A 144,179-nucleotide genomic window follows, 5' to 3' on the forward strand; every position below is an offset into this window, starting at 1 on the left:
TCTGCTGCTTACCAGCTGTGTAACCTTGGGTAAATTATTCTTTCAAATAAAATTTCTATATTTTTTAAATGAGAATAATATTAAGATTTCAGAGCATTGTTATGAAAATAATTAGTGGTCTGGCACTGAAGGAGTGTAGTATATTTTACCTGTTTTCATTGCTGAACAACATCTAATAAATATACTTTGATTGTCAACATACTTGAACACTGTATTTTTTTTTTAAGGTATGAACATCTCAAATCTCTGTTTTCAGGGAACCAGATGATCTTCTCAACTATAATGGGTACTGAATGTGTGCCTTTTCAACTTTCCCACCCAATGGGTTCAAAGTGATATTTGATTCAATTGAAATTTTTTTTCTGCACACAAATTACCAACTCCAACTCAGACATTGCTACCACAGTACTAACAATGATCTTTATTTTCTCTTCCAAATATATTATTTATAACCTGATCAATTGTAATTGTCTTCTTTCCAACAGTTTGACAAAATCATTAATTTCATATCGTCTATACTATCTACCAAATACAAGGGATACAGCCTGAACAGAAAATACACAGGTTTCGTATGCAAACATTTAAGGCTTTGTTTACCCTACAGAGCACTGAAAAGGAAATTTTAGGATCGCTTGAGAAATGCTAATGAGCAAAGTTTAGGAGGTTGTCTTAGTCTGTTTAGGCTCCTATAACAGAATACTTTGGACTGGGTGACTTATAAACAACAGAAATCTTTTTCTCACAGTTAAAGAGGCTACAAAATCCAAGATCGAGGCATCAGCAGATTTGGTCTTTGGTGAGGGCCTGATTCCTGGCCTAAAGGCAGCCAACTTCTCACTGTGTCCGCACAGGGTGGAAGAGTTGAGGGAGTTCTCTGGGGTCTCTTTTTTTAAGGGCACTATTCCCCTTCATGAGAGCTTGCCCAAAGGCCCCATCTCCAAATACCATTTCCCTGGGTATTAGGTTTCAACACATGAATTTTGGATAAAACAAACCTTCCATCTAGAGCCGAGACTTAGGGAGCCAACAAGAAGGTCACCTAATTACTTACATAAAACAAACATCTTTTACTTCTATTCCCTAGTGGTTTAGTTACTTAGTCATGTCTGATTCTTTGCAGCCCCATGGACTATAGTCCACCAGGCTCCTCTGTCCATGGGATTTCCCAGGAAAGAATACTGAAGCAGTTTGCCATTTCCTTCTCCAAGGGATCTTCCCCACCCAGGGACTGAACCTGCATCTCCTCCAGTGCAGTCAAATTCTTTACCAACTGAGGCACCAACCCACTTTCTATTGTTTTTAAATGCAAGAGCATACAACAAGAAGCTCTTTTGTTCAAACAACCTCTTTTTCAACACATATACCACCTCTCTATTTCCTAGTTTGATCACAGAACCAGTAGTATGTTTACAGCATTCTATTCTTCTCAATTTATACTGGTTTTAGAAACCCTCAATTATTCCAAATATATTAAATATGTTTACTTATAATTAAACATCTTTAAGGCTTAAAAACTGTATTTATTCACTCAAAGTAATTTAGGTATCTATTATATATTCCAGATTGTGGGGAGATAGGATGCTTAGTAAGTTCTCAATGTGACCCCATAGACTATAGCCCCCCCACCCCCGCCCCCCGGCTCCTCTGTCCATGGAATTCTCCAGGCAAAAATTCTGAAATGGGTTGTCATTCCATTCTCCAGGGGATTTCCTGACTTGGGGATCAAACAAGAGTCTCCTGCCTTAACAGGCAGATTCTTTATGGTCTGAGCTACCAGGGAAGTCCTAGTAAATTCAATTCCTATTATAAATGCTGAACCAAAGCATCTCCTTCATTATACAAAGTAGCTGCAGATCTTTGGTCTTCCAGTAAAGGGACCACATTTGACATGAATAGGAAGAAGGTCAAGAAAGTTAACCTTTGCTTCAAGGGGTGCATGTCCTCTTCACGCCTAGGAGGCTGAGAAGCTAATTTCAATCTGTAGGAAAGCAAATTAATGTTTTCATAGTCTTAGTATGACAACCAGAATATGTTTACTGTGTTATCTCCAGGTACTATTTTCATATGGAAAAGACAGAAATAGTAGAGAGGGAAGGCCTATTCTATGAGTGTGTGTACATGATCAGTCATGTCTGATTCTTTACAAACCCAAACACCAAGTTCCTCTGTCCATGGGATTTCCCAGGCAAGAATACTGGAGTGGGTTGCCATTTCCTCCTCCAGGGGATCTTCCTGATCCAAGCGTAGAATGTGTGTCTGCTGTATCTCCGGTATTGGCAGAAGGATTGTTTACCACTGAGCCACCCAGAAAGTCCCTATTCTATGAGAGTCCCAAGTGATAAGTATTTTACGTGTGTATGAAAATCAGAATTACTGATAGTGGTAGAATAATTGAATGAATGACCCTGATTAATTATTTCCCTGTATCTGCTCCCTTTGCCCTAAAGATATTTTAACCCCTCTCAATCTGACTCTAGGGCATCCCCAATAGATAGCTCAGTTGGTAAAGAATCCACCTGTAACGCGAGAGACCCCTGTTCGATTCCTGGTTCAGAAAGATCCCTTGGAGAAGGGAAAGGCTACCCACTCCAGTATTCTAGCCTGCTGGAGAATTCCATGGACTGTAGAGTCCATGGGGTCATAAAGAGTCGGACACAACTGAGTGACTTTCACTTCACTTCACAGTCTGACAGTGGGCTTAGCCGTGTGATTTATTTTGCTCAAAAGGGGTGTTAGAATACATGGCATGTATTTCTGCTTAACTGTACCTGTGTTTGTGCTTTCCCTGTTGCAAAATTTGGCCTGCTCACTCCTGTTCCTTACCATAACTACTAGGACAGGGCTAACTCAGTTAGGTTGAGTTATGCTTCAGGTTGAGATACAAGCAAACTGACTTTCTCCAGTTTTCCCAGCAAAGGCCATCCAGGAAAACATGACAGTCTATTGCCAACCACAGAAAAGCACACTGGAATAAAATGAAAGCACAGTGAACAGCAGATTTCCTGTAACTAGAGTTGGTATTCCCAACTCTCACACTCATGCCCTAAAGTGGGCTCAGTGAGTATCCTACGTGGTAGATAAGTATGCATAATGAAATATGTTCCACTTTGGAGACTGATCGGGGTGAAATATAGTCTCTGACTTTTAAATGGAATATCCACCTTAGTTATAGGAAAGTGAAGTCACTCAGTCGTGTCCAACTCTTTGCGACCCCATGGATTGTAGCCCTACCAGGCTCCTCTGTCTATGGGATTTTCCAGGCAAGAGTACTGGAGTGGGTTGCCATTTCCTTCTCCAGGAGATCTTCCCTACCCAGGGATTAAACCCAGGTGTCCCGCATTGGAGGCAGACGCTTTGAAGGATAATTTCTTTTCCTGATCACTATTTCCATCTGTTCGAGTCTGCTTTATACTCTAAAAGGCAAAGCTCAAATACAAAGTTCACTTTAAAACCCTAATAAATGAGCAGGATTAGCTGGGTAGAACTTCCCCAGGAGGGAGGCACAGAGAAGCAAGCCCTGCAGGAAGAGCACGGTGCATCTCTGCTCTTACTGGGGTGAGACATCATCCCCCCGAGGCTTAGTCCTTCTTGCTTGTGAACAACATCTTCATGGGAACTTATGGGGTAAAACCTGGCCATGAGCCTTTTGTCCAGGAGGAAATAATGTTTTTCCCTTGCCCATAATAAGCTGTTTGTGGATCTTGGTAGCTCCCCATTTCAAAGAAGAAGAGGGACACCAGTTGAAAGCAGAAGAGGACGTTATTTATTTAACATATGTAAATAATTATAAGGTGAAAGATGTCTTCACTCTGAAAAGGGAAGATGACATATGGCTAATGGATGCCAGTGTAGCATGTGCGAACGTCAAGACATCATTCTAGAACTCCGGTCCATTTTCTCAACCTTTTGCATTTATCATTTCTTTAGAGATTTATAGCTTCTGAATTTCAGATTTTGGAAGTGTAGTGGCTATACCCATGAATAAAATATGCTGGTGTACATGTTATTAATCTCTCATGCTGTTCTTGCACTTGTGTGGGGTCTAGCTGAATTTAGATGATAGCATATTCATTCTGTACAGCTTTTAATAAAATCTTTTCTTGCAACTACTTTTTTTTCCCTTAAAAATAAACTTTCAGGTTTATTTGGGTACCTACTCCAGAATGTTAGTAAGCCCATTCCTTCTATCACTGATCTGAAAGATTGCAATGGGTAATGAGGAATGTTCACTCTTGGGGAAAAATATATTTTCTATTTAAAATGTTTAGAAACTGGTATTTGTCTGAGATGGGGAAAAGGATTGGTACCAAATGTAACAAAATGCAGCAGTACATATTAAGTCAATTTTAATATACAGCAGATGGGGAGATACAAATTCTAAATCATTTTAGGTGCAATGCTTGAAACATAACTTACTCACAGTTTTCCAGTAAGATTAAAATTTAATAATATTTCTTTATAAATATGCTAGAATCAAACTGATTTAGATTCTGGTGCAATCACAAAGGTAGTCTCAAATTTTCAATTCATTTTTACTTATTGTTAGTTATGAACTGCATATATGAATTTCTATATTCCAAGAGCTTTTCATTATGCAAAGATAAATATACAATTATACTCAACTCTTTCTGACAGCTACCAGCTACCTAGCTCCTCCTTCTCAGAGGTCTGATTGAGTCCTGAGGACCATAGGCCTCTGATCTGAGCCCCTGAAGTTCAAGTGTCTGAGTTTGGAGCCTCAGTTACCCAACACTCCTCCTCAGAGAGGGCTGAATCCTGATTTTTCATGGTTCCTCCTACAAACTTTAATAATCCAGACCTCTTCCCTTATTTTCTTCAGTCCTATTTCCTGCAATTACTATCTCTTTAACAGCATAGTGTATCCTTTCTGACTTTTCAGCTCTCTAATACCTAGTTAAAAATTCTTTAAATTACATTTTCTGTTAGTTTAACTAGAGTGGATTCTGTCTCCTGACCTTATTGGAAGGTGCTGAAGCAAGAAGCACTTACTAGTCAGTACATTTTTAAATCTTAATTTTAATATTAAGACCCCAATCTTAAGAGATGCATTTGCCCCCTTTTCTAGAACTTCATTATAAATACAACTACATTGTGAATGTTGAGGGAGTGCCAACTATAAGGACAGGAATTAAAATATAACTAGTTGCTCTTTATTCTAGATGTTTCCTTTAGTCATACTTAGGGAAGAAAAAGATTACCCACAGGTTATAAATAATATTATTTTAAAATTTGAGTTTCTTCTAACCTCAGGAGTCTACAGATTAAAATATTTGCTTGACCTTTAATACAAGCAGGAATCCAATAATTCCAGCAATAATTACAAAAATATTACTACCTACCATTTATTAAGCATTTATTTTCCTGTTTATCTTTAGACCTTTACAATTGTTTTCTTTTGTCTGAACTCAAAGCCTTCTTCTCATTTTCTGAAGCTGATATTTATGCAACTATTCTAAGAAATCCTACTTTTAATTATGTCCCTACATTCAGAGAAGTTAACAGTTATCAAGAGTAGCTGCTGAGATCTAACCAAAGAACTGATCTGGGGTCATTCACTCGTATTTTGGGCCCAAGGGCCTTAGTCGGCCATAACTTACAAACTAAGTCTTATTACCATCCTGCACTTACGTGAGGAATGTGAGGCCTAGTGTTTGTATAATTCTTTAGATGACACGTTGTATAAAAATCAATACATCAGAGGGTGCCAAAGCTAGGTTTTATAATTTTGCTTAACGTAGATTTGCCAGTGTATCAATTAAAAATATTATATTGGTTAACATCAATGAAATATCTATAGATAGAATGCATTATAGGAGAACAGAATATGGCATCCCAAAATATGATGCTTTGACACAGAATTATTTTGAGCTGAAGACAACTGAGAAACAGGAGATGTTGAAAAAGAAGCCCCCACCCTCATATCCTATTTCCATAAAAGGAGGCTTAGCCTCTTCATCACCTGGAGCAAATCTGATCAGCCCAGATACAGAACAGAAAGGAATCTAAATAGCAAATCTTACTAAAACAACACTTTCCTTGCATTAATTTCTTCTCCTATATTTACTGTCCCATTGTCAGCTAGCCTTAAAAGCCTATACCCCTTTCCCTCAGTCTTAGCATTTTTCTAAAAACTCATTGTTCATTATTAAGATGCTATATAAACTTATAAAGCTCAGCTGGTAAAGAATCTGCCTGCAATGCAGGAGACCCCAGTTTGGTTCCTGGGTCGGGAAGATCCACTGGAGAAGGGGTAAGCTACCCACTCCAATATTCTTGGGCTTCCCTGGTGACTCAGCTGGTAAAGAATCTGCCTGCAATGAAGGAGATCTGGGTTCGATCCCTGGGTTGGGAAGATCCCCTGGAGAAGGGAATGGATACCCACTCCAGTATTCTGGCCTGGAGAATTCCATGGACTATATAGTCCATGGGGTCACAAAGAGTCGGACGCGACTGAGTGACTTTCACTTTCACTTTCATAAACCTATAAACCCCAAGTTCTAATCATTACTTTGGGATACTAGCAGAGTTTCTCTCATGGGTAGTCATGCTGCACATGTTAATAAACTCTGGGTTTTTCTGTCTTGCTAACTTGTCTTTTGTCAGTTTAATTAAAAGGACCACAGTTATAGAATTTAGGAGGTAGAGGAAAAAGTTTCTTTCCTCCCAGTATAGTAGTCAAAGTGTTCACTTAAGTAAACAAAATCTTAAGTACACAGTATCTTGTGCCTGGTTTTAGAGGAACAGGTTGAATCATGGATGCTAGACATATTGCATAAAAGATGAAAAGTACTATCAGTTGGGGTCATCATTTGCTAAAATGCTCAATTGCCTTTGGTAATGGTCACAGAATACTCCTAAGGAAAAAAGTTTAAATGCATTTCAGAATATTTTTCTGAATATCGATTAGCTAAAAGAACAGGTGGCCCTCCTTATCAGGGTACAAATTTTAAATGGAACTTTCTTGAACAAAAAAAAGTCCTAAGTTATTCTGAGATCTAGTAATGAATGAGAGAAGTGATACTGCCATTTCCTTGTAGGGACACAGACAATTCAGGTAAGCTACTACTTCTGGACAGGAAGGTAATGCAGGTGTCGCTCTGTATGGAGCAAATCAATACTTGGTGGTTTATGCTAATACTAGGAAAGGAGGAAAGAAAGCTGTGTCTTGAGAAAACCAGAGAATAGGATGAGGGCATGTCAAGAGTGAAATGGGGTGTACAGTATTTGAAGAAAACAGTAAAAAAAAATCTGGAGAAATAGCCTTGCCAGTACACATTTTATGGTGTTGTAGTTAAGGTACCAAAAGTGAAACTGCAAGGGGTTTGACTTCAAGTTTCAAGTATATAATTATATGGATGATTGTGTCCTGTTCATCACTTTCACAAAGTTCAGGGTAAGAAGCAAAAGACTTCCATCGGTCCCCAGAGGGACTAAGTTTTCATTCAAGACAGAATGAACTGACAGCATTAATTATAACTTGATATATGTTGCAAGGGACATTGTGTAACTAAGTATGATATAGACCCCCTGCAACCAGAAGTTTAGCGAAAGAAAATTTAACTTGTTTGGAAAAAATAAGGAAGGCTTTTTATGGGCCACAATATGTAACCTGAACTGTATAATAAAACCTGAGCTCTGCTCTGCTCTGCTTAGTCGTTATATCATGTCCTACTCTTTGCGACCCTATGGACTGTAGCCTGCCAAGCTCCTCTGTCTATGGGGATTCTCCAGGTAAGAATACTGGAGTGGGTAGTCATGCCTTCCTCCAGGGGATTTTCCCAACCCAGGGATCGAACCCAGGTCTCCCCCATTGCAGGCAGATTCTTTTCCGTCTGAGCCACCTGGGAAGCCCGTTTGTCTATGTGAAAGTGAAAGTGAAAAGTCGCTCAGTTGTGTCCAACTCTTTGCGACCGCATGGACTGTGGCCCACCAGGCTCCTCCATCCATGGAATTTTCTAGGCAAGAGTACTGGAGTGGGTTGCCATTTCCTTCTTCAGGGGATCTTCCCGACCTGGGGATGAAACCCTGGTCTCCCGCATTGCGGGCAGACGCTTTACCGTCTGAACCACCAGGGAATAATATCAAATAGAGGCAACAGATTATGTTTCTTTTTTTATTAAAATCTGAGAATGTCACTGAAACAAAAAGAATCAGGGAATAAACAAAATATAGAGAAGTACTTAGAATGTGTACTAACACTTATTTATCATTTTTGATATCTTAATAAGGAGCTTTCCCGGTAGCTCAATCAGTAAAGAATCTGCCTGCAATGCAGGATACAGTCTGCAGTGTAGGAGACCCAGGTTCAGTCACTAGGTTGGGAAGCTCCCCTGGAGAAGGAAATGGCAACGCATTCCAGTTTTCTTGCCTGGGAAATCTCATGCACAGAGGAGTTTGGTGAGCTACAATCCGAGGGGTTGCAAAGAGTTGGACACCGTATCTTAATGACTCTGATTTTTTTGGGTCAGGCATTGTTCTAAATGTTTTGCAAACATTACCTCATTTAATTCTCACAGCAACACTGCAAGGCTGTTCAAGCCCTAGAGTATTATCCTTATGTGTGCCTGTTCAGTCATGTCTAACTGTTTTGCAACCCTGTGGACTATAGCCTGCTAGGCTCCTCTGTCCACGGGATTCTCCAGGCAAGTATACCGGAGTGGGTTGCCATTTTTTCTTTCATGGGATCTTACTGACTCAGGGATTGAACTATCAGTTGGCAAATGAGAAAACAAGCATAAAGGATATATTGATAGTTGATGACTAAGTTATTTGGCTTCCGAGTCACTGAAGTGATTTTGAATCCTGTTGTTTGGTTTAAGCGGTTAAAGCTTTAACCAAAAGCACTCATACCCACATACCACATTAGACACTGTTGTTGCTTAGTCACTAAGTTGTGTCCAACTTTTTGTGACCTCATAGACTGTAGCCTACCAGGTTTCTCTGTCTATGGGATTTTCCAGGCAAGAAAACTAGAGTGGGTTGCCATTTTCTTCCCCAGGGCATCTTCCTGACCCAGTGATCAAACCCACATCTCCTGTATTGGCAAACGGATTCTTTACCACTGAACCACCAAGGAAGTCCTCACATTAGACATGCAAACATCCAAATTTAGTATTTCCTCCATAATTGTTTCTAATTTGAGAATGCCTTTGTCATCCAGTAAATATGATTACTTTGAATACTGAAAGGTACGTATTGTTCAGTTGCTCAGTCATGTCCAACTCTGGTATCCCATGGACTGCAGCAGGCCAGGCTTTCTTATCCTTCACAATTTCACTGGAGTTTGCACACTCATGTCCATTGAGTTGATGATGCCATGCAACCATCTCATTCTCTGCCGCCCCTTTTCTTTCTGCCTTAGTCCTTCCCATCATCAGGGTCTTTTCCAATGAGTCACTTCTTTGCATCAGGTGGCCAAAGTATTGGAGTTTCAGCTTCAACTTCAGCATCAGTCCTACCAATGAATATTCAAGGTTGATTTCCTTTAGGTTTGACCAGCTTGATCTCCTTGCTGTCCAAGGCATTCTCAAGAGTCTTCTCCAACAACACAGTTTGAAAGCATCAATTCTTCTGTGCTCAGCCTTCTTTATGATCCAACTCTCACATCCTTACATGACTGCTGGAAAACCGGAGCTTTGTCTATAAGGACTTTTGTAGGCAAAGTGATATCTCTGCTTTTTAATATGCTATTTATGTATGTCATAGCTTGTTTAGGTTTGTCTTCCAATAGCTGCTTAGGTTTGTCTTAAAGGAGCATGGTACACACAAAGGTATATAGAGGGAATTTTTTAGGGATCTCTTTGTGAAAGATCTTCAGAGGTTAAGGAAGCAACTGAAACTGAATTATTCTTACAGCCTAAACAGTGAGATTATGAAGAGAAATGAAAAAGTCACATGGACATTTCTTTTACCCTGCACCATTTCTTTCCCTCTCATGCATATACAGTATTATTTTGGCAGTGATTATACAGATACAGTCATTTTGAACAATTTTAACTTTTTATTGCTTTATCTATTTTAAAAAAATGAAGTTAGAATTTCCATGGTCATTCGTCTTTCAATATGTCATTCAAACTCAAGCAAATATTTAGCCTCTTGGTGTCCAGTTAATATTTGATTTTCAAAATAGATGATGCTACTCTATTATGCCTACTGTTGTAAATGGATGCAGAAGAAGACTGCATTCTTCGAATACTTGTTACTGGTACACTTTATGTTTGGCTTCAACAATAACTCCCTTGACTGCATATCTCAACAGGGTTATCTGATTTTGCCTTCAATTGCTACAGTCAGTATTTAACTAGCAGCCTAACAGAATAGTGCCTCCAAGAAACCATTTGATCATGATTTCTTCCTTTGTGTTTAATTTACAATTACAAATTCCATCTAAACGCTTTGCTCCAAATGCAGCCCTAGAAACTAGAAATCTAATGATGAGTTTGAAGAACAATTTCCACAAACACAAAAATCATGAATATGCATAAAACCCCCCAGTGTACCCTTCAGTCCACCACACACACACCCACAAATACTTCTTTGAAATCACATCTTTGTCATTTAGAGCAGAGTCTTTAAAAAGTGAAACACTCACTTAACTCTTCATCCCAGCTAGACTGCAAAATTCTCTGGTGGAAAATTAGGTAGTTTGGAGAGCATGTTGACTTGTGCAGATGAAAGGCACCCTAATAGTCTGAAGAGTTAATATACTCTAACACCTTCCCGCTGCAAATTGGTTCTAAGATGCCCTAGTGACCCCAAACAGTCCATGTTCAAGTGTATCTTTGAACACCTAGGGTGGGAAGGGGTAATTTAGCTACTGAAGAAAATTTAAATCACAGACTGCTCTGTTGTCTAAATCATCCTCAGGGGGCAAATGACAATTTTGAAAGCTGTGTTAACTAAGTAGAAAAACGGTATAGAGAGATTCTCTAGAGGCCTGATGGAATTAATGCTCAAGCTTCTGCTAAAAGGTGAATCACTTTCTTTAGAGTAAGGAATTCAGCAGGGGCTTCTGCTTCCAGGTCAGAAGGCAGAAAGTCAGCCAGTAACAGTGAGTGAAGAGGCATTAGATAAGGAGAGATGATGATCACAATGATGGGATCTCCCAGCACCATCTTCAAGGCTGAAGTACTTTAAAGTATTAAGCTTTGGTGGCTTAAACATGTTGGTATGCTGAAGCCTTTTATTGTCCAACTTAGAATAATTTGACATTGTGGGAAAAGAACCAGTTTTCCTCTTATGAAATATGGAGAAATGAGACCAGCAACTCTGTTGTGCTACAGCCTATTAAAGATGCAAATTAAAAATATCAAAATGCATGGAGATTTGCTTAACCTTTTACCAAGTGTAAATCTTTAATCTGATCTTAATATGAATTTCCTCTATTTACTTTAAGTTTAGTAACACACTGAACTTGCGAGGTGTTAACAATACCTTTAGTGGTCAAGTATTGCATTTTAGAAAATAGTTAATTTGAAATCCAGTCAGGAATCATATTACGTTGCACAACATATATCTGCTTTAGTGAAGCACTGGCAAACTGAACATGCCTCAGAGGAAAAATTCCACTAAATTAAAAGCAAAAGATTAATGTACTTGGAAATGAATTTGCATTCAACTGTAAAACAATGCCATTATGCTGTTTTCTTCCTTCTTCTTTTTTAAAAAATGCATAACCAGTCATTTTTGAGGTGCCTATTACTAAACTAGAGGTTATATAATGAAAATGGAATTGAAGACACTTGAGTTAAAAGAAAAATTCAACAGAAAATTTTATTTATAAACATGAGCTCTCACTTAGTTTTTTATTGGTAAGAGACTTTGTTATTTTTTAACTTGTCTGTTTTTTTCATTTTATAATAAACTTAAATTAGCCACACTGCATTAAAAATTTAAAATATACCATGCAAGAAAACAGTCACTGCTATAGTTTTTAGAATATGATTTAATTTAGCAATTTCAGAAGTAGCATTAATAAAAGCAATATAATATCTGAATGACAAGAAAATAAAGCAGTCCCTCATGCTTGTACAGGCCATGCCTTTCATATTCTCTAAAAATTAGACTCACAAAACATGTCATAATTACTTGAACTTGTCTGCAGTATCAGGAAGAATAGTTTAAAATCACTTTATCACATGCCAAACCACAGTCCATCTCTGACAAAGTAAATTAGTTACTACTAAAAATAAGGGGTGATGATTAATTACCTTAGAGAATACCTGCCAGAATTACTAGTCACTGGAACCAGATTCCTTACTGAAACACACCCGGCAATAATTTAAGTACTTGCTTCATCACTTCCCCTAGTTCAAGACAGAGAATTTATGGTTGGAAATAAATAAATAATAATATATTCTTGAGATGTCTTCATCTTGCTAACAGAGTAAACAGATAAATAAACTGTCGTATTAATGATACCTGCAGATATTAAATGCTAATTTTACCCATGCCTTACATTAACGCAAAGATGGCTGCCTAGAATGGCTTATATCGCTGCCACATCTGCCTTCCATATCTAAAACTGTAATTTGATCCAATTCCAGTATTTAAAATTATTTTTTATTGTTATTCTTTGCATTCATGGAGAATAGTCCTTCCAGTGAGATCATAACATATTCATTGAGCTAATGTATATCTAGTGGCACAGAAGATTAATTTACTAAATATCACTCTTGAAATTTAAATAGGTTTTAAATTCTGACAATTGTGGTATTTACTTACTCATATTATCAGATAAAAATTTCATGTTTTAGTGATTCTAGACTTCACTGAATTCTAATTTTCAATTCCTAACGCATTCAATTTGCAAATATTTTACTTTTATAAATTTGGGTTCCACTGTTATTTACTGTTTGCAGTAATAAAAATTCTGCTAATAACAAAATGCTGTTTTCTAAAGAACAGTGAAAAAAGTCTCTGCAGGAAAAGCCCTTCTTCCTGCAAATTATTTAGCTTTTAGACATGAAAAGAAATTCAAACTCTCTTGTGCCTTCCCTCCTCCCTTCCTCTCTGTTCATTTTCAAATGGCACCTAGAATAACCTTTTTTTATGATTAAATCAAATCAGTTCACTCCACCAATCAAAATTCTTTAAAATGACCTCTAATTCAGTTTGTAATATACTGCAAAATCCTTAAATAGATGGTGGGCTAGAATAATCTTCCCATACTTATATTTTAGATTTTACTTTTAGCATTACATCCTCTAACTAAATGAATAAAACCTACAGTGGTCTTTAATGTTTACAAAATTCAAGACCTTATATGTACTATTTGTCTCTTACACTTGACTTGTTGAATTTTCTTTCAATTTCCCTTCACTCTTAACCTATATGATTAGCATTTACCCACAGGCCTCCTTTTATTTTCTGATATTCCAACACATACAACCACAGCCACCACCATCACTATCATTACTAAAATCCTTCTGTTATATTCTCCCACAAAACTATTTTTCTGTGTTAAGACAGGAAACTGCATGATATATTTTTCCTTCATCAAACATAGAAGTATGTGAAACATGTACATATATTTAGGCCTTTACTTTGTATACCATGTTTTCTATAGATTTATCAGCAAATGAATATATTGAAAATAGAGAATATATGTACATATACGAAAGAAAAAAAGCATGTATAAAAACGTGATGACTGCTCAGACAGCTAGAAACAGACAATCTGAATGGCCCTCCTCCCCTCTTTACAAGAGTGAATAAATCATTAGCCATTTTCCAAAATAGAAACCACCAGTCACAAATGGATGGTGAACTCTACCAAGCATTTAAGGAAAAACTTAAACCAATTGCCTACATTGCCTCTTTCAGAAGATAGAAACTGAGGCTCTATTTTCTAACTCATGAGGTCAGCATTACTCTGACCAAAGGCATTAGGAAAAACCAAAGTCATTAGAAAAAACTACAGACCTATACGTCTCATAAACATATGTGAAAACTTTCTCTACAAAATATAGCAAACCATGTCCAACAATACATTTAAAAAGTATATATCAAGACCAAGTGGGATTTATCCCAGTGATACAAGGCTGGTTCAACTTTTGAATACCAATTAATGCAACCCATCACAGAAACAGACTACAGCAGTTAAATCACATGATGTTACAACAGATGCAGAAAAATCATTTGACAAAATCCAACACCTATTTTAAAAAAAATCTCTAGAAACTAGGAAAAGAAGACAACTTTCTCAACTTGACAAAGAATATCTATAAGAAACTTACAGCTAACATCATTATTAATGGCAGGAAACTTGAAACTCTCCTACTAGCTTTATTCATAATTGCCCAAACTTGGAAGCACCTGAGATGTCCTTTAGTAGGTGAGTAGAAAAATACACTACATTCATACAGTATAGTATTATTAAACACTAAAAAGAAATGAACTATTTAGCCATGAAAAAAATATGGAAGAAACTTAAATGTATATTACTGAGTGAAAGAAATCCATCTGAAAAGTCTGCACACTATACAAGCCCCACCATATGACATTTTGAAAATGGCAAAATCACTGAGACAGCAAAAAATTCAAGGGGTCACCAGGGGTAAAGGGGAAGGAAGAGATGGAGAGGAGCAACACTGGAGGATATTTCAGGGCTGTTAAAATACTCTGTGTGATACTATAATGATGCATACGTATCATTTCACATCTTTCCAAATCCACAGACTGCACAATACCAAGAATGAACTCTAATGTAAACTATGGACTTTAGATGATAATGATGTGCCAACGTAGGCTCATCAATTTTAACAAATATACCACTCTGTGTACACTGTCAATAGTAGGGGAGTATATGAATATGTGGATGTAGGGTTATATAAGAACTCTTTGTACTTTCTGCTCAATTTTGTAGAGAACCTAAAACTACTCTGAAAAGTAAAGTTCTTTCATTTAAAAATGTTAACCATGTCTCTGAGAAGGATAACCAAAAAAACAAGGACTTCATTTGTAAAGAGCAGCATGGGAGTATGTTACTAAGATTATTTCTAATTTGCAAAATGTGTAACTACAAAAAATAAAGGTAGACAATAATAGATACTAAGGCAGACACCAAAATCAAGTTTAAGTGAATGTAAATATGATGAAGAAATTGATCCAATTTAACACATCAATAGGATTACAGAAATATAAGTAAAATAGGAAATTAATCTCCTATCAAGTATTTATCCTTAAAAATATTATTCAACTTTTGCAGCCTAATAGGTAAAATAGAAAGATGAACTAAATAATCTCCAAATACCTCTCAAGATTTAAAATGATGAAATCTTAAAATCAGTGTTCCTTAAAACCAACTAAGTTCCCAGGGCTGTGAAATATAATAGGAATATAAGACTCAAAGTGTAATATAATATGGAAGGATAGTTCACAGAATAAAGGTTCAAAAGAAAAGTAAAATACGTGAAGTCTAGGTTGAAAGATGGTGAAGGACAGAAAGGCTTAGAAGAAAGATGAAAATAATGCCCTTAGACAATGAGAAACAGAAAGGTAGACCGAAACAGCACACACACACAAAAGGGAAAGAAGAAAAACTAGAGAACGGTTCTGTTGAAGGTCAATTTAACCTTCACATCAAAGTTTAACTCAATTTCTTAGACACATTTTGAGCTTAGCACTGTCTTATTAACTTAGTTTTCTCTGACTGCAGCTAGAATCTAAATGTGATTCTTATGAGTGCTGGGCACAGAAAGGCATGTAACTGGCTTATGGGTCTTTAAGGCTAGTGGTCACATTCAGCCAGTAATCACGCCAGCAATTCCATCAGATTTGGAGGACAAACATACCCCTAGATAAAATCTAATGTGTCTAGTACATTAGAATCCTTGGTATGCCATGAGAGAGTCTCCCCTTTGTAAGACTTCCCCCTTCATTCCTAGCTCAGTAGGATAGAAATTTATAAGGTAACAACTGTGGTGGCTAAACTAAGGTAAAGAATATGCCTGCCAATGCAGGAGATGTGGGTTCAATCCCTCAGTCAGGAAGATCCTCCAGAGAAGGAAATGGCAACCCACTCCAGTATTTGTGCCTGGGAAATCCCATGGACAGAGGAGCCTGGCAGGCTACAGTCCATGGGTTCGCAAAAGAGTCAGAAATGACTGAGCGACTAAACAACTGTGACTTACAAGGAGAGATCTTAGCCTAGAAATGGTAAAGTTCAAGTCATGACTCAGCTGCTTATTAGTCATTAATGTAGGTTTACTTATCAGTCATCTCAGTTTTTCAGGAGTTAATAGCTGTGCCCATTCCATTCAGTATTAAAGGAATCCTGACCAGGAAAGATAAGAATTAACATGAATTCAATGTTTTGTTTCTCTCAGAAACATGTAACACATTTCATATGGATTAACATATATAATTCTCCTAAGAATTCAAGGATGTGTATTCTACTGGTACTCTCGGTTTACTAAAGGGGTTAAGTAAAGATTTTATGAATGAGGCCCTGAGACACAAGTGGTTTATGTAATAATATACCCAGTGTTACAATGCTGGTAATAATCATGCCATCAGGATTCTATTGAGGCAGTCCAAATTCTTATACTCTTTATTCATGTGCACTTTTATACTTTGTCTCCATGTATTTCAAGACAAAAAATAAAACAGCATTTCTTCCTTCACATTATTGTTCCATCATTCTCCTAATCCTGTTGTTTTAGAGATTTTTGCTATCGACATTCAAAAGCTAAAAATCTGCCCTCTTGTGGTTCAAGTCGGTTTTGGCTAGCAAATGACTTGTGTAAATGAAAGAGGTTAACACCAGGGTCCTCTGCCCCAGAATATATACATGGAATGAGAGTTATCCAATTCAAGTCCTTTCTCGGTAGCCTCCCTTTGCATGAGACAACACTCCCTTTTTACGAGACGACATTTCTGTAGTAATGAATAGCTACATTATGATTGTACCGGAAACTTGTAAGTCACTAATATCTGAAATCAAACTATTCTCACTTTATACTCTCAGCTGAAATCCACATTCCCTAATGACATGTTCTGAAAAGAGCTGTAGGTAGTATTCGAGCATGCCTACATGGGAATGAGTTTCTTCAGATCATCTGCCGATGGCAGGTTTTGAAGGTAGGATCAGCAGAGTAAGCTTTGCGTGATAGACAGTGAGAGAGATGGATGAACACGTGTCATTAATGGGATGAAGCCTGTAAGCATACAAACTGGCGACCTCAAGGACACATATTTCCTGCATTCCAGTTTTGCTGGTGGCCTGTCTTGCCCTTTCTGCTTTCTCATCCCCACCAGGGATGACAAGTTCAATGGAAATCGAGGTGTTTCAGAAAAATTCTAAAATAAACCTCAAATACTTGTTTAGAGAATTCCAGTGATTTAAGTAAGATGTGACAATGGATGAAAACCACACTGTTAAAAGTGGTCTCACTCCCCTCTTAAAGCTGTCTGAAAAAGAATACTTTTATCTCAGGAAGCTACATTCTCAAATTTGAGTCCTTAAATCAGGGTTGTTGAAACCTGGTTTACCAGTTCAGTTCCAAATGTGAGATAAAACAAATATAACCCAATTAAGTTTCAAGAAGAATCCCTTCAGTTGCACTAATCATTGTTTTAGATGCTTCAGTAGATCTTTATATGTATGTAAATATATTAGTGAAGGTTTCACTTTTGCTCTATTTTCTTAAGCTGACTGAAAAAAAATTATTCTTCCCATTCAATCTACATTTCATATTTTAGCCCATAATTTAAGGTTACTTTCTAGTCACGGTACAAGTCTATTTAGTAATTTTGATAATTTGCCAGTTCTGAACATATTGCCTATCATATGTTTTTTTCCATAGTAACTCAACTAGGGACTCAGAAAAAAACTATCTCAAAATTGTGTCTCCTGAAATGCCATGCAATCTGTAGCAAATGTTCTGTCAATTTTATAACTTGTAAAAAGTGAAATGAGCACTGACTTGATGGTGACAAGATGAAAGAGAATGGAAAGCCTCACTATTGTGCCATTCCTTTCATCACATGCAAGAGCAATTATATTCCCTATGAACTGTTGATCTTCATATTATTTTTTATCTTCAGTTCAAGTCTTATTTGAAAATCAATTATTGCAGATGCTGTCCACTGCTTTGAAACTCTGTTGCGCTGATGGTCAAACACATGGAGTCACAAGTCTGTGACAGGTGTAAGTGTCTATGGACTTTTGCAGTGACCTTTAAGTGGTCTTAGCAGCTGCTGAATGCCTACATAAAATGAAGGTAAATTTGAACAATTTAACTGACACCATTTCTTAAAATTGGTCTAAAAAGAAACTCTGCTTGTAATGCCAAGAAACACTATTTCTCTAGCAGAAGTAAAGTTAGATACTGAGATGTCCATTCAGGTGACAAATCCTATTTGGTTTCCTACTATGTGTCAAGCCGTGTATCAAGCACTGGGGACAAATGTGAGACACAGTTCTCTGACCTCAGACAGGCGTAGTCTCACGGAAGGAAACAGATATTAAATTAAAAAAAAATGAACATGTAAATCTTAGTATTCTCATTATTTCTACATGTCAGCATTTTTCCTAGGTGCTGCACAATTTTTTAAGGGATCTTCCTTTTGGCTAAGTATGACAGCCTTTTATTTCTTCTAAACTGTATTTTGCTTGTGTTGAGAATAAAATGTAAAGTCTATTTTTTTTTTTAAACTACCAACAAATTGTTGAAAAGAAACTCTATCCTCCTTAATTGTCATTTCTTTCCTGGACCTTGCATTTTATTGACATAAACTGATTCAATTTATTTTTCATTCAAAAACAAAAATTTTGATGTATAATCTAATGTAATAATATATGCTTTAAGCATAAAAGTCTAATGAGTATTGACAAATATACAGCACCAGGAAAATAAAAATATAGAGTATCTGTGTCAACCTCAAACCAGTAGGTCTTTTTGTAGTAAATTCTCAGACCACCCAGGTATCCACTGAGCTATTTTTTGCCACTGTAGATTAGCTTTGTCTTTCTTATAATCATGAAAATCATACAAATGGAATCATCCAGGGAACTCTTATTTGTGATTGGCATTTTTCATTCAGCATATTTTTGAGATTCATGTATGTTGTTATGTGAATCAGTAGTTCATTCCTAATTATTTTTGGGCAGCCAACCAAATTTGGATGTGATACAATCTGTTTATTCTTTTACCTACTGATGCACATTTGGGAGGCTTCCAATTTCTGTCTATTGTAAACAAAGTTGACACAAACAATTTTGTACAAGATTTTGTGTGGACATATTTTTGAGTGTATGAATAAGAGTGGAATTGGTGGATTGCATGTTAAGTGTATATAAGTAAGAAATTGGCTGTATTCCCACCCACAAATGAAAATGTCAACACTAGGTATTTTCAGTCTTTTAATTTAAACATTCTAGTGGTTATATAGTCATATTGTATTGTAGTTTCAATGTGCACTTTACTAATTTCTAATGTTCTTCTCAATGTCTTTGCAGTTGCTTTGGGGCCATTAATATATTTTACTTTGTGAAGCATCTCTTTAACTGTTTGCTTATTTTTAATCAAAATGGTTGTCCTTTTATTACTGAGTTCAAAGATATACATATATTTTGAAAACTACATGAGGTTTATGACAAATTTCAAATAGGGTGGACAAATACGTTTTAAAAGACAGATATATACATACATATATACGTATATATATATATAATGTATATGTATGTATGTGTGTGTATATATGTATGTATGTATATGTGTGTGTGTGTATATATATATATATATATAAAATACAGAATTTTTTTCTAACTGAAAATTACGTATTGGGTTCACCAAAAAGTTTGTTCAGGTTTTTCCATAGGATGCTATGGAAAAACCCAAATGAACTTTCTGGCCAACCCAATATATCTACTTTTCTATCCTCCATATATCTATTCATCAATATTTGTCTAGACTGCATTTTGAACGAGTCTATATGGGCATATTTTTGCATTTTCTTAGGTAAATAACCAAAAGTAGAATTGGTGAATTTTATGTTATAGATAGATAGATAGCTGTTTTCTAGTTGGGAAACATTGTCTACCCCAGGGTCACAAACCTTATATATTTTTAAAAGAATTTTCACAGGTTTAACACACATGTATAGATTTAAGATCCATTTTAATTGAATTCTGTTGTATGGGGGAGGGGTTCAGGTAAGGGTTCATTTCTGTTTTTCCATATGGATACACAGTTGTTCAAGCACTTCTGCATCACTGTTGATGATCAGTGGAGCACCTGTGTGTAGATCTATTTCTGGACCCTCTATTTTGTTTCATACATCTATTTTTATGTCAACACCACACTGTTTTTATTAACATAGCAAATAAATCTTCAAGTCAGATAGTGAGTCAAATGAGTTTTGCAAAACTCATTTGTTTATGTATCTAGTTACCTCTCACTTTCATATATATTTGGTCATCATCCTATCAATTTCTATCAATACACTTATATTCTGATTGGAATTACACTGATGTGGGGCTTTCCAGGTGGTTCAGTGGTAAATGATACGCCTGCCAATGCAGTAGAAGCAAGAGATTCGGGTTCCATCGCTGGATTGAAAAGATTCCCCTGGAGTAGGAAATGGCAACCCACTCTAGTATTCTTGGCTGGAATGTTCCACAGATAGAGGAGTCTGTGAAGCTACAGTTCATGGGGTCTCAGAGAGTCAGATACAGCTGAGCGTTCATGCAGCCACACTCATATGATAAATCCATTTTAGAAGAACTAACGTCTTAAAAATACTGTCTTTCAAATGTGAACAAAATATGTATCTTCAATTATTTGTCTGTTTCAGTATCTGTCAGCAAAATTTCATAGTTTTTTGCATAGAGATCTTGCACATAACTTATTAAATATATACCTAGTTTTGGATGGGGACTTCCCTGGTGGTTTAGACAGTAAAGAATCTGCCTGCAATGCAGGAGACTCAGGTTCAGTCCCTGAGACGGGAAAACCCCTGGTGAAGGGAATGGCTAGCCACTCCAGCATTTTTGCCTGGAAAATTCCATGGACAGAGGAGCCTGTCAGGCTACAGTCCATTGGGTGGCGAAGAGTTGGATAGGACTGAGTGACTAACACTTTCACTTCAGTGTTGGATAATGTTGTGTGATAGTTTTGTCAACTCAGTAAGTCTTTAGTATCCAGTTGTTCAAACATAAAAATACTGGTATTTTGAGGATATGATTAATATCTATAACCAGCTGACTTTCTAAAGGAAATTATCCTGGATAATCTGGGTGGATCTGATCCAATCAGTTGAAAGGGCTTAAACACAACCAATTGTGTCTTTGTGAGCAGCAACATAAGCTCCTGCCTGACAGTGTCCAGTGCGCTCCTATAAATTTGGATTTGTTTAGCCACCTCTGCAATCGCAAGTCAATTCCCTCTCTGTCTCTGTTTCAGACTCTCTCTTCTAGCTCTGTTTCTCTTATAGAACTGTGATTGATTGATACTGTAAATCCTATTTTTAATTTACTCAAGTTACTTATTAATCAATAAATCTATGAGCTTTTGTTATATTTCCTTTGGGATATACTATATATCATATCATACATAGGATGATACAGCCTTCAAATACAGCTAGTTTTAGTTCTCTCTCTTTTTTTTTTTCTGTTTTAACACATTCTACACTTTTCCCCTTATATTAAATATCTGAGGATCTCAAGTGAGTCTTACCAAAAGATTGGCATGGGAATCCTCATACTTGTTTAAGATTTGATAACATCCAGGGACTCAGCCTGAAACCTTCCTCAGTTTCACCTGTTTATCATACAATCAAGTGCAGTACCATTTATGCCCAGTTGAGCACACAATTTTGTCCACATTTTCTACAGTGATTCCTATGATTCCCTCAAATCTCATTAATTAGCCTATGAGGCCCTTACCTTTCCTCTTGCAGAAAGCCATCACTCTACCAGTATCCCATCTTCATCACCAAAAGTCAGGAATTATGAACTTTTTGAAATCTTACCCTACATCCCTGCTAGCAAGTTAGCTTGCCCTAGTTTCATGAAAGACATCTGGGTCAATGGACTTTACTACTCACAATACTAGCAGTAATAAAGATATCAAATTTCTGCTGGTTCTGTTAAAGAATAAATTATCCATTCAATGACAGCTGTTAAAAGAACAGTAAGGAAGAATTTATTCAGGACCATCATGGTAGGTACACTTCACTTCAATGGGATTTTGCAATGGAGCAAGCTTAGGCTCAAACCAAATACAACAAAGAGAAGCGGGAATTTATAGTTGGGAAGCAGTGAGTCCCAGAAAATTGAGGAGAAGAAACATCAGAGGTAAGGAAAAATTCTGGCTAAATCTATATAACAGGATTATTATTGAGGACAGACCAGGGTGAGGACAGACATCACCTAAGGGATTATGGAGGATAAGGTACCTGGTCAAATGTGAGAGTGATCAAGGGTGGGGGATTTTAGATAGACTAAATAAATAAATATGCTAGGATTCTTGCTAAACTGGAGAACGCAGAAATGAACACAGAAGTCCAAAAGTCAAAAGTTGAGGAGAAAGTTTAGAAGAACTTAACTAGAGTTTGGTCAAGGAGAAAAAAATTTGTCATTTCCATATGCACCATTCATTACCCACAGGAAAAGATGAAAAAGGCTAGGTGGCATCTACATACACAAGAAACTGCATTACAGAAGAACAAATGTTGAGGTTAGGGCATGCGATCTTTTATAATAGGAGTTAGCATGTCTATCCTTTACTCTAGAGGAAGATACTATTTTTATGATAACTGAAGAATAAGTAAACCTACTTTTTGCTCCAAAGGGAGGTACTGTCTATTTTTAAAAGCTATTTGTTGTGTGAACATTTCAGAAAAGATATAACAAAAGACAGACAGTATTTTGGTTTGTAAGAGATGCAAACATGTGAAAGACTCATGAAGAATTCTCAATATAAAACTGCATAAACATTAATAATGTACAATTTAAAACCTGAAACAGGTATAATAGAGCCTATCAATTAGACATTATGCCTAAAATAGCATTAAGATAATAACATTTATTCAGTAATACATATCGATTAAGGACCATGTGCTAAGCATTGCTACAAATACTCCAGGTTGAAATTTATATTTAAAAAATAATCAGCGCTCCCTTTAGATTCGTATCAGAGGACAAGGTACTTTAGAGGTCCTCACATATCACAAACACAATTATAAATAAATAAAGAACAACCGTGTGACTTTTTACTTGGAATCTGAAGCTAAACTCTGGTGCAGAAACACCTGTAAACTTACACAGCCACTCTCATCGTTAATATTCATTAGACTTTAGTGAAAAGACCCCCAGAGCCCTTATCTTATCTTGTATCCTCAAGTGAAAGGGTGACTGCTCTAAAGTCTATGAAGGTGTCTGGATTATTTTGTTGTTAACCTGGAAGATGTGGTACAGAGGTCAACCAGTGGATCAGGGATTGGATATGTTGAGATGAGGCTTGTTGAGTTTTGATAATGCCTTACATTGCCTTCAGAAAATCATTGCATACACCTTTACTACTGAAATCAACAGCAATAGCCCAGTTTGTAAGCTAACTGAATATATCAGGCATTCTCATGGAGGGAAGAACTAATGAAAATATGTATTCCTATCTAGCTGCCTTCTGAATTTTCATCTGTACCCTCCTCGCTCTAATCTCTAAGGAATTTTAGATTTTAAGTGTAATGGCTATAAAGTTTAAAGGTGAAGACCTAATCTGAGGAGGTACTTAGTAGAGTGGCAATGGAAATTCTGTTTTATGTGTATGATGCCTATGCCTCTTTGCTTTCCACATCTTTAAATTCCTCAGGAGACATGGACGGGAACCTGGGCTGCAGAATACGTCCCATTTATATAGGATAGCTGATTTCTCCAAGGGCAATATGAGCTCACACTAAAATAACTAAAAGCCAGAAGAAAATGCTCGGAAGAAAGATAACAAAAGTAATATGCATTCCATCTGAAGCAGAAGTACTGAAACCAATAGACTCAAATTTAAAATAAGTAAAATCAATACACCTAAAAAAAATTTAGCAAAATAAGATAACAATGAAGAATATTAAGGGGAATCAAATAGAGATGTTCTGTTTAGATTATACAATGTTAACAATTGGCATTTTATAGTGGTTTAAATGGACATTTCAACAAATCCATCTTAAGAGAATGAAAATATGTGCAATTCAGTACTACTAGTATTCTATATGACATTCTCATAGTTTGTCATAAGCTGTCACATAAAAAATGATAGCTATAGATAAATAGATGGAGACAGAAATATATGAAATGTTGTAGGATGGGTACAACTGGAAAATAAATGAGCAGTTTAAAAGATTAGATCATAGGACTTTTTGAGAATAGCTGAAAAGAATAAAGCAATAGAAAATACAGAAAAAGGATATTGAGGAGACATGTACTTATGCCCAGATGACCAAATAAAAGAAAATTATCTTTGAAAATGAGATAAAATATTTGAAATAATAATAAAAACAACCTCCTGAGAATAAAAAGATGAAAAATTTCAAATTAAAATGACTCAAAATGTACAAAACATGATACAATTTATAATATTAAAGTAATATAGATAGAAGATCCTTTTTAAAGGAACAAAATCAGATTTATCTTAAACTTATCAACAGCACATCAAGATGTAATGAGTTAATATTTATAAATCACTCAGAAACTTGAGTATAGAATATTGTATGCAGAAAATATTTAATTTTTTAAAAGTACAAAATATTACCATGCATAATTATCCTCAAAATAGTTTTTAGGAAAACTTTGGCCTTGACACAAAACAAATTGAACTCCTTCTATAAACATGAAAAGCAAGGATTATCAAATATCTTATTAAATCTTGCTCTAATCTAAAATCAATAATGAGTGAGTGAAGTCGCTCAGTCGTGTCTGACTCTTTGCTACCCCATGGACTGTAACTTATCAGGCCCCTCCGTCCATGGAATTTTCCAGGCAAGAGTACCGGAGTGGGTTGCCATTTCCTTCTCCGGGGGATCTTCCTGCCTCAGTGATCGAACTCGGGTCTCCCTCATTGCGGGCAGACGCTTTACCATCTGAGCCACCAGGGAAGCCCCAAATCAATAATAAACAATGCCTAAAATTAAAAATACAGAAAGATAAATAATAAATATGATAAATAATAAAACAGAATAACGTAGACAACATATACTAAATGGGGGAGGGATAAACTAAAGCCACATGAAAGAATTCTAAGTTTTTCTTTTCTCTTTATTACCTGTTATGTAAAGACTTTGTTTTGTTCTATATATTCCTTAATGGAAAGTATTAAACACATTATTACCCTATTATGTACTAAATGCACAACTGTTTTTTCGTTTTTTTTTTTTTCCTACTTATTTCTACTGGAGGGGAAAAAAAAACAAAAACAAAAAACCTAGTGCTTTTTCTACTCTTCTTCCATAAACAAGCCAAGACACAGAACTCCAGGATTACTTTCTCTGTAGCTATTCTCTTTCCTGAAACCATTCTCAAACTGTATGCCATGTTCACAAGTACCTGGAGAAATGGTCAACTGACCATAGATTAGTTTAATACTTTGGAGGCAGAGAGTGACTGTGGATTCAGAAAATCTTCTACCAAGTGTTCCTCTGGCCACTTCTCAATTGCCTGATTTAGGGACAATATTTCAACTCCTTGTGATTCTAGCCTGCTGTGTGAACTGAAAAGAGAGAGGAAGATATGTTACTAATCAAAGATATGTGTCCTAAAAATACTATCAGTTTCAATAGCACAATATTCATTAAAGCAAGTTTCTTTTATATATTGAATTGCATCTTACTAAGAGACTAACCACTAATTATTTAATTTTTTTTTAACTCCAAAACTGTCATTCCTGGAAATATCCATTCTTGTAAAGAATCTGATGTTAGTTCTAGATTCCTTAGGAAATGTCACTATTTAAATTTAGGTCTATTTTTTAATCACCCCCTGAAAAAATATGCATCCTTGGGGTAAAATTTAGAAAGACTATATATAGGGAGATATTTAGGAAAGAAAAGAAAAACAAAGAAAAGAAACAGAAAGAAAGAAAATAATTAATTGGATGTTTCACTATTGTTACGGTACATAACCTATTAGCATTTACTGATTCTGTAAAAAGTCCATTTTTTTTTTCACTTTTGCAAATGAGACATTGTATTTTTCTATTTACTTCACAGAGTCTCTGATGGTTATTCATTCTCAGCTGACCTAGTTTTGAATAAGCATGGAAACAACTACAAAACACCCCCATCTTGTTTCACCTTGAGGAAACAAAGTCACATATGAAACAGAATTTATCATTATTGATCTTCTTTAGTTGGAAATTAAGGTATCATATACAAACCTATTACTGTTCTTTACCCCACCACTCCTTTGTGAGGAAGATGTGTGATGTGATGCCACATAAAGAAAGGGTAGATGTATTTGTGCTTATAGTTCAGAAACATACACAAAACTTCAGATGCAGTAATTATACATCTGTGGAATTCAATGGATGACTTAACACCAGTTTCTGAAGTTCAGCTTCTCAAGAGCTCAGCTGGTAAAGAATCTGCCTGTAATGCAAGAGACTCCAGTTCGAATCCTGGGTCAGGATGATCTCCTGGAGAAGGGATAGAGAAGAGATAGGCTACCCACTCCAGTATTCTTGGGCTTCCCTAGTGGCTCAGATGCTAAAGAATTTGCTTGCAATGCAGGAGACCTGGGTTCTATCCTTGGGTTGGGAAACTCTCCTGGAGAATGGAATGGCAACCCACTCCAGTATTCTTGCCTGGAGAATTCCATGGCCAGAGGAGCCTGGTGGGTAACACTCAAGGGGTCCCAAAGAACTAGACACAACTGAGTGACAATGTGCAGCACAGCCTGAAGGTAACTTGGTTTCACCTTAAAATCTATTGACACAATTTGTAGAAGAACAGTATTTGTTACATCTTGGTTAGTTATTGAATTGCTTTTGTTTGCTGCTTTTTCTCCCAGATAACATAACTAAAAATGAATGAGACATAAATGGCAGCTGAAATCAAATTACATACTTAAGGTTCACATCATTCCATTAAACAGGCATAAGTTAATTGAACACTTAGTAAATATTTACTACTATTATTTTAAAATTATTCACTGATTTACTCATTCACTTAACATTCACCATATACATATTTCATGGCAGTCATTGTCCTGGGTTCTAAGAGGTAAAACAATAAGACATGGCAAACTTTGCACCCTTCTCCCAAAATCTACATTTTGAACTCAATAAATTTGATGCATATAATTAAATATACATATAGATATATACATATGTGTAATATAGCAAAATATGTCTATATGCATGTGTATATATAACATATATGAACATACATATATATGTTCTGACAAAATATATTAAAATTTTTAAATAATGATTTAATAAATGATTCAATGGAAAATCTGAAGGAATTATGAGTTGTTTAGAAAGAGCTTTAGGAAGGAGAATCAAAAAAGTATTGAGTTGAAATTTAAATAAATAATAGGCATCCCCACCCATACACTCAAGCAACTAGTGGAGTAAGAACTTTCTGACACAGAAGACGACAAATGCATTGGCATGAAGAGTTCAACATAATCATCTAATAAATTGTCACCAGTGTGGCAAAGGATAAAAACAAAAGATCCTTCTTATTTTGCAATGGAATTGAGATTTCAGCCTTTAAGTAACTGTAAACTAATGAAGATTATTGACTGGGGATCGTTTTACTACGATTAGCTTTCCCTGTAGAGAATGATAATTTTGGAAACATTATAAAGGATAAATTGGAAATGGGAAAAGTGGTTAACTAAGAAGGATGTTATTTTGAATAGATGAAATGATAAATGACAAATTCTTAAATAGACAAATAGCAACTAGAAAGAAAAAAGATGAATGGTAGGAACATTATTATAAGATGCTTAGTAAATAAGATCTTTAAGGGAGTTAAGAGAGAGAAATCTAGGATAATACTAGTTTGTTGACACAGATTCCAAAAGAAAAATTAGTATGTCTCTACTGTTCAAAAGTTCTTGAGTGTAAGATGAATGCTTTCACCAGGAAAAGAACTAGGGAATAGTCAACCTTGAAAATTTAGAGATGCTATTAAAGTTGAAGTTCTTGTGAAATATCCATTTGAATGTCTAAATGGATGTATGAATCCGATACTTATTAGGGATCTTGGCTAGAGATACAAAACCGGAAGTCATCATCATTGCTACACTAATTCTCTTGAGTAGTGAAAGCAAAATAATAATTCCTAAAATATTACTACAAGAGTTCTGAGAGTAGAAAATCTTTCTCTATTTTAACAGTATTTCAAAAAGAAAAGGAAATGGTTTTCACCAATCATTTGTTATGGAAATAACAGATTCCTGCCATGAAATACTAAGCTTGCTTCATATAGTTTCTTTGTTTTAGAATAAAACATAATCTATCAGTTTTCTTGAGAATTTATAGTGAACATGTTTTTTTTTTCTCTTTGTTTCAAACTTCAAGTACACTCATATAGATAATCTTCTCTAGAATGATAAAATTTTATCTATTAAATTTTTATACTTTTATATAATACAACAATAATTAGAAGTAATAATACAATACTGTAAATGAAAAAAAAATCATATACAAGATATATAAAAATATAAATAGGTTACTGGAGATAACGTCACAAGGTCAATTCATTTAGTCTGTTTGTGAAGAACTAACCAGTACTTCGTGTTGACGTAAGAGAAGACAAAAGCAGGTTTGCCCTATTCACTTCTAGTTAAAATTTTTACCTAGTCTATGAAAAACTTTTAGACAATCAATTTAAGGTTTTACAAAGACTCAGGAAAAATGAATTTTGCCCTCAATTATGAGATTAAAAAAAAAAAGTCAGACAGAACTTCTCTATGAGGATATTAAGCTACATGATGCAAAGATCTACTTATGTGTGGAAGATGGTCACTCATCTATGCAAGCTGTAGTAGTAAGTTTAAAGGAATACATTTAATTAGATATTTGAATCCAATAAAGATAGAAAACTTTATAAAGAAATTACTCTCCTTATGTCAGTTTTCTTGCATCGTTAAATTCAAGATCATTCACTCCGTCACTCAAGCCAGAAATCTGAGTATCATCCTTGCCCCTTCATCTCCTTCATTCCTACATCTAATCACCAAGACTGATAGATTTTTACTTCCTTAAAATAGGATAATCATTCATGTGAATGTCTATCCTTACTGCTGCTACTTTATATTAGGCAAACACTCTTTCTTGTCTGAACTAATGCAATCACTTTTTGCAGTCTTATCGTTCACCAGTTCATACTCCACCCTATAGAAAGGTTATATTTTTAAATTTGTAGACATAATTATGTCTCTTTTTTTGGTCTAAGACTCTCAAATAATTTCCTATCACAGTCACAATAATGTCCAAATTCCTGAAAACTATTTTTAGGTGTTTCCTTATGACTTGACTCTTTTATTTTGCTCAACACTCTGTGCTTTGTGGTCCAACTTAATGGGCCTTCACATATAGGTATATCCTTACTTGCCTTGTTAGTCACTCAATCATGTCCGAGTCTTTGTGAACGCATGGACTGTAGCCTGCCAGGCTCCTCTGTCCGTGGAATATCCCAGGCAAGAATACTGCAGTGGGTTGCCATTTCCTTCTCCGGGGGATCTTCCCAACCCAGGGGTTGAACCTGGGTCTCCTGCATTTCAGGCATATTCTTTACCATCTGAGCCACCAGGAAAGATTCTTACTTACCTTATTCCTTCACTTTTCTCCTCCATCACTTTTTCCTTGTTAATCACTGAGATCTCTCCTTCTATGACCTTCTCTAAATTCCCAAACCTTACCAAAGTGCCCTTCCTAGAAGTCTCATGGTACCTGTGTTTCTGATCAACAAACTTATCACATTGTGCTACCAAGAATAAAAATTGCTTATCTTCATATTAGAATATCAACAACTTTAGAAGAGAAAACATGTCTGCTTTCTACTTCCTAATTACCCCCAGTTGAGGGCCCAATTGCTGCTTAGATGGAGGTAGGAAGTGTTTCAAACTCATTTTTATGTAATCAGCCATACAACAATGATAAAAATTAGATTAGTGGAGTCTAACAAGTAATGATTATTCAGGTATCTTTTGCATTGAAACTATATGAAATGTTTGTTAGCCTAAAAGTTAGTTCGATTCAGAGTAGAACACAGCTACAGAAAATGTGAAAATGATGTTCAATAGCTTGTTTATAAATGCTTCACGTTATATAGTTTTGGAAATTTAATATTCAAGATATTAACTAATATATGAAGTCAATATACGTGTGTTCATAGTATACCTGTAGTAAACATTTGTCTTTTTTTCTACCTCTCCCTCTTCTGAACTCTTATTTAGTATTTTGGAAACACATTATAGGATTTATTGTTAGTATAGCATACTAAGAATACTATTTATTCTTAATATAGCATACAAACTATGTTATTATCATCCTGTGGCATCTCTCTCTAGCAGAATATCCTGGACTTCCCTACAGAATGGTAGCTGAGTTCCATGAAAACAGAAGCAGAGATATCTTTACTCTTCACATCTAAGAGTGGAATTTTCACAGCTTTGCATCCTTTGCAATCTATAGGTCAAAGCAAATCATGAGGCCAGTCTACATTCAAAGGGAAGAAAATGGATTTCATTTCTTAATGGAAAAAAGAGCATCTAGGTACCAAAAGAGAAAGAGTTGTCATTGACTGTCTTTGGACATATTTTCCATGACACTTAATAAATTATGCATCTACATGTGTGTGTATGTGTGCTTGTATATATTAAGCATGATTGAGCAGAATTATACACTATTCATAGGTATCTGAGCTGCAGATATGAGAAAATTAGGCACTTGTGTTATCCTCATGAACTAATAATCCAGTGGAAGAGACAGTTTATAATACAAAAAAAAATGAATCAAATAAATGTAAAGGGGGTATAATTATGAAAGGCAAAATAGAGAACTTGCACTTGAAAAGCTGATCAAGAAAAACCTTTAGGGAGATGCAATATTTGAAAGGCAATTTGTTGGGAGGAGTCAAGATGGCGGAGGAGTAGGACGGGGAGACCACTTTCTCTCCTACAAATTCATCAAAAGAATAACTGAACACAGAGCAAACTTCGCAAAACAACTTCTGATCGCTAGCTGAGGTCATCAGGCGCCCAGAAAAGCAGCCCATTGTCTTCGAAAGGAGGTAGGACAAAATATAAAAGATAAAAAGTGAGACAAAAGAGCTAAGGACGGAGATCCGTCCCGGGAGCTCTTAGGCGGCATTGCTTGGGGTAGGGTCCGGGCCTGAGTGCCCTGAGGACAATCGGAGGGAGCTTCTGTGAGTTGCCAACTTGAACTGTGGGAGACCAAAGGAGAGAGAGTAAATTAGCCGGCCGGAACACACTGCCGGCCGTTCGCAGAACAGAGACCGAGAGGGTCCAGAGAGGAGCTCGCAGGCTGCGGACCGGCCCAGCTCCGCCGGAGGCAGGAGGCAGGGGGGAGGGGAAGGTCGCGGCGAGACACAGGGCGCAGGCACCCGACCGGCGCGGGCGGGACTGGGGCTGGGGACGCGGAGGGCAGAAGGCGCGCGCACCCGACTGGCGCCAGCGGAAACTGAGACTGGGTCCGCGGAAGGGAGGGGGCGCGCCACACCTGGGGAGAGTGCGCCCACCAAGCCCCTGACTGCCTGGACCGCTCTGACGGGGAAGGCACTGAGAGCGGGCGCAGGTTTTCGTTCCGCGCTTTTGTGGAACACCCGAGGGCTGGAACCTCGCGCAGCGCGGGGCGCGCTCCATATAGAACAGCCGGGAGCCTGAGCAGCGCAGACGGAGAGGGCAGCGCCAGCCCCTCCCCGCAGCGCCAGCCCGTCCCCGCGGCGCCAGCCCCTCCCCGCAGCGCCAGCCCCTCCCCACAGCGCCGGCCCCTCCCCGCGGCGCCAGCCCCTCCCCGCAGCACCAGCCCCTCCCCACAGCGCCAGCCCCTCCCCACAGCGCCGGCCCCTCCCCACAGCGCCGGCCCCTCCCCACAGCGCCGGCCCCTCCCCACAGCGCCAGCCCCTCCCCACAGTGCCGGCCCCTCCCCACAGCGCCGGCCCCTCCCCGCGGCGCCGGCCCCTCCCCGCAGCACCAGCCCCTCCCCACAGCGCCGGCCCCTCCCCGCAGCGCCAGCCCCTCCCCGCAGCACCGGCCCCTCCCCGCAGCGCCAGCCCCTCCCCACAGCGCCGGCCCCTCCCCACAGCGCCGGCCCCTCCCCGCAGCACCAGCCCCTCCCCACAGCGCCGGCCCCTCCCCGCAGCGCCAGCCCCTCCCCGCAGCACCGGCCCCTCCCCACAGCGCCAGCCCCTCCCCACAGCGCCGGCCCCTCCCCGCAGCGCCAGCCCCTCCCCACAGCGCCGGCCCCTCCCCGCAGTGTCAGCCCCTCCCCACAGCGCCGGCCCCTCCCCACAGCGCCGGCCCCTCCCCACAGCGCCGGCCCCTCCCCACAGCGCCGGCCCCTCCCCACAGCGCCGGCCCCTCCCCGCAGCGCCGGCCCCTCCCCGCAGCGCCGGCCCCTCCCCGCAGCGCCGGCCCCTCCCCACAGCGCCGGCCCCTCCCCGCAGCGCCGGCCCCTCCCGGCAGCGCCAGCCCCTCCCCGCGGAGCGACGGAACTAGCTACCTGAATAAGAGACCACCTCCGCCCGCCTGTGTCAGGGCGGAAATGAGGCTCTGAAGAGACCGGCAAACAGAAGCCAAATAAACAAAGGGAACCGCTTCAGAAGGGACTGGTGCAACAGATTAAAATCCCTCTAGGAAACATTGACTACACCGGAGGAGCCTGTAGATATCGAGACGCGTAAGCTGGAACGAGGAGCTATCTGAAACTGAGCGGAACCCACACTGACCGCAACAGCTCCAGAGAAACTCCTAGATATAATTTTACTTTTTTATCTTTTTTTATTTTTTTTCTTTTTTAGTTTTTCTCTTTTATTTTCCTTTAAAATCCCCTATTACTCCCCCATTACTCCTTAACTTTCATTTCCATAGACTTTTATGATTTTTTAATTAGGGGGGAAAAAAAAAATTTTTTTTCTTTTTCTTTCTTTTTTTTTTTCTTTCCTTTTTCTCTTCTATTTTCTATTTTTCTTTTTCTCTTATTTCTTTTAAAGTCCTCTAGTACTCCTCTACTACTCCTTAATTTTCATTTTCAATACACTATAACCTTAAAAAAAAAAAAAAAAGAAGAGAAGCCCTATTTTTAAACCGAAGATTATTCTCTCCCAATCTTGACTCTCTGTTTTCTACCTCAGAACACCTCTATTTCCTCCTTTCCCCTTCTCTTCCCAATCCAATTCTGTGAATCTTTGTAGGTGACTGGGCTACGGAGAACATTCTGGGAACAGACAGCTGCGTAGATCTGTCTCTCTCCTCTTGAGTCCCCCTTTTTTTCTCCTCCTGTTCATCTCTATCTCCCTCCTCCCTCTCCTCTTCTTCATGTGACTCTGTGAACCTCTCTGGGTGTCCCTAATGGGGGAGAATCTTTTAGCCATTAACCTAGAAGTTTTCTTATCAGGGCTGTATAGTTGGAGAAGTCCTGAGACTACAGGAAGAATAAAACTGAAATCCAGAGGCAGGAGACTTAAGCCCAAAACCTGAGAACACCAGAAAACTCCTGACTACAAGGAACTTTAAGTAATAAGTGACTGTCCAAAAGCCTCCATACCTACACTGAAACCAACCACCACACAAGAGCCAATAAGTTTTAGAGCAAGACATACCACGCAAATTCTCCAGCAACGCAGGAACATAGCCCTGAACATCAATATACAGGCTGCCCAAGGTCACACCTAACACATAGACCCATCTCAAAACTCATTACTGGGCACTCCATTGCTCTCCAAAGAGAAGAAATCAAGTTCCACGCACCAGAACACTGACGCAAGCTTCCCTAACCAGGAAATCTCGACAAGCCAATCGTCTAACCCCACCCACTGGGTTAATCCTCCACAACAAAAAGGAACCACAGACCTCCAGAATACAGAAAGCCCACTCCAGATACAGCAATCTAAACAAGATGAAAAGGCAAAGAAATACCCAACAGGTAAAGGAACATGAAAAATGCCCACCAAGTCAAACAAAAGAGGAGGAGATAGGGAATCTACCTGAAAAAGAATTTAGAATAATGATAATAAAAATGATCCAAAATCTTGAAAACAAAATGGAGTTACAGATAAAAAGCCTGGAAACAAAGATTGAAAAGATTCAAGAACTGTTTAATAAAGACCTAGAAGAAATAAAAAAGAGTCAATTAAAAATGAATAATGCAATGAATGAGATCAAAAACACTTTGGAGGGAACCAAGAGTAGAATAATGGAGGCAGAAGATAGGATAAGTGAGGTAGAAGATAAAATGGTGGAAATAAATGAAGCAGAGAGGAAAAAAGAAAAAAGGATCAAAAGAAATGAGGACAACCTCAGGGACCTCTGGGACACTGTGAAACGCCCCAACATTCGAATCATAGGAGTTCCAGAAGAAGAAGACAAAAAGAAAGGCCATGAGAAAATACTCGAGGAGATAATAGCTGAAAACTTCCCTAAAATGGGGAAGGAAATAGCCACCCAAGTCCAAGAAACCCAGAGAGTCCCAAACAGGATAAACCCAAGGCGAAACACCCCAAGACACATATTAATCAAATTAACAAAGATCAAACACAAAGAACAAATATTAAAAGCAGCAAGGGAAAAACAACAAATAACACACAAAGGGATTCCCATAAGGATAATAGCTGATCTATCAATAGAAACCCTCCAGGCCAGAAGGGAATGGCAGGACGTACTGAAAGTAATGAAAGAGAATAACCTACAACCTAGATTACTGTATCCAGCAAGGATCTCATTCAGATATGAAGGAGAATTCAAAAGCTTTACAGATAAGCAAAAGCTGAGAGAATTCAGCACCACCAAACCAGCTCTTCAACAAATGCTAAAGGATCTTCTCTAGACAGGAAATGCAGAAAGGTTGTACAAACGTGAACCCAAAACAACAAAGTAAATGGCAACGGGACCACACCTATCAATAATTACCCTAAATGTAAATGGGTTGAATGCCCCAACCAAAAGACAAAGATTGGCTGAATGGATACAAAAACAAGACCCCTATATATGCTGTCTACAAGAGACCCACCTCAAAACAAGAGACACATACAGACTAAAAGTGAAGGGCTGGAAAAAAATATTTCATGCAAACGGAGACCAAAAGAAAGCAGGAGTCACAATACTCATATCAGATAAAATAGACTTTCAAATAAAGGAAGTGAAAAGAGACAAAGAAGGACACTACATAATGATCAAAGGATCAATCAAAAAAGAAGATATAACAATTATAAATATATATGCACCCAACATAGGAGCACCGCAATATGTACGGCAAACGCTAACGAGTATGAAAGAGGAAATTAATAGTAACACAATAATAGTGGGAGACTTTAATACCCCACTCACAACTATGGATAGATCAACTAAACAGAAAATTAACAAGGAAACACAAACCTTAAATGACACAATGGACCAGCTAGACCTAATTGATATCTATAGGACATTTCACCCCAAAACAATCAACTTCACCTTTTTCTCAAGTGCACACGGAACATTCTCCAGAATAGATCACATCCTGGGCCATAAATCTGGTCTTGGAAAATTCAAAAAAATTGAAATCATTCCAGTCATCTTTTCTGACCACAGTGCAGTAAGATTAGATCTCAATTACAGGGAAAAAATTGTTAAAACTTCAAACATATGGAGGCTAAATAACACGCTTCTGAATAACCAACAAATCATAGAAGAAATCAAAAAAGAAATCAAAATATGTATAGAAATGAATGAAAATGAAAACACAACAACCCAAAACCTATGGGACACTGTAAAAGCAGTTCTAAGGGGAAGGTTCATAGCATTACAGGCTTACATCAAGAAACAGGAAAAAATCCAATTAAATAACCTAACTCTACACCTAAAGCAATTAGAGAAGGAAGAAATGAAGAACCCCAGAGTTAGCAGAAGGAAAGAAATCTTAAAAATCAGGGCAGAAATAAATGCAAAAGAAACTAAAGAGACCATAGCAAAAATCAACAAAGCTAAAAGCTGGTTTTTTGAAAAAATAAACAAAATTGACAAACCATTAGCAAGACTCATTAAGAAACAAAGAGAGAAAAACCAAATTAACAAAATTAGAAATGAAAATGGAGAGATCACAACAGACAACACTGAAATACAAAGGATCATAAGAGACTACTACCAGCAGCTCTATGCCAATAAAATGGACAACTTGGATGAAATGGACAAATTCTTAGAAAAATATAACTTTCCAAAACTGAACCAGGAAGAAATAGAAGATCTTAACAGACCCATCACAAGCAAGGAAATCGAAACTGTCATCAAAAATCTTCCAGCAAACAAAAGCCCAGGACCAGATGGCTTCACAGCTGAATTCTACCAAAAATTTAGAGAAGAGCTAACACCTATCTTACTCAAACTCTTCCAGAAAATTGCAGAAGAAGGTAAGCTTCCAAACTCATTCTATGAGGCCACCATCACCCTAATTCCAAAACCAGACAAAGATGCCACAAAAAAAGAAAACTACAGGCCAGTATCACTGATGAACATAGATGCAAAAATCCTTAACAAAATTCTAGCAAACAGAATCCAAAAACATATTAAAAAAATCATACACCATGACCAAGTGGGCTTTATCCCAGGAATGCAAGGATTCTTTAATATCCTCAAATCAATCAATGTAATACACCACATTAACAAATTGAAAGATAAAAACCATATGATTATCTCAATAGATGCAGAGAAAGCCTTTGACAAAATTCAACACTCATTTATGATTAAAACTCTCCAAAAAGCAGAAATAGAAGGAACATACCTCAGCATAATAAAAGCTATAAATGACAAACCCACAGCAAGCATCACCCTCAATGGTGAAAAATTGAAGGCATTTCCCCTGAAATCAGGAACAAGACAAGGGTGCCCACTCTCACCACTACTATTCAACATAGTGTTGGAAGTGCTGGCCACAGCAATCAGAGCAGAAAAAGAAGTAAAAGGAATCCAGATAGGAAAAGAAGAAGTAAAACTCTCACTGTTTGCAGATGACATGATCCTCTACATAGAAAACCCTAAAGACTCTACCAGAAAATTACTAGAGCTAATCAATGAATATAGTAAAGTTGCAGGATATAAAATTAACACACAGAAATCCCTTGCATTCCTATATACTAACAATGAAAAAACAGACAGAGAAATTAAGGAAACAATACCATTCACCATTGCAACAAAAAGAATAAAATACTTAGGAGTATATCTACCTAAAGAAACAAAGGACCTATACATAGAAAACTATAAAACACTGATGAAAGAAATCAAAGAGGACACAAACAGATGGAGAAACATACCGTGTTCATGGATTGGAAGAATTAATATTGTCAAAATGGCTATTCTACCCAAAGCAGTCTATAGATTCAATGCAATCCCTATCAAGCTACCAACGGTATTTTTCACAGAACTAGAACAAAGAATTTCACAATTTGTATGGAAATACAAAAAACCTCGAATAGCCAAAGTAATCTTGAGAAAGAAGAATGGAACTGGAGGAATCAACCTGCCTGACTTCAGACTCTACTACAAAGCCACAGTCATCAAGACAGTATGGTACTGGCACAAAGACAGAAATATAGATCAATGGAACAGAATAGAAAGCCCAGAGATAAATCCACGAACCTATGGACACCTTATCTTTGACAAAGGAGGCAAGGATATACAATGGAAAAAAGACAACCTCTTTAACAAGTGGTGCTGGGAAAACTGGTCAACCACTTGTAAAAGAATGAAACTAGAACACTTTCTAACACCATACACAAAAATAAACTCAAAATGGATTAAAGATCTAAATGTAAGACCAGAAACTATAAAACTCCTAGAGGAGAACATAGGCAAAACACTCTCCGACATAAATCAAAGCAAGATCCTCTATGACCCACCTCCCAGAATATTGGAAATAAAAGCAAAACTAAACAAATGGGACCTAATGAAACTTAAAAGCTTTTGCACTACAAAGGAAACTATAAGTAAGGTGAAAAGACAGCCCTCAGATTGGGAGAAAATAATAGCAAATGAAGAAACAGACAAAGGATTAATGTCAAAAATATACAAGCAACTCCTGAAGCTCAATTCCAGAAAAATAAATGACCCAATCAAAAAATTGGCCAGAGAACTAAACAGACATTTCTCCAAAGAAGACATACAGATGGCTAACAAACACATGAAAAGATGCTCAACATCACTCATTATTAGAGAAATGCAAATCAAAACCACAATGAGGTACCATTACACGCCAGTCAGGATGGCTGCTATCCAAAAGTCTACAAGCAATAAATGCTGGAGAGGGTGTGGAGAAAAGGGAACCCTCTTACACTGTTGGTGGGAATGCAAACTAGTACAGCCGCTATGGAAAACAGTGTGGAGATTTCTTAAAAAACTGGAAATAGAACTGCCATATGACCCAGCAATCCCACTTCTGGGCATACACACTGAGGAAACCAGATCTGAAAGAGACACGTGCACCCCAATGTTCATCGCAGCACTGTTTATAATAGCCAGGACATGGAAGCAACCTAGATGCCCATCAGCAGATGAATGGATAAGGAAGCTTTGGTACATATACACCATGGAATATTACTCAGCCATTAAAAAGAATTCATTTGAACCAGTCCTAATGAGATGGATGAAGCTGGAGCCCATTATACAGAGTGAAGTAAGCCAGAAAGATAAAGAACATTACAGCATACTGACACATGTATATGGAATTTAGAAAGGTGATAACGATAACCCTATATGCAGAACAGAAAAAGAGACACAGAAATACAGAACAGACTTTTGAACTCTGTGGGAGAATGTGAGGGTGGGATATTTCAAAAGAACAGCATGTATATTATCTATGGTGAAACAGATCACCAGCCCAGGTGGGATGCACGAGACAAGTGCTCCGGCCTGGTGCACTGGGAAGACCCAGAGGAATCGGGTGGAGAGGGAGGTGGGAGGGGGGATCGGGATTGGGAATACATGTCAATCCATGGCTGATTCATATCAATGTATGACAAAACCCACTGGAAAAAAAAAATAAAAATAATAAAAAAAAATAATAATTAAAAAAAAAAAAAAGAAAGGCAATTTGTTTAAGGTAATAAAAAGCTCTATTTTTGCAACATGATGAGTTGAAATGTATTGGGTCAACATAACCTCAAGAAGAAGTGGGGAAACTGATCTGGGCTTGATTATCTGGCTTAGTTGCTGTTGAAGGCAATAAGAAATCAATTAGTAGTAAAAGGTACTGCCATCCTATGGCATATAGTTATGAAATGGCAAAATAAATTATTGCTAATGGACTCTAAAATGAACTGTCCATTAGCAGCAAAACTGAGGAACAAGTGTCTGTTGTCATCGTTGTCATAAAGAATAAATACTAGTAATTCAAAGACTATGGGTCAGAGTGGCTACTTCTAGAAAGATAAATACACCTTTTAAAATATTGGAATCTGAGGCTTTGAGACATTTTATATCTGTGTTAAAATAGTCTAGCTGTTGCAGCTACAGGGATGATTAATCAAAATCCAAATGCATCATTTTTTTCCTACCGATGGATGAATGTCATCAGTTGAACTCACAGTATTAACCAGATGTTTAATGTAACAAGACACACACTGTTGAAGAATGGGAAATAGTCTTAAAGTCTTAAAATCAGAATCATTATTTGAGTGATTCTGAAGACTGCATAACCACACTCCAACTCATCTTCTTATCCCTTAAACATAGTCATTTATTATCTAGTTGATCAGGCTGTTTCTGCCTTTCTAGAAAATCCTTTAAAAAAATATGTTTAAGTATCTATTCAAGAGACTGATTTAATTGGTTTGGGTGTGGCCTTGTCATCAATAATATTTACAAGGTTCCCAGGTAATGTGACGCCAAGGTTGGGATTCACTGACTCAGACTTTTATGTTTGTTGTTGTTTTTGTTTCCCTTAATAGGCAAATTGGAACAGCTGGGGATGCTTTTAATTTTTTGCTTGGTTGTTGAATGAAACCTAGATTCACCTATGTCACCAAGTAAATTAAGTTGAGAAGCCAAACATTCCTTGATATTAGTAAAGACTCCAAAGAGTATGGGAATGAAAATGCAATAGTGATTTTAACACTTATGACATGACCAACCACTCCTCAAATAAGTAACTTTTTGAAAGTCACTGCATTTCCTTTTTGTAAAATGGAATTTTAATAGTGCTTTTCTTATAGGATTATTATGAGAAATAAATAATATCATTAAAGAGTTGAGACAATTTCCTGGTGCTAAATATATATAAATATATTTATATTTATAAACTAAATATATATATATATATATATATATATGTATAAAACTGTTAGCAATAATCATGCTAGTACTCAAAGTGATAATGATAACAAATTACAAGAGGGAAAGTGAACAATCTTTTGTGAAGATCCCAATAAATATATAGGGAAGGGATATAACAACTTTGAGAAGTATTTAAGGCCAGGGATTTCAATGTATATGAAAGAAAATTCTTAGATGTTAAAAGTAAAATAACAGCACTTGCTTTCTAGAGGTATGGTTTGAACAATTACATAAGAGGCAGTTGACACAGTAGAGTAAACTAAAATTATGACTCACAGTGATTTTTGGTTTGAGGCATTTACTCTTGTAGCCAGTTAGAATAAAATAGAAGGGCGGTCTAACAAGGTCCTGTTTTATTTGTTATGACAACAAACAAAAATCAGGTAGGGAAATTAGACATGGCTTTGAACCACTGTTGTAGAGAACCATGGCTTCTTACTCTGTGTGCAGATCCAATCTCAACCAGTTTACTGGGCCCAAATAATTTGAATGATGATAATTTATGGTTATTTAGGGCTTCCCATGTGGCTCAGTGGTAAAGAATTCACTTGCCAATGCAGGAGACACAGGTTCAATCCCTGGGTTGGAAAGATTCCCTGAAGAAGGAAATGGCAACCTACTCCAGTATTCTTGCCTGGGAAATCCCCATGGATAGAGGAACCTGGTGGTCTACAGTCAATGGGGTTGCAAAAGAGTGGGACACAACTTAGGGAATAAACAATGACAGTTATTTACCAGTTCCACTGTAAACTATGGAAAATCTTCCGATCTTTCCTGAAAATTGACATTGATTTCTGGAGATCCAAAGGCTTCTACTTGCTACTTTCCACTGGTTAAACTGAGGAATTATGGCAATTGGGACTAATAATATGCCAATCAAAGTTTTTTTAATAATTTCTGAGTACATATTTGAAATGATTATCTCCAGCAAATAGAAGTTTTATCCTACTTTCTGATTCCTTCAAAAAGTCATGTTTGTAAAAGAGGGAACAAGAGGAAGATTGCCAATTAGTTGATTAAAATTGGTGCGGGGAAGAAGTGCATGAAAATTAGGGTTTTTTTGTTTTGTTTTGTTTTTTTTTTGCATTTCACAAAGGATGAGAATATTTATCTATGAATGATTACAAAAGATCCCCAATAAAGCAGGACAAAATGACCTTTTTATGGATGTGAGTTGGCCTTCTTCCACAGCTACCTAATTTTTGCTCAATGAAGTCAATAACCATGTGATTATAAAGAAATAAGTGGACATTTTGTAAGAGATGGAAGCCATACACTTCCTTACATCAGGTAAAACTGGTTACCATCTTCAAAGGTACCTAATACCACAGCAGTGACCAAAGAGGAGTTAGCAATGCAATGATATATTTCTCTACAAGGAAGAGGCAGACTGATCATTTTAGACTTTTATATCATAAAGAGACTTTTTCATATCAAGTTGTCATGTGTTGAGTAATTTTTATGTTACCATGATATCAGTATCATTGAAAAGAAAAGTAACTGTAGCATAAGAATTAAGGCAATAGCTTATGCCTATGGAATGTACTGTTCTTTTCATTCATTCAGTGAGGTTAACTCATGAAAAAGATGGGATATTCTACTTAAGGTTTCTGATAAGTTTTTGATACTGTCCTACAGGATGTTCTGGGCAAATTGCTGCTACTTTCCCCACATCTCAAATACCTGAGTATGTAACACAAGGGGTTGAAATGTATTAAATAGTTAATACATTACATGCATACATGCTCAGTTGCTCAGTCATGTAGAACTCTTGGCAACTCCATGGACTGTAGCCCTCCGGGCTCCTCTGTCCATGGGATTCTCCAGGCAAGAATACTGGAGTGGGCTGCCATTACCTTTCTCCAGAGGATCTTCCCAACCCAGTGATTGAACCTGAGACCTCTGCACATGTCTCCTGCACTGCATGCAGGGCCACCAGGGAAGCCTAATATATTGCATGATTTTCTCTAATGGTCCTTTTTCAAAATTATTGTTTCCTGTCCCATTATCCAGGCATGCTATTGACTTAAATGTTTTAGCAAGTAAGGCAGGAATGTTTCCAACAAGAGATGATACTATTCCTACTAATTTGGAAGGGAGGAGGAAATGACAATCCACTCCAGGATTTTTGCCTGGAAAATTTCATGGACATAGGAGCCTGGTGGGCTACAGTCCATGGGGTCACAAAGAGGTGGACACAACTGAGTGGTTGAGTATACACAGAACTACCCAGGTCTTTCAGGCTTCTTGTCTCTTATATATACATCAGACAAAAAAAAAAAAAAAAAAGGTGGGGGTGAGGTGGTTTAGTGTCACAGAGGACTGAGTCTGACTGAACTCAGGGATAGGGAATGACTAAAACAGCAGCATGAACTAGAAACTAGAAACATGAACATAAACTAGAAAGCAGCATGACTAGAACAAAAGGAATCTCTTAGGTCTTTCATATTCTGCTGATGAGTAGTGTAAAAGGTTATGGGAAGTCTCTTCATCCACATACTAACACAAGGTCTCAGTATCTCAGGAATGAAAGTTTGTGTCACTGCCCTAGGGAAATAACTCTTGCCACATGGGTGTTACTTGAAAACAAAAGATTGTAGAAAGGTCTGAGAGGTTCAGCATGACAAAGAAACGCTGTGATCAAAATGAGAAATGATAACTCTTCCGCCCTCAGCTACAACTTCCATTTAGTTTCATGGATATATTTACATGGAGCTTCCCTCATGGCTCCAATGATAGAGAATTTGCCTGCAATGCAGGAGACCTGGATCCAATCTCTAGGTTGGAAAGATCCCCTGGACAAGAGAATGGCTACCCACTCCAGTATTCTTGCCTGGGGAATTCCATGGACAGAGGTGATTTCTTCTGGTTTGAGTACTTTTATGACTACATATTCTTCATTGGTTTATCAGCTATAATACATCATTGTGCTTCTTTATTACTTGCATTACATTTATGTTATTCACCTTTAATTTAGTTATCATAGTCTTTCATCAATGGTAGTTTAGTACTTCATGTAAAGCATGAGAACCTTTATCTCATGTAAATTTTGATACTTTAACTTGGTTTTTAAGCTTTGTTAGATAAGGTAATAGTGTATTTCCATTGTCTTTCTCTGGGTCTTTGTGCTACTGTTGCTATATATTTTATTTATACTTTCATTATAAATCTCATATCATCAATTGTATATTTAAAATATGTGATATTTGAAAGGAATTGAAATAATAAGAAAAACATCATATTTACTTATATAGTACTATTTCTGGTGCTCTTCATTGCTTTTTGTAGACCCAGACATCATCTTTTATCATTTTCTTTCTGCTTGTAGGATTGCATTGAACATTTCTTGTAGTGTGGTATTACAGTTAATAAATTCTTTCAGTTTTTTATGTCTGAATAAGTCTTTGCCTAATTTTTAAAAGATACATTCATTGATATAGAACTCTGGGTTGTCACACTTTAAAAACCTTGATTCACTGCACTAAAATAATTTAAACTTGCTCAAAGAGAGGTCTGACTTTGGCCCTCATCTCCCAGGAGGTGATAATCTCTAGGCTCCTGGAATAACCTTCCAGATAAAAGTATCTTTTTTTAATAACTTGGGGGTTTGGGGCTATGCCAAAGTCAAACAATGTGATTTATGGTGGAGATTTTGGGTCACATTATCAGCCTTCACTGCTGGAAGGGCTAAGACTGAAATAATTCTTCCGGCAGTTAACAATGTTCACATGACCAAATATCAATGAAGTATCTGAGCAACAAGGTGCTGGAAACTTTTCTATTTGGGAGTAGTGTTCCAATTTTCATATATTCCTGCCAGGAAAATTAATGCTTTCCCAAAATCCATCAGGAGAAGACAATTGAAATTTCCATGTGTAGAACACTCCTGGACTTGGCCCCACACTTTTATTCCTTAGCTGATATTAATCTGTCTCTTCTTGCTGTAACAGTGACTATGAGTATAAAAGTCTCAGTGAGTTCTGTGAGTCTTCTAGCCAATTATCAAAATTGAGGGTCTTCAAGGTCCAAAACTTAACAACTGTTGACAGAAAAGAGGGCTGCGTTGTAGAATATTCCCAAACTCCACAACTATCTACTGTTCACATTGTTACTGATAAAAGTTTGTTGTCATTCCTATTTTTTATCTTTTGTACTTCATGTGACATTTCCCTTTGGTTGCTTTTAAGATCTTTCTTTTGCTAGTTGTAAGCAATCCGATTATGTATATTTAATTTATATTTCCAGTGCTTGGCATTAATTAACTTCCTTGATGTGTGAGTTTATAGTTTCAAAAAATTTGGATTATTTTTAGCCATTTTTATGAAATACATTTTTTTCTTCTACCCACCTTCAAGAATTCTAATTGCATATATTAGGCCACCCAGAGTTCTCTCACAAATAACTGATGCTCTGTTGATTTTTTAAATATATTTTCTTCTCTCTGTATTTTGGCTAGTTTATGTTGTTATCTATTCAAATTTATTGCTCTTCTCTCATGCAAGGTCTTATCTGTTGTTAATCATATTTTGTATATCTTTTACCTCCAACATGGCAGTTTTCATCTCTAAAAATTTCACTTCATTTCACTTTTATATGCTCCTAGTCTCTACTTCATATGATTAGTTTTCCCTTAAGCTTTGAGAACATACAAAATACAGTTATGTAACTGTTTCAATGTCCTTATTAATTAACTCAATCATCTTTTTCATTTCTGGGTCAGTTTTGTTTGGGTATTTTCCTCCATCCTATAGGATGTAATTTCTACTTTCTTAGATAAATAATGATTTTTATTCAGTGCCAGACATTGTATTTTACCTTTATTTAGGCACAGTATCTTTGTTTTTATATGAACATCCTTGAGTTTTTGCTCTGGGATTTAGCTAGTTACTTGGAATTAGCTTGATTCTGTCACTTCTTGTTTTTAAGCCTTATTAGGAGAGATAATAATTGTATTTAAGGTAGGATACTTTTATCCAAATATAGATGCAAAACAATTTTGAATATTTTACTGGATGCCCCATGATTTATAAGGATTTCTGCTACGGTTGGTTATAACAGGAACTATTCCAGGCCCTTTATAATACGAGGAGCAGCACTGAAGACTCAAACGACACCCAGTGGGAATTTTCAGAGCTTCTCTCTGTGTCGCTTCTCTCTTTTCTTCAGTGATTTACTCCGTAAATCCTAACAGTCATTGTCTCCCAAACATTAAGCTTCATCTCCTCAACTCCAGAAGGTTATTCTTAGGCTTCTTGCCCTATGCCACATCCTGGAAATCCTTTCCAAGCAGAAAGCTGAAAAAACACAGTGCTCACCTCATTTTATTCCAGTCCCTGAGGGACAAGTGTGTTTTGTTGCTTAATTTCCAGTACTTTGATGAAAATGGATTTAATGTATCTTGTGTTTTGTGTTTTTTTTTAGCTTTTGGAGATAGGACGGTATCCCTATTATTTCATTCTGAACAGAAGTAAATGTCCCTACCATTTAACATCTACTTTGCATACAACTTGTACATATTTTAATGCTGTGTTATCAATAAGTTGGGCTTCCCTGGTGGCTCAATCGTTAAAGCCTCTGCCTGCAATACAGGAGAACGGGGTTCGATCCCTGGGTCAGGAAGATCCCCTGGAGAAGGAAATGGCAACCCACTCCAGTATTCTTGCCTGGAGAATCCCATGGATGGAGGAGCCTGGTAGGCTACAGTCCACAGGGTCGCAAAGAGTCAGACACAGCTGAGTGACTTCACGTCACTTCACTTCACCAGTAAGTTGAATAGTTCATCCAAAATTACAGCACTACAAAGAGGCTATGAGGTTTCAAACACAGGCTATCTGACTCACATCTAAATTTTCCATGTTTCGTTTTCCAAAGAAAGTGAAAGTCACTCAGTCATGTCTGACTCTTTGTGACCGCATGGACTATAAAGTCCATGGAATTCTCCAAGCCAGAATACTGGAGTGGGTAGCCGTTCCCTTCTCCAGGGGATCTTCTCAACTCAAGGATCGAGCACAAAACTTGGAAAACTTGTTTTCCAAGACCAGATAATAAATTTCAGAAACTTTATTAAAATAAAAATTGTTGGCAAATACCATGGTGTTCTTTCCTCCAGATAACATCCTATTTGCACTCTAACTTTACGAGCTTTTAAAATGACACTTTAACATAAAGATGTAATTCTGATGAAATGTGCCTCATACTCAAGTCAAGGCCCAATGTTCATTCAGCATTAAAGTCATTAGTCCAGTTACTACAATTACCACAGTGTAATAGTCTTTATTGGAAGTCAGTAAAATTATATATGGAGAAGGAAATGGCAACCCACACCCGTATTCTTGCCTGGAGAATCCCATAGACAGAGGAGCCTGACACGCTATAGTCCATGCGGTTGCAAGAGTCGAACACGACTTAGCAACTAAACATAAATTATTTTACTGGGCCATCCTATCAAATGCTTACCAGTTTTTCTGTTTGGTAGAAGAAACCTAGTAGCCAGGCTTGCAAACAAATATTTGGCAAGCAGTGCATTTCCACTAATGCAACTGATAATTATACTTCTTTCACATAGCTGTAATTGAATAAATCTAATTGCTTCTTCTGCTTAACTTTAATGCTAGGTTTCAAACTGTCACATGGACAGGAAAGCAACATTAGAGGAATTACTCTAGTATTGCTTCCCTTCCTATACAGTGGTTTGAACTTAGGCAATAAAGTTAAATGGAAAAGGCTCTATACTCAATTTTCAATTATAGCAAAGGCAGGGAGCCACAATTATCCTTCTCATTACCGTGATGCTCTTCACCGCTGCCTGAGCAAAACCTCTTTACTGTTGTTGTTGGCTGCTGCTGTGACTCTCAGAGTGAAGAGCACTTGAAATCAAAGGTTAAAATTTAGGGACCAAATTAAAGTGAGATGACATGCGCAAAGGCAAAAATTACACGAAAAAGAAGAAATGGTAAGGAAAAATACATTAAGTGCTGGATTGACTTTCAGAAATTCTATGAATTAGGGTGGAGATGGAGAAGCTTAAAAAGATTTCGTTAATCTTTGTTTCAAATCCCAACTGTAAGAATATTGAAACTTAGCTATTTAATATTTAGAAATCTTCAAATAAAGATTATTTGTCTACATCAATTAGAATATTTTGTCATTTTTTTATAAATACTAGTATTTGTAACATTATGATGTTTGCAAACATTTCTCAAGGAATTAATTCCAAGAGCCTTTAGTTTGTTATTAGGCTTTTTCTTCAGTCAGTTGTTTCACTGTCCAGTTCCATATATTTACAACGAATTATTTTCCTTTTTAGTCACGTATCACATCAACTTCTTTCTTTTAATTGTTGTCTAAGTATTTCCTAACATCACTCTGGCATTTAAAAATTACAAATCCCATCTGTGAATCACACTTGTAAGTAGCCACAGAGAAACACAAATTTTAATAATAAAATAATAAAACTATTATTATCCCTCCCAGCACCTCTGTCTACGGGGATTCTTTAGGCAAGAATACTGGAATGGGTTGCCATTCCCTTCTCCAGGGGATCTTCATGACTCAGGGATGGAATCCAGGTCTCCGTCATTGCAGGTGGATTCTTTACCATCTGACCCACCAGGGAAGAAATGGATTCTGGTCAGATACCAATTGTTATGCACTTTAATAAGAAGTTCAGGGATAAGTTTGTCTGTTTTCATCTCTAGATTTAAATTAATATTTTACTTTCATTTTTATAAATAATGTAATGAAGGATTTGTTTTACATGAAAATAGCAATATGAGATGCTTGGCTACCCTCAATAATTTCTATAAAAATAACAAATTATTTATATTAATTAATCATTTCAGATTACACAATTTACTGTTTAATATTATTTAAACACAAACATTAGCATCCAGTTGGTATTATTTTATATTACTCATTCAGTTATTTAAATGATAAAAACACACAAATATCCCATCTGAAGACCAAAAGTTCATATAACATTTTTAGGCAAAAACTGGGGCTATATTATGTGAAAGTTGCTCAGTCGTGTCTGACTGTTTGCAACCCTGTGGATTGTACAGTCCATGGAATTCTCCAGGCCAGAATACTGGAGTGGGTAGCCATTCCCTTCTCCAGGGGATCTTCCCAACCCAGAGATTGTACCCAGGTCTCCCAAACTGTAGGCAGATTCTCTACCAGCAGAGTCAAACTGGGGAAATCTGCATTAAGAAAATTTCTTTATTACAAATAGATGGTATGTGTGCATGCTAAGTCACTTCAGTTGTGTCTGATTCTTTGTGACCCCATGGACTATAGCCTGCTAGGTGCCTCTGTCCATGGGATTCTCCAGGCAAGAAAGTGGAGTTGGTTGCCATGATTCCTCCAGGGGATCTTCCTGACCCAGGGATCAAACATACATTTCTCATGTCTCCAGCATTGGCAGGCGGGTTCTTTATCACTGGAGCTATGTTGGAAGCCCTAGATGATATGGGCTGTCATCTATTGTTCACTGAACCTAAAAATTACGGTTCTCATATATTTCAAAGTGTTTATAAATATAAAGTGGCAAACTGTTTTACTAAAAATAGATATAAGAATATTTCTTATCCCACATGTTCTTTTGCAATGTCACTTGGCCACTCACTCAACAAGAGATGGAGTCTATTTCTTTGAACCTAAGTAGGCCCATTGACTGCCCTGACCAAATGAATACAATAGAAATAAATTCATGGAAGTGCTAGGAGTAGCCCTTCACTAGCCTGAGAACTCCTGCTTCTAACCCTTCCTGCCTGGAGCTGCCATATACACAGTCCAGGGTCTCCTAACCAAATAAACTGCCCTGGATTACATTCCCTGAATGCCTCAATCCCCAGCTGCTATGTTACCTGCAGATGTCTGGGAGTTCCCAAAGGAAAACCACCCAGAAGAAATTAGAAAATACACAGAATACTGAGAGCTAGAAATAAGCTATTTTTAAAAAGCTCATTTGAGAGGTGGTTCTGGTATGCAACAGTAGTTAACAGAAATGGTTCATTTTAAAATAATATCCAAAATAATACCTATACACAGTAACAGTATTAAAAATAAATAATAGCACATTGCATTTCCTACAGGCTTTTGACATTCCATAGTATGTTTCTTCATAGCATGCGCTCTCTCTCTCTCTCTCTCTCTATATATATATATATATATATATATCACATTTATAAAAACATTATTAAATGTTTCTTCTGCTACTTCTGAATATTCAGAAGTCTACTTTAGAATATGTGAGCCACCTGATTTGTACAAAACCTGTCTTCTAGTGTTCTAAAGACTGAACTGTTAAAATCCATAGAATTGTGAGAAACAAAGGAAATATAACACAAAATAGGGCAATTTTCAGGTATGTTTTATATGCACTTTATTTATATGCACTTTTTAAAGCAATATTGATTTGCCATTTTTTATTAAGCCTATATACTTTATGATGAAGAATGAATTCATAAAAAAACATAATATTGCAGTATCAAGACTAACCCAAAAATATTTGTTTTAGTCATTAAGTCTTGTCCAACTCTTTGTGACCCCATGGACTGCAGCCCACCAGGATCCTCTGTCCATGGGATTTCCCAGGCAAGAATACTGGAGTGGCTTGCCATTTCCTTCTCTAGGGGATCTTCCCCACCCAAGGACTGAACCTGGGTCTCCTGCATTGCAGGCAGATTCTTCCAGGGATTAAACCTGGGTCTCCTGCATTGCAGGTGGATTCTTTACCAACTGATCTACCAGGGATTTGATAATTATTAAACCTTATTTTTTTAAGCAGTTGCACAATGCAAAATTATATGGTTATAAGTCCATAACTGTTCAACAATATTTAAAACCAATTCTCATAAAATGATGGCCAATTTTCTAAAATAATGATTGTTTTGATACCTGCTGATAAATCCTCAGAAAAATCCTAAAGAGTTGAGAACAGACATTTATTAATTATCAATAGTTGCTTTAAAATTCAACTTCTTACCTTAGAGGTTTAAACCACATTAAGTATGTAGAATCTCATAGTTTCTGTGGCTCAAGATTTCATGGGCAGTTTAGCTGGGAAGTCCTGTCTCAGAGTTTCTCATAAAAAATTAGTCACTTAGTTGTGTCCGACTCTTTGTGACCCCATTGACTTTAGCCCATCAGGCTCCTCTTTCCATGGAATTCTCCAGGCAAGAATACTGGAGTGGGTTGCCATTTCCTTCTCCAGGGGATCTTCCCAACCCAGGGATCGAACCCAGGTCTCCCGCATTCCAGGCGGACTCTTTACAGACTGAGCCAGCAGGGAAGCCTGAGGTTGTCTTTAAATTGTCAGCAGGGAGATAAACAAAATGGAGGCTGGAGGATTTGTCTTTAAGATGACTCACCGACATGGCTGGCAAGTTCGTGTTGGTAAGATTTTCAGCTTTGTTTCATATGAAGTCTCCTATGAGTTTCTTTTTAGGGTCCTCAGGCTGGTGAGCTGACCGAGTAAAGAATCAGGAAAGAGAACAAGAGGAGCATCCTTTTATATCCTGGCCTTGAAAACCACTCACTGCCATTTCTGCCATCTTTTTATTTAGAGACACTCAGGCCAGCCCACATTCGAGCTGAGGGAAATTAGTGTCCACATTTTAAATGCAGGCGTGCCAAAGAATTTTTGGGCAGACTTTAGAAACCACCTCAAGACATAACCTAATTTTATTTCATCATCACCTTCAAAGATAACTGAAGTAGTATGTTTGACACATATCTGCAAATGAGAAATGGAAAAAGGAACAAATTTAAAAATAAATGTAGACTTTTTATGGAATATTTGGCTCTCTAGACAGTTAAGAGGCAGTTCGAAAATTCAAGTAATATCCAATGTGGTATTAATTAAATAAAATATAAGGATTTATTAAGAAATCATATTGCACATTTTTATATAAAGAAGGGCTGGCACTACTCATAGTCATGTTTCTTTAGCCAGTTGATTTCTCTATACTTTAGCTGTTTGTATGCTTAATCACTTAGTTGTGCTCGAAATGTGGTCATGTAAGCCCTCCAAATCTGTTCTTATATAAATTATCTTTTTGGCTTGATTTTCAAACATATTTTTAAATCCGTTTCTCAGTCACACACACTCACAAACACACACACACACACACACACACACACCTGTTGTCTTTGGCCAAATTTACATTGAATGTACAAATCAATATGCAGGAAATGCTATCTTTACAATACCAAACAGAGTTTAACCATTTTCTTGTGATATGTGGTGTACTGTGCTTAGTCACTCAGTCATGTCCGAGTCTTTGCGACCCCATGGACCGTATCCCTCCAGGCTCCTCTGTCCATGGGAATTCTCCAGGCAAGAATACTGAAGTGGGTAATCATTTCTTTCTCCAGGAATCGAACCCAGGTCTCCCACATTGCAAGTGGATTCTTTACTGGCTGAGCCACCAGGGAAGCCCAATATTTTAACTAAATACAGCTTATTATTGTTTAATTGAAAAGTAAACAGTTTTTTAATTTAGCATAAAACCTTAAACATTTTTGATACAAGTTATTTAAATGGACTGGGCTAAAGCATTTGTAGAGAAGTCAGGCTGTGAAAAACCTAGACTTGGTAAATTTGCTAACTTTTGATTCCAGGTTTTAGCATTTACAAGCTGTTTGGCTTTGGAAAGGAGCTTAATTTCTTGGAATCCTAATTTACTTAGCTGTATACTGGGGATAAACATAAAACTTATTCCATGGTGGTGTTGTCTGGCTTAATAAGAGTATAGATATACAGCAAGAAATCAGTCAATAAAAGTAGGTTATTATAATTATTAAGAAAAAATAAGTACCCTTGGAGAAGGTTATCTCATTATTTTGATTTAGTTACTTTGATTTAAGAGAGTTATTTAAGAAATTAAATAAGAGGTTATTTAAGAAATAACCTCCAATGCAGGCTTTTTTATCTTTAAGTGAAGCAATGTATTCAGTTAAAGAAAGACAAAAAAAGAGAAGAAAAGCACATTTTCTCTTCAATTTTCAAGGTTTCTACATTCAATTTTCCAGTGCTTTATCTGATCATCAGAAATCCACTTAAGTGACCTACATTGCAGAGATGATTTTGTAATTATGAAGAAAATCACAGGTAATGGATTGGAAAACATACCTCTTATGGATACTTAGTGATTACCTTCACTGTTTTCTTAAATCCTAAGCAGATGAGCATCCCCGTAAGACCTATTAGTAAGTACTCATCACACTTTGTAAGTGTCCCCATGGTGAACTCAAGACCAAGTCGCCTTAGGTTTTCAAGTACAAAAGAGGGGCCCCTGGAGGAAACTTATATTTCACATATCTGAGGGCTGTGATTGTTTCCCACTTTATTTACATCCATTGCTTTGCTCCCTCCTGGGAAGAACTAAACAGCAATTTTACTCACTGGAGCAATTAGCTCTTCTTTCACTTCATTTTAAATGAAATGTTGACATTAAACAGGACTCCATAACCATTGTAATAACCATAACTAGTTTTTGTATTGTTCTGGAAAAAAGTTTCCTATTCTCTCTGGAACCAGCATCAAGCTTTCCATCATAAATTCACTGTAAGTCCTATTTTTATCATGCATTTCCCCATTAAATTCAGTAGTCTACAGATGGAGCTGAGAGATGAGAATAACTCGAAATGGTAACTTATTTTCAGTCCTGATATTTGTTTATTGATGCGGGATGAATCTTTACTCCCTCCCTCAATTGATGTAATTAATATCTTGTATCCTAGTAATTTTATTATTTCTGTGTTGGAGGAATACACACAGGAAATATATATGTATATGAGGAATGGCCATATTATTGTACCAGAATATCATAAGTTCCTTACTATTGTTGTTTAGTCACTAAGTTGTGTCCAACTATTTTGTGACCTTCTGGACTACAGCTTCCCAGGCTCCACTGTCCATGGGATTTCTTAGTCAAGAATACTGGAGTAGGTTGCCATTTCCCTCTCCAGGCGATTTCCCCCACTTGGGATAAAACCCGCATCTCCTGAATTGGGAGAAGGATTCTTTACCACTGAGCCACCAAGAAAGCCCTCCTTACTTACTCACTGTGAAAAAGTGATCTTTATAGTTGTAATGCTTTACAGAATAGCTGAGCTGTTAAGTGTTTGGAGGAGAACAAGGAAATTAACACCAGTTGTATATATTTCCTTTATTGGTTAGCACACATTTTCTATTTTGTATCTGCCCTAAGTTTATCACTCTACATTTTCCTTATTACATCAGAATCTGTGTATTAGAAAAATCAACTGAAAAATTCAGTCTTTAAATTCAATGCCATTAATTCTAATAATTTTGGCAGATTTCTGACATTTTTGCATACTGTATAATCATCAAATCATTGAAATTGTTCTGTGGCAATAATTAAAACCAAAAAAACAAAGTTCTCTTCTCTTATTCTTCATTGGTTTTTCTCATTTGTACTTGAGCAGATTTTTACCTGATATTTTTCAAAATATTTTTAAATACTCAACAATGAAAATAACCACCATTTTGTGTTTTTCAATATAAATAATGATAAAAAAATTTAAAGCACTATCTTTCCACTCTGATGAATCAGTTTTGATCACTTCTAATTAGATCATCTTTCTGAGCTATTTCTTCAAAATAGCTTAGAAGGTAGTTTTTACTCTTTTTTCCCCATAGCTAATGAAAGTTTAACCTGTCTATAATTACTTGCTGCATAATATGTCCCACTTTCTGAAAATCATGTTATGTTCACTCCAAATTATTCACTAGAGTATTTCTAAAAATAAGTAAAGAAAACATATTAATTTCCCTCTCATTTTTTAAGTCTTAGGTCTATGAATTGGGCATACAGTCATTAAATTTTATAAATATAAACTTTTGCTAACTTTGTATAGTTTTCCCTCAAATCAGAAGTTCTCAAATAAAGAACACATCCTATATGTAAACTAATCTTGATCAAGGTCACATAGCTTGTTGGTATTAAATTTCAAACAGCAAAAATATTCTGATTAAAGGTTCAGTCATTTACCATGAAAAAGTGCTTCATTTTCAGTTGTCAGACAAAACACAGACTTAAAATACTTGACAGATCTAATTATCTCCTCTAAATTATAAAAATACATATTACAAAAAAGTAGTAATTAGTTCAGCTTTCCTTAAAGTTTTCATTGTAGCATTTCATGTTATTAAACTCTAAAGTCTGGGTTCTAAGATGAGACCCACATGGAATGAAACAAAAATATTCAATGTAATAAAATCAGGAATACAACATACTGACTGTTGAAATAACTTTCTGTTGGGAGGACTTGCCCAATTTATAACAGGGATTATAATGCAGTGTAATAAAGAATCTGTCTCTTCACTTGTATGTTTAACTGCTGACAGCCTTCAAGCCCCACTTCACTCTCTCCCCTCTTGGCACACATCAGGGAAAGCCAAAAGGATGGCCTATTTGCTTGCTCTTTTGGTTCTGGAGGAAAGTTCAAACCATGTAATACCTGATCTGGAGAGGTAACCTTCACCATAGACACATCCTAACCATTTGCCCCAACTTACTCTGTGAAGCCACTTTCAGACCAGTTTGTTTATCTGCCCTGCTCTTTAAGGCATGCCACTGTACATGTTGGACAATTTAAATGTCTACTTTCAAAAGTTACTATTTGGTACTATATTAATCAATAGAGTGTAGTTGATATGGATATACAGGTCAGTGAAACAGAAAAAAAAAATGAGTCCAATAAATAAACAAAAGGACATATGGGCTGCTGAATTTTGACTGAAGTGGTATGTAATTTAATGAGAAAAATAGCCATTTTAACAAATGGTGCTGAACTAATGGGATATCTATGTGCAAAAACATGAATGTACACTTTTGTTTTTAATATGTACAACTTAATTTGCAATGTATCATAAAATCAATATGAAATTTAAAATTATAGATTCTTAAGAGATACAGATATGATTTAGTCTAGGGGCTATTAAATAGGAAATAAAAAAGTATAAACTATAAAATAAAGATCAGTAGAATGATTTTTTCAAAATTAAAAATTTCTGCTTCTCAGAAGTTAAGAAAACAGAAAAGAAAACAGTAACATTTTGGGAAATGTTTGCAGAATATATCTGATAAATGACCTTATTGGAAATAAACAACAACTACTTATATATGGAAATAAACTATTACTACCTACATATTGGAAATAAACAAAAACTATACAAAAAAGATCTTCATGACCCAGATAATCATGATGGTGTGATCACTCACCTAGAGATAGACATCCTGGAATGTGAAGTCAAGTGGGACTTAGGAAGCATCACTATGAACAAAGCTAGTGGAGGTGATGGAATTCCAGTTGAGCTATTTCAAATCCTAAAAGCTGATGCTGTGAAAGTGCTACACACAATATGTCAGCAAATTTGGAAAACTCAGCGGTGGCCACAGGACTGGAAAACTTCAGTTTTCATTCCAATCCCAAAGAAAGGCAATGCCAAAGAATGCTCAAACTAACACACAATTGCACTCATCTCACACGCTAGTAAAGTAATGCTCAAAATTCTTCTAGCCAGGCTTCAGCAATACGTGAACCAAGAACTTCCAGATGTTCAAGCTGGATTTAGAAAAGGCAGAGGAACCAGAGATCAAATTGCCAACATTCACTGGATCATTGAAAAAGCAAGAGAGTTCCAGAAAAACATCTATTTCTGCTTTATTGACTATGGCAATGATTTGACTGTGTGGATCACAATAAACTGTGGAAAATTCTGAAAGAGGTGGGAATTCCAAACCACCTGACCTGACTCTTGAGAAACCTATATGCAGGTCAGGAAGCAACAGTTAGAACTGGATATGGAACAACAGACTATTTCCAAGTAGGAAAAGGAGTATGTCAAGGCTTTATATTGTCACCCTACTTATTTAACTTATATGCAGAGTACATCATGAGAAATGCAGGGCTGGAAGAAGCACAAGCTGGAATCAAGATTGCCGGGAGAAATATCAATAACCTCAGATATGCAGATGACACCACCCTTATGGCAAAAAGTGAAGAAGAACTAAAGAACCTCTTGATGAAAGTGAAAGAGGAGAGTGGAAAAGTTGGCATAAAGCTCAACATTGAGAAAACTAAGATCATGGCATCCGGTCCCATCACTTCATGGCAAATAGATGGGGAAACAGTGGCTGACTTTGTTTTTTTGGCGCTCCCAAATCACTGCAGATGGTGATTGCAGCTATGAAATTAAAAGACGCTTACTCCTTGGAAGGAAAGTTATGACCAACCTAGATAGCATATTAAAAAGCAGAGACATTACTTTGTCACCAAATGTCCATCTAGTCAAGGCTATGGTTTTTCCAGTAGTCATGTGTGTATGTGAGAGTTGGACTATTAAGAAAGCTGAGCACCAAAGACTTGATGCTTTTGAACTGTGGTGTTGGAGAAGACTCTTGAGAATCACTTGGACTGCACGGAGATCCAACCAGTCCATCCTAAAAGAAATTAGTCCTGGGTGTTCATTGGAAAGACTGATGTTAAAGCTGAAACTCCAATATTTTGGCCATTTGATGCCAAGAGATGACTCATTAGAAAAGACCCTGATAAGGGAAAAACTGAAGGCAGGAGGAGAAGGGGATGATAGAAGATGAGATGGTTGGATGGCATCACCGACTCAATGGACATGAATTTGGGTAAACTCCAGGAGTTGGTGATGGACAGGGAGACCTGGTGTGCGCGTTCATGGGTCGCAAAGAGTTGGACACAACTGAGCGACCTAACTGAAATGAACTGAACTTATATATGGTTACCTGCTCCAGTACTCTTGCCTGGAGAGTCCCAGAGACAGAAGAGCCTTGCAGGTTACAGTCCATGGGTTTCAAAGATTTGGACATGACTTAAGTGATTTAGCACACATGCACTTATATCTCAATACTAAGATAAATCAATAAATGAATCCATAAATAAAGAGGAAAAACAATTCAGAAAGTAAAGCGACACAATGCCTAGTAAGAAAGGATATTCAATGACAGTAGTCATCATTACTCAACTTCTCCAAAACCATAATTAAATTTACTAATTATCTAAGAGGACAACTAAAATTTAAAAAATGATGACAGTAACAAAAGAGCAATTTGTGGAAAAATGGAATTCTAAATCATCACTGCTTATGAGAATGTAAGTGATACATCTATTTTGGCAGAGCATTTTTCAGCTTAAAATAAAGCTAAACCTACAGGAACCATATGACCCAGGTATTTAAACAAGAGGAGTGAAAGCATATATCCATAAAAATTTGTGCATAGTAGCTATATTATAATATCCTCAAACTGAAAACCACCCAAAAGTCTATCAATAAGTGAATGAATAAATACACATTTCTGTGGATACACAAAAGGGATACTGATCATCAACTAAAAGAAATGAGTTATCAATACCTGTACAGTATCTATATATCTCAAAATAATTGTAAAATACTTTGAAATAAGTCAAAGAAAAAATGAGTACATGCCATGGACTCATGCAATTGATGTACAAGACATAATTTGGAACTTTGGCTTTCTGAGATTTTTTACTATCATCTATCATATTTAGTAAGAAAAAATTTCATTTGAATTGACTACCAGGCAATGTTCTATTCAATTTTGATGTAACTATAGAATGACTTAACCATTTTAATCAGTATTGATAGGTCCTAAAGTAAGATGTACCATTCTTCCTATATTAAAGGGTGTTAATGTATTAAAGGGAGGTTCTTTCCACTGCCAAAATATTGTTCATCAACATGAAATATAATATCAATTTCTACCTTTATTAAACCAGCTTTTTAATTCATTGACTATAAGATATCAATAAAGTTAACTCATTTGCTTTTATTATATTTTGCCAACTTTTTAATGGCTTTGAGAATGTAACTTATTTTCTGAGCATTAAGGAATGTATTGGTCATCCAGCACATAAAAGGATGATTTCTTATTACCCTGTCATACAGTGATAAGTAGAATTGCAATTTTCAGTTGTTACTTTCTGCCTTTTTGCCATCATATATCACTATACTTCTTCAATCCTCCTATATCAACCCTGCTAGGAAGACAGAAAAACAATAGAATGGGAAAGACTACAGATCTCTTCAAGAAAATTAGAGATGCCAAGGGAACATTTCATGCGAAGATGAGCACAATAAAGGGCAGAAATGGTATGAACCTAACGGAAGCAGAAGATGTTACGAAGAGGTGGCAAGAATACACAGAAGAACTGTACGAAAAGGATTTTCACAACACAAATAATCACGATGGTATAATCACGATGGTATCACCAGAGATAAACATCCTGGAATGTGAAGTCAAGTGGGACTTAGGAAGCATCACTACAAACAAAGCTAGTGGAGGTGATGAAATTCCAGTTGAGCTATTTCAAACCCTAAAAGATGATGTTGTGAAAGTGCTTCACTCAATATGCAGCAAATTTGGAAAACTCAGCAGTGGCCACAGGACTGGAAAAGGGCAGTTTTCATTCCAATCCCAAAGAAAGGCAATGCCAAAGGATGCTCAAACTACCACACAATTGCACTTCTCACATGCTAGTAAAGTAATGTTACTCAAAATTCTCCTAGCCAGGCTTCAACAGTACTTGAACAGTGAACTTCCAGATGTTCAAGCTGGATTTAGAAAAGGCAGAGGAGACAGATCAAATTGCCAACATCTTGAACTGACTGAACTGACTGAGGACGCCTTCTTTTCCTATTCATAATGCAAGCATGCTTCCATGTTCAGTTTAATTCAGTTGCTCAGTCGTGTTTGACTCTTTGTGACCCCGTGGACTGCAGCATGCCAGGCTTCCCTGTCCATCACCAACTCCCAAAGCTTGCTCAAACTCATGTCCATCAAGTTGGTGATGCCATCCAACCATCACATCCTCTGTTGCCCCCTTCTCCTCTCGCCTTCAATCTTTTCCAGCATCACGGTCTTTTCCAAAGAGTCAGTTCTTTGCATCAGGTGGCCAAAGTGTTGGAGTTTCACCTTCAACATCAGTTCTTCCAATGAACACCCAGGACTAATTTCCTTTAGGATGGACTGGTTGGATCTCCTTGCAGTCCAAGGAACTCTCAAAAGTCTTCACCAACACCACAGTTCAAAAGCATCAATTCTTCGGTGCTCAGCTATCTTTATAGTTCAAGTCTCACATCCATACATGACTACTGGAAAAACCATAGCTTTGACATGACGTACTTTGTCAGCAAAGTAATGTCTCTGCTTTTTAATATGCTGTCTAAGTTGGTCACAACTTTTCTTCCAAGGAGTAATTCTTTTAATATCATGGTTGCAGTCACCATCTGCAGTGATTTTGGCGTCCCCAAAAACAAAGTCTCTCACTGTTTCCATGTTAGACTGGGTTTGAAATTATTTGCTCACTACACGTTTGTTGTCAACACACACCACACACAAACACTAGATCAGTTGAAAACAAATGACTGGAATGTAAAGAATGTTCAGTCTAAAAATGTATTTATGCATGATTTTTTTTATTGCTTTGAAAAAGAAGGTTCAAATTAAATTAGATCAATAAAGTAAGGAAAAATTGTGAAAACAGGATTAAAGTGTTTTACTTTACAGAGGTAAAATTCTCTGAATTTATTTCATTATCTCTGATATATCTAGAAATGCAATGAAATAACATCTTACTCTAATTCATATTTAATTATAGATTCCATGTGAATACACTGTTCTAAGTTGTTTTATGTATTAAGATTATGGTTTTATTATGTTTTAGGCATATTTTATATATATTTCCTTTATAGAGAAGTCATTTAAGTAAAAATTGTATCTTATCATAAGAAGATATTGTTTTTCAAAATTTGCTATTGTACTTAACTCCATGTCATGATTAGAGAATAATGAAAAGCTGCTTACCTAATTTAATATCAGAGTGACAAAATAAACAGTTGTCAATAACAACTTTGATGTTCATTCTGAGTAGATCTTCGTGTGTTTCAATTGAAAAGAAAAGAATTACATACTTGGTCATGAGAACAGGGCTTAGGAATCTCTCTATATTGAATAAATCCACACCTGTTATTCTAAAAAGAAACAACCGAAGAGGTTAGAGCAAGCTAAGCACAGGTGGGCTCCTTCTGAAAACTCCTTTTAGCTCAGTTCTACTGTCAATGTCCATCATCAGTCATCAATACAACAATCTCTTCATCTCCAACAAAACAAAACAAATAAACAAAAAAATCTTTCCCTGGGGTTGCCTGTTGCACGCTCCAAAGAAAGCACAGTGCTTATGTGACCAGGTGTGCACAACAGGAAGAAGTTAAGATGAAGCCATCAGAATGATAACAATCGTGCCTTGATGAGTTCTTGTTATTTTAAGACACACCTGCTCCAAGTCAGCAGGATTTCTGAGGAAAATCTGAAATGTGTTGGATGTATCCCAAGGCACATAAAAGACTGAATTCAATTCTGTCTAGCTGATGTTTAGAAATTTACAGCAGTGCTGACTGGGCTAAAGGCCTTTCTTGCAAAATTCTAGAAGACTCAGTGTTGCATTTGTCAGAATAAATTACATAGCAGATCCCTTGTTAAAAATGTATAACTTCCAGTATACTAACGCATATATATGGAATTTAGAAAGATGGTAACGATAACCCTATATGCAAGACAGAAAAAGAGACACAGATGTATAGAACAGACTTTTGGACTCTGTGGGAGAAGGCGAGGGTGGGATGATCTGAGAGAACAGCATCGAAATATGTATATTATCAAGTGTGAAATAGATCGCTAGTCCAGGTTGGATGCATGAGACAAGTGCTCGGGGCTGGGGCACTGGGATGACCCAGGGGGATGGGATGGGGAGGGAGGTGGGAAGGAGGTTCAGGAAGGGGAACACATGTAAATCCATGGCTGATTCATGTCAATGTATGGCAAAGACCACTACAATATTGTAAGGTAGTTAGCCTCCAACTAATAAAAATAATTGGGGGAAAAAAAAGATCTAAAGGTACAAAATGAAACCCTGAACACTATAAGAAAACATGGGTGGATTTCTCCTTAATCTCAGTATAGGGAAAGGCTTTCTAACCAACGCTCAAAATTCAAAGACAGTAAAGAAACAAAATTGGTAAATTTTATACACTAAAAAAAAGTAATAATAATAATCATAAATCAAGAGAAAAATCTCAAGACTAAAATCAAAAGAAAGTACAAACTGGGAGAAAATTTGTAGCACAGTTCCCAAAGTTCTGATATCCCTAACCCCTATCATAAACTTTAAAATTGAGGACCAAAGGACTGGTGCACTGGGAAGACCCAGAGGGATCGGGTGGAGAGGGAGGTGGGAGGGGGGAACAGAATGGGGAATACATGTAAATCCATAGCTGATTTAGGTCAATGTATGACAAAAACCACTACAATAATGCAAAGTAATTAGCCTTCAACTAATAAAAATAAATGGAAAAAAATAAAATAGAAAAAAGAGGAGAAGACATATTGGCCTTTGTTTTTCAAAAGTGTTAAAGTCATGAAAAGAAAGAAAACTGAGCTACCATCACAGACTAAAAGAGACAGGCCATGTGCGGTCCTGGCTTAGATCCTAGATAAGAAAAACAGTATTAGTGGGGAAAAAAAAAAGAATTGAAAAAAAAAATGTATAACTTCCTCCCTGCCCTCATCCTTCCTTCCTCCTTCTGAGTATGTGTGCTTGTCCTGACCAAACTAGAAATGTGATAGGAAGGTATATTATTATGTATTGGAAAAGACTGGTATCTCTTTGCAACTTTAGGGTTAACTGATAATTCAGAAAGTGACACCATTTGTATTGTAAACCATCAGTTCAGTTCAGTACAGTCGCTCGGTCGTGTCCGACTCTGTGACCCCATGAATAACAGAATGCCAGGCATCCCTGTCCATCACCAACTCCCAGAGTTTACTCAAACTCATGTCCATCGAGTCAGTGATGCCATCCAGCCATCTCATCCTCTGTCATCCCCTTCCCCTCCTGCCCCCAATTCATCCCTGCATCAGGGTATTTTCCAAGGAGTCAACTCTTCGCATGAGGTGGTCAAAGTATTGGAGTTTCAGCTTCAGCATCAGTCCTTCCAATGAACACTCAGGACTGGTCTCCTTTAGGATGGACTGGCTGGATCTCCTTGCAGCCCAAGTGACTCTCAAGAGTCTTCTCCAACACCACAGTTCAAAAGCATCAATTCTTCGGCACTCAGCTTTCTTCACATTCCAATCTCACATCCAAACATGACCACTGGAAAAACCATAGCCTGACTAGATGGACCTTTGTCAGTAAAGTAATGTCTCTGCTTTTTAATATGCTATCTAGGTTGGTTATAACTTTCCTTCCAAGGAGTAAGTGTCTTTTAATTTCATGGCTGCAATCACCATCTGCAGTGATTTGGGAGCCCCAAAAAATAAAGTTTGACACTATTTCCACTGTTTCCCCATGTATTTCCCATGAAGTGATGGGACTTGATGCCATGATCTTAGTTTTCTGAATGTTGAGCTTTAAGCCAACTTTTTCATTCTCCTCCTTCACTTTCATCAAGAGGCTTTTTAGTTCCTCTTCACTTTCTGCCATAAGGGTGGTGTCATCTGCATATTTGAGGTTATTAATATTTCTCCCAGAAATCTTGATCCCAGTTTGTGCTTCTTCCAGCCCAGCGTTTCTCATGATGTACCCTGCATATAAGTTAAATAAGCAGGGTGACAATATACAGCCTTGACGTACTCCTTTTCCTATTTGTAACCAGTCTGTTGTTCCATGTCCAGTTCTAACTGTTGCTTCCTGACCTGCATATAGGTTTCTCAAGAGGCAGGTCAGGTGGTCTGGTATTCCCATCTCTTACCAAATGGATAGCTATGTGGTGATAAGACTTAAATCTGCTTATGAAAAACGAAAAATTTTGTGAGAACACAACAATGTGTTGTGACAGAGAAAATGTTGTAATCCATATGTGTTTGCTAACAAAGAAATGAAGCTTTAATAATACCCTGAGTTTTACACGCCATCCATCATATGCAGGTTAATCTAAGGGCAGAGTAGAGAGTGTGTAGTTTGCTCTCACTTTTCCTTTTCCTCAGCACATTGAGATTCCTGGCCACTTCCAAATTAAAATAAGACAAGACAAAACTAAAAAGCAAATAAGCAAAAGCACTTATAGTACAGACAAGAGACATAAATAATTTTCAAGGACATTTTGGATTAAGGATAATTGCAGTTATTTACACAGAAGTGAAAGAATAGGAAAAAGCGGAGTTGACACTCTTTATACATCTGATAAAAGCCTGTGTTTTCTGTTCAGTTGCCACAGTCATGTCGACTCTTTGTGACCCTATGGACTGCAGCCCACGAGGCTCCTCTGTCCATGGAATTTTCCAGGAAAGAACACAAGTGGGTTGCCATGCCCTCCTCCAGGATAAAAGCCTACTATATATGAAATCACAGAGTAAGTCATGATCTAGTCAGATCCAACAGGAAACGGGTTAACATTTTCAGGATATTAAGAAGCCTCTTAGAACTATAGCTTCTTCTTTTTTTTTTTTTTTTATTGTAGCTAATACATAAGGTAAAAGTGATTATATATAAATATACATTTATTGGAATGAACACAATATTTTACCTGTTTGGATGTGTAATCACATAATTGTGAGAATATCATGTATGTGCTAAAGTGAATGGTGAGTTCTACACAGAGGTCAGTGCTATGGAGGAGGATAGTTTACAAACTGGGACCTGAAGAATAGGGATGGATGGACGGACTGGTTCAAGGTGAGCTGTCTGATTGAGGACATGATGCACAGAGGCAAAAAACCACCCTGTGTAGAGAGCAATAGAAAATGTTTAAGCAACCTAGGCATAACAGACTTCATGAATATTTATTCTTTCATCCAAAAATCATATATCTTCCTATTGTTAATCATAAGTTCATTTATAACCCTGTCCTCAAAAGTTGCTATAACCAAATGACTGAGATGGAATTAAAAAAAAAAAAAAATTAGAGGTAGACTAGATAAAAATTTTCACTGTTGACAATAGTCTTTAAATAATTTTCTTTTTTTAAAAGGGCTTTAGATACATAATTCACATTGTGTGTGTGTGTGTGTGTGTATTTGTGTCAGTCGCTCAGTTGTGTCTGACTCTTTGTGACCCTGTGAACTGCAGCTTGCTGGGCTCCTCTGTCCATGGAATTCTCCAGGCAAGAATGCTAGAGTGGTTGCCATTCCCTTCTCCAGTGGATCTTCACAACGTAGGGATTGAACCCAGGTCTTCCACACTGCAGGCTAATTTTTTATCATCTGAACCACAGGGGAAGCCCTCACATAGCATACAATTCACATATTGGGAATATACAATTTAATGGTTTTTAGTATTTTACCAGACATGTGCAGCCATCACCACACTCAGTTTTAGAACATTTTCATCACTGACTATTTTTAGAAATATTTCTTTAGAAATGATGAAGCTCACCTTGCCAAGTGGAGAAAGGGGAGTTTCGGCTCCTGTTCCCACATAAGGAACGTGGAAGACCTCACTCTGTCTTAATAAGGAAAAGGCTTAACAGAATGAAAAATCAACAACTCTTCCTGGATTTGTAAGAGAGGGGAGGACACAAGGCAAATCACTGGGTCCAAGACTGGAAAGACAAGCTAACACAGAAAAACAATTTACCTGAGCCGGAGACTCAGGAGCAGAAACAGCTAAGGAACCAGGGCCAAGATAGAAAAACCTGAACTATAATTGCCTTATTGCTGGAGGCACCACATGAACAACTTTGAGAGTTAAGAACTCCGGGGGCACCCAGTAATAAGGAAATCTCCCCAATATTACAAGATTTACCTTCAGGAACTCCACTAGGTTCCCACAGTAAATACTGGAGAAAAATTCTCTCATCCTTTCAGCAGAGGTAAGGAAAGAAATCTTTTAAAATAAGTTAGAACATTCTGTTCTTAGCAGGACCTGACCTTTGTTGTTGTTCTTTAGTCGCTGAGTTGTGTCCGACTCTTTTGTAACCCCATGGATGTAGCCCACCAGGCTCTTCTGTACATGGGATTTCCCAGGCAACAATGGTGGAGTGGATTGCATTTCCTCCGCCAGGGGAAATGGACCCAGGGATTGGACTTGCAGCTCTTGCATTGGCAGGTGGGTTCTATATACTACTGAACCACCAGGGAGACCCCACATATACAATAGGTACATTCCTGCAGAAGGAAATGGCAACCCACTCCAGTACTCTTGCCTGGAAAAATCCCATGGACGGAGGAACCTCATAGGCTATATATAATCCACGGGGTCGCAAAGAGTCAGATATGACTGAGTGACTTCACTTTCATTTTCCACATCCATAGGATGACAAAAGGACCGTATCTCTTTGTACCTCATCAGAAAAATAGTCAATTTTTATTTCAGGAGAGAGGTTAATGGTTACTTTAACAAAGGTGGTAAGTGTAGTGGTTTTGATAATAAGTAAGAATAAGGATGTACTTTGAATGTAAAGTTGATGGAAAGATATTAAAATTAGTACATTAGAGGCCAAAAATTAGACTCTCTACTTCCATTCTTGTCTATTTAGAGTTTGTCACACAGTAGCAGGAGAATGTTCTTTAAAGCCATAAATCATCTCAACTTCCTGCTCAAAATCATTTAATGGTTTCCTTTCTCACACTAGTAAAATCCCAAGCCCTCATGTCTTGCCATGTCTGACATGAATTAACCCTGTGCCCACGTCACTAGCATGGTATCCCTCTAGACACACCAGCATGATGTCCTCCTAGACACACTGGCCTTCTCTGCTTTATTCTGGTTGATGAGGCACACTCCTGCCTCCAGGCGTCTGCACATAAACCTCTGTCTGGAAAGGTCTTACCTCGGACACTCCCGTGACTTATACCCTCACTGCATACAGGCCTTGCTCAAGCGCTGCCTCAGCAAACAGGCTTTATCTGTTCTTAAAACTGTCAAGACCACCTCCCACCCAATCGACAATATCCTTATAATACTTGTTAAAAACTATTTATCATTCTTATTAGCACCAGCTATATTTTAGGTATTTATGTGTCTGTGTACTTGCTAGTTTTTCACTGAAATATAAATGTATGACTACAGAGATTTATGTTTTCATTACTGAATTCCCAAGATTTAGGATAGTCCCAAGTACAAAGCAGGCTTTCTAATGAAAGAATAAAAATGCATGAGTGGAGTTACTGAATTGGATTATAGAAAAGATAAAATGAGGACATATCCGGGATGTATTAATCAGTTGGGTATGTGTAACATCCTTTAGAGTTTTAGGTCAGAGAAGGGCAGGAAAAGCTTTAAGGAATCTTACCTTGTTTGACTCATATTATTTAATAAAGACTGCTATCTTAATATAGTAATAATTATAATGTTTTAAGAGGCAAATTAAGAAAACAAATGTAGAGTATTGGAAAGGACACTGATCTCAGAACACAAATATCTGAACTTTGAATTTCACTGACTAAGATCATGGCATCCGGTCCCATCACTTCATGGCAAATAGATGGGGAAACTGGCTGATTTTATTTTTTTGGGCTCCCAAATCACTGCAGATGGTGATTGCAGCCATGAAATTAAAAGATGCTTACTCCTTGGAAAGAAAGTTATGACCAACCTAGGCAGCATATTCAAAAGCAGAGACATTACTTTGTCAGCAAAGGTCCGTCTAGTCAAGGCTATGGTTTTTCCAGTGGTCATGTATGGATGTGAGAGTTGGACTATAAAGAAAGCTGAGCGCCAAAGAATTGATGCTTTAGAACTGTGGTGTTGGAGAAGACTGTTGAGAGTCCCTTGGGCTGCAAGGAGATCCAACCAGTCTGTCCTAAAGATCAGTCCTGGGTGTTCATTGGTAGGACTAATGTTGAAACTGAAACTCCAATATTTTGGCCACCTGATGTGAAGAACCGACTCATTTGAAAAGACCCTGATGCTGGGAGGGATTGAGGGCAGGAGGAGAAGGGGCAACAATGGATGAGATGGTTGGATGGCATCACCAACTCAATGGACATGGGTTTGGGTGGACTCCAGGAGTTGGTGATGGATAGGGAGGCCTAGCGTGCTGCGGTTCATGGGGTCACAAAGAGTCAGACACGACTGAATGACTGAACTGGACTGAACTGAAAATCCATGGAAATTCTCCAATGTACCTCTCCTGGTTTTTCTGGTTTCTGTCCTTTTGACTTACATTGTCTTTTCTAGCTTAGACTCACTGGATAAGATTATTGAGATCATTGCCCCAACCGTTCTCTTTTTTCCCTTCTGAGAAACAGTCTTTCAAGTTGAAACCCTTTACTTTCTCCAGAAACAAACACCCAGGACATCACATCCACCCTCATCAAATGCCTCTGTTATCTTTGGAAGCACATCATTATTCTTGCATTCTTTGTTAAATGAGAACAGCTATTGACTAAGTTACTTTAAAGATCCATAGTGGTATTTAAAATAAGAAGAAAAATATTATACTGTAAGATGAACCAGTACACAGAAACACAGCTTAATTGGAATTAATTTAGACAATCAATCACAACATTGATGCTGCCAACAGGGCTCAAATTAGCGCCAACACCGGTTGAGGTTCTTCTCTGACAATTGTTTTATGAGTATTAAATAAAAAGCATAATAGCATTAAGCTCAAAGGAATCCTGTTGTTTCTCGCCTCCAGACACAACTTATCACCACTTACTATAAATCTGTATCCACTCATCTTCTTTTCTAGCTTGTTATAGCATTGATTCAAAATCCTTGATTTTTCCTTAGTTGCATCTTACACACAATTTATCAAATGTCTTGCTGAGATCTAGGGAAAAGACTCCCACTGCCTTTGCTCACCTACTTTCTTATTCACTGCAAACACTTTATCAGATCTCTCAGGTCCTATCCTTTGTTCTTATAAAATGTTGGCAATACGATATGCTCAATGCTCTTCTCTTGAAATTTTGCATGCTTGTTTACTGTAATTGAAACAGTTACTTGTTATAAAAACATCAGTTTCTAGGAGGATTTCTTTTTAAATCAATTTAACAAATCATTTTTCTATTCTTGTTCTCAGAGAGAAGACTGAAATAGTATGCTTTTCAGAATTGTGTACCCCTTTTTTCTTCATCTCTCATATCACTGCAAAGACGCTGACCACTCTCTCTTTTTGAAACTATTAGGTTGACCTTTTTCATACCATTTCTTACTGATCCTCCTATTTCTCTGATCATTTCCTCCTTGTCAATCTTTTCCTGCAACAGTTATTTGAACACTGATGTTCATAAGGGTTTCCCTACTCAACCCATTATTATTCTCCTACTATATGCTTTCTCTGGGTGATCTCATTTATTCTTGTCACAAACCCTATTCTCTCTCTCAAAACTCTGTTGTCCATATGCCTACTGAACATCATTAACTTGTCTTTGCGTAGGAATGTTTAAGTCAGTATTTCTGTAACTGGCCTCATTTTTCATTCCATAATAACCTTGATCCCCTTTTCCCCCTTTCCACTGAATATAACTATCTTCTACCTCATTGCTCAATTCAGAAAATTGAGTCATATTAAACCTCTCCTTTCTCTCTTTCCAAATACAATTGATCACATTTTACTGATTTTCATCTTGGAAAGCTTTCTAAATTCTGTTTCTTTTTCTTCAAGTCTCTCCTATTACTGTGTTAGCATCATGACAAGAAACCCCTATTTATTCTTGCTATGATGGCTCTTCTGTACACTGCAGCTAGACTAATCCATTTCACATCAACTGTTCAAATCTATCAATCATTCTCCATCATGGAGGTTGAACTTTAAGCTCCTTAGTTTTGAGAATAAAGTCCTACTTATTGTGACATAAGTATGCAAAACTCTACCTTTGTCTATCTGGAAATCTTATTTCTGGCAATTTTAATCAGTTATATTTCTCTTATATATTTAGCAATGCTGATCTTTTTTAGAAAGAAATTTTTGGAAACTATTTTTTTCCTTAACCTGAACTACATTGGAGAAGACTCTTGAGAGTCCCTTGGACTGCAAGGAGATCCAACCAGTCCATCCTAAAGGAAATCAATCCTGAATATTCATTGGAATGACTGATTCTGAAGCTGAAACTCCCAATACTTTGGCCAACTGATGTGAAGAACTAACTTATTTGAAAAGACCCTGATGCTGGGAAAAATTGAAGGTGGGAGGAGAAGGGGATGACAGAGGATGAGATGGTATGGATGGCATCACTGACTCAATGGACATGAGTTTGAGTAGGCTCTGGGAGTTGGTGATGGACAGAGAAGCCTGGTGTGCTGCAGTCCGTGGGGTCACAAAGAGTAGGACATGACTGAGCAACTGAACTGAACTATATTTTATTGAATTTCAGAAATTTCAGCAATATGTCTTCTATTCTGAACTCTTATGACATTTTCTATCATATCTTCATCTCGGTAGTTACTTTATGTTGAAACTAATCATTTCAATAAACTCCTCCCACTAGTCTGTGCATTAATAAGATAAAAATTCTCTGCATCCTTAATAAGATGGTGAGTCCTGGGAGGGCAGATTTCACTTTACATTAAACTTTTTAAAAAATTTCCAAAGCCAGAAACGTACTTTGGACTTTACATAGACATTTAAGGGATATTTGTTAATAAGTAAATTAGTGATTGAACAGATGCATCTATTAACTGTCTTTTCTTGATTTCTAACAACTTCTCAGTAGGGTAAATATTACATCTTTTTTACTGGAAAAAAAAAACAAACAAACAAACACTAGAAGTTGAAGTAGCCAAAGATATTTCTTTCTTTCTTTTTTCTTTTGTAATATTTTAAAAGTAATTTATTTATTTTAATTGGAGGCTAATTACTTTGCAATAATGTAGTGGTTTTGCCATACATTGACATGAATCAGCCGTGGATTTACATGTATTCCCCATCCTGAACCCTCTTCCCACCTCCCTCCCCACCCCATCCCTCAGGGTCAACCCAGTGCTCCGTCCCTGAGTGCTCTGTCTCATGCATCCAACCTGGGTGGGTGATCTATTGAACATATGGTAATATACATGTTTAAATGCTATTCTCTCAAATCATCCCACCCTCACCTTCTCCCAGAGTCCAAAGGTCTGTTCTTTACATCTGTGTCTCTTTTGCTGTCTCACATATAGGGTCATTGTTACCATCTTTCTAAATTCCATATATATGCATTAGTATACTGTATTGGTGTTTTTCTTTCTGACTTACTTCACTCTGTATAATAGGCTCCAGTTCCATCCACCTCATTAGAACTGATTCAAATGCATTCTTTTTAATAGTCAAGTAATATTCCATTGTGTATATACCACAGCCTTCTTACCAATTTGTCTGCCGATGGACATGATTGCTTCCATATCTTAGCTATTGTAAACAGCAGTGTGATGAACATTGAGGTACGCGTGTCTCTTTCAATTCTGGTTTCCTCGGTGTGTATGTCCAGCGGTGGGATTGCTGGGTTGTATGGCAGTTCTAATTCCAGTTTTTTAAGGAATCTCCACACTGTTCTTCATAGTGGCTGTGCCAGTTTGCATTCTCACCAACAGTGTAAGAGGGTTCCCTTTACTTCACACCGTCTCCAACATTTATTGTTTGTTGACATTTTGATAGCAGCCATTCTGACTGGCGTGTAATGGTACCTCATTGTGGTTTTGATTTGCATTTCTCTGTTAATGAGTGATGTTAAGCATTTTTTCATGTGTTTGTTAGCCATCTGTATGTCTTCTTTGGAGAAATGTCTGTTTAGTTCTTTGGCCCATTTTTTGATTGGGTCGTTTATTTTATTGAAATTGAGCTGCGTGAGATGCATGTATATTTTTGAGATTAATTCTTTGTCAGTTGCTTCATTTGCTATTATTTTCTCCCATTCTGAAAACTGTCTTTTCACCTTGCTTATTCATTGTGCAAAAGCTTTTACACATTCCTTCATTGTGCAAAAGCTTTTAAGTTTAATTAGGTCCAATTTGTTTATTTTTGCTTTTTTTTCCTTTTAGCCAGAGATATTTCTATAGGCCATATGGTTAGTAATGGCATAGTCATAAGACAAGACCAAATCTTTCAGTATTAACTATGTATTTTTTTTTTAACTACAAGCCATAGTTCTTTGAGATATGCTACCATGACCATCAACAAACATCAAGTCAACGATCTTGCTTGAGTTCTGCTAGTAACTGAAAGCATCTAGAGATACTAAAAGAGCCTCAGTTAAAAGTCTTTCTCTGTCATTTTATATCCAGCACATAGTATAATGCAGAGATTAAGTAACCTTTCAAATAACACAATTGAATTTTTAAAAAAGCGGGAATGAAATAATCAATGAATGAGTAAAGAAATATTCTAGGTGACTATCTGATTTTCATTGGAATGGAAAGAATGCATGGACAGAAAAGTCTTGGAATAAATGAAAATATTAGCAGATAAATTTTTCAGCTATAGATTATTCTGAAGCTGGTTCTGATACCTTCTCTCTTCCTCCCTAATATCTTTAAGTATTGGCGATAGGTAGAGAAAATAGGATTCACCAATATGAGGATACTACATTTCTGCAATCATCCTGGACAGTAAGAGAAGTGATTTTAAAGTGAATAGAATCTGCCTACATTAACGTGGCTCCACCATGTGTTTTAAATTTATGGAAAGAAAAAAATGGAAAAAAGAAAGCTACTTAGCATAGGTAGTAACAGTGTGAAAAAGAGAAATGACTGACAGCTAGAAAGAGAATGGAAAACAATGTTCACGATCAGTCTAAAACAAAATTAACATTAGCTTATGAGGTTCATTTTTTTTAATTCCTAGGAAATATAATGTATGTTGTCATTATCGTGCCCTGTTCTTCTAGAATTTTTACATTTGTAGCAACATGACAAAGTTCATCTTGATTTTCTGATTCAGTTGAATCCCTCTGTAATATCAGTGATAGCTTGAAGCCATTTAATTGCTGTAATGATTTAGAGACAGTACTAATCTTCATGGAGATCTTTCAAGAGTCAATCAAAATGTAATTTATAGTGGTTCAGGTGCAACTGGCCAGTTTTTTGTGTGAATTTCCCATTACTTCTTAAGAAAAAATGCCAAAGTAATAGGCCATAGCGTTTTAAAATATGGGCTTACAGTTTGAAAGAAGTTAAATCCCCTTCCAAACCTTGCTAGCTTAGTTTCCTCATCTGCTGTTCATGGATAATAAAAGAAACTCTTTTGTAGAATTTTTTTTTGGGGAATGATGAGGTGAGGTATGTGAAGTGCTGTGTACAATGTCTGGTATATCTTCAGAGACAAGTATATTTAATATGAATTCATTACTACATCATAATTTTAATCATAATATTCTGATTACTAAAATATGGAACATCTGAAAAATCTCATAAAAAAGAAATAATGGTTTTTCATGCTGCTCAAACCCTGGAACTCCTTTGTAGAGCTTTCATATGTAGTGTCTTGGACAAAGACTATCATCTTTTTATAGATTCTCACTGATAGGCTGGACACAGAGCTGTGACCTCTTTCAGAAATATCTTATCAGTATCCCTTCAAATAGCCATTTTATGTTTCTTATTTATGATGTGAAAGTTTACTATCCCATATCCTGCTGAGTAGCACCATGTTTTATCTTTCCTCTCTGAAAATCCTGAGGTGCTTCTTCCACTGCTGATCAAAAAATAAATCTTGGAAGGGATTTGAGGTTTACTCAAGTATTAAAAAAACAAAAACAAAAACTGTCATTTGGATGTGTTAAGAAACTGGGGTGTGATGGTTCATAGCTAGTGAGCACCCTCCTCCTTTCCTGTAAAATAGTGCTTAGAAATATGAAAGTCCTTATTTTAGAAATTTTGGGTATGTGCTCCTTTATCTTCTAACATTTTATCTTCCTTTTTAAAAAATAATTATGCATCTTAAAGTAAGGAGATGCAAAATAGTGGTTAATCTTGAAGAGAATCCAGCAAAAGGGATTGATAGTTCAATGATCCATCTCAATTTTAGAGCCACTCCATCCAGTCTGTTTGGTAGTTTATTCATTTATTCATGGAGACTTACTGAGGACTTTCTATGCCAGACACTTTTATGTTTGCTGGAATAAAACTATTAAAGCAGACAGAACACCTGTGAATTGGTTCTTGACTTCTGATTATTTTTAAATCAAACAAACTTGTTTCTTCTCAAGCAACAAAGACAACTGTATTCATGTATTCAAACATAAGTTTAAGATAAAATACAGAGTAAAAATTCTTGTGGTAATGTTAAGCATGGTGGTTCAAGTAATCATTTTTTAGTGCCCATTTAATATTGTCTATATATGTTTCAATATATTCTCAAGATGTCTTCCTAAAATCCACTGCCATTTAAAAACAATCCCAATCTGAACACACATATTTGTTATTTGCCACATTCTATTGGTCATCAGCTAAGTGTTATAAGAAACTTCAATTTTATTTGATTTATTACAAAGTCAATGCTTAATATCTTAAAAATATATTTAACAATTTTCAGAAAGTTGGATATTTGTTTCTGATCTATGAAGAATATTTAAAATTGGCTTGGACCACAAAAGCCTATTTCCAGTACTTTGTTTCCTTTCCATAAATCATTGTTCAGAACAGTGAGCCAATTTACTATTAGTTTCATTGATCCTCTCCACTGATCTTACAGTTCTGTAAAGAATTTTGTCAAAGGCTTTCCAAACATCTAAGTTTAAAATCCTCTTTAACTCCCTTTCCACATTTGTCTACCTGGAGTGAAGTCCCTGAAGAATTTCACAAAAGTAGTGAGCGATTCCTTTTATTCCCTAAATGTGTGTTGTCTGTTCTTAATCAAGCTGAGCTTTTCAAAGTGGTTTCCATTTGATCTCTAAAAATAGTTTCTGAAAGTTTTCAACATAACAGAAGTTAAAGGAAACTCTGAAATATTGAAGTGTGTTTTCAAGACTGGTCAGTTAGTATTTTGTTTCATCATAAATTTAAAGGAAGTTTTTTTAATAGAAAAAAAAATATTATCAAGGCAAAAGCTACATGTCTTTTTATTTAAAACAAATTTATTGGTTAAGGAAAAATTTTAGTTTCTATTAATTGGTTATCACATTGTATTATTTTTTCATTGACATCAGGGAACACATTTTTTTCTCTTCTTTCAAAATGTTGGGTCTATTAGAGCAGTTCTGAATTCTGATAGTCATCATAGGAGAGGGAGGGAACATCAGTGTTTGTCAAAGATTTGTCTTGAATCTATTAAAATGTTATAATTGTTTCATAGCAATTCACTGTAAATCTCTATTCAGTATTGAGATTCATATATAATCACAGAAGTCCTGTGTTGATTTTGTTTTTAAATTTCTGATAAAAATGTAAGACTCTAATCACCTCTTTGCTTAAGATAAACGTGACCTTGGATGAATAACTTAAATTTTCCTAACCCTAAAAGCAGATGGCCAGGAAAGTTTAGAAAATGGTAGAAGATAGAGATAATATGATCATAATGAATGCTTGTTTGAAATTGTTGTGTTTTTCCATGTGCTATGTGTTATAATATACCTAGTAGTTCTTTGCAAACATGCAGAGTTTTCAGTTGGGAAGGATTAAGCTGATCCCATCAAGGTGTTCCCACTTCTCATTCTACCCAAAACTATTATACATATTCTCCAACATTTTGTAAAAATGAACATAGGGTTGTAACTGCATTTGGTGGATGACTTTATTTCTTTTAAGGTAAACCTCTGCATCCCCCCAATATCAAGGTGGCTTTTTGTATATCAAATGATTCATATTTAAAATGACCAAGAATGCTTATCACCATTATTGGCATCTGACCCATTCATTCTCTCTCAATGAAAAGTTTGGTTACTGAATCTTAAGTAGATACCTTGAGAGAAGAGTCAGCTATTAAATCACCCTCCTTGACACACATACCTTGGATATTTTCAGCCAATAAAATACTAAAATAGATTTTTCTACTCTACTCACACAGAACAATGGCTCAAAAAAGAGGATAAAATGAAAGGATTTCCTCTTATACAAACTATGGCTTTTGTTGGACTTTTTAATTAAGGCTTAAGGGTCCACAGAAATTTCAAAATAGGTTTTATATAACCCACATTCTTGCTAAAATCATATGCACAAAGGCCTCTTACATTCTCTGGGAAAAAATAATTTATGGTTCAAATAAAATGTTTCATGAATTTCTCAGTGTACATATGTCATGTTTGAATTATCAATTTATTTCACCCATTATTCAGTTCAATTCAGTTGCTCAGTTGTGTACGACTCTTTGCAACCCTGTGGGCTGCAGCATGCCAGGCTTCCCTGTCCATTACCAACTTCTGGAGGTTGCTCAAACTCGAGTCCATCGAGTCGGTGATGCCATCCACCCATCTCATTCTCTGTCTTCCCCTTCTCCTGCCTTCAGTCTTTCCCAGCATCAGGGCCTCTTCTAATGAGTCCGTTTTTCACACCAGGTGTCAGTTCTTCACGTCTTACCTACTATTAAGATACCTGATTGTCTTTATTTATTTATTTTTTTTCTGGTTGTCTTTAATTATCACCGAAACCTGAGAGAAAAGTAAGGAAGGTGTAATTCTACAGGTTTCATGGATAAGGAAAGTATTACTGATCGTCTTAATTAACATTTCTCAAAGCAAAGACACAGATAAGTGGGAAGGTCAGAGTCTGAATAAGATTTATGATCTCAGAACTGTTACCAGATAGGGAGAGTGGAAAAGAACCCTTCCTCCTGGGCCTCTGATCTTGGTAAGGACACAAAGAAGAATCTGAGGGCTTACCACTGGGAAAAACAAGTTTATTGATGAAAGAACAAAAAGAAAACCTCAAGGGAGATGTGAGCCACGCCAAGAGAGGCACTGGCACCAGAATGGTGAGGTATGAGATTTTTAAGACAGGGCTTTTATATATTCATCTACGAGGGTGTGAACTGACAGTTCTGATTGACAGTTGCAAGTTACATAACAGACTCTATTGAGCATATCTTTCCCATAATTCAGTCTGTTATAATCAAATGTATGTATATGTCGAATATTTATGAACCCTTCATAGGCTCCCCAGCCACCTAAGGTCTCTCGAGGACATAGCTATGCATCAAGGCCACATGTGTCAGAGTTGGAAAAGTCTCTGTGATTATTCTGCAGTATGTCTGTGAGCTCTCCTGGGCCTTATCAGGGCATGTCTGGGATGTATCTTTTTTTCTGCTAGGCCACCCCACTGCTCATGCCTAACTTCCTAACAGAACCATCATCTTAAATTTCCAACTGTTTCAATTATCAATTTACATTTTAAACTTCCAGCAAAAGTACTGAAAATTATAATTTATCCAAATTCTCTGACTCTCCCCATCCAGGTACATTATCTCCTTAGAAATGTTGATTGTCCTATTGACCATTATTTTCCTAATGCATCTCATCAAATTCTATCATTTCCCTTCTATTGACCTTTATCACACTGATCTTAATACTGTGGTTGCCCATAAAGTTTTCCCTAGTCATCAACTTTAAAATTTCTACCACATATTTGAGCAATTGTGTTGCAGTTTCCTATCTATTGTCTAAGAATTGTAGGCTGTGCAGGAACAGAAAAAACAAGACTAGCTATGAAATCTTGTTCTCTCACATATCAGATAGTAAGGTTGTCTCCTGAACTGTAAGACCATTTACTTAATATTTTCTTCTCATTTTTAACTGCTGATATTTCACTGGTTAAGAATTACAGGCAGACTCATTTGCCATATCAATGAATAGAATGAAATATATTCTTCATTGATTAAAATGCTACCTATTATATTCAGAATAAGCAAGTCTGTTGGGACAGATGTGGGCAAAGTAGACTGAAAATTGCAGAAGTATTCCATGCTGTCTATTAAGGAGGAATTCGTATTCATGAGAGTGATAACATGAATTCTAATTCTAAAATTGAAGGCAGAAAGTTCAATAAGTTAGGCATTAATTTGCCTACTAACTGCCTGTTCCTTTTCATTATGGGTGCTGCAAGGAACTACCGCTACACATTTGAGAAACATGTTTACCTTTGTTCTATTATTATCAAATTCTTGCATAAACATGAAATCAGCTAGCAGATAGCTGCCTAACAATTGATTGAAAAGCGAGTGAGTAGGAGGTCAATGTGGGCTAGCACAGTTATCTCCGGTAATTCAAATTGTGAGAAAGTTTTGTTTCACTTTGAGTCTAAGCCTAAAGTCTTTGCAACTTCTACTCATTGATTCTCAAGTATAAAACATTTATGTTAACTTGCATGAGCTTATACAGGTTCAGTCCTTTAAGATGATGACTAGTTGATATGATTTCCTGATAATTCTGGTCACCAGTTTGCATACAGCTTTAAAACATATTGCAATGCTCAGAGCTGAACACACTACATTATATATACCCTTTGCACATTAAAAAAAAGTTATATATAATATTACTGTAATCCCTGAGTTGACATTATTTTAAAATATTTCAAAGTTTATCAAATACTTAAATACCCTCAACATATTTTCAGCAGTCAAGAAGAATGTTAGCTTTTTTCACAAATCTAAACAAAAATTATTTCATTTCTTACAAATATTTTCTTGCACATTTTTATCTATAACCTGTGTATTTGAATTATTTTGATTTTTCAATTTTAATTTATAGCTCAAGCTAATTAAGTGTTCCCCAACAAGCAGCAAGTGGAAAACTGTTATTAGAAAACAACTTATTAGGCAGTAAGAATAACATGTAACATTTACTATAGTCCATATTTTTATGTGAATTGTTTTAATGTTCACAACAAACTATAAAATATATACTACCATAATTCTTACTTAAAAGACAGGGATATAAGTTTAAAGTGTTTTGATAACTTGACCAAAGTTACAGATGCACATCTGTGGCTGCCTTACTGTCATGAAACCAAATTCAATTTTTTTCTGCATATGATAAATTTACCTTTAATTCAAGACTCAGTCTTTCAGTGAAAAATACCAGTAATGGGGCTTCCTTAACAACCCTCAGACATTCTTAGGTAGATTTGAATTCAATATTTTATTTTTCAGGCCAGCTATCAGCATGCCTTCTTACTCACTGTGTTCTTATAAGGAATTCCTTGAACATTATTTGCATATAGGTAACATAGGAATTCGGTATTCTAAGTCACAATGTGTCAAATTGCAGGTATTCCCTAGATTGTCCCCTTCGCCCAAGTTTGGTCAATCTATAATCTTGATGCTCAACAGTATATGAGCCCTTTGGGACAACACTCTTCCGATGATATCATAGAAACTATCTGCTACAAGTAAATATTTTAAATCTAAAATTAAGGTATAGAGACTCAGGCAAGTGTAATGGAGACTAAAATAAAATTACATGATTGCTTTATTATGTAAAAACTAGCTGTGTGTTTTTCTCTTATGATTGCAAATTTTATTCCAAACATGAGTTTTGAAAGAATATGAATGATGTTTTGATAAGAAATGTAAATGCTGAACACTTTCAGCTTTTAACAATACACCTTTTGAGCACAATTTCTATCAAATATTTACATGATATGAGTAAGTAACTAATGTTAGTTGAAATAATCAAGTTGTTTTTCAATCCAGAAAAATAAATTATTTGTTATATTGGTAGTAACATTTTTTCACAGTATTAAAAGGCTTTCTAGGCTTCTCTGATTTGAGTTAAATCTCTGTGAGTGCTCCAGATTCTTCATTATTAAGCTCAACTACCCCTTGTTTTATCACAGATTCAAAAGAGTCATTTTTTTAAAAGTTGTGTGGAATATTTAACATATATTATCTTTTTTCTATTTCACAGTTCCAGATTTTAAATATATATATATATATATATATACACACACACACATATATATATATATTTGAGCATGTGTCTATGTTCAGTATAGCTTAAAATTAACAAAAATATTCAAAATTTTTGTTATATAAATGACCAATGTGGTTAAATGTAAACTCATGTGACTCTAAAGAGACTATAAAATATAATACATCAAAACATATTGCCTCAACTCTATCCAAAAACATTTCTCAATAATATAATTTTAGGGTAAGAATAACAAATATAATAAGGAAATATATATTATTTATTATTTAATCAGATAATTGAAAAGGAAGAGGAAACTTTTAACACATGCCAAGACCACTTTTTCTACAACTATTTATGGTTTGCTTCACAAGCTATGATGGATTTCTGCATAACCTTAGTGTCTTCAAGTTTTACCTTTCTTCCTTATAATCTTTATTTTCCAATTAATAACCTTTATAGCAAATATAGAGGCACTGCAATCTAAATTATAAATTAGACATTACTAATATAATAATGAGAAGAAACTACACAGAAAAGAACCAAAGGTAAAGGAGACTAATTGTAAATTCACTAACACCAAACTGTTGCAATAACTATTTCTATTTTTGAAAATCCCTGGTTCCTCTTTATACTCAGGGAGATATACTCATGGATCCATATCAATTAACAAAAGCACACACCAGGGAGGATTACATCATTTATGCATATGAGTAAGATGATTTAATTTCACAATGTTACAAGTAACTGGTTTATGGAGGCCAATTTTCAGGAGTTTTATTATTACCTATTGTTCTATTTTATAGTTCATAATTCTCAGAGGAAATTAATTAAAATGATTTTTTAAAGATATAGGTTCCTTCTGGGGCAATACATTAGTCATTTTTATACTTCAGCATTCACACATAATGCATAAAATTGTCTTTTAAAAATTACTGCCACTACAAAATCACCAGAAATACAGAAAAAAAACAAAAAAAGCATCTTATATACAGACACCTAAACATAAAGTTGATGAAGAATTCAGAGTGAAGCAAAGATACCAATAAAGCAAGCACTCAGTCATTCTAAATATTCTTTTATGTCCTGGATATGACTTCCCAGGTGTCTGCTGCTCATGCTTTCCAAGTCCCATGTACGCATGCTCAGTCACCCAGCCGTGTCCGACTCTTTGTGACCCTGTGGGCTATAGCCTGCCAGTTCCTCTGTCCATGGGATTCTCCAGGCAAGAATGCTGAAATGGGGTGCCATTTCCTCCTCTAAAGGATCTTCCTGACTCAGGGATAGAATTGGTGTCTCCTATGTCTTCTGCATTGGCAGGCAGATTCTTTTACCACTGAGTCACCTGGGAAACCCTCCCAAACCCCAACATTACTCCAAATAACTTCAAATTGGTGGACAAATTATAACATTTTCTCACATGGTATTTCTAATAAATGCCTGTGGAATTTCCATCTTTTATGTATACAACTAAATTTTATATATAATCCATATATAATAAATCATAAATTTACTAGTAACATTTTCTTACTCAAGCTCTTTACAATTCCATCTGCTCTTCACTCTGACAGTTTGAGTCTTCTCACATGAAAGCAATATAAATAATATCTATATTTTTTCACATTTACTTATATGGGGTATCATTTTTTTAAACTCATGAAGTCTATCTATTGACTGTAAAATAATATTTAATTAAGTAAAATCAAGTTTACTGATATCTTCATTTTGACTTAGAAGATGATGAATTTAAATGATTAACTGGTACATTTCATCCTTTAAAAATGAAGAAATTTCTAGATGAATTTAAATATTTGGTAAGTTTTCAAAAGGAAAGATTTTCTGGTAAAATCAAGGATTTTTAAAAAATGGTTAAAGATCCAATTTTAAAATGTGTGAATGTTGTCTGAGAAAGATTTGCTGATTTAACCATTTTAATTCTCACTGAGTACTTGAGAGACATATGGCTGGCAACTATTAATATCCATCTTTTCTCACTCACATATTTGTGCTTCACTATAATAGAACAAAGGATGGAATATAGGACTATTTAAAGTTAGTCATTTCATTGTTGTTTACAACTAAAGAAAAACATATCTATGTATAAACATGATACACTTGTATGTTCAGGTACTGTACACATATTATACAGTTGAGTGAAGGGAACTTTTGTTTTAAATATGTATTTTGGGGGTGATAGTACTACTTTTTGCTAGTTTTTAGCATAGAATCAAAACAGTAATATGTCAGACATACTGGCTATAGAGAATTTTAAAGAATAAATGTTTATAGAGATTCTAGAAGAGATGCTTCTAGGGATTCAACTTTGGCAAATCAAATTACTCTGGAAGAAACATCTTTACAATGTGTCAGAACAGAAATGCTATAAAAGATCACTTTGCATTTTATTCTATTTCTATGATCATAATGTTTAGTGGTAGATATTAAATTGGATCACATAATAATTCAAAGACTGTCGTGGTAAAGCAGCCTCATAATAAGTCAGGATAGAGAGCATTTAGAATATATTATCTTTTTCTTAGCAAATAATCTTTATTTAGAAAAAAAAAACTCACAGTTATTCTTAAAATTTAGAAATAAAGTTAAACTTGGATAAACAAAAACCATCAGTATCATCCTGAAATAACCACTGAGATCATCATAAGAAATTACCTAAATCTATATAGCATTCTCTATTAGTGCTCTGGCTGTATCTCCCTTAACCTTTTAGCACACACTAGTGCCCATGCTTTCACTCACATTATCCAGCATCTGTTTCTTTGTTGGAGGTCTGCCTGAGGCTGCCAAAACACCATTAGCCATTCATAGAGAGCCAGAATATCCTGGGAATTTATGACCACACTCCTATTCACACCATACAGGTCTTAATGACTGTCCTGTTGAGGTGGTATAAACACTCCTCTTGATTCTGGGTGTCATCTACCAAGCTTTCATTCTGGGATCAGGACAAAATTATCCCCTGAGGGACTTCGCTTACATTGCCCATTTTTTGTTCTACTGTTATTCCTGTCCTTGTCCCCGATTCCCTGTTGGATTTTTTTGTTTAGGGGGATTACATCCTAAGAAGTTACGTTCAGATAAAATGACTTCTCAGAATCTATTTTTTTTCCGATTCAGTTCAGTTGAGTCGCTCAGTTGTGTCTGACTCTTTGCAACCCCATGAATCGCAGCACGCCGGGCCTCCCCTCCATCACAAACTCCTGGAGTTTATCCAAACTCATGTCCATTGAGTCAGTGATGCCATCCAGCCATCTCATCCTCTGTCATCCCCTTCTCCTCCTGCCCCCAATCCCTCCCAGCATCAGGGTCTTTTCCAATGAGTCAACTCTTTGCATGAGGTGGCCAAAATATTGGAGTTTCAGCTTAAACATTAGTCCTTCCCATGAACACCCAGGACTGATCTCCTTTAGGATGGACTGGTTGGATCTTGCAGTCCAAGGGACTCTTCTTCACAGTCCAAATCTCACATCCATACATGACCACTGGAAAAACCATAGCCTTGACTAGACAAACCTTTGTTGGCAAAGTAATGTCTCTGCTTTTTAATATGCTATCTAGGTTGGTCATAACTTTCCTTCCAAGGAGTAAGTGTCCTTTAATTTCATGGCTGCAATCACCATCCTCAGTGATTTTGGAGCCAGATAAATAGTGTCTGAAAGGGTTTCCACTGTTTCCCAAGAAGTGATGGGACCAGATGCCATGATCTTAGTTTTCTGAATGTTGAGCTTTAAGCCAACTTTTTCACTCTCCTCTTAAACTTTCATCAAGAGGCTTTTTAGTTCATCTTCACTTTCTGCCACAAGGGTGGTGTCATCTGCATATCTGAGGTTATTGATATTTCTCCCAGCAATCTTGATTCCAGCTTGTGCTTCTTCCAGCCCTGCGTTTCTCATGATGTACCCTGCATATAAGTTAAATAAGCAGGGTGACAATATACAGCCTTGACATACTCCTTTTCCTATTTGGAACCAGTTTCCATGTCCAGTTCTGACTGTTGTTTCCTGACCAGCATATAGGTTTCTCAAAAGGCAGGTCAGGTGGTCTGGTGTTCCCATCTCTTTCAGAACTTTCCACAGTTTATTGTGATCCACACAGTCAAAGGCTTTGGCATAGTCAATAAAGCAGAAATAGATGTTTTTCTGGAACTCTCTTGCTTTTTCAATGATCCAGCAGATGTTAGCAATTTGATCTCTGGTTCCTCTGCCTTTTCTAAATCCAGCGTGAACATCTGGAAGTTCACAGTTCACATATTGCTGAAGCCTGGATTGGAGAATTTTGAGCATTACTTTACTAGCATGTGAGATAAGTGCAATTGTGCTGTAGTTTGAGCATTCTTTGGCATTGCTTTCTTTGGCATTGGAATGAAAACTGACCTTTTCCAGTCCTGTGGCCACTGCTGAGTTTTCCAAATTTGCTGGCAGTTGAGTGCAGCACTTTCACAGCATCATCTTTCAGGATTTGAAATAGCTCAACCAGAATTCCATCACCTCCACTAGCTTTGTTCATAGTGATGCTTTATAAGGCCCACTTGACTTTACATTCCAGGATGTCTGGCTCTAGGTGAGTGATCACACCATCATGATTATCTGGGTCGTGAAGATCTTTCTTGTACAGTTCTTCTATGTATTCTTGCCACCTCTTCTTAAGATCTTCTGCTTCTGTTAGGTCCATACCATTTCTGTCATTTATTGAGCCCATCTTTGAATGAAATGTTCCCTTGGTATCTCTAATATTCTTGAAGAGATCTCTAGTCTTTCCCATTCTGTTGTTTTCCTCTATTTCTTTGCATTGATCACTGAGGAAGTCTTTCTTATCTCTCCTTACTATTCTTTGGAATTCTGCATTCAAATGGGACTATCTTTCCTTTTCTCCTTTGCCTTTCACTTCTCCTCATTTCACAGCTATTTGTAAGGCCTCCTCAGACAACCATTTTGCCTTTTTGTGTTTCTTTTCCATGGGGATAGTCTTGATCCCTGTGTCCTATACAATGTCATGAACCTCCGTCCATAGTTCATCAGGCACTCTGTCTATCAGATCTATTCCCTTAAATCTATTTCTTACTTCCACTGTATAGTCATAAGGGATTTGATTTAGGTCATACCTGAATGGTCTAGTGGTTTTCCCCACTTTCTTCAATTTAAGTCTGAATTTGGCAATAAGGAGTTCATGATCTGAGCCACAGTCAGCTCCTGGTCTTGTTTTTGCTGACTGTATAGAGCTTCTCCATCTTTGGCTGCAATCAATCTGATTTTGGTGTTGACCATCTGGTGATGTCCATGTGTAGAGTCTTCTCTTGTGTTGTTGGAAGAGGGTGTTTGCTATGACCAGTGCATTCTCTTGGCAAAACTCTATTAGCCTTTGCCCTGCTTCATTCCATACTCCAAGGCCAAATTTGCCTGTTACTCCAGGTGTTTCTTGACTTCCCACTTTTGCATTCCAGCCCCCTATAATGAAAAGGACATCTTTTTTGGGTGTTAGTTCTAAAAGGTCTTGTAGGTCTGCCCAGAACCGTTCAACTTTTGCCTCTTCACCATTAATGGTTGGGGCATAGTCTTTGATTACCGTGATATTGAATGGTTTGCCTTGGAAACGAACAGAGATCATTCTGTCGTTTTTGAGATTGCATCCAAGTACTGAATTTTGGACTCTTGTTGACCATGATGGCTACTCCATTTCTTCTAAGGGATTCCTGCCCACAGTAGTAGATATAATGGTCATCTGAGTTAAATTCACCCATTCCAGTACATTTTAGTTCACTGATTCCTAGAATGTCGATGTTCACTCCTGCCATCTCTTGTTTGACCACTTCCAATTTGCCTTGATTCATGGACCTAACATTCCAGGTTCCTATGCAATATTGCTCTTTACAGCATCGGACTTTGCTTCTATCACCAGTCACATCCACAAGTGCGTATTGTTTTTGCTTCTATCACAAGTCCCATCCACAAGTGGGTATTGTTTTTGCTTTGGCTCCATCCCTTCATCTTCCTGGAGTTTTTTCTCCACTGATCTCCAGTAGCATATTGGGCACCTACTGACCTGGGGAGTTCCTCTTTCAGTATCCTATCATTTTGCCTTCTCATACTGTTCATGGGGTTCTCAAGGCAAGCATACTGAAGTGGTTTGCCATTCCCTTCTCCAGTGGACCACATTCTGTCAGACCTCTCCACCATGACCCGGCCATCTTGGGTGGCCCCACACGGCATGGCTTAGTTTCATTGTGTTAGACAGGACTGTGGTCCTGTGATCAAGTTGGCTAGTTTCCTGTGATTATGGTTTTAGTGTGTCTGCCCCTGATGCCCTCTCGGAACACCTACTGTCTTACTTGGGTTTCTCTTACCTTGGACGAGGGCTATCTCCTCAGGCCGCCCCTCCTGACCCTGAAGGTGGAGTAGCTCCGTTCGGCCCTCCTGCGCCCCTGCAGCCGCTGCTCCTTGGACGTGGGGTAGCTCCTCTCGACCGCTCCCGCGCGGTCACAGCCTGGCGCTCTGGGTCGTCGCCCCTGACCTTGGGTGAGGGGTAGCTCCTCTTGGCCTCGCTTCTGCGCGGTCCGTCGCCGTCGCTGCGCCGTAGCATATAGTAAGTGTCATGTTTCACACATTTAATGACTAAATCATGTACTGAGGAATAGGGGCATATGCAAATGTTACTGTGGTATTGAGTATAATGCTATACAAGCCCATGTTCATTTCCTTACTTTGTGTCACTTCTAATAACTAAAGATATGCTTACTAACTAACTAACTAGCTAGAACTAGGCCACAGCAATAAGCAAATCTAGATTTATGAAAAATATAAAGGACTTACTTATTTTGAATAAAAATAGTATAGAATAGAAATCACTTCTTAAAGCCAATATTAATATTTAGAAAAATATACAACATCTCTCAAGGAAAGTGGATACACTGAATAATAAAGACTAAGAATTTAATCAGTTAAAATGTTGTAACTAAAGAAAATATGACTAAACTTTACAGTTGGCTTTGGCCAACACTACTAGTTATTTAATTATTTTAGCTGTGTATATTCCAGTGCTATTTGCAACAGTGTTTTTATTTCCTGGCTTGCATAACAAGAAGACTGGCTATATGACTAGGTTCTGGACACTAGAATAAGGTAAATTCTGTGCAATTTCTCGAGGGCTTCCCAGGTAATGTGGTGATAAAGAATCTGCTTGTCAATGCAGGAGATGCAGGAGATGTGGGTTCCATTCCTGGGTCAGGAAGATCCCCTGGAGTGGGAAATGGCGAATCACTCCAGTATTCTCGCCTGGGAAATATTGTGCATAGAGGAGTCGTAGGCTACAGTCCATGTTTCACAGGGTTGGAGATGACTGAGCCATTTAACATGTGAAGCTTCTAGGAATTGGCTTTAACAGGGAGGTGAAAAACTCTCCTGTTGTTTGGAAAGTGGGTACACAGTCTAAGACTTGGGGGGTTATTCTTGCCCAAGATGTAGAGAATGGCAGTGTAATTATATACATCATAAAATCAGTCTTTTGTGATGGTGCTGCTGCTGCAGTTGCCATTAAAACCTTGAGGCTCTCATTGTCCAATCCTGACAGAGAGAGAAGTTAGTTACTCTTTCCCTTTAGTTACTGCTACTTTATCAATTCAAAACAAATAAATCAAAACAGTTAAACCAAAGAAAATGGAAATAGGCCAAATTATAAATTAGATATGGAAATAAAGTGAAAATCACTCAGTCATGTCTGACTCTTTGCGACCCCATGGACTATACAGTCCAAGGAACTCTCCAGGCCAAAAATTGAAGTGGATAGCCATTCCCTTCTCCAGGGGATCTTCCCAACCCAGAGATCTAACCCAGGTCTCCTGCATTGCAGGCAGGTTCTTGACCAACTGAGACAGAAGGGAAGCCCAGATATGGAAATAACATACTATTAACACATATAAAGATAAAGTATTATCAGAAAATGTTTGTAAGTTCTTTACTAATAAATTTGCATATTTCCAGAAAATTATTTCCTAAAACAGACAAAGTTGATAACATATATGGAAGTCTAAATTAACCAGTAATGATGATGATGTGATATTATACTAATGCTAATTTTAATTATAATACAATTAAAGGTATATTATTGTCAAATATGAATTGTTTTTAAAACCTCTATGACACTGAATGATGAAAACTACCCAAAACACATTATGAAGTAAAGCTACATTATTTAAGGACATTGATCATTTAGCATCATCATTGTCAATAATAGCTACATTGTGTTGGGTTTCCTAGTGTCACTAAATGGCATTGGATTATTTAGTCCTTTATAATGATTATAAGGCATTTATTGTTGACCTTATTTGATAAACAGGAATTTAAAAAAGAAATTTATTTTGTATTGGAGTATAGTTGATTTAGTCTTGTGCTAGTTTCAGGTTTGATTTGGAAATATTAAAAAGATTTATACAAAATCCTAAAAGTAGGAACTGACATGGTTGTGATTTGAATCCTGTTTATCTGACTTTGAATCATATATTCTTATTGACTGCCTACATTGTTCTTCTCAAAGTTTTTCAAAATAGTCTAATCTTTGGAATATTCATGGGTGCTACTTGAGGGAAAAAAGTCCAGAAGCAGAAATTTAGTAAGTAATGATTAACCAAAGTTAGTTAATTTTCTCTAGGCAAACTTTCTTTGAAGTATTAATACACTAATATAATTTTGGATTTTTCAAGAAGTAGGATTCTCAAACATTTTATTCAAAAATAATTTTGAGAATAAATTTGGTAAACCTGTGTTCCACATAACTGAATTTGGAATATTACTATGGAAGACTCACAGACCATCACCAGACAGGTAAAATTTGTACAAAGCATTAACTTCCACATGTTAAATCAATCACCATGTTTGAAAAAGGTTCTGTATGGATTTTCATTTCAAGGCCTCAGTCTTCAATATTGATATCAGTTTATCCCTCTGTGCTTATGTTTCTGGAATCAATTTTCTAGACTTCAAAATTAGCTTTCTCCTATGTATATTGCCTTTTGCAATTTAATCAGATTATCATTCCACTTAAAACATTGGTTCCTCTACACAAAGGTTAAAATTCTAAAATGGTCTAATATACTAACACTGTTAAATTCTCCTTGTTTTTTCTTCTTAGTTTTGAGTGGATCTGCCTCTAGTTAATCATATATGATAGTTACAGTTTTATATATTTTTTGTAATATATTTAGTTTCTTATTTTCCTTGTAATGTTGCATAATGTTGGACATTTAATGTTCAATTGAAGTTTTGTCCTTTTATGTTGTTATTATTATTAAAATAATTATTCCTATTATTAGGAGATACATTAGATATATGAAGGGATATAAAATATGTAATGCCTATCAATAAAACACTTTAAGAAATAATGTATTATAAATATAGCTGAAATTACTAAGGGACTAGTTTATAGAGGCTGGTAGAACAGCATAACATCACAAGAAGTTACTATATAAAATCCTAGGAAGAATGTAGATATATTTTTTAATCTATAGGACTAAGGACCAGCATAATGATTTGCAGCAGGGAAATATATATCTAAAATATCTTTTTCACCTTTGTACATCAGCTGCTTTCAAAAGAACCTGTTTTGGGAGAACTGGTGAATATCTTCATCATCAATGTTATATTCGAGTACTTACTATCTGCTAAGCATTTTGCTAAGCATGTGCCATAAACTGTCACAGTTCATTTTCCAAATAGTTTTATGAAGCAAATACTAATAATTTGGCAATCTCACAGATAAGAGAAACAGGCTGTGATGTTTATTTTTATATGTTGATGTGGCTAGGCCACAATGCCCAGATTATTTGGTCACATATTATTCTGGGTATTTCTATGAAGGTTTTTTGTTATTTTGTTTTGAGATGAGCATTTAATTGGTGAACTTTGATTAAAGTAGATGGTCTTCCATAACGTGGGTGAGCTGCATCCAATCAACTGGCAAACTGCCTTCAGACTAACTGCAATTCTTCCCGGCTATACAACCTAATAGTCTATTCTGTAGATTCTGGATTAGCCAAACCTCCATAATCCAATGAGCCAATACCTTAAAAGCTCTCTCTCAGGATAAAGAAAGATGATATAGATATAGATACATGCTTTCCGACTCAGCGGTAAAGAAACCACCCAGAATCCACCTGCCAATGCAGGAGACACAGGTTTGATCCCTGGGTCAGGAAGATCCCCCGGAGAATGAAATGACAACCCACGTCGGTAGTCTTGCCTGGAGAATCCCATGGACAGAGGAGCCTGGCGGGAGACTGCCTATGGGGCGGCAAAGAGTCCGACACGACTGAGGTGACTCCGCACAGAGCAGCACAGGGCTTCTCTGTTGGCTCAGAGGTGAAGAATCTGCAGTGCATGAGTCCGAGGTTCCATCCCTGGGTCAGGAAGAGCCCCTGGAGGAGAAAATGCCAACCCAGTCCAGTATTCTCACCTGGGAAGTCCCATAGACAGAGGGGCTTTGCGGGCTATAGTCCATGGGGTCGCAAAGAGGCAGACACGACTGAGCTACTAATGCACACTGCTGTCAATGGCAAGTGGATTTTTCTGGTTATGAATCCTATTCATTTAGAAAATTAAACTGGTTATATAGAAGACTTTAAGTCTTAAACCTCCAGGAGAGTGTGAATGTATTTGAAATGGTAAACTGGAAATGGGGAGTCAGACAACACGAGGCACAGAAAGGCCAAAGTTAAATTAAAAATGACCAGCATGTATAGAGGACTCCCTGTTACCCCAGTCATCCCCTAGTTTCCATCCAGCAGATTCTTTCAGCAAAAAAAATCTTTGAATAGGATTTGCTTTTATGTGGTTTACTCACTAATAAGGGTTTGGCCTCCAAATGAGGTTCATTACCAGGTTCAAAGGTGGTCTAGATGATTTCATTTCTGAGAGATGTCTTTCTGGCTTATCCATATAATGGCTTTCTTCTCTCTGCCCATGCTCACTTCCATCTCTTCTTGGTGCCCCATTACCTCATGAATATCATGAACTGGTTTCTAGACACTCCACCCCCACACCTTAATTCAATGATTTTTCTCTCTGTGTTTTATTTATGGACTTCTTCTTCCAGGACGTAACAGAAATTGGTGTCTAGGTGTCTAGGTTTCAGCTCCTGAGAATTCTGGTTGATCTGTCATTTTCCAAACATACTACTGAAATGTCTTTTTACTTGAATATTGTATGTAAACATCTTATAACAATACATTATCTTCTTGCTGTACTTCAGATTTTCCCTGAAATTGGTAGTTTTTTAAGTAGTTTGAAAGTCAGTGTGATATGTTCAGTTGTTTTTGAGCAAACATTTACACTGCCACTGTTTTACTCTGCAGAAAAAGTATAATTTCCTTCCCTGTTAATAATGGGTACATTGTTTACTTTAGTTTAAGGACTGTGACAAATCACGCCCAAGCAGAGGATTTACATGGCTTGGGGAGTTGTCTTGGACCTTCCCAGTTCTGACATCAACCAGGAAATCATCCTGTGTACCGGTATGACCTGCTGAAAACACTGCTCCTAGACATACAGATCTAGGAGCAAGAAATGAAGGTTTGTTTTTGGAAGTGACTGAGACACTAATGTTGTTTTGAATATAATACACTCAATATGTAAAGAATCTGCCTACAATGCAAGAGACTGCCTGCAATGCAGGAGACCAGGGTTCAATCCCTGTGTTGGGAAGATCCCCTGGAGAAGGAAATGGCAACCCACGCCAGTATGCTTGCTTGGAGAATCCCATGGACAGAGGAGCCTGGTGGACTATAGTCCATTGGGTCACAAATGTCACCCATGACTGATTGACTAACAACATATACAACATGACAGTATAGATATTTAAAGTCAGTATTTTTTTGTTAAAGAGTACCCTATAACAATTGTCTTAAACAACAGGTATGCAGACAACAAGCTTGAGATTACACCATTAAAATAATTTTACATATAATGCATTTTACATATAAGAAAGTAATTTTTCTTTCATCAGTGTTTTATAGTTTTCTATGTATAGGTCTTTTGTTTCTTTAGGTAGATATACTCCTAAGTATTTTATTCTTTTTGTTGCAATGGTGAGTGGTATTGTTTCCTTAATTTCTCTTTCTGTTTTTTCATTGTTAGTATATAGGAATGCAAGGGATTTCTGTGTGTTAATTTTATATCCTGCAACTTTACTATATTCATTGATTAGCTCTAGTAATTTTCTGGAAGAGTCTTTAGGGTTTTCTATGTAGAGGATCATGTCATCTGCAAACAGCGAGAGTTTCACTTCTTCTTTTCCTATCTGGATTCTTTTTACTTCTTTTTCTGCTCTGATTGCTGTGGCCAAAACTTCCAACACTATGTTGAATAGTAGTGGTGAGAGTGGGCACCCTTGTCTTGTTCCTGATTTCAGGGGAAATGCTTTCAATTTTTCACCATTGAGGGTGATGCTTGCTGTGGGTTTGTCATATATAGCTTTTATTATGTTGAGGTATGTTCCTTCTATTCCTGCTTTCTGGAGAGTTTTAATCATAAATGAGTGTTGAATTTTGTCAAAGGCTTTCTCTGCCTCTATTGAGATAATCATATGGTTTTTATCTTTCAATTTGTTAATGTGGTGTATTACATTGATTGATTTGTGGATATTAAAGAATCCTTGCATTCCTGGGATAAAGCCCACTGGGTCATGGTGTATGATTTTTTTAATATGTTGTTGGATTCTGTTTGCTAGAATTTTGTTAAGGATTTTTGCATCTATGTTCATCAATGATATTGGCCTGTAGTTTTCTTTTTTTGTGGCATCTTTGTCTGGTTTTGGAATTAGGGTGATGGTGGCCTCACAAACAGATGGAGAAACATACCGTGTTCATGGATTGGAAGAATCAATATTGTCAAAATGGCTATTCTACCCAAAGCAATCTATAGATTCAATGCAATCCCTATCAAGCTACCAACGGTATTTTTCACAGAACTAGAACAAATAATTTCACAATTTGTATGGAAATACAAAAAACCTCGAATAGCCAAAGTAATCTTGAGAAAGAAGAATGGAACTGGAGGAATCAACCTGCCTGACTTCAGACTCTACTACAAAGCCACAGTCATCAAGACAGTATGGTACTGGCACAAAGACAGAAATATAGATCAATGAAACAGAATAGAAAGCCCAGAGATAAATCCACAAGCCTATGGACACCTTATCTTTGACAAAGGAGGCAAGGATATACAATGGAAAAAAGACAACCTCTTTAACAAGTGGTGCTGGGAAAACTGGTCAACCACTTGTAAAAGAATGAAACTAGAACACTTTCTAACACCATACACAAAAATAAACTCAAAATGGATTAAAGATCTAAATGTAAGACCAGAAACTATAAAACTCCTAGAGGAGAACATAGGCAAAACACTCTCTGACATAAATCACAGCAAGATCCTCTATGACCCACCTCCCAGAATATTGGAAATAAAAGCAAAAATAAACAAATGGGACCTAATGAAACTTAAAAGCTTTTGCACTACAAAGGAAACTATAAGTAAGGTGAAAAGACAGCCCTCAGATTGGGAGAAAATAATAGCAAATGAAGAAACAGACAAAGGATTAATCTCAAAAATATACAAGCAACTCCTGCAGCTCAATTCCAGAAAAATAAATGACCCAATCAAAAAATGGGCCAAAGAACTAAACAGACATTTCTCCAAAGAAGACATACAGATGGCTAACAAACACATGAAAAGATGCTCAACATCACTCATTATCAGAGAAATGCAAATCAAAACCACAATGAGGTACCATTACACGCCAGTCAGGATGGCTGATATCCAAAAGTCTACAGGCAATAAATGCTGGAGAGGGTGTGGAGAAAAGGGAACCCTCTGACACTGTTGGTGGGAATGCAAACTAGTACAGCCACTATGGAAAACAGTGTGGAGATTTCTTAAAAAATTGGAAACAGAACTGCCATATGACCCAGCAATCCCACTTCTGGGCATACACACTGAGGAAACCAGATCTGAAAGAGACACGTGCACCCCAATGTTCATCGCAGCAGTGTTTATAATAGCCAGGACATGGAAGCAACCTAGATGCCCATCAGCAGATGAATGGATAAGGAAGCTGTGCTACATATACACCATGGAATATTACTCAGCCGTTAAAAAGAATTCATTTGAATCACTTCTAATGAGATGGATGAAACTGGAGCCCATTATACAGAGTGAAGTAAGCCAGAAAGATAAAGAACATTACAGCATACTAACACATATATATGAAATTTAGAAAGATGGTAACGATAACCCTATATGCAAAACAGAAAAAGAGACACAGAAGTACAGAACGGACTTTTGAACTCTGTGGGAGAATGTGAGGGTGGGATGTTTTGAAAGAACAGCATGTATATTATCTATGGTGAAACAGATCACCAGCCCAGGTTGTATGCATGAGACAAGTGCTCGGGCCTGGTGTACTGGGAAGACCCAGAGGAATCGGGTGGAGAGGGAGGTGGGAGGGGGGATCAGGATGGGGAATGCATGTAACTTTATGGCTGATTCATGTCAGTGTATGACAAAACCCACTGAAATGTTGTGAAGTAATTAGCCTCCAACTAATAAAAATAAATAAATAAATAAAATAAAAATGCATTAAAAAAAAAAGAAAGTAATTCTTCAAAACCACACTTCCTATAAGCTTTGACAGAAATTATTGTTAGCTCCAAATTTCAAAATTCTTGTATAATTAGTTAAATAAAATGATACTTGATTATATAAAGAACAATTTCAATGCTACCACTTGGACTTTTTTAAGTTAATGACACAAACACAGTAACAAGCTGATAAAAATAAAATTCCACATTAAGAACAGGAAAATTTAAATTTTGAGTCATCTGTGATTTTTCTGTGATTAACTATCTTTTTCTGTGATTAACCATGATCAGTATGCCCAGCACATCCTTACTTCTCTCAAGATTTCATTGTCAAATAACTCAGTTAGTAAATTATCCTAGTTTTTGCTAAAGAACACTAACCATTAAAAAAATTAAACTGAAATGAGATCCAACCAGTCCATCCTAAAGAAGATTAGTCCTGAATATTCATTGGAAGGACTGATGTTGAAGCTGAAACTCCAATACTTGGCCACCTGATGTGAAGAGCTGATTCATTTGAAAAGACCCTGATGCTGGGAAAGATTGAAGGCATGAGGAGAAGGGAACTACAGAAGATTAGATGGTTTGACGGCATCATCCACTCAATGGACATGAATTTGAGTAAACTCTGGGAGCTGGGGATGGACAGGGAGGCCTGGCATGCTGCAGTCCATGGGGTCAAAGAGTCGGACACGCCTGAGCGACTGAACTAAACTGACCTGAGACAGAGTAACAGGAGAAAAAATCAAAATTAAATTTATATTTATAAGATCCTCAAATATATGAGTAGGACACAGACCTTACATACCTGACAGGTTCAAAGACAAAGTGGTAGAATTAAGTATATATACCATCCTGAGCTAAGGAATTGAATAGGGGTCTGGAGTTTCCAAGGACAGGAGAGTCATTCACAAGAAGACTCTAACTCTGGGAGACGGGGATGTATCCTGCCATGTAGATGAAACCACTTAGGTAAATTTTGTCTAAGATAGTAACTTTTTCTGGGAAAGATGCCCAATTTAAATTTTTTCTGGTAATTAACGAAGAGGCAGTTGTCTCTCTTGAGCCCACAGTGGTCAAAAAAAAAATCCATTAGTTGTTGCTCAGTCTCTAAGTTGTGTCCTACTCTTTGCAGCTCCATGGACTGCACCACGCCAGGCTTTCCTGTCTTTCACTATCTCACAGAATTTGCTCAAATTCATGTCCATTGAGTCAGTGATGCTATCTAAACATTTCATATTTGCCTTTATCTGAAAATGATCCACATGCCAAAGTAGCACATCTTGGGGAGGTCTGTTTTGAATCTCCTTATCTTCCAAGGTTATGTAGGTCTGGTCATCGAAAATGTGGAGAATCGCAAGCATGTCCTCAGGGTCAGGCTCGTGTCTACAGCTCCAGTATCATGTCGGTGGAGGCATGTGACTGATGAGAAAGCCAGCTATGAGGTTAATCTGAGGGCGGACAAATCAAGTATCTATGACTCAAGGAGAAGTAGATTTTGTTAGGGAGTTAGTTGAGGAATAAGAAACTCATGAGGAGTTGTTAACGAGTTCAATTACTTCCATTGTATCTACCTATAAATTGCAATAAAACAGTAGGACTGCCTCATTTGAAAGGCTGGAATTAAAATTATCAGACTAGAGAACAGAGGTCTTTGTTTAACATCAATTCTCACTTAAACCATCAATGATTCTAATATAAGGGAAATGAGTTAGCAGAATCTACATGCTAATGTCATTATTCTGAAACTCTATATTACATAAATGTATTTGATCACTAAACTGATCAATCATTTACTCACTGAGTGCTCAAGTTTTGTTCCTGATAAAAGCAGATGTCAAATATAAATCAAACATAGATTTGTCTGCATAAAACCCACTGTTCAGACTGAAAAGATTTTCCAGCAATAAAACCAACTATGCTGTTGTTGTTTAGTCTCCCAGTCATGCCCACTTTTGCAACACCACAGACTGCAGCATGCCAAGCTTCTCTGTCCCTCACCATCTCCCAGAGTTGCCCAAGTTCATGTCCATTACATTCAAACCATCTCATCATCTGATGTCCTCTTCTCCTTCTGCCCTCAATCTTTCCCAGCATCAGGGACTTTTCCAATGAGTTGGTTGTTCGCATCAGGTGACCAAAGTCCTGGAGCTTTAGCTTCAGCATCAGTCATTCCAGTGAGTATTCAAGGTTGGTTTCCCTTAAGATTGACTGCTTTGATCTCCTTACTGTCCAACGGACTCTATATATTGCAAAGTTAAATTGGATAAATCGAATAAATTAATTAAAACATACTTTGGGAGTTTAGGAAGAGTAGAATATATTTACTTCCAGGGAAGTCAGTTACAACAGAATTCCAATAACATTTCTATGCAATCAGTCTTGCTTTTGGGATTAAGAAAATAGAATTTACAAGATAAAAATGTGGTTGGGGACACAGACTGGAAGACCTATATATAGAGCAAGCATGAGTCTCTGCTGATACAGACATTCTTTTAGGCATGGACAAAGCTTAACTAATGATTGCCTGTTATGGAATGAATAATGTCTCCCAACCCTCATCATGGGCTTCCCTTGTAGCTCAGTCAGTAAAGAATCTGGCTGCAATGCAGGAGACCCATGTTTGATTTCTGGGTTGGGAAGATCCCCTGGAGAAGGAAATGGCAACTCACTCCAGTATTCTTGTCTGGAGAATCCCATGGACAGAGGAGCCTGGTGGGCTACAGCCCATGGGGGTCACAAGAGTCAGACACGACTGAGCGATTAAACTGAACAAACCCTCAATGAGACCGTATCTTTAAAGATATAAGTAAAATTAACAACAGTCAAAAGGGTGAGGCCCTAATCCAAGACTGGTGTCAACAAGAGTGGTGTTTCTATAAGGAGAGAAGAGAATGACAGCCCCTGCCATCACCTTCAGCCTAGCTTGCCCACCCAAAGATGGCAAAATGCAGCAAGGGTCTCAGGGCAGGCAAGCAGAAGGGGGCAGAATCCCCTGCCAAGTCTGGATCCCTCTCCCCTCCACCTCCTCTCCTGTCTCCCATAAGACTCCAGCCAGAGGAGGTGTTTCCAGTCTGAGGATGACTTTCCAGAGCACAGCCTCTACAGGGGGTCTCAGTCATTTTAAAGGGGGCACAGCATCTCCCCTGGTCAGGGGTGTCAGAGAAGGAAGAGTGAGGCTTTTTTGGTTTAAGACACTGCTTGTTTAATGTAAATAATAGAAAGCCTTCATATCTTTTCTGTAACACTGAGTAATTTTAATGTCATCATTATTGCTATTATTGTTTTTGAGTTTGAAACCAAGCACAGTTGCCCCTTAGATAAATACATTTTTGAGAAGTGTTCCACAGGAGAAGTTCATGACTTTAATAGTTCTCTCTCTCTCTCTCTCTCTCTCTCTCTCTCTCTCTTTTTTTTCTTTGTATGTGTGTGTGTCGGAGGAGCATAAGGAAGTTTTTCCTCGAAAGACTTTTAGAAGCTCAGAATACTTGTCTTCCTTCTGGTCTTTTAAGCAAAAGGATTCAAGGATTCTCAGTGAGAAGAGTTCTCCTTCTCTAGGTTCCCTGGGGATTTGCTTGGGGCTGGGACTGCACAACTGAGGAATATTCAGGAAGGTTCTGAAGACCTAAGGGCTTCAGGACAATGAGAAGAGGATAAAGTGTCTCTTGGGAAGCTGATTTAGAATCTGAGTCCTCCTCATTTGAGCACCACCCCCTTTCCTTCCAGTGAGGACATGCATGGGACAAAGGCCGTAAGAAGATAGTCAGGAAGCAGCCATCTGCAAGCCACGGAGAGAGACGTCCTAAGAAACCTAACCCCCTGACACCTTGTCTTTCCCCTCCTGTCTCAAAAACCTTGAGAAAATAAATTTGGGTTGTTTACGGTTGCTTATGGCCAGCAGATTAATACATGACCCTAATGCTTCTGTGTCATGAAAACAAACATAAGAAGAATTTGTAGAAGAAAAAGATAAAGTGATGTGAAGATAATTTGCTAAAAGGAATAAAGCTAAACAAACAACCAAGATTTTCAACCAAATTTCTTAACACTCACACTTTCAATATTTTTAAATAACTAAAATTTGTTTAACACCTTTTTTTTTTTTTTTTTTTTTTTGCATCTACCAGAAAAGTGAAAGTCTCTCAATCAGGTCTGACTCTTTGCGACCCCATAGCCTGTCACCTGTCCAGTTCCTCTGTCCATGGAATTCTCCAGGCAAGAATACTGGAGTGGGTAACTGTTCCCTTCTCCAGGGGATCTTCCTGACTCAGGGATTGAATTGGGGCTTCTGCATTGCAGGCAAATTCTTTACCAGCTGAGCTACAATGGAAGATCTGAGGCTTATTCAACTGAGAACTGATGAGATAGACATGTAGATACTCAAATGCAACGTCTCCATTTTGTTTCCATTTGCACCTCTGGGCACTTTTTAACTTGTAGAGAATAAACAACAGTCTGTTTCTAGGCATGAACAGCTGTTTACTCCTGTGAAGGACAAAGCATTTCTATCAAATAAAGTTCCACTTCAGCTCCATTTTTTTCAAGGTATAAATATAATAAATACTCTAGAGTCATTAATACTGGATAGTTTGATTTAGTATATATTAGTATTGATTTGCTGATCAATTATATCACATTATCTACAATCATTCCATGTCTAGTAATTTATTAAGTGCAATAATCTTACTGCATGTGAAAGTCAAAGTATTAGTGAAAGCATTAGTCATGTGCAACCCCATGGCCTGTCCATGGAATTCTCCAGGCAAAAATACTGGAGTGGGCTGCCATTCCCTTCAACAGGGGATCTTCTCGACCCGGAGATCGTACCCAGGTCTCCTGCATTGAAGGCAGATTCTTTACCATCTGTGCTATTAAAGGCAATAATCTTATGGCATAGGATGAAGTAAAGAAGCAGCAAATAATTCAAAGAGGAGACTGTGCCCTTATACACATTTTTATGGACCTTGATACTTCAACAAGTTTGTGTGACTGACACAGATATATTAACACATAAATATATTAAGATATGTTGGGAGGATTGTAGACTCAACTATTTCTATAACTGTAAGAAAAAAGTAATGGAATATGGATTATTTCATTCTTTGTAGACAAAATTAAATCCATAAAATTAATATTACATTCCAACTTTATTGAAAGTCTTGATTTCACTCTGAATGAGAGGGAGAGAGAGAGAGAGAAATGGCTAGATATGCATATTAATTTCTTTTATGGATACTAAGCCAAAACCCAAGTGGATAGAATTCTTTTAACTTGAAAATTATTTTGATGGATCTTTTCTCTGGTAACTCAACATCTAAAATACTAACAGTGGTAATGCTAATTTAAGAACAAAACATACTTTATACATCACTGGGCATTAAAAATCCCTTTTTTTTAATGGGATCTACCTTTTTCCAAAGAAAAGAAATCTGGTGATGTTAAAGGTTAATATTACTTTTCTCCATTGTTTGTTCTTTCATATTCATATCTGTAAATCTTTGAATTTAATATGCTCTATATTAAACTTACCAGTGAGCATGTTTTGCATTTCTTCTCTTATTTAGAGTTTACCTGAAAGACTCTTCTGATGTCAATATATTGTCTCAAAAAGTGTTCTGCTTCCCTCAACCATCAAAGTTCAGCATCCCCCACAACTAGAAAATCTAGTTTACTGAGAGTCTCCCTAATTGAATGGGTCAGAATCTAAAAGTCTCACTGCACCTTATAAGAAGTTAATAAGAAAAGAGAGTAGTTGTGCTAAGTTTGAATATTGGCATGACATGACTTCACATAATTTTTCATAAATACATTTTCTTTGGTCTATGTGATCATTAATTGGTTGCTAAAATTAGAGTTGCTTTAGCAAAAGTTATTTTTTTACCATAATTATATTTCAGAAAAAAAAAAAACAAAAATTGATTAAACAACTAGAACACAGATTAAGTGCAAAAGGTTAAAATGAATTAAAATTAAACAATTTGACTTTAAAGCAAAAATGGCTTTAGGGAAAACTAAAGGAAATTGATAAAAAACTAAAAGACCTAAGATATTGATTATTTTGAGGTTTAAAAGTTGATGTTATTCACTACTAATCTCTAATTAGTACTTAAAATTTAACTTTATCTGTCATAAAGGTTAAATGAAATATTATAAGATTATGAAACTTTTACCCCAAATAGGTAGAAACTAGGGTGAATGATTCATCCTTGTATATGACTATTTTTGTGTTAGCAGTCCTCAGCCTAACTGTGTAAATTAAAATCTAGACATTTTCAGGCTTTACTGAGATTGTTCATGCAGAATACAATTGTGAGATTCCTATGCAAAATACTTCTTTGGTAGTTAATAAAGAATAATGATTATTTTTTATGTTGGCTTTACAATGTCCTTTAACCAGAAATATATGCACACTGCATGATATAGGAATGTGCAAATGACCAAATAAGCCTAATTGGTCAAGTGGGCCTTAGGAAGCATCATTATTAACAAAGCTAGTGGAGGTGATAGAATTCTAGCTGAGCTATTTCAAATCCTAAAAGATGATGCTGTGAAAGTGCTGATACTCAATATGCAAGCAAATCTGGAAAACTCAGCACTGGCCACAGGACTGGAAAAGGTCAGTTTTCATTCCAATTCCAAAAGGCAATGACAGAGAAAGTTCAAGCTACCACACAATTGCACTTATCTCAAATTTTGCATTCATCTCAAAGTAATTCTCAAAAGCCTCCAGGCTAGACTTCACCAGCATGTGAAACAAGAACTTCCAGACGTTCAAGGTGGATTTAGAAAAGGCAGAGGAACAAGAAATCAAATTGCCAACATCTGTTGGATCACAGAGAAAGCAAGAGACTTCCAGAAAAAACATCTACTTCTGCTTCATTGATTACACTAAAGCCTTGACTGTGTGTATCACAACAAACTGTGGAAAATTCTGAAAAAGAAGGGAATACCAGACCACCTGATCAGCCTCCTGTGAAATCTGTATGCAGGTCAAGAAGCAATAGTTAGACCCACACATGGAACAACACACTGGTTCCAAATAGGGAAAAGAGTATGTCAAGGCTGTATACTGTCACTCTGCTTATGTATCTTATATGCAGAGTACATCATGTGAAATGCCAGGCTGGAGAAAGCAAGCACAAGCTGGAATCAAGAGGGCCAGGAGATAAATCAATAACCTCAGATATGCGGAAGACACCACCCTTATGGCAGAAACTGAAGAAGAACTAAAGAGCCTCATGATGAAAGTGAAAGAGGAGAGTGAAGGTATGCAAGGATTCTTTAATATCCACAAATCAATCAATATAATACACCACATTAACAAATTGAAAGATAAAAACCATATGATTATCTCAATAGATGCAGAAAACGCCTTTGACAAAATCCAATATTCATTTATGATAAAAACTCTCCAGAGAGCAGGAATAGAAGGAACATACCTCAACATAATAAAAGCTATATATGACAAACCCACAGCAAACATTATCCTCAATGGTGAAAAATTGAAAGCATTTCCCTTAAAGTCAGGAACAAGACAAGGGTGCCCACTCTCACCACTACTATTCAACATAGTTTTGTAAGTTTTGCCCACAGCAATCAGAGCAGAAAAAGAAATAAAAGGAATGCAGATAGGAAAAGAAGAAGTAAAACTCTCACTGTTTGCAGATGACATGATCTTCTACATAGAAAACCCTAAAGACTCTACCAGAAAATTACTAGAGCTAATCAATGAATATAGTAAAGTTGCAGGACGTAAAATTAACATACAGAAATCCCTTGCATTCCTATACACTAACAATGAGAAAACAGAAAGAGAAATTAAGGAAACAAAAACCTCAAATAGCCAAAGCAATCTTGAGAAAGAAGAATGGAATTGGAGGAATCAACCTGCCTGACTTCAGGCTCTACTACAAAGCTGCAGTCATCAAAACAGTATGGCACTGGCACAAAGACAGAAATAGAGATCAATGGAACAGAATAGAAAGCCCAGAGATAAATCCACATACCTATGGACACCTTATCTTCGACAAAGGAGGCAAGGATATACAATGGAAAAAAGACAACCTCTTTAACAAGTGGAGCTGGGAAAACAGGTCAACCACCTGTAAAAGAATAAAACTAGAAGACTAACACCATACACAAAAATAAACTCAAAATGGATTAAAGATCTAAATGTAAGACCAGAAACTATAAAACTCCTAGAGGAGAACATAGGCAAAACACTCTCTGACATAAATCACAGCAGGATCCTCTATGACCCACCTCCCAGAATATTGGAAATAAAAGCAAAACTAAACAAATGGGACCTAATGAAACTTAAAAGCTTTTGCACAACAAAGGAAACTATAAGTAAGGTGAAAAGACAGCCCTCAGATTGGGAGAAAATAATAGCAAACAAAGCAACAGACAAAGGATTAATCTCAAAAATATACAAGCAACTCCTGCAGCTCAATTCCAGAAAAATAAATGACCCAATCAAAAAACAGGTCAAAGAACTAAACAGACATTTCTCCAAAGAAGATATACAGATGGCTAACAAACACATGAAAAGATGCTCAACATCACTCATTATCAGAGAAATGCAAATCAAAACCTCAATGAGGTACCATTACACACCAGTCAGAATGGCTGCTATCCAAAAGTCTACAAGCAATAAATGTTGGAGAGGGTGTGGAGAAAAGGGAACCCTCTGACACTGTTGGTGGGAATGCAAACTAGTACAGCCGCTATGGAGAACAGTATGGAGATTCCTTGAAAAACTGGAAACAGAACTGCCATATGACCCAGCAATCCCACTCCTGGGCATACACAGTGAGGAAACCAGAGATGAAAGAGACACATGTACCCCAATGTTCATCACAGCACTGTTTATAATAGTCAGGACATGGAAGCAACCTAGATGCCCATCAGCAAACGAATGGATAAGAAAGCTGTGGTACATATACACCATGGACTATTACTCAGCTATTAAAAAGAATTCATTTGAATCAGTTCTAATGAGATGGATGAAACTGGAGCCCATTATACAGAGTGAAGTAAGCCAGAAGATAAACACCAATACAGTATACTAACACATAAATATGAAATTTAGAAAGATGGTAATGATAACCCTATATGTAAGACAGAAAAAGAGACACAGAAATACAGAACTGACTTTTGGACTCTATGGGAGAAGGCGAGGAGGGGGATGATCTGACAGAATAGCATTGAAACATGTATATCATCAAGTGTGAAACAGATCGCCAGTCCAGGTTGGATGCATGAGACAAGTGCTCGGGGCTGGTGCACTGGGATGACCCAGGGGGATGGGATGGGAGGGAGGTGGGAAGGAGGTTCAGGATGGGGAACACATGTAAATCCATGGCTGATTCATGTCAGTGTATGGCAAAAACCACTACAATATTGTAAAGTAATAGCCTCCAACTAATAAAAATAAATGAAAAAAATTAAAAATTATATAAACATCAAAAAAAAAAAAAAAAGAAAGAAAGAAAGAGGAGAGTGAAAAGCTGGCTTAAAACTCAACACTCAAAAAATTAAGATCATGGCATCTGGTCCCATTACTTCATGGCAAATAGATGGAGAAACAATGGAAACAGTGACAGACTTTATTTTCTTGGGCTCCAAAATCACTGCAGATGGTAACTGCAGCCATGAAATTAAAAGACACTTGCTCCTTGGAAGAAAAGCTATGACAAACTTAGACAGCATATTAAAAAGCAGAGACATTATTTGGCCAACAAAGGTCCATCTAGTCAAAGCTATGGTTTTTTCCGTAGTCATGTACGGATGTGAGAGTTGGACTATAAAGAAAGTTGAGCGCCAAGGAATTGATGCTTTTGAATTGTGGTGTTGGAGGAGACTTTTGAGAGACCCTTGAACTGCAAGGAGATCAAACTAGTCAATCCAAAAGAAAATCACTCCTGAATATTCATTGGAAGGACTGATGCTGAAGCTGAAGCTCCAACACTTTGGCCACCTGATGTGAAGAACTGACTCATTGGAAAAGACCCTGATGCTCTGAAAGATTGAAAGCAGGAGGAGAAGGGGATGATAGAGGATAAGATGGTTGGATGGCATCATTTACTTGGTGGACATGAGTTCAAGCAAGGTTCAAGTGTTTGTGAAGGAGAGGGAAGTCTGATATGCTGTAGTTCATGGAATTGCAAAGAGTCAGACATGACTGAGCAACTGAACTGAACAATAAGCCTAATATTCGTGAATGAGATCATTGTTTTCTAAACATTTTTCACATTATCTGTGTCAATAATCAATCAGTAATTGCTCTTCTTTAAGCTCACGTTGTACCTGAGTTCTAAATCCTTGGTCCACGCAACTCCTCCATTTGTTGTAAAAATGAGACAACAGTATAGTATACATTATTAAAGTGGGGATAGATTTCACCAAAGTCCCATCTTGGGATTCCTCTGATTATATTTACATATTTCTGTTCTTTTTTTTTTTTTTTTTTGCTTTATTCTACTTTATCTTATGTCATATAGTTCTGCACTGGTATTTTGCCTTCTCATTTCAGTGCTTCTATTATTCTTTGAAGATGATTCTCAAACTATATGTCATTAAATTCTAACATTCCATTATAAATGTGGTATCATTTAAAGTTTTACTATCTTACTACCTTGCATACACTGTGAAATATTATGCATGCTTGCTTCACTTGTTTAAAGGAATATTTATATGCTACTTCAGCTTTCTAACTCCAAATTGAATATGAATCCTCTCTCCAAAAATTAAAAAAAAAAAATCCAATAGCTCTCACATTCGACAGGGCATGGATTAGTTTCTTAGCAGAGCAAAAGAATCCCTAATTAGGAGTAAAAAGCACTGCAAGAATGTAGAAGGCTCAAGAAGTTAGATCAAAGAGCACACATAATAAGAGCTAACACTAATTTAGTGATTAATATGTGGTAAGTACAAAATCAGGCACTTCACTGGTATCACTGCATTAATTCTTATACTAAACCAAAAAGGTCACTACCAATAATATCCCTATGTACACATAAAGAAATTCAAAATAAACAACTTTACAAACATCACACAGTTAAGAGTTATTCAATTTGGGGTTTTAATTTAGAAATGCTTCAAATGTTTCATAGCAAATAGATGGGGAAACAGTGACAGACTTTATTTTGGGGGCTCCAAAATCACTGCAGAGTGTGACTAAAACCATGAAATTAAAAGACTCTTGCTCCTTGGAAGAAAAGTTACGACCAACCTAGACAACATATTAAAAAGCAGAGACATTACTTTACCAACAAAGGTCCGTCTAGTCAAACCCATGGTTTTTCTAGTAGTCACGTATGGATGTGAGAGTTGGACTATAAAGAAAGTTGAGCACCGAAGAATTGATGCTTTAGAACTGTGGTGTTGGAGAAGACTCTTGAGAGTCCCAAGATCCAACCAGTTCATCCTAAAGGAGATCAGTCCTGGGTGTTCATTGGGTGGCCTGATGTTGAAGCTGAAACTCCAACATTTTGGCCACCTGATGCAAAGAACTGACTCATTGGAAAAGCCCCTGATGATGGGAAAAATTGAAGGCAGGAGAAGAAGGGGATGACAGAGGATGAGATGATTGGACGGCATCACTGACTCAATGGACATGAGTTTGAGTAAACTCCAGAAGTTGGCGATGGACAAGGAGGCCTGGCGTGCTGCAGTCCATGGGGTCACCAAGAGTCGGACATGATTGAACGACTGAACTGAACTGAACTGAACTGAATGCTTCAAAAGCTTATACCAACTTCCTAATATATCATATTTATTCCTCAACATTTTTCAGCATCTTGCTTCTGAATAATATAATAAAAATAAAAGTAGCTAATATCAACTAATCTTTTAACATGCACTGGAACAATGGGAGCTATGTGACTAAGGTTAAATGGGAGCTATGTGACTAAGGTTAAAAGCCAGATAAATCACACCTAGAGAAGAGAGCACATGTACCACTCTGTCCCCTAGGCGGTACCAGGTGTAAGTCGTATAACATTCACTTACAGCAAGAAGCGAGACAGAAAGACCCAAATACAGCTTCTTGCAATGAGACAGTCCCTCAAGTCCATCATATTCACTCCACAGCAGACAATGTGGCTGGACACAACACCCGTTGCACTACAGTAGGACCTCCATTCTGAAACTCAGAAAGTTAGGGGCATGCCTGAAGGTTATTAACACAGAATTAATTTATTAATTTATTATTTATAATGAAGGTTATTTCCCAGAACTGGGAAAGAGATGCTGAGCACGACTAACTTTACCAGCAAATATAATATTATATGATACCATTCTATAAGTTATATTATATTTATATAGATTATATTTATTACATGATACGATGATACTATTTACCTACTTTTTTGAAGAAAAGTTAGGCCACGTACTAATGTATCTTTGTGTGTGTGTGAATCATTTTCTTTGAAAAAATGTATACATGGTAAGTTTTGATCTTTTAGAAGTTCCTCATCTCTGTCTCATATGGAGATCACTATTTTCATTATCTGTGGATCTTTAAAGAAAGATGGAATCTGGGTACACAGAATCACATTCTTTTGACACCAGTCATTTTATGGGTTCTCAACTGAAATCCATAAGAATCAACCAAGCTTCATATCCAGAATGGCAGACAGAATAAAAACCTCTGAAATCTGATCCTCCAAAACAGCAAAAAGAGCACTGGCAAAAGTGGTTACATTCAAATTTTTTAGGATTCGAGGAATCAACTGTAGGCTTACAACGATAGAGGACTGTTTATTCAAGAAAAATGACTGAATCTTGGTGTCCTCCACTAGACTTAGCTACTTGATGATAACCACCAGTCTTATTTCTTTATCTCCATCATCTAACACAGTGTCTGCCACTTGTAGTGCAAATGACTCTGGAATGATGAAGGCCCATCTAAACCTTGTAATGAAAAGTTCTCCCAGCCCTGTGAGTCAGATGTGAATGCCACCAAACTCTGCAGCAGTTAATCAGCTCTTGTGAACATCCACACGAAGCAGAGCTCCGGGTAGCCATGTCTGTGGTTCTCCTCCTGTGACTAACATTTTGCCCCATAATTGATCCTTCTCCCTTTCTTCCATACCAATAGCAATCTCCCTGTAAAATACATCCAGCCATACTATTACCTTTCCTTAAAGCAAAACAAAACAAAAACATGCCCTTAGTTAATTTTCTGGCACTAATATCCAAAGATGGAAAGATAGGTGAAATGGGAATCTATTTTGAAGAATAAATGTCTGTGGAAAATAACAACAACACAACTAAACAAGCAACAGATGAAACATGTAACAAGAATTTCATTCTCATGTTTAGCAGTCTCTTTTGGAGTCTGGGACTTAGTATATTATATATTACTAAGGTAAAGAATGAAAAATATCTATTCACTAACTTCTCTCTTATTATGTTGGTAGTTTATACTAACGTCTTTATGAATAAGGCTTGATAATAGCATCTAAGGATTTTTAAGAGAAAACATGACAGCTAGACTAAACAGAATTATCAGTTTTGTATTGGAAAAAAAAGAGCTAATAACATTTTATATTACTGACAACTTAAAGATATTGTAGAAATTTCCTCCAGGAATATTACATATTTGCTGATGGGGGGAATGCCTTTGCCTCCTTTCACCTGGCTGGTTTGTGGTAATGGCTACTGTAAATTGTATTTCACATCATGGTGAGATGTAAATCACCTCTAAGATCTTTGGGTTTTTCTTGTAACTACTTTTAGAGTTTCAATAACTCCATTTAGAGTATATTTTTCTCTGTCAAGGCAGACTTCATCTTTCATGTGCCTCTTCCAATTTCCTTAAGGTATCATATATATTGTAATATTTAATAATATATTAAGACTATTTTATTTTGTAAAAAAGCCCTATCAGGGTGTTAGTTTAACATAACTTTCTATATACTCTATCTGATGAAAAGAATATGTGCCAGACAAAATAATATTCATACATTTACATGTGACTGGGTTAAGTAAAGACATACTGCAACTTGGATGACCTTATCTTGTGAATACAATATTACCACATGTAATGCCCCACTGACGTCCAGTGTTTTAAGCAAACCTTTTAAATTTCTATACACATTGTCCCATTAAAAAATTTAAAAATCAATACTCAAAAACAACTGAGAGTGTTTTAAGTTTGCTTATCCCTAAATTATAAACAAACAATGATTTTTCACCTCATGTCCTCTCCACAGGATCTTCTGTCTATTGGAATGCTCCCAATTTTCTGTTTACCTCACAAAGTTCCTTTTATGCTTTAGACCAGATCAGAAGCTTCGTGTACAGAATTCTTCTCCTAATCCACAGAACAAACAAATTAATTACTTCTCTCTCTCTAACTTTCTCATGATTACTACATGGTACTAAACTTTTGTTTGTTTGTTTTTACAAGTTTGTCATTCACTTCATTGTCCCACTCATCCAGTCATTACACAGTAATTGTTTGGGGGACTTCCTGTGACCAAGGCTGGTCTGATGACAGTACCTTATTCCCCAGTGGCTATGATTAATTCAAAAATTTGGCACATAACCAAGGTTAATTACAATCTCTTTCTCTTTCCCTCTTCTCTTTGTTTAACTTAGAGTGGAAGAAGATACCTTATATTCTCTTCTATTACCAAGAGAATTCACCATCTCCTCTTTTCTATGTGCTGACAAGTAGAAAACTCGAGCCAGCAATAGAAGAAAAATGAATTTTCATGCACAAAGAAACTAATGTGAGGAGAAAGGAAAAGATGTCTTAGAGACATCAAGGCCTTGGTTGAAGTATTTCCAATATGTACCCTTGCTCTTCATAATTATGCAAGCCCCCTCATCCCTGTTAATGCTGAAGTTAGTTTGAGATGAGTTAATGCCACTTGCAACTGAAAGATTCCTGACTAACATACATACTTAGATAATGATGAAGATTTAGCTTTAGTTTCTGCAGAATTTAGTTCAGACAATTAACAGCTGATTAAAAACATTTAAACCACATTTTCTGCATGATTACATTATAAGGCACTAAAGCCAAGGGTGTTCTGTTTTGGGTTGTTTTGAATATTGAGTAGAAGAGAAAACTATTCAACTATTCATGAAAGAAAAAAGTTACAAGGAGAAACATAGAGTTCAATATTAGCAATTAGGAGTTCAAGTTCATTGAAGCTAAACGTCTCAAAGTAAAACATCATAATGAGGGAAAAGAGAAACGTCTTCCTGTTCCTGCTGGAAACCCGCCCTCCCTCTGTAATTATGCACAGAATAGAGAAGTTCCATTTCAAAAGCCAAGATGCCAACAAAGAATATATTAAAGTTGTTGGTGTTTTTTTAATTTTTAATTAAAATGTCTGTGTTGCTGTTGTAGTAAGAAGGACGTTTTCAATTTCTTGTACAATAATAGTGAGCAGGGAGTCACAAAATGGTAAGATCAATTACACTTGGCTTTGCCATATGGAGAGCTAAGCATTTTAGAATCAGTTTTTTTTTTTTTTTTTTCTGGCAAGTGCACCTTTGTACTTTACAAGACATCAGGAGGCTATGCATTACACAGAAATTAAAAAGAGAGACTTTAATGTATCATCTTCTAGTGTGTAGCCAATATGAGTTCTTCTCCAGTGGGTTGGCATTTTCTTCTAGATCAGTTCACCAACATCCTGTTGTCACTGAATAGGAATTCATCTCTAAAGAGTTAATTTCAGTATAATTTTCAGATTGAATGTTTGGCTCTTTAAAGCCTAATTTGCAATCCCACTGTAATCAGCCCACAAGAGTGAGCACTGACACCCCAAGTAGGCAGCAAAACAGAAAGACATTGTATATTCATATTTAGAAAGAAGAAACCAGGGAGACATGAACCCATAGAAATATATTCACTCGGTTGCACACACAAGCTGACTAAGACATTCTGTTTGTACTTTGTAATGGATTTTGCATACTGTGGTTGTCTGGGCGACATTCAGAGGACAAGGGAACTTCACAAAGTGAAGGATAGCAATAAATGTACTGAGAATTAAAATCCACTGAATAAAACTGCAATGGCGTGACTTTGGCATCTATATGAAACTGTCTTTCTTTTTAAGTTGACTCCTCTTTTAGTCAGTCAGTCAGATTTGAAACATATTGCTGATGTGATCTGCCTTTCAATCGGCCTGAGGGCGTCTTCATTTGTAAGAGGCAGGGGGTGAAAGTGAAGCTTCAGCAAGAAAACCGTCTGGGGCTACTGTCCTCAAGCTTTATGCATGCCGCCCGTTAGGAAAAAGTCTCTGATAACTCCCTACTACCTTCTAACTCTATCATCTATTTGATCTCTATTCAGGCTTTAATAAGTAAGAGAAAAGGCATATAAGTAATTTACCTGGCTTATGTTTTCCCAAGCAACACTCTTTAGAGTGGCTAATACTACAGAGTCCCTCAATATATCAATAAAATTTTGATCAATATACCAAAGCCTTGGGATTAGGATATGTGTGACACCTGATCATGTGACACAGCAGTCAGATGAGGCTTAAAAAATGAAAATAAATAGAAAAACAATACAGTGGACACGGAATAGTTTGAAACTCTACGTGTTCATTCAGAGGCATCTTCTAGCTTTTTTTCCTTTTCTAGAGGTGAAAAGATGGCTCTCTTCAAAGATATACTCTACCGGTCAATCAAACATATTAAGACATACGTGCTGAAGAGCCAGAGTTTGTAAATAGTTAAAGATTTGATAGGTCGGGTTCTGTGACTGAGATGATACTATTATAACTCTCGAATCAACTGTAAAATTTTCAAGAGGTTTAAATTTAAGGCTCTGGTGTCTTTCAGTGTTGACAGAATTTTGTAAAACAACCTGAAGCTGCATATGTCAAGATGAAACATACATGCAGGATCCTGTAGTTGACTCTGTGTATCTGCCGAGGTTGTTAGGGTCTTGAACAATAGCAACATTTCCTCTCATATTCTATTTTTTACCAAATTTAGTACATATTCCCCAATTCCACACCAACTGCTCTAAACCCTCTATATTAAAAGCTATTCCCACAAATAATAATTTGTCAGATGTTTCTTCTGTAAAATGGAAAAACCAAAACAAAGCAAATCTGGCTCTGAGAATTTTTATACAAACAATCTGTATCACGTTATGCATATTTTCAGAAGGAAAACTTCCTCCAGGGAAATGAAAATTCTAGTTCAAACAATCTCTTATAAAGATAGTTTTGGCAGGAAAAATGGTAGTTGTGCTACTCATGATGCAACTGAATCCACACGAGTAGCTTATTAATTGGATACTGGGTTAATTGACATGACAAACATAATCAACTTGGAAGTGCTTATCTTTTCCTGACATGGCTTTGTGATTGGCTGAGTTTTTTCCATCCTTTGTTCTACTTTGGCTGTAAATCAATTGCATTGTGTGGCACCAAGAGTTTTGCATTTAGTGGGCTTGTAGTGGTAATCATAAAAGGTACTGATTTCCAATCTTGTCATCCTCAAATAATATATGATAAACAAGTCTAAGTATTAAAACATTCCAAAGCAACCGGTATACTGAATATAAACCTCCCGTTTTATCTAGTTCCTTGAGAAGCTGATATTTCTTATATAACATTGATAGTGTATGTCTAAAACTATAAGACAATTAAGAAATATTACCATTATTAATAAAATTGAATATAGGCAAAATCAGCCACCTGATGCAAAGAGCTAACTCTTTAGGAAAGCCCCTGATGCTGGGAAAGATTGAGGGCAAGAGGAGAAGAGGTTGACAGAGGATGAGATGGTTGGATGGCATCACTGACTCAATGGACATGAGTTTGAGCTTACTCCAGGAGACAGAGAAAGACAGGGAAGCCTTGCATGCTGCAATCCATGCAGTTGCAAAGAGTCAGACACAACAACAGTATTGAATGAGCAACAGGATTGAATGAGCCACAAAGTTATAATATTTAGATAAGTTTACTTGTAAAGAATAGTTCTGAAAAAAGTGCTGCAAGGTGACTACCTATAGTTACAGAGACAGTGGAGCAACAGGAAGGGAAGGAAAAAGAACTGCAAATTAATACTTCAGTATCAATGAGAATGAGAGCCAATGAGTTTTAACTGGGGTGGAATGGCATGTTTATTCATATATTTATTAAACAAAGAAAAATGGTTGAGTGCCTGTTTTGTTTCAGGAACTTTACTAGCAAAGGTTGTTATATAAGATAAAAAAAAAAATCCAGTTATATGTAAGTTTTAATTAAACAGTGAATAAGCTTTTAGGACATGTATAACCTTTGCAGTATTTACAAGATGCTTACAGTAAGAACATGTTTGTTGTGAAAATGACATTTGAATGGGTGTCTTTTTAATCTGCTAAGTCTGGTGACCCTAACTGTATATGGAGATAGAGTGGTCAAAAATATACAATATTTGACATGGCAGAATTTAGAAACAGAGAGATGTAATACTATAGAGAATTTTAAATCACCCAAATTTATACACCTAAAATATTAATGGAATGGATAAACAATTTTTAAGGAACAAAATGTCTTCATGCAATATTTCAAATTTTATGTAACTCTTCAAAACAAACCTATTTCTGATCATCTTTGCAATCATGAACTGCCTTCATCATCCAGAGGAAAATGTCTTACATGTAATCTATGCAGCAAATCCACAAAAACAGCTCTTTAATGAACATCTGGGTTACTTAAAATGAGAAGCATATTACCAATGTATATTTTAACAGTCTTCCTTGAAATCTGCATTCACAATTCTGAGTTTTTATGCTCATTGTAATACAAATAATGAGCTATATTTGTGGTCAATAAAATTATTTTCCCCAATAATTTAAGAATATTTTCCATGGAAATATATCACCATATGAAAAGTTGTGTATGGATGTGACAGTTGGACTAGAAAGAAATGAACGCCAAAGAATTAATGCTTTTGAATAATGGTGTTGAAGAAGACTCTTGAGAGTTCCTTCACTAGCAAGGAGATCCAACCAGTCCAGCTTAAAGGAAATAAGTCCTGAATATCCATTCAAAGGACCGATGCTGAAGCTGAAACTCCAATACTTTGGCTACCTGATGCGAAGAACTGACTTATTTGAAAAGACCCTGATTCTGACAATGATTGATGGCAGAAGGAGAAAGGGATGACAGAGGATGAGATAGTTGGATGGCATCACTGACTCAATGGACATGAGTTTGAGTAAACTACTGGAGTTGGTGATAGACTAGGAGGCCTGGCATCCTGCAGTCCATGGGGTTGCAAAGAGTTGGGACACGACTAAGCAACTGAACTGAACTGAAAATAGAGAATCAATGAGAATTTGTCATATGACTCAGGGAACTCAAACCTGGGCTCTGTAACACCCTAGAGGAGTGGGGTGGGGAGGGAGGTGGGAGGGAGTTTCAAGAGGGAGGGCGCATATTGTATACCTATGGCTGATTCATGTTGATGTTTGGCAGAAACTAACATAATACTTTAAAGCAATTATCCTTCAATTAAAAATAAAGAAATTTTTAAAAAGAATATTTGCCATGATTTTTTCTATATAAACTTGTAATACCTTTACTGTTAAATTATTATATAAAATTGCATTTGATTGTAACTGAACACCTCTTTAATGTCATTAAATCGGTGTCATAGGTGGCACTAGAGGTAAAGAACCTGCCTGCCAATGCAGGAGACATAAGAGACTGGGATTTGATCCCTGGGTCAGGAAGATCCCCTGGAGAAGGGAATGACAACCCACTCCAGTATTCTGGCCTGAAGAATCCCATAGACAGAGGAGTCTGGCAGGCTATGGTTCATATGGTTGCAAAGAGTCAGACATGACTGAAGCGATTTAGCACGCAATGTTATCAAATAGTATGTGTGAGATGAAAATATATCCTGCCATATTAATAAACAAGAAATGTCACAGCCATCGGTGATTCCTGGCCTCCAAATGTGAATGAGGGCCTCCAAAACTGGGACCCAGGGGATGCTGTCACCCCCTAGAGTGACTGCTGGGGAGCTGGGGGAATGCAAGAAGCAAGGTGAACAAGGAAACAGGACTAGTCCAATAGTTGAGGTGCATAGGAAAGGAATGAATTCAGTGAGACCATACATAGAAGAACATTCTATGTATGTTCTTCCCATACATAGAATGCTAAATTCCTTAATTTGATACCTGATCTTTGATGTTCAGAGAGCCCGATCCCTTTGTTGCAAACTTGCATATAGCCTGAATTCCCCTCCTGCCTCCTTGGAGCAGTTTTCTCAGAGCTACTGAGATGCTGTCTCCTGGGCTCAGAGTCCTAAACATTCCCATCAAATAGAATAACTCTCTACTTTCAGGTTGTGACTATGTTTTTTAGTCGACATATGTTTCATTGTATTTTGTTTTGTTTTCTTTCTATCATATAAACTCAACTAAGGTAGGCATTCTCTTTCTTTTATTTTTGCCTTTAATATTCAAGGTCTCAAAATGAGGGCTTCAGCTTCAGACATTTCACCTGCATTTCTATCAGGAATAAAAAGGAACTCAAAACACATGTCTAAAGGCATATTAGTATTTTTTATGTGGCTTATTATTTTTTAAATTGTGGTAAAATCAGCACAATTTAATCACTTTAAAGTGTACAATCCAGTGGCATTTAGTGCACACACAATTGCACAACCCTCATCTCTAGGCCCATACATATTTCTATCACCACAAAAGGAAACCCCATATGTGTTAAGCAATCTCTTCATAGTACTTGGAGAACACCAATCTGCTTTCTGCCTTTATGGGTTTACCTAATCATTCCTTTCATACATAGGGAAACATATGCCTTGTGACATTTTTTATCTGGCTTTTAAAATTTAGCATCATGTTTTTGAGCTTGATCCATATTGTAGAATGTGTGTGTTAGCTGCTCAGTCATGTCCGACTCTTTGTAACTAATAAGGCCTACCTGGTGGCTCATGATTGAAATGGCTCATTATGTTGACCTCGCAAATAAAGAATAAAATCACAGTGACCCTTGAGACTGACCAAATTGCCCAAACCACAAATTCTGTTTTCCCTCTGGTGCCTATATTCTCAAGGCTACAAGACCACCAGATTCTAGACCTCTGGCTATGTGACTGCAGGACTCGGCTACAAGCTAAAAATTAACCATCCCTTCAGAGAATTTTCATTGGCGGGGTATAAGAAAGACCCTGTCAGAAAGGGAGGATGCTGGTTCTCCTTAAAGTCCAGTCACCCTCTTGTTTCCCTCTAATAAATTTCCCTTTTCTTTGCCTGACTGCTTGGCTCACTCTCTTTTCTTGCCTTACAGTGACCCCATAGACTATAGCCCATTAGGCCCCTCTGTCCATGGAATTCTCCAGGCAAGAATACTGGAGTGAGTAGTCATTCCATTCTCCAGAGGATCTTCCCAATCCAGGGACTGAACTGGGGTCTCCTGCATCACAGACAGATTCTTTATCATCTGAGCCACCATAGAAACCCACTGTAGCATGTATCAGTAGCTAATTCCTTTTTATGGCTAAGTTCAAGCACAGGTATACCGATTTGTTCCTGCCTTGTAGTTGATGCAAATTTGTGTTATTTCCACTATTTTGACTATTGAGACTAGTGTTGCTATGAACATTTTTGTACAAGTGTTTGTTGGGATGTCTGTTTTCAACACTGAGTGCTACATATTTAGTAGAATTTCTGGCTTACATGAGAACTCAGTGTTTAACTTCCTGAGGACCTGCCAACTATTTTCCACTGAGCCCATATTTTACATACTCACAATCAATTAATGTAATTTTTAATGTTTCTGTTTCTACATCCCACCCAATACCTGTTTCTTTCTTTCTTTTTTTAAATAGCCATTAAATTGGTGCAAAATGGTATTTTATTTTGGTTTTAATTTCCATTATCCTACTGATTAATGACACTAAACCTCTTTTCATGCATTTATTACCCATTTGTGTATTTTCTTTAGAAAAATGTTGAGTCAAACCCTTTTCCTACTTTAAACTGGGTGATCTTTTTGTTGTTGAGTTATGTGTGTTTTTTATATATTCTGGACGCTAGACACTCACCAGGTTTATGATTTGCATTTTTTTCCATTCTATAGGTTGCATTTTCACTTCCTTGATATTATCTTTTGATACACAAAAGTTTTTAATATTTTGAAGTCAAATTTATCATTTTTAAAATTTTATTGTTTGTGCTTTTGATTCCATATCTAAAAATCCATTGCCAAATCTAAGGTCATAAGGATTTATTTCAGTATTTTCTTCTAAGAGTTGCATAGCTGTAGAACTTACATTCAGGTCCTTTGTATATCTTTAGTTTATCTCTCTATAAATTCCAAAATATAAGTCCAACTTCATTATTTTACATGTGGCTATCTAGGTGTTCAAGCACTATTTGTTGAAGAGAGTATTCTTTTTCCATTGAATGATCCTGGCATCCATGTTGAAAATCAACTGGTCATCCATGGGTTTAGCAATGAATTCTCAACTGTATTCTATTGATCTACATGTCTATAATTAAGCACAACTTCTGTGTTTATTACTGTAGCTGTGTAGTAAATTTTGAAATTTATCCTCCAATTTTGTTTTTGTTTTAAAGATTGCTTTGTCCATTCTGTGCTTTTTAAATTCCATATGAATTTTTTTCTGTCAGTTTTTCTGTTCCCCTCAAAACACTTTGGGAATTTTTGTAGGGATTACATTGAGTTTTTAGATCACTTTGGGTCATAATGCCATCCTAACAATATTCATAAACAATATTCTCCCAGTTCATGAACACAGAATGTCTTCCTATGATACACTAACTTTTAATTTTCTGCCCAGCCATTGATGTCTACATACCATAGGCCACAGATTTTTCATATCCCTATAATTAAAAGGAAACCTTGAGGACTAAGTTCAATCCTGTCCTGCCCTCAAAACTAGGGTTAATTTGTAAAGACAGACTGTGAAATGGATACTGGGGGAAGGGCAATTAGCAGTGTCGACTACACCTCATTATAACCAAATTCATGTATAATTCATACTTTCTAGTTATATAATCACAGTTTTGAAAGCATTAAAATTGTCAGGACCTTTAAGAATCAGATGAACTAAAATCAGAGAAAACTGAGAATCACTCTGCCAAGAGCCACGACTGTTACTGGAGCACGTACACGTGGGCTTCTCGTGTCACGGGAGCTAGATTCACAAAGGCAACAGTCGCAAGGGACAAGAAGCAGGCCTGGCTCTGAAAATTGACACAGCATGGATTCTACCACATTCTTTTGCTTAAAGTGTCATGAATCCTGTACAGGATGAAGACAAAGGGAAAAACAGACCACCTATCTTTCTAGATGGAAAGAATATTTTAAAAAATCCAGAGGTATAGGAAGGCCATAAAGAAGGCTGAGCACCGAAAAACTGATGCTTTAAAACTGTGGTGCTGGAGAAGACTCTTGAGACTTCCTTTGACAGCAAGATCAAACCAGTCAATCCTAAAGGAAATCAACACTGAACATTCATTAGAAGGACTGATGCTGAAGCTGAAGCTCCAATACTTCGGTCACCTGATGTGAAGAGCTGACTCATGGAACAAGACTCTGATGCTGGGAAAGATTGAAGACAAAAGGAGAAGGGGTGGCAGAGGATGAGGTGGTTAGATAGCATCACCGACTCAATGGACGTGAATATGAGCAAACTCCAGGAGATAGTGAAGGACAGGAGAGGCTGGCATGCTGCAGTCCATAGGGTTACAAAGAGCTGGACACAACTTAGTGGCTGAGCAACATTGGGAGGTCATGAAAATCTGTACTCCACACACAAATTATTCATAATCCTTACACATACAAATTATCATCCTTAAAAGACTGTAGAATGTGTAACCCACTACAGGAATAAGATCAAGCACAAGAACAAGATCATGGTCTAAGATCTCGCCATTTAAATCAGGCACAGAAAAGAAAAAGAAGTTTCTCAGATGCAATTACTTAAAGACCTGTGAACTAAAAAGATAGGCTATCTGCTGAAGATTTTTCTGAGAACTTAACATAAGCTCTTACAGTCTTATAATGAATTTGACCTTACCCAAAAGTTATTCCTTATTTTAAGAATTACTTTCTGGAAGAGCCTAGAAATGAGAAGAATTTATTTTCAAATCCAGAATTTCCTGCTTTTTATATTTCCCTTAAATGCTCTTCAAAATCTTAATAGTTCTTTCTTTAGCCATCTCCAGTCTCCCTGTATTTTATCATAGGTAGTTATTTGAGGTCACATGTTATTCCCTATATTGCTCTTGAAATTCTCTCCAGTTAAACTATTAAACTAGATTCCTTTCTATATTTTCTATATTCCTGTAGGTGATATTCTTGCCAGATTAGCCACCATTTTATAACAGTTAGGCTTCCCAGGTGCCTCAGGTGGTAAAGAATCTGCCTGCCAATGCAAGAGCCACAAGAGACGTGGATTTGATCCCAGGGTCAGGAAGATTCCCTGTAGGAGAAAATGGAGACTTCTCCAGTATTCCTGCCTGGAAAATTCCAGGGACAGAAGAGCCTGGTGGGCTATAGTCCATGGGGTGTCAAAAAAAGTCAGATGGGACTGAGCAAGCACGCAGGATTATAACACTTATTCCTCTCCTCCAGTCTTCTACAATATTTTCTCACTGTCCTTCAAACCTTCAAGGCTTGACATCTCGGCTTTCAGGCACAATCCCCTCACATCCCTTCCCACCTCTGCTCCCTGTCTAGTGGGAAGGCCAGTGTCACATGACTTAGGCTTTTGGTATACAGTATTCCAGTTTCCAATACCAAATTTCCTTCAAGTTTTATATTGGTATGTAACAACTTTGAAACACATGGCTTAAAACACCACTTTATTTTGTGAGTCAGAAATTTGGGAAGGATTTGGCTGGATTACTTATTTCGTCTAAACTACATAGTGTTAAGCAGGGTGGCTGGGACTGGAGAATCTACTTTCTAGGCTGCTTTCTTACCACTTGTTTGCCACGTGAGTTGAGATGCTAGGAGTCAATACTGGGACCTCAACTAGGATTGTGGAAAAGAGTGCTTACATGTGGTTTCTCCATATGTCTTGAGTTTCTCACAGCATTTATGGCTGGATTCCAACAGGGATAAAACTATAAGCAAGCATTTCTAAAGTAGATGGAGAAGCAGCCAGTCTCTCAAGGCCTTACCACAGAAACAGGGACAACACCATTCTGCCATAGTCACTTGTTCAAGGAAGACATAAAGCCTGCCTAGATTCAGAAATGAAACATAATAGACCCCCACCTCTGACGGGGAGGCTTGTCAAAGAATTTGTGGCTATCTCCCATCTTTAATCTGTCAATGTTAAAAGTGACTAAAGCTGAACATATACATATATTTTACATCTATGAGCTTTCACTTCCAGTAAATTCCTTCAGGTATATACCCAACACACTTAAGTGCTTATGTACCCAAAGATATGTAGTGGAAAGTTCATAATTGCAGTGCTTACAACTGAAAAAAAAAAGAAGGGGGGGAAATATTTAAAACCTCATTAATGGTAGAACCATTTCAGCATTTTACATAATGATATAATATATAGAATTGAGTACTTAATAATATACAACTACCCATATAAATATGGATAAAAACTGTAGACATGGTGTGGAGTTGAAAACAAACAAAAAGATTATGTACTATCTCATTCCATTTATATACAGAAGTAAGCTGAATGTCTTAGGTTTATCTTCTGAGTTATTTGGGCTTCCCTGATAGCTCAGTTGGTAAAGAATCCACCTGCAAAGCAGGAGACCCCAGTTCGATTCCTAGGTCAAGAAGATCCGCTGGAGAAGGGATAGGCTACCCACTCCAGTATTCTTGGGCTTCCCTTGTGGCTCAGCTGGTAAAGAATACGTCTGCAATGTAGGAGACCTGGGTTCGATCCCTAGGTTGGGAAATCCCCTGGAGAAGGGAAAGGCTACCCACTGCAGTATTCTGGCCTGGAGAATTCCATGGATTGTAGAGTCCATGGTGTCTCAAAGAGTCAGACATGACTGAGTGACTTTCACTTTCACGTTTTGAGTCATTGAGAAAGTTCAGTTTCTTGGCCTTCTTTCTGGTTCAGAGTTATGTTCAATTTGTGATAATATGTACATATTTCATTTTGTGCATTTTATACAATAATAAGTTAACAAAAACAATAAAAATTATGATCAAACACTATATTGGTTTCTTGTTGCTGTTGTAACAAATTACCACAAATTTGGGGGATTAAAACAATATACATTTATTATCTGAGAGTTCTGGAGGCCAGAAATATGAAACAAGTCTTACTGAGCTAAACTCAAAATGTTGGCAGGGTTATATTCCTTCTGGGGGTTCTAGGAGAAAATGTGAATCTGCCTTATTTAGCTTCTAGAGGCCACCTGTATTCCCTGACTCAAGGCTCCTTCCCCCATCTTCAAAGATAGCAACATAACATCTTCAAATCTCTCCCTGACTGTGAGTTTCCTGCCTTGTTATTAAGTTAGGGCCACCAATAAAGTCCAAGATAATATTCCCATTTCAAGTTACTTAACTTAATCACATCTGAAAACCCCTACTTCTGTGTGAGGCAACATATTCACAGGTTCCAGAATTAGATATCTTTGGGGAAACATTATTTGGCTTACCACACATATTGCTACCTCTAATTTACATTCATATTTTCTGACTTCCCACCATTTCCTATTTTTATCTCTCTTTCTCTTTGTTCACCAAAGTGAACATTTGGTTTCATTTATCAAATGGGCCCATAAGAACCTTTATCTTAAATCATTCTTTATTTGAATTAGAACATTTCCAGATAAACTGGGATAATTTATGACTGAATTGAATAGTGAATGCTCAATAAACATCATTTTGTTTTGCAGGCATTGTAAAATCATATACTGTGACAAAATGGGCCCTTTATTACCCAATATTCAGTACAGGGAATAAATAAAGTCTAGCTATTTTAAATAGGAAATGATATAAAGCCTGAAATCAGGTGCTTAAATAATTATTTCAAGGGAAGTATGGACAGGTCCCTGACTGAATAATGGATTTATCCCATATAAAGAGACGATGGATCCAAGAGAGTTATTACTATTTCTAAGTAAAACAGAACTGAGTCAGATAATGGAACTGTACTGCTATTTCATCCTTCTCCTCATATTTTGCCAATTGTAAACTGACAAGAGACACAATAATAAGATATTCCTGTCACTTCTACCTTCCACATCTTACACAGGAGCATGTAATTGCCAAGGGAGCTAAAAGTTAGCCTAGGAAATGTACTTTCATTTGCGTCTTTCAACAAAAAGGGGAGCAGAATGGATTCTGACTGCCAGATATGCTTCACGGACACCGTACTCTAAAAGACTCTGAACAAAGTTATTTCCTAGATTTTCTATAATCTAGTATTACCTCTAAATTTCTGCCACCATTCTTAGGCTATAATTCAAACATGTGCCACTTTGGATTAACTTCACTGGATTGTGTGCTTATTATGACAACCCACCGGCTCGGTGGCTTACCCAAAATGAAGTTCCTGTCCCCCTGTGTGCCAGCATCACCTCTTCTCTGGGACTATTCTCTCCACAGCAGTCAGCTATGCCTCTGTTCTGTTCTGCTTGGCTCTGCCCCATGAATATTCTTCATTCATGGATCCAAGCTGAAGCACCCACAACTCTGGAACATGATATCCTCTTTAGAGTGCTACCCAAAACTGGATTAGAATTTTCATACTTCATTTCTGCTCACATTCAATCAGTTAAGTAAGTCAAAAGGACCTGTCACGACTCAATGAGGTCAGAAAATAAACCTCTGCAAGAGAACTCTAGCTTCTGCAACAAACACTGGCCTCAGTGAAGTCCTATTGTTCTGCATTTCATGGTTTTGAAATTCTAAAAATTCTCTTCATTCCTTCTTGAGATCCATCAACTTAAATTTAGCTTATAAGTGACTCTAATTCTTACAAAGACATATAGGCATATTAAACAATTAACCATATATTTTATAATTTATTATTTATACCCTCTGAATAGTATATGATCAGAAATTAGTAAATGCTCAGTAATAACTATATAACACTACATGCCAAAGAGAAATCATACTATTTTCATGTGACAAAAATATACTGGTAGAGATCCTAATATTATGCCAATTTCAAATAAATGCAAACTGACATTTAAAGCACTTTGTAATATGCTCAATATCATGGTTAGCTAATGGCAGAGTAGATGGAGAAGCTCTATACAGTCAGCAAAAACAAGACCAGGAGCTGACTGTGCCTCAGATCATGAACTCCTTATTGCCAACTACAGACTTAAACTGAAGAAAGTAAAAACCACTAGACCATTCAGGTATGACCTAAATCAAATCCCTTACAATTATACAGTGGAAGTGAGAAATAGATTCAAGGGATTAGATCTGATAGACAGAGTGCCTGAAGAACTATGGACGGAGGTTCCTGACATTGTACAGGAGGCAGGGATCAAGACCATCCCCAAGAAAAAGAAACACAAAAAGGCAAAATGGTTCTCTGAGGAGGTCTTACAAATAGCTGAGAAAAGAAGAGAAGTGAAAGGAAAAGGAAAGGTATATCCATCTGAATGCAGGGTTCCAAAGAACAGCAAGGAGAGATAAGAAAGCCTTCCTCAGTGATCAATGCAAAGAAATAGTGGAAAATAATAGAATGGGAAAGACTAGAGATCTCTTCAAGAAAATTAGAGATACCACGGGAACATTTCATGCAAAGATGGGCACTATAAAGGGCAGAAATGGTATGGACCTAACAGAAGCAGAAGATATTAAGAGGTGGCAAGAAAACATAGAAGAACTCTACAAAAAAAGATGTTCATGACCCAGATAACCGAGATGATGTGATCACTCACCTAGAGCCAGACATCCTGGAACGCAAAGTCAAGTGGGCCCTAGGAAGCATCACTATGAACAAAGCCAGTGGAGGTGATGGAATTCCAGCTGAGCTATTTCAGATCCTAAAAGATGATGCTGTGAAAGTGCTGCACTCAATATGTCAGCAACTTTGGAAAACTCAGCAGTGGCCACAGGACTGGAAAAATGTCAGCTTTCATTCCAATCCCAAAGAAGGCAATGCCAAAGAATGTCCAAACTACCACACAATTGTACTCATCTCACCTGCTAGTAAAGTAATGCTCAAAATTCTCCAACCCAGGCTTCAACAGTATGTGAACCATGAACTTCCAGATGTTCACACTGGATTTAGAAAAGGCAGATAAACCAGAGATCAAATTGCCAACATCTGTTGGATCATTGAAAAAGCTAGAGAGTTCCAGAAGAACATCTGTTTTATTGACTATATTGGCATAGTCTTTGGCTATGTGAATCACAACAAACTTGGAAAATTCTTAAAGAGATGGGAATACCAGACCACCTGATCTGCCTCTTGAAAAATCTGTATGCAGGTCAGGAAGCAACCGTTAGAACTGGACATGGAACAACAGACTGGTTCCAAATAGGAAAAGGAGTACGTCAAGGATGTATATTGTCACCCTGCTTATTTAACTTATATGCAGAGTACATCATGAGAAACACTGGGCTGGAGGAAGCACAGGCTGGAATCAAGATTGCCGGGAGAAGTATCAATAAGCTCAGATGACACCATCCTTATGGGAGAAAGTGAAGAAGAACTAAAGAGCCACTTGATGAAAGTGAAAGAGGAGTGTGAAAAAGTTGACCTAAAATTCAACATTCAGAAAACTAAGATCATGGCATTCGGTCCCATCACTTTATGGCAAATAGATGGGGAAACAATGAAACAGTGAGAGACTATTTTCTTGGACTCCAAAATCACTACAGATGGTGGTTGCAGCCATGAAATTAAAAGATGTTTGCTCCTTGGAAGAAAAGCTATTTCCAACTAGGCAGCATATTAAAAAGCAGAGACATTATTTTGCTAACAAAGGTCTGTCTAGTCAAAGCTATGGTTTCTTCAGTAGTCATGTATGGATGGAAGAGTTGAATGTAAAGAAAGCTGAGCACCGAGAAATTGATGCTTTTGAACTGTGGTGTTGGAGAAGACTCTTCAGAGTCCCCTGAACTGCAAGGAGATCAAACCAGTCAATCCTAAAGGAGATCAGTCCTGATTATTCATTGGAAGGACTGATGTTGAAGCTGAAACTCCAATATTTTGGCCACCTGATGCGAAGAACTGACTCATCGGAAACGACCATGATGCTGGGAAAGATTGAAGGTGGGAGGAGAAGGGGACAACAGCAGATGAGATGGTTCATGGCATCACCAACTCAATGGACATGAGTTTGAGTAAGCTCCAGGAGTTGGTGATAGACAGGGAAGTCTGGCATGCTGCAGTCCATGGGCTTGCAAAGAGTTGGACGTGGGACACAACTGAGTGACTGAACTGAAATTAATGGCAGAGTAAGGATTTGAACTCAATCAATCTGACTCAGAAACTGTGTACATAACTAAATACTATGTATTTAATTGAAATGAAGAAACACTGTGCTCAGTTAGGATATGTTGAACTTCAATGATATAAATTAGTTCTATTTATAGGTTATATATATTTTGCAAAAAAATAACTAAATTGATAGAGTTAAATGCTCAAGGAATTGCTAATTTATATGTTACCCTTCAAAAATGCACATTTTTCTTGTAGTTTCTTTTTGCTATTATTAAAAAGATATTGGAGAATGATTGTTTAAAATATTGTGGTAGTCTCTGCTGTACATCAACGTGATTCAGTCACAATTTTATATATATATATAAATTTATATTTATATATATCATTTCCTTCAAGAGCGCCCCCATCCTACCCCTTTAGGTCACAACAGAGCCCCCAGATGGGCTCCCTGTGTTATATAACAGCTTTCTGCTAGTTACAATTTTACACATGATAGTGTATATATGTCAGGGCTGCTTTCTCAATTTGTCCCAGCCTCTCCTGTGACAGTTAAAAGCAGGACTGTAGGTAGGTTTTTGCAAAGATGGTTACATTCTCTTCTACCAATGTTCATGTCTCTTTGTAATTAACTTTCTCTTCCCACCAAAAGGTGGTATATGTTTTCTGCCTGGAATTTGGGCTTGGGAAATTGTAAATCAATGGGAGTGCTATATCAACATTTTTTAAAAACAACATCATTGGTTCTGTATACAAACAAAAGCTTATAATTAACATAAAGAAAGGCATGCTGTACATTTCTATTTTTGAGGTGCAGATAATTATAGGTGCAACACAGAAAACTGAGCTTATTTTCAAAGAAAGAAGACAGGAGTTAAATAACAGCACAGGGTGTTAATATATATTGTTCTAAACTAAATGTAAATGTCATCCCAACTATCTTGAACCTATCCAAAATGTTTATGTTTATATCTCCTTTTAAATGCAGTATATATTTTTATAGATTTAGAGTTCCCTTACAGATAAGAATTTGATTTGTTTAACTTTTTCCACTTAAGGAAATAATAATAAACTGTAATAATAATTGTAATAACCATAAAAGATCAAATAGTTCTGTTTCACAGTCAACTTAAAGACTGAAAGCTGTAACTTTATAAAGTAGTAGTCATAGTGCAAAGCTGCACAGGGCACAGTGCAAAGATCTCTATCAATGAATCTATTAAAAATGACATTATAATCAGACATTTCTGTGATTACAAAAAAAAACAAAATAAAAATCATAAATAGTACAAAGGGAATTCAAATGTTTGATGTTTTTAAAACAAAATTTGCTTAATAAAGCTTATATAATTTATTTTAGTTGTGTGTTCAAAGTGTTAAAGTTAGTAAAACATATGGCCTGCATACTTAATACAAAAATATGAAATAAAGAAAATGATTTTTTCAAATATCCAAGTATTATACATAAATTCATTCTTTTATCTAATAATTCCATTTACAGGCTCTAACCCCAAGGTGCACTCACACAACATGAAAAGATGTGTGCACAAATGTATTTGTTTCAGGTCTATTTATTATAGCAGAAGGTTGGTGAAATCAGGCAACTGATTTAATTAATAAAAGCTATACAATGCAATGTTACGTACCTGCAAAAAGAAATGCTGAAGTTATCTAAAGTCTATAAGGAAAGAATAACAGCATTTATAGTTAAAAAGCTAAAAAGAAAATGAAATACATATATTTGACCTTCAGAAAAAAAGAAAAGTTAAAAACTTCTACAAATCTAGGTAAACAAGCTCCCACATATGCAAGTATCTGTGTTTTCTCATTAAGAATTATGGAAGGGTAACCATAACATTTAAAAAATATTGGCTTACAGGAAAGGAAGGGGATAGATTAGAGGAGATAAGAATGGAATGAAACCATCTATGAATGTACCTTGTAATGTAAATATGGTTTTGGAAACATCTAAACATTCTGCATAATTATGGAACAAAATTAAGTCCAAGATAAGAAATTCCTAAAAATTGAAACTGACACAAACGAAAATGTGTGCAGAGGTACCTGTGATGCAACCACACAAAATGGCAATCTTCCCAGTGACATTCATCCAGAGTAATTCGGTTACAAATCCTGGTGGGATATTCCCTAAGGATAAAAACATAAAAACACAATATTTATATTAATATAATTGTTAGTTATCACTAAATACATTGCTGATAGGGTCATCAATTTCGAGACAGTTAAGCGTGTAGTGACGTAGTATGAAGTGAAGTGAAAGCCCCTGAGTTGTATCTAACTCTATGTTACCGCATGGACTGTAGCCTGCCAGGCTCCTCAGTCATGTCTGACTCTTCGCGACCCCATGGACTCTACAGTCCCTGGAATTCTTCAGGCCAGAGTACTGGAGTGGGTGGCCATCCTCTTCTCCAGGTTTAAGGTAAAACAAGTAAGAAAATTTGTGTAATATTAAAAATTGAAGTGTGGGAGAAGAGGGGTGAATAGAAGGATGAGACAAATCATATAATTTTGAAGGTTAATTTGGAACTGTTTTGAACTTATGTTTCATTTTTTTTAATATTTTTTTTTCTAATTTTCTTAGCTAAAAACACTAAGAAACAACTAGTACATCCATAGCCATGGACCCTCATCGTGTACAGGTTTTGGTCTCTCTTTCCATTGTAAGGAATTCCATGCCAAGGAATAGGGTTTTTTTAGAGCAATAGCTGCTTCATATTAGGGATTGTTGTTGTTCAGTCTCTTAAGTCAGGTCCTATTCTTTTGCAACCCCATGGACTGTAGTCCATTGCTCTCCTTTGTCCATGGGATTTTCTAGGCAAGAATACTGGAGTGGGTTGCCATTTCCTTCTCCAGGGGATCTTGTTGATCCAGGGATTGAACCCACATATCCTGCATTGGCAGGTGGATTCTTTACCACTGAGTCAACAGGGAAGCCCCAAGTCAGGGATAGAAAATGTTTAAGACGCAAATAAAACCACAATGAGGTACCATCTCACGCCGGTCAAAACGGCTGCTATCCAAAAGTCTACAAACAATAAATGCTGGAGAGGGTGCAGAGGAAAAGGAACCCTCTTACACTGTCGGTGGGAATGCAAACTAGTACAGCCACTATGGAGAACAGTGTGGAGATTCCTTGAAAAACTGGAAATAGAAATGCCATGCAACCCAGCAATCCCACTGCTGGGCATACACACCGAGGAAACCAGATCTGAAAGAGACACGTCATAGCAGCACTGTTTACAGTAGCTAAGACAGAAAAGCAACCTAGATGCCCATCGGCAGAAGAATGGATAAGAAAGCTGTGGGACATATACACAATGGAATGTTACTCAGCTATTAAAAAGAATACATTTGAGTCAGTTCTAATGAGGTGGATGAAACTGGGGCCCATCATACAGAGTGAAGTAAGTCAGGAAGAAAAACACCAATACAGTATATTAACGCATATATATGGAATTTAGAAAGATGGTAATGATGACCCTATATGCGAGACAGCAAAAGAGACACAGATGTAAAGAACAGACTTTTGGACTCCGGGAGAAGGTGAGGGTGGGATGATTTGAGAGAATATGTATATTACCATATGTTCAATAGATCACCCGTCCAGGTTCGATACATGAGACAGAGCACTCAGGGCTGGTGCACTGAGATGACCCTGAGGGACGGAATGGGGAAGGAGGCGGGAGAGGGGATCGGAAGGGGAACACATGTAAATCCATGGCTGATTCATGTCAATGTATGGCACAAACCACTACAATATTGTAAAGTAACTAGACTCCAATTAAAATAAATTAATTAATTTAAATTAAAAAAAAAGAAAATGCATCAAGGGCACCAACAAGAACAGATGAAGAACTCAAGAGCCAACCTGAATAACTTCCTCTTTACAAACCATGGAAATTTGAATATAAATTGATATGTTGAAACATGCAAAAATAATTAAATGCATGATTTCATAATATTAAAAATGTGTTTTTGGCCATTGTGCTTGAAGCTGAGAAATCAGTAACTAATTTAGAAAATGGCAAACAAAGGGGAAAAAAAAAACAGATTTTACTTGTCTTTTCTTAGCAAATCCAAACTGAGAAACTAAACAATAAACAGTTAATTAGGAGAAATATATCTGTGTAGGAACAGTTCCTGGCAGCTCGGATGGTAAAGAATCTGCCGGAAATGCATTAAACCAGGGTTCAATAGCTAGGTCAGGAAGATTCCCTGGAGAAGGAATGGCAATCCACTCCAGTAGTCATGCCTGGAGAATTCCATGGACAGAGGAGCCTGGCAGGTTACAGTCCATGAGGTCTCAAAGAGTTAGACTTGACTGAGTGACTAACACACATATCTGTGTGGAAATACTACAACTAATAAACAAAGAAGGAAAAAATAACTAAAATATTAAGTTTTCCGATCTTCACTAAAATAGTCCCAATTGTTTCTAGCATTACAAAAAGTCAGGCAAGAAGACATTATGTTGTTCCCAGTATAAGTACACAATACTATTTATGAAGTTCTCTCTATATAGACTGATTCTGATTTAATCAACCATTTAGATCTCATTACCAATTTCCAGGAACCACAGTGAACAGACACATACTTATAACACCATGGGGAAACAACCAGCAAAGTTCAGCAAAAATAACAAAAGTTCTTTAATAACAAAAGAAATTCAAATTATGGTGGAAGGTACTATAAATCAAAATAGATGTAAGAAACAGATTTCTAAAACTACAATTATCTTTTATTATTCTGATTCATAATAATCAAGCTCTCCAGGAGATGGTGAAGGACAGGGAAGCCTGGCGGCTGCAGTCCATGGAATTGCAGAGTCAGACACAAAGGAGCGACTAATCAAAAACATTCTGATTCAAAGATGCATGGAAAGATGAATGCCACCTAGATGTTTCATATTAAAAAGTGATTATTAATAAGTTTAAAGTTTTTATAGCATTAGAGTATATGTGCAAAAGAAGCTTTTATCTTTTAAAGACTTATACAAAAATATTTACTAAAAATAACCAACCAACCAAACAAAAAAACACAACAGTTTAATCTAGCAGTGTTATTCCAATAGATTTATTTAGCAAAAGACAGATATCAACATGTCAGATCTGAAGTTCCTACAGAATGCACAAGTATGTCAATTATAGTATTATCCACAGTGGTTAAAAAAGGACAGAAAGAGAAATCACATCAACATTGTAATAGATATGTTATGGATTTCCAGAAAATACTGTTGAATTCTCGAGAGAGTCACAGAAAAGAGGGCATGGTAGGATTCTGTTCTCTTTAGAAGAAATACTAATAAAAGTTCTAATTCTATATGTGTGTCTGATGGGTGTGAGTACTTATGTGCATTCATATATACATATTACAGTACTGCCATATGGATACCAGTAAAAGATGAAAGAATTTGTCCTAAGGTGATGCCCAAAAATATTTTGGGTAGTGGAATGGATTCAAGTTGATAAGGGAAAGACAGGGAGAAGGGCATCCACAAAAAGGAAAAGATAGACAAAATTTACAAGAATATATACAATCACAATTAAACATATAAGTAAAATTTAAAATATGTCCATACAGGAATTAAAGGTCAAACAATATAAATTAAGATAAAAAGAAGAATGGCTCTAGTATGGCAATTTTTTCCTGCTTCCAAAAAACCCCAGAGATAACCACTGATAGAAAGTAGTAGAGAAAAATGTTCTCTTAAATGTACATTTTAAAATAAGATGCTCTTAACAATAATCAATGGAGAAGGCAGTGGCACCCCACTCCAGTACTCTTGCCTGGAAAATCCCATGGATGGAGGAGCCTGGTGGTCTGCAGTCCGTGGGGTCGCTACGATTCGGACATGACTGAGCGACTTCACTTTCACTTTTCACTTTCATGCATTGGAGAAGGAAATAACCCACTCCAGTGTTCTTGCCTGGAGAATCCCAGGGACGGGGGAGCCTGGTGGGCTGCCGTCTATGGTGTCGACAGAGGCGGACACGACCGAAGCGACTTAGCAGCAGCAGCAGCAGCGGCAACAATAATCAAATGAAATCTTGATAGTGTCTTGTATTTCCTCTACTTTTGGAATCATACAAAATAAGTCTCTTTTTGGAAAAAGAAAATTTTCTTTTTAAAATGTATTGTTATTATGAGTATTATAAAGCTATAAGGTATGTAAATTATATACACTTCCCTTATTTGAAAATTCTAGTTCATATTTTTATGTCCTTTTAATCGTCTTCAAATAAATTTGAAACAAGATTGAAGGTTATTTCAAATAGTTTTAATTGAAACATTTATCATGCAAACGTTATGTCTGCCAAGAATGTGTTGGCACTAGGCAAAGGTGTAACTTCCCCACAGGGATTTTACTATCAGACATCAAGGAAAGCCTGCAACATAGCCATCATTGACACCAAGAGCGTTCCCTAAGCAACAGAATAACAAGTTTGAGTTGAGAATAGAGAGAAACTTAATTTTAAAATATAACCTTTTTGCACGGTACCTGTTTTCCACTATCCCTTTATAGTAAGCTGCCATATATAAATATTAATATACTAAGTAACCACAGCTGTCAAATCACTGTTATTAAAGTAAAAAATCTAAAAACAGCATCATCAAATTAATAACAAAGTCTATTTTTTAAGATTTCACTACTTATTCCAGTTTATGGGCACTCAAATAAGTTGCATTACACCTATATTCACTCCTAGAATATTTTCCCTGATTATAAACCAATAAACAAAAGATGAAGATACAGTTTATTTTAACCAAATGCTTAAAAGAAAAATAAAAGTTCTTCATAAAATCTGCCTCCTATATAGAACATAGCAGTTATCATTATTGTGTTATGCTAATTATGAGTGTGATAATGCTAATAGAGTGTGAGTAAATGTTTATTACTGATGATAATGAGTTTTTTAAAAAAATTATGGAGCATTGAAATGAATTGAATTTTTAAAGAAAAATAGTTTATATTAAAAGATATACATGAATGTAACAACATAAAAAGAAATATCCCTTTTTATTTTAATAGCAATATACATTTTTAGTGTTGTGGAATGTATTAGTCATGTGAATCTCAACCAAAGGAAACAAAAAAGAAATGTATTGCACAGTCAACTTATAGTACCAACTATAAGACTGGACAATAAATCCAGTTACCCTCTGATTTTTTCTATGTAAAGAGCTAGCATTGTGTGTGTGTGTGTGTGTGTGCATGTGTGTGTGTGTGTGTGGAGGTTGAGGAGTTAATGAGGTGGAAACATATAATATAGTTTATGTGTGACATCCTTATTTACATACTGGTGTGCGACCCCGGTATTTGTCAGGACATTCAAGAAGCCACCAAAGAAACATGGTACATCTTTGGGGAATATAAAAATGTTGAGGCACCGCTGGTGTTTGCTGAGCAGAAACCAAATTCTAATTCCTTTCTCATTTTCTGGTATATGGTAGATCTGAGGGGTAGCCATGTGAAATATTTCTGCCCAGGAAAATGAGAGTGTTGGTGGTTTCTAGGGGAAAACATGTGGTTATGGTCAATACCTTACCTCCTTTCTTGCCTTGGGTAAAGATACACTGGAATTTAAAAAGCTGTTTTGTAATCATAGGTCAAGAAAACTACACAACAAGAGTGAGAAATCAGAAATTTAGATTTTTTTCTTTTGTAAAATTATTAAGATCCTCTATTATTATTAAATTCTCGTCTCCAAATTTATTGCTATGAAATATTTAAAAAGTTAGCATATTTTATTCAGTTAATTCACTATAAATATTATTTACTCATAGCTGAAACTTACTTCCAGTTAGTACACAGAGGAAGTTAATTGATTTAACTTTTAATTTAAACTGCTTAATATTACATAAAATGTTGATGCTATATAGTGGGAAGAAACATTTAGTTTATTTTTTTAGTTAAATCAGGGAATTTAAAAGAAATCCCAAACTTGTTGAGGGCTACTCCATAGCAGACTTGAGATTCTTGGGAATTTTCACTTTCCTTACACATATAAGGTTTAGATATAACAATAAAATTGTTTGCAAACACAGACAATATCTCTTCCCAACATGGGTATACTTTCCACATTCTGAGATAAATTATTGTCTATCATTATTAACATTATCATATTATTACTGAATTAGTGTAATTTGATAATGATGCATGCTTGGTGTTTATCATAATAATGAAGTATTTGGGGTGAGGTCAAATTTAAGTGGAAATCACAGAGGGAAAGAGAGAGAGAGAAAGGACCATAATCAAATGCAAAAAAACATCAGAGAGAAACTGAAGTCAGTAATGAATCTGCATAGCCGGAAGTCAGGAAGGAAGAATAGGAGCTTGCTGGCCTATACATTATGGGGCAAGAAACATCAAGGAAATATCAAAGGCTTTTTTCCTTTTGAAGCTGTGTCTTAGGGCTGGAGTTGAGCCTTGTGTAGGTTTCAGACAGCACTGCTACTAAGGGGCTGAGGAACAGCATGTGGCCTGGGATCCGAGGTCAGCTCGGAACCTGCAGAGCTGGAAGAGTACATGAGCTAATGATTACTGACAGGTACGCTATTTTTAATTTATGTCAAAGCCTGATATTGTCCCCTTGCCAATCACTAAAATTAAAATGTGTGTTGTCTAGATTCTTCCACTCTAGCCATGACAGAGTAACTAATGCTGAATGGAATCTCCTGCCTAAGCAGTGTTAAAACTGGGCAGAATATGGGAGATAATTATTTTCAGGCCTTAGACATCATACCTCACAAAACTACAACCCTTCAGAGAAAGGAAGCACATATTTTTACTTTTACACCAGCTTTCTTCTGGGATAACTTTTTGTCCTTTGTAAAAGGGGGTGGAGAGCAAGCCGGGCACAGAGTTCTTTGATGTGCCCAGGAGGTAGATAACAGATTTTAAGGCTCCTAAGTTACCTGGAATTTATGGGACAAGGTATCAGAAGCTATCATGGAGCTATGTGGAGGCAATCCCTAGAGTTTACATGGGGATTCCTGAAGTAACTTGGCAGAGGATGAAGGTACATACATGGGGGCAAGATTCAATGGGATATGTATGTCAGGGAGATATTGGACCAGTTCTATGGGACTACAAATGCCTCATTGTGCATTTCCAGTATTCAGTTAAGCAAGACTCCATAAAAGACATTTGTAGGTCCCAAGGGCAACATTCTGGGCTAAAGATAAACGACCTACAGTATACCAAAGGGAATTTTTTTTTTCCTGAAATTAAGATGCACTGTTACATCTTACAATTATTCTCAGCCAGACAGTGCTATTGAAATAGTGGCCATGGTTATTGCACACAGTGAACTTACTCTAAAAGCCATCTGTTGATATTTTCTTATAAGGTAACAAGGTATAAGATCAAAATTTACCTAATAAATAATAGTGGCTTTGTATCATCATCATTAGCTTGATGTCACAGAGAACAATGTTGTATAGGAAAACAAGAGCATTGATTATTCTGAGCCAAAAATAATTCTGAAGAATTGCACCCCAAATGTGAAGAAATTTTAGAAATGCAACTCTAAGTCAGGATCGGGCAGATTATGCCAGATAAACAGTCTCTAAATTGATATAGCCTATCACATCAAATGCTTATTTTTCCATCATACATATTTATAAAAATTATTCTGCAAAGCAGCAATTTAATGTATTTTTATCTTCTACTTCAACCATCTTACTGAGGGTAACTCCAGAGTCACTAAGAAGTAGAGAAGAGAGAGAATGAAAAATCTCACATACATGGGTTTTCACTGTACTAATACTATCTTTGGCTAGAAATAATCACACAGGCCCACTTATGTGCAAACACCCTAGAATATGATGTCTTTATTTAGGGAAACAAAAGTAAAACCTAATAATAGTGAATACAAACAATGCCTATCAGAACTCACTCTCTGATTGTCAGATACATGTTTAATGGCCAACAGATAGAACCCTCCCAAAGGAACACAAACCTCAAATGCCATTCAGATTCAAGAATGAGCTCAAAGGCTAAGCTGTTATGCCCTTGGTTTAGAGATAACAACATCTATGCAGGACAAAGCCATGATTCCCTAATGGGGTCACTCTTCTTTCTGGTACACTTTCTTGCCAGAACCCTATGTGTGCTGTGCTTAGCCATTCAGTCGTGTTCAACTCTTTGTGACTCCATGGACTGTAACCCGCCAGGCCCCTCTGTCCATGGAATTCTCCAGGCAAGAATACTGGAGTGGGTGGTCATGCCCTCCTCCATGGGATCTTCCCAACCCAGGGATTGAATCTAGGTCTCCCGCATTGTAGGTGGATTCTTTACCATCTGAGCTACCAGGGAAGCCCTCCAGAGCCTATAGACCAAATAAATGAATAAATAAGTAAATATGGATAAGTAAAAAACCAAATAAATAAATAGCATGTGCAATATAGACCACCTGTGTGCTCAGTTCCCTTGGAGCCACCCCATGTTTTGCTTCGCTGCACTGTTGAAGAAAAAGGAATGCAAGAAGACAAAGTGATTGTCTAAGGAGGTCTTACAAATAGCTGAGAAATGAAGAGACATGAAAGGCAAAGAAGAAAGGGAAAGATATACCCAACTGAATGCAGAGTTCCAGAGAATAGGAAGGAGAGATAAGAAAGCCTTCTTAAGTGAACAGTGCAAAGAAATAGAGGAAAACAATAGAATTGAAGGACTAGAGATCCTGTCAAGAAAATTAGAGATAGCAAGGGGACATTCCATTCAAAGATGGGCACCATGAAGGGCAGAAATAGCAAGAATCTAACAGAAGCAGAAGAGAATAAGAAGAGGTGACAAGAATACAGAAAAACTACACACAAATGATCTTAATGACCCAGATTACCGTGATGGTGTTGTCACTCATCTAGAGCCAGACATTCTGGAGAGTGTAAAGTCAAGGTGAGCTTAGAAAGCATTACTGCAAACAAAGCTAGTGGTGGTGATGGAATTCCAGCTAAGCTATTTCACATCCTAAAAGATGATACTGTTAAAGCACTGGACTCAATATGCCAGCAAATTTGGAAAACTCAGCAGTGGCCACAGAACTGGAAAGGTCAGTTTTCATTCCAATCCTAAAGAAGGGCAATGACAGAGAATGTGCAAACTACCATACAATTGTGCTCATTTCATATGCTACCAGGGTAATGCTCAAAATCCTTTAAGTGAAACTTTAAGAGTACATGAACTGAGAACTTCCAGAACAAGGAGTTGGATTTAGAGAAGACAGAGGAACCAGAGATCAAATTGCCAACATCCATCGGATAATAAAAAAAAGCAAAGGAATTCCAAAAGAAAAATCTATTTCTGCTTCAATGACTATTTGAAAGTCAAAAGTTGTTGACAACAAACTAGAAAATTAATAAAGAGATGGGAATACCAGACCACCTTAGCTGTCTCCTGAAAAAACTGTATGCAGATCAAGAAGCAACAGTTAGAACTAGACACAGAACAGACTGGTTCAAATTTGGGAAAGAAGTATGTAAAGTCTATTTACTGTCACCCTGCTTATTTAATTTACATGCAGAGGAATACAACATGCAAAATACTGGGTTGGATGATTTACCAGCTAGAATCAAGATTGGCAGGAGAAACATCAACAATCTCAGATATACAGATGACACTGTAGTGGCAGAAAATAAAGAGAACTAAAGAGCCTCTCAATGAAGGTAAAAGAGGAGAATGAAAATGCTGGTTTAAAACTAAGCTTTCAAAAACTAAGCTCATGGCATCCAGGTCCATCACTTCATGGAAAATAGATGGGGAAAAAGTGGAAACAGTGACAGATTTTATTTTCTTGGGCTCAAAAATCACTATGGATGGTGACTTTAGGCACAAAATTCAGATACTTGATCTTTGGAAGGAAAGTTATGACAAACCTAGATAGCATATAAGACATCACTTTGCCAACAAAGGTCTGTGTAATCAAAGCTATGGTTTTTCCAGTAGTCATGTATGGATGTGAGGTTGAACCATAAGGAAGGCTGAATGCAAAAGGATTGATGCTTTTGAGTTGTGGTGCTGGAGAAGACTCTTGAGAGTCCCTTGGACAGCAAGGAGATCAAATCAGTAGTCGTAAAGGAAGTCAGCTCTGAATATTCATTGGAAGGACTGATGCTGAAGCTGAAACTCTAAGACTCTGGCCACCTGATATGAAGGGCCAACTCACTGGGAGAGACCCTGATACTGGGACAGGTTGAGAGCAAGAGTAGAAGTGGGCAGTGAAGACGAGATGGTTGGATGGCATCACTGACTCAATGGACATGAGTCTGAGCAAGCTCCTGGAGACAGTAAGGGACAGGGAAGTGTGATTTGCTGCAGTTTATGGGGTTGCAAAGAATCAAACATGATTTAAAAATTGAAAAACAGCAACAGCAACAAATGTTGTCAGAGAGACAAACTAAGTAATCTCTGTTTCTTCAGTATTTACCCTGGTATGGAGTTCTTATCAATAATGAGTTCTTATCAAATTTTCTCATAAAAAAATCCACATAAAGGTTTGCTCCATTAACTAACTGTAATACAAAAGCTTCCACCAGATACCAAATACTTCCACAGATACCAGATACTTCCACCAAAAGATTCCACCAGTAATGTTTATTACTACTACAAGGAAAATTAATCTGTAATTAAACTAAGCATGTACCATGAAGCTTGGAAGAATAACTATAATTTTAATAAGAGTTAATGAAGTTCTCTGTATTTCATATTGCTTATTGATTACTGAAAACCGTAATATTCTGACTTGGTCAAAGCTTCACCTAGTTGTATTAGACTAGTGCTTATGGACTATACTAAAGCTGTACAAATACTACAGAGTAAAAGAAAGAAAATGTCTTTATTCTGTGTTATAAAACAAAGATATTAGAATGCAGACAACTCTCAAATATTGAAATCGATTATATTTCTCTGCCTTAAACTTACTGTATTCTTTTGACATTTTATGTTAATTTCATCTTTTATCATTAAAAGCCTGGGAGCAAAGTAGACAATGATAAAAGCTCAATTTCTAGAAAAATAATAGCATTCAAGGGTCAAAAGACGGACCATCGGGCTTTCATGCTAAAGGAAATAAGCTAGACAGATAGACAAATACTATAAGATCTGTCTGATATGTGGAATCTAAAAATAAAAAAAAAGAAAAAGAAAGAAAAACAAACAGGATAAAAACCCTGGGACCTGACCCCACCTAGCACTGGGCCAACCCCAGCCCTGGCACACCCCTCCATTCCCACAGCCAGTCACACTGTGACCTGGCCCCAGCACCAGCCGGCTGGCAGCTGCCCCGGCGAGGACTGGGGCCAGCTCTGCCAACAAGTTCACCCACTTTGACTGGCCCCGATAAAGCAGAAGGGCCCATGCAGCCCAGGTAGCAGGCACCTGTCAAACAGTTAGCTCGTGACCAGAGGGGACTGTCTTACTGGGTCCCAGAGGACATCTCCTACATAAAGCCAGTTATTCAGATCAGATTTGGGAAACATAAATGATCAATGTAATAGATAAAAATAAACAAAGAAAAGTTGGCAAAAGTGAGGAGACAGAAGAATATGTTTCTAATGAAGGAACAAAAAATAACAGAAAAAAGAACTAAATGAAGTGGAGAAAAACAATTTAGCTGACAAATAGTTCAAGATAATGATCATGAAGTTGCTCAAAGAAATCAGAAGAAAAATGGATGAACACAGTGAGAAGAGAGTTATAAGTTACGTAACTGAAGAACCAAACAGACTTGAAGAATATGAAAAGTGAAACAACAACAAAACAACAAAACCTACAAGGAAACCAAAATAGATTAGATAATACAGAGGAAAAGATGAGCAAACTGGAAGACAAGAGTGTGGGAATCACCCAAGCTGAACAGAAAAAAATAACTTTTAAAAATGATGATAGGTTAAGAAGTCTCTAGGACCATGTCAAGCATTATAGGGGTCCCAGAAGGAGAAAAGAGAAAAGGGGAGATAATTTATTTAAAGGAATAACAGTTGAAAAACTCCCTAAGCTGCTAAAGAAAGCATATATTCAGGTCTAAGAAGCGTACAGAGTCCCCAGCGAGATGAACCCAAAGATGTTCACACCAAGACATAATATAATTAAAATGGCAAAAATTAACAATAGATAATCATTAAATTAGCAAGAGAAAACTAGCTTCATACAATGGAGCTCATAAGATTCAGCTGACTTTTCAGCAGAAACTCTAGTCCAGAAGGGTGTGGCATGAAATGTTCAAAGTGATGAAAGGAAAAACTATAAGCAAGAATACTCTAACCAGCAAGGGTATCATTCATATTGGAAAGAGAAATAAAGATTTTATAGATAAGCATAAGCTAAACAAGTTCAGCAGCACTAAACCAGCTTTATAAGAAACATTAAAGGGATTTTCTAAGTAGAAAATACAATAGTTAGAAATATTAAATTATGAAAGGAAACATCTCATTGGCAAACATGCAATAAAAGAAGATGAATCATGTGTAAAAGTAGAAGAAAGGTTAAAAAACATAAGTAGTAAAATCATCTATATTCACAGTAAGTATTTAAGGGATACACAAGATATCACTTTTGTCCTAATTGTTACCACCCAAAATTTTAAAAATACATATTATTTGTAGCAAATTTTAAAAAACTTCCCTAAAAAGTATATTTAAATCTTGACTGGGAGAATAAATAGTAGTTAGCACCATTATTAGTTTCAACGTCAGCTTTAGAAAAGATTCACATATGGGAAGATATTTACTCATCGAAGTTTTAGAATTATTTTTATGGTTTCATCATGGAGAATAGGTTGGAAGGGGTAAGAAGACAGACATGATTTCTAATACACACACCTTTTACAGTAATATAGGTGGAAAGTGATGGTGTCTTAAATAACACAGTGTATAAAGAAAAGAGAAAGTGAATTACAGAGACATATTAGTGGTGGTAGGGGTTATGAGGCTGGGTTGGGGACTGACAGAATATGGAAAGTGATGGAAAAGACAGAGTCACAGATACTCTCTAACACAGAGATAAGTATGGGAAAACAGACGGAGGGAGAGGAGGAAAGTAAAATGATTTTAAAGTGACAAGGAATAAGATGTGAATGTGTTGAGTTTAAGATGCACTGAACTACTGAACATCTATTTGAGTACTGGAAAATTAAAGCTCAGATGGAGGACAGAGACACAGGAAAATTCAGAAGTTAGCATCAGGGAAATCAAGGGATAAAAGTGTTTTATAAAAGAGTTGTTAAGAGTGACAAAGGCCTTGAATTTTATCTTAACTAAAGGGTTTGTAAACACAGGCTTAGCCAATCTCACTTGCAGGAGAGACAAGCAATGCTTCTTGAAATGCTCCCACCGTGGACCTACCTTCTTGTTATCCAAACTAAGTCAACTTTCCTGGCTTTAGTTTTCACTATATGATGTGATCACCTCACAACTTTGAAGTTGTTATGAATGATAAAGGCCTATTAAGATCATAAAAAAGGAAGAACTAAATGATGTGTAGCTAATATAGACAAGGTACAATGGGAAGTGAATAATTTTCAATATTTTAGAACTTTATTAAAATGTTGATGAAAAGGGCCTAATTGAGATTGATTAATGTGAATCTGTCAGATTGTCTGACTTTGTGATTTTTTAGCAGCTCTCAGAAGTCTGCATAAAGGCAAAGAGGAAATCAAAATTTAAATGAAAGTGTTGTATATGTATGTATTTTCCTAGAAAGTTATGACAGAAGCAGAAGGGCAAAGAAATTGAGGAAATTATCCAGAGAGTCACATAAAAGTTGAATCATGATAATGAAGGCACTTGTATCAGACAGAGTTCTTAGCTACAACAATCAGAATTAAATCAGACAATACATTTATTAAATGACATTTCATACCTCATGGACTCTCCAGTAGTGACAGAGAGTTTGTCAGGGGAAGGTACTTAAGCATGAAACATACACAGAATAATATAGAAATCACTTTAGGGAAGAAATTACTGCTACCATCATTCTGCAATGGACAGTTCTTCAAAGACATCTTGGCTTTTATAGGTAAATCAAAGGAATGGACAGCAAAATCCCTGACCTTGATCCCTCCTAAAGCTAAATTATCTCCAATGCCGCCTCAAGAAAAATAGCATTCTGTGCACCTGTTCTTTCTCCCTTTTGAATCTCAAACCTGTGCATCTCTGGTCCTATGACTAGAAAGGCAAGGTTTGACTTTTACACTGGTAGGTATGAGTCATAGCTGGAGGAATTTCCCAAGCTGAAGAAAGCAATTCCAAAGATGCTTGGTGATCATCACATAAACAGAAGTTCTATTCTACATGTCTAATGTATTCTACATGTCTACATGTGTCATTCTCTGAATTTCCCTTAGCTCCGCCCCAAAGATCAACAAGAAGCATTGCTTTCAGAGAGATGAATTCATACTTTTCACACCAGTCTTTGCTAGCATCAATGTCTAGAAAACATATTTTGGGTCACTTGCTAGTAGAAAGATGCACAGATGCCTCTGTGTTAACTCAGCTGTTTAAATACACATTTTCAAACAAAATATTTGCAGCACTGATGCCAAATTCCTCCTGACATTCACAATAATATTGGATTTGACTCAACCAAACAAGTGCAACAATATCTGGAACAAAAAATTTCACCTAAGCTTTATCTGTTTAGAGTATTTAACAGTCTTCTTTAGATTTTAGTTTGAAAGAGAATTTGAGAAAGTATTGGTGATTGAAGTTGTACAGTCATTAAATTCAAATGGCATGCTCCTACTATTTAAAGCATCTTCTAGCTTAATGTTAAATTGTCCTTAAAATAGTTCTGATTTAAATCTGCAAAAAGCTTTACAATGTGTTCAGTCTATGTAGAACACTTTTCTCAAAGGTTGAAACTAAATTACTATCTTCAGAAGACAGTATCTTCAATGTTATTTAAATTAAAAAAATGTGAAATCCCAGAGAATGTGTGGCAAGTAATTCCTTTATCTCTTTGTTACACAATCACACCTAAAAACAGAAGTAGGATTTTTTTTTAATGACAAAGAGTCAGTTAAAAGTAATTATTTTAGGTAAGCACATACAAAAACATAGACTTTAAAAAAGGAATGAGATACTAACAAAACCTAACTTCTCCCTGTTTGTATATATCTCCATTACAGCATTTAGAGAAGAATGTATCCTAGTCTGATGTATGCAGGTATCTCTCCAATCTGTACTCTGAATGCCTGGTTTATGCCTATTTTTATATTTATACTCTTAGTGCCTAGCAATGTATTTCATATTTATCAAGCCTTTTTTTTATATAAAGGTTAAAAAAAAGAGAGACACTAATAACAGATGAGAAGCACAAAGGTAGAATTTAAGTAAGCATCCGGGAACAAATGCATGTATTAATATTTCGTCCTGGACACCACTGAGAAAGCTGAATATGCTCTTCACACCATGGAAACACCAGTATCACTGTTATTATGTTACTGGAATGAATAAGCATTGCTTCAAAAGAAATAATCTGGTGACACATATTACCATACTTATACACCCAAATCAAGGCTGAGACTTGATACAGAAATACTCTGATTTTAGGGGACAGACTGTACTCACTGACAACTTTTACAGACTAAAAAGTGTGATTAAAGTAACAAGAAAATAGAAAATACATGAAGAAATGTGGCATTTAGAATAGATATAGGAAATAAAAAGTAGAACTTGATGATAGTTCTCCATGTGAAATGGACAGAAAAAGTTGGAAAATTCTTCTGCTCAAATACTTAATTTTTCTGAATGCCTTATTACTCCTATATACAATGTGGGTATTAACACAACCTCGATGGTTCAAAGGATTAAATTAAAAAGCAAATTAATAGCCACTAGATAACATTTGATATATTGGTATTTTTCTTAAACCCTTGGCTTTTATCTTATTCCATCAGTTAGACCTACTGATCTCTATGATCTCAGGGTGAGATGATGCAGGAAAAAAATAATTTAAAAAAAAGAAAAGACATAAGTGTATACTTCAAACAGAAATTTCCTTTGGAAAATTAGGGCAAAAGTAACAGCCTTCTTGCATGCATTCTTTGATTTAATAAATATTTATTTATCACCTACTGTGCTCCAGATTCTTACTCTTGTTATTTAGGATATATTGGTGAAAAGATAGCATAGACATTTGCCTTATTAAGCTTTTAATATAGAGATGAGATAAAAAATATCATTAAGTTATGTTTTTGAAATGGAGACAAGAGCAAATTAAGGGAAATTTAAAGAGGCCCATGTTGGTAGGAAACTCGATTTAATAGAGTAGTCAAGGGTAGACTTAACTGGGAAGACTAAAGTTAAGCTTTGAAGGAACTGATGGAATTAGCCAAGGGAATAACTGATCCAGTCTGATCCATTCAGAGGAAATATCTAGGGGAAAAAATAAAACATTAGGATGAGAATGTTCCTAGAATATTTTAATTACAGAAAAGAAACTGGTATAGCTGGAGAGGAATAGGCAATGAGTAAGAAGTAGATGATAATTTAAAGATAATGGGGAGTTAACATCTTAGAAATAATGGGGGAAGTATAGACAGAGACTGTAGACAATTTCAATGACTTTGGCATCACATTTGTGGAATGAGGAGCAATTATAAGATATCATGATTCACTTACTCTGGCTAAAGAATAACAGATAGACTGTAGGTGTTCAAGTATGGGAAATTATTAGAAGGCTATCTGCATTAATCTAAATGGAGAAAAAACAGTGGGCCAGAGTGGGAGTAATATAAGATGATAGTTGATAGTAATTTAGATGTATTTTGAATGTTGAATAAGTAAGACTTGTAAAACACAGGATATAAGAGAAAGAGAAAAATCAAGAATGACATAAAAATGTTTGTTCCAAATAAGTAGAAAGATTGGGTTGTTGTCAATTAATGGAATAAAGGTTATTGTGTGAACCAGGTTTGAGGAGAAAGGCACAATTCTATCCTATCCATATTAAGATTGAGATATATTAGGTATCCAAGTAGAAATGTCAAGAGTAGTGGAATATCAAGATATAGAACTGTACTGGGGAAAATTTTGGGAATTATCAATATACATATGGTTTTTAAGGCCATGAAATTTGACTATATCACCAAAAATTTGCTGCTCTAAGTTCTTGGAGGTAAGGTAAGGTGAATTATATTATTTTAACAGTGTATTAGATTTAGTATCCAAATAAAGGGGTGTGTTTGAGAGAAAATTATGGATCAACACAAAGAAAGCATAAGCAGATATTTGTGCAGGTAGATATACAGATATAACAACAGGAATCTATAAAATTGCTTCTAATTACCCCAGTGAAGCGCACAGTAGGTGCATCACCTGAGGAATAAGTATGAAAGGGGATACTAAGTGACTGACCAGAGAGGAAAATCTGTAAAATAGTGATTCTTAGTGGGAGAATAAGTGATTTAGGGAGTATTGTTTGAGAGCCAGGAAGCACTGAAAAACTAAGCATATATTAACTGAGACCCGGGCCATGTGGTTGAGTTATTTTCTTCCAGCCATGTGAAGCCACACAAGAGCAAATACAGAATAGAAAGAGTTTAGGATTTAAACATGGTTTTGTATTAGATTTCTTCTAATTCTTAGGTCTCATCTAATCAATGACTTTCCGTGGCTTCCTTCTTTGTGCCTTTTAATAGTTCTAATTCTCTCTAATCCCTCTCACTTCTAAGTAAAAGTGAAAGTGTTAGTTGCTTGGTCAGACTCTTTGCGACTCCATGGACTGCAGCCCCTCCAGGCTCCTCTGCCCATGGAATTCTCCAGGCAAGAATACTGGAGTGGGTAGCTATTCCCTTCTCCACAGGGTCTTTCCGATCCAGGGATTAAAACCAGGTCTCCCACATTGTGAGCAGATTCTTTACTGTCTCAGCCACCAGGGA

Source organism: Dama dama, chromosome 17 (genome assembly GCF_033118175.1).
Source record: "Dama dama isolate Ldn47 chromosome 17, ASM3311817v1, whole genome shotgun sequence".
NCBI lineage: Eukaryota > Metazoa > Chordata > Mammalia > Artiodactyla > Cervidae > Dama > Dama dama.